This window comes from Dreissena polymorpha, chromosome 2 (genome assembly GCF_020536995.1).
Source record: "Dreissena polymorpha isolate Duluth1 chromosome 2, UMN_Dpol_1.0, whole genome shotgun sequence".
Taxonomy (NCBI): domain Eukaryota; kingdom Metazoa; phylum Mollusca; class Bivalvia; order Myida; family Dreissenidae; genus Dreissena; species Dreissena polymorpha.
The window spans coordinates 28678757-28794393 of record NC_068356.1 but is presented as its reverse complement, the minus strand read 5'-3'; the positions used below and the strand labels follow the sequence as shown (position 1 = coordinate 28794393).

General features: G+C 35.8%; 2 protein-coding genes and 1 long non-coding RNA gene across 5 annotated transcripts; 1 reads left to right on the top strand and 2 right to left on the bottom strand.

Annotated features, from left to right (window-relative positions):
* Window positions 1-7371: 7371 nt before the first annotated feature.
* Window positions 7372-45693, bottom strand: LOC127866390 (lysosomal alpha-glucosidase-like). 2 transcript variants are annotated; one of them, XM_052406882.1, is made up of 21 exons: window positions 45363-45693; window positions 43780-43979; window positions 42691-42880; window positions 42095-42243; window positions 41304-41472; window positions 37249-37345; window positions 36685-36923; window positions 34583-34717; window positions 32455-32568; window positions 29910-30023; window positions 29347-29434; window positions 28800-28917; window positions 27932-28065; window positions 27360-27511; window positions 25857-26005; window positions 20290-20380; window positions 19485-19666; window positions 18876-18964; window positions 12620-12669; window positions 11566-11715; window positions 7372-10132 (listed from the first exon to the last, which is right to left on the bottom strand). In XM_052406882.1, exons 1-21 carry the CDS (start codon window positions 45549-45551, stop codon window positions 10067-10069), a joined length of 2865 nt encoding a protein of 954 aa, XP_052262842.1. In that variant the 5' UTR covers window positions 45552-45693; the 3' UTR covers window positions 7372-10066. The 2 variants fall into 2 exon arrangements, with proteins under 2 accessions (XP_052262842.1, XP_052262841.1); XM_052406881.1 differs by lacking the exon at window positions 27360-27511 and adding an exon at window positions 27571-27722 and having other exon boundaries at window positions 45363-45692.
* Window positions 45694-48761: 3068 nt separating this feature from the next.
* LOC127866383 (nucleosome-remodeling factor subunit BPTF-like) lies at window positions 48762-95743 on the top strand. 2 transcript variants are annotated; one of them, XM_052406865.1, is made up of 26 exons: window positions 48762-50304; window positions 50674-50794; window positions 52662-52783; window positions 53779-53987; window positions 54838-55001; window positions 56442-56904; window positions 59796-60035; window positions 61575-61958; window positions 68707-68843; window positions 70234-70384; window positions 71040-72791; window positions 73183-73321; window positions 74585-74760; window positions 76008-76157; window positions 77844-78074; window positions 79612-79719; window positions 81284-81948; window positions 82264-82579; window positions 84634-84874; window positions 85550-85760; window positions 87218-87358; window positions 87865-87986; window positions 88537-88710; window positions 89898-90093; window positions 90824-90908; window positions 92483-95743. In XM_052406865.1, exons 1-26 carry the CDS (start codon window positions 49304-49306, stop codon window positions 92686-92688), a joined length of 7905 nt encoding a protein of 2634 aa, XP_052262825.1. In that variant the 5' UTR covers window positions 48762-49303; the 3' UTR covers window positions 92689-95743. The 2 variants fall into 2 exon arrangements, with proteins under 2 accessions (XP_052262825.1, XP_052262824.1); XM_052406864.1 differs by having other exon boundaries at window positions 85550-85787.
* A 2518-nt stretch (window positions 95744-98261) lies between these two features.
* Window positions 98262-102587, bottom strand: LOC127866447 (uncharacterized). Its single transcript, XR_008043003.1, has 3 exons — window positions 102477-102587; window positions 99785-100009; window positions 98262-98359 (listed from the first exon to the last, which is right to left on the bottom strand). It is a non-coding gene; the product is annotated as an uncharacterized LOC127866447 (long non-coding RNA).
* Window positions 102588-115637: the final 13050 nt, after the last annotated feature.

Genomic DNA, 115637 nt, shown 5'->3' with positions numbered 1-115637 from the left:
TTTGGAAAGTTCTGTTGTTATTGTTATATTTTGTGACATTACGATGATTGCTAATATAAAGTGTAAAATGCTATTGCTAATATGTCAGCATGGATGGCCGAGTGGTTTAATGGCTGGACTTTTACTCCAAAGGTCAGTGGTGCGAGCCTGGATGGATGGCAGAGTGGTTTAATTGCTAGACTGTTACTCCAAGGGTCAGTGGTTTGAGCCTGGGTCTGGATTACTTCCTTTTTTTTATTTTTTTTTATTTTAGCTTTATACTGGAACTCTTCAGTTCCGATGTTTAAATTTATTTAAGAATTTAATGACCAACTTCCAAAACATACCAAAATCTGTGAAAAGGCCCCTTTAAATGTGACATTGACAATGTAACTAGAGTCCTGGATCTTGTATGAACACATAATCTCACAATGCTTGTCATTTTTTTTAAAGTAAACAGCTATTTCAAAACTAATGCTTTACTAAATGTATAAGGCAAGGCCAAAGATAAGACATGCCAAATGCCAGGTGTATGTTTTATTGAATTCTTAAATTGCAGTTTATTCTTCAATTGGTGAAACACTTCAATTGCTGAAAAATGTGTCACAAACATGATTGCTCCTAAGAAATATTTTTCGAGAAGACAAATCAAAACACTGTATTATGCAAATTGAGAGTAAGCCATCAACCTTTGAATGGACATTATTTTGGTAATATTCTCAATCAAAAGTATACTTAATGTTATTTTTAGCGAGGCTGTTTTCGGAGAAAACCCGAGCTATTTTCATAGCCAGCTCGTCGTCCGCCGTCCGCCGTAGGCATCGTGCTAAAACCTTAACATTGGCCATAACTTTTTAAATATTGAAGATAGCACCTTGATATTTGGCATGCATGTGTATCTCATGGAGCTGCACATTTTGAGTGGTAAAATTTCAAGGTGAACATCATCCTTCAAGGTCTAGGGTCGAAAAAACAAAGTCAATTGTTTTGTTTTTTATCGAGTGCACCGGGATTGTCTCCCATATGGCCATCGCCCCCAGAAAGACGTGTTAGTTGGTTACGGGGGATAGTGCAAGAAACAGGAGACACCCCGTTCCAGAGGTGACCCTGGGTCTTTTAGTGCTCGGTGTATAGCACCTAGTACACTGCACCTCGGTTTAACGTCTCATGCCAAAGACGAGTTAGTAAGTTAGGTGCAGCGGGGGATCAAACCAGCGATCTCTGGATTGTGAAGCCAGTGTGTTACCACTAGACCACGGATCCGCTACAAACAAAGTCAAGGGAAGTAATAAGCTTTAAATGGACATAGTTATCTGACCTTCCCACGTATATATTTTTGTTAAATAAATCAAAGCGGCGCAGTAGGCGGCATTGTGTTTCTGACAAACACATAGTGGTAAAAGGTCCAGGTCAAGGTCATCCTTTATGGTATACGGTAAAAAATACAAATTTAAGGGAAGTAATAAGCTTTAAAAAGGGAGAGAATATTGAACATAGCCACTTTATATATTTGGCATGCATGTGTATCTCATGGAGCTGCACATTTCGAGTGGTCAATCACAGTCACGGTAGTGGCTTTTAATTATTTGCTACTCAAAATAGAGATTTGTTAGAGACAATTATTTTCAAGGGAAGTAATTTATATAATTATAAATCTCATATTATATATTTTCTTACCAAGAATTGAAGTTCTTTTCACAGTTACTGTACAGATTTATTATTTTGATTATTTATAAATCAACTGAATGATTTGTCAATTTTTTTTAAATATTTTTTTTTAAATGATATTATTATAATTTCTTTGATGTTCATTACATACCTGTGGACTTATGTCCATAGATACATTTATGATAAAGAGAAAAGAAAAAAAAAATTCAAAAAAAAATAAAATAATAACCCCCCCCCCGTGGTTGGATTGGACAAATTCCAAGGGAAGTAATAAAGCTTTAAAGGGAAAAAAGCATTAAAGAGAAATGATGTCTATACCTGCCAATTGATAAATAGAAATTTTATTTCAAAGTGGCGCAGTAGGGGGCATTGTGTTTCTGACAAACACATCTCTTCTTGGGTCACTAGGTCAAAGGTCAAGGTCAGTGTGACCTCTGAAAAAAAAAATCTGACAAACTTTCGCAGCCGAGCGTTGCACCCGTTATGCGGTGCTCTTGTGTAATATTCTGTCTATACTGTAAGTATACAAAACTCTTTTTCTTACTTTTTCATTCACAGTGTATATATTTTATATCATGTTAAGTGGTGTTTTATTAGAATTAAATAATTCAATTAAATATCCAGTTTTGAAGACAGATAAATTTAACCCTTTCCCTCTTAAAAGCAAAGTGAAATTGGCTATGTGCAAACAGCAACAAACCAGAACAGCCTGCAAGCAACTCGCAGTCTGTTCAGGTATTATGCTGTTTGCTTCTCATCAGTATCTAAGGGTAGGAAATGAAGCCTTTAAAACTTAAATTTAGTAATAAAGGTCTTTAATTAAGTTTAACTTTCTATGGGACTACAAATGCGTCAAAATACGTATCTACGGGGTCAATTATGCAATTAACACAATGTTGGGACTATACATTTTCTAAAGTGACAAAACAGGCAAAGGGCAATAATTCTGTCAAAACATGTTGCTGCCAAAATTAATTTCTTTTAGATCATATTGAGGTTATGCAGCTGTGAAAGTTTTAGTGAGATCCACCGAGTAGATAAAGAAGAATTGAAAACACAAGCATGCGGACACACCCATCGACAGACAAGTGCAATGCTAAATCCCTACCACTCTGTGAGGGCATTAAAAAAACACGTTTAAAAATTATGAGTCTTTGATTTCATGATAAACAGGCAAAACAAGACTTGATATAATGAAACTGTTTTGTTATGAACAGCAGGAAATGCCTTCAGTAGAGAGACTTATGACTCTGCTGTAATGGAGTTCTGTCATAGAATAAATCTTTCACTCCGTAATGACAAAATCACATGCTGCAAATGAATAATTTAAAATAAAGATTTATCATACAAAAACAATGTATGCTTGACTTGAACGCACTTTTTCTGTGGTTTTCTTGTATGATATCTGTTCTTCATTCTTAATTCTCATCAAATACTCGCTAATGTAAAAATAAAAATATGCTTATTTTCCCTTTTCGACCCTTGGAAAATAGGGTTGGATTGGTAGGTAGAAAAAATATTGTGTACCTGAAGATTACCAACAAATGAACTACATGGGTGTAAGATTCAATGCTCAAACACTATCTTCATGTGCTACTGACTAAATTCAAAATTGACAAGATTATAAAATATATCACTACACAAATCAGACATTATAGGATGAATATAAAACTATACTTTTCATGAATGAACTAGAAATATCATATAATATTTTGTAATGGTCTTCCTTATTTAGTGACGTTGACATAGCAAATAAGCCTTAACAATATCTAACATATCAACTACTCACATGAAAGATTTTGTTTTTGGACTGAGTGGATTCATATGATGAATAACTTTTTGTTAACTCATTGACCAGATGTATTAGATTCCTCAAGATACTTTAATTCATTGCAATTTTTTTAACGAAATCTTTGCAAGGTTAATCATAGATAAATCTAGCTTAGAGAAAGTTAAAGTGTGTTCCACTATTAGTTTATATACATATTGATGAACTGAACCAGACCATTTCTGTTGATGTAAAATTTTGAAGCATTGATTCCATCTCTGACGTGGTGTCTCATCATGCAGGATCCAAACTGTTTGCTATTTTGATAGTATTCTGTGAAAAAAATCGAAGAAAATGCTAATTTTAGAAATTCAGCAGACGACATTGTAGCAGACGACAAATTTCCCAACATGCAAAGGGTTAACTGATTATATTTCTACAGGTAGTGTTCAATTACTAATTGCTAATATATTATTAATGAGGTATTTTTTGTTTTCTTCATGTTGACTTTATGAGACAGCTGCAGACCAGACAGATTTTCTGTTGTAAAATCTGGTCTTTTAATAAACCTAAAATAGAAACTGTGAAATGAAAAATCAGTTCATGTCTTTATGCTAAATTGCAATGGGCTTTTTTATTGTTCTAAGGCATCAATATTTAAATAAACTGCTATTTTTATCTTGGATTTACAAGGCACTCAGTGAACTGATAATAATGAAATTAATTATGGTTTATTGCTTTCTTTCATGTCCTTAATAACATCATTGTTGTTAACACATATCTGACAACATTCATAGCTTGGAAAGTGATTAATTATTATGAATTTTGTAAGGACACTATTTTTAAAACGTATTTTATGCAGACAAAAAAAATTCTTCAAACACGTTCATCCCTGGTTATTATTATTGTATTCAATTCATTCTTTGTATATCTAATAAAACTATGGTATTTTTACCTGGTGCATTTTATTACCTTTACCTGATATTGTTGTTTTACTCTTTTGTAGTTAAATTGTCCCTTTTACATGACCATAATCGTTAAAATTATGAACAAGACCTGTGTTTGTGAAACGTAATGCTCCCTACTGCGCTTGAAGCCATACAGCAGCTATTTTAGAGAAAATTGTTTAGTCCATAACTTCACCATAAATCAATTGACCCGAACGAAACTCAGATTTCATCTGTAAGTCATGTAGGTAGAGACGCATTCCATAATCAGCTAAATATCTTGAAGTGTTTTGTAAAAAAGCTCAGGAAAACAGCATATTTCGAGATCCAAGGCACATAACTTCATCAAAAATCAATGGACACATTTCTCACTTCATCTGTAGGTCAAGTAGGTAGATACACATGCCAAAAATCAGCTAAATATATAAAAGGTTTGGATAAAAAAAACTCTGGAAAACAGAATGCTGGATGGACAGAGGGATGGACGGGCAGTCCGACTGCTATAGGCCACCCCTACCTGACAGCATAAAAACAAGGAAAAATTGCTTGAAAATCATCACAAAATTCACTTATTACAGACATTTTCATCAATGTAAATCAAATTCGCCTTCTTTTGCTATCTATGATAGCTCTAAACTTAAATATGATCAAGATTTAAACTAACCACAATGTGTAATAAACATGTATTGCCAATTATTGATGAAAGGAAATTCAATGCTTTCTAAAAGATTGGAAGGAGTTACATGTGACTGATTGTATTTAGAGGCAAAAAATACAAAGGGAATTAAAGTATTGCATTTTAAATAAAATTTAAACCAATCTATGACTTCAATTTTGTAAAACATAAATGTCAATAATTATATTAATGTAATTTCATTTACAATTCATTCATTAACAAAACTTGAAACTAAGCATTACAAAACTTTAATTTGCTACAAGAACAGTTGCATGTCAAAGACAAATTTGTCGTGTGCAACCATACAGAATGTATGTCTGAATGCGGTAGATGTGTGGGAGGGAATCTATAGCGCTAAATAGCACACTTGTGCGTTGAAAACATAAATCAATGCCGCATGGACTATAAATAATGCATGATGACACCATGCACCGTGACATGAAGTCATTAAATAAAACAGCCATGTGAAAAGTGCTGATTCTTAATTAAGATATTTTAACATGACTGACTTCCGTGCCCATGACAACCATTAGTATTACTACTCCACAATCATGTTCACAAATTCTTGGACCAGTCTTATTCAACATCGCAGGACACAGTTTCATAATATTAAACATTGTAGGACATATTGACATTATATTAAATATTGTAGTACACATTATAAAATATTAAACATATTTACATAATATGACATTTTATGAAACGTTGCAGGACATATTAACATTATATGAAACATTCAGGAAATATTGAAATTATTTGAAACATTGCAGGAAATATTTACATTGTATGAAACATTGCATGACATAATCTTCATTATACATAGAATTAAAGAACTTATTTACTTAACATTAAAATATTTCAGGACATATTTAGATTAAAATAAACATTGCTGGACATATTTACATTACCGGTATATTGAAACTGGCAGGACATATCAACATTATATGAAACATTTCAGGACATATTGACATTATATTAAACATTGCTGGGCATATTGACATTATATTAAACATTGCTGGGCATATTGACATAATATGATACATGGCAGGACATATTGACATTATATGAAACATTGCAGGACATATATTGACATTATATGAAACATTGCAGAACATGTTGACATTATATTGATCATCACATTACATATTTACATATTTTCCAACTATTGAAGAAGCATAAATGCCCAGTACCAGATAGTATCCACCATGCCATACTTACCCCGGTATTTTCTTTTATAAAATGTATCTATTTTTATGTATTTACTTTTCTATTTTTTTCAATAACATAGAGCTTCTGGTAATTAATATAGACTTTTAACTGCAACACATTCAGTCATAACAAAAGCTTATCCTACTAGGATCTTTTATAAGACAGAAACAATATAATTTATATATGAGCCTCACTCTGTGAAAAGGGGGTTTAATGCATGTGAGTTAAGTGTTGTCCCAGATTAGCCTGTGCAGACTGCACAGGCTTGAGGGACAACACTTTCCGCCTAAACTGGATTTTTGCAAAGAAGATACTTTCTTTCAATGAAAAATATTATTAAAGCGGAAAGTATCATCCCTGATAGCCTGTGTGGACTGCACTTGCTAATCTGGGAAGACACTTAACGCACATGCATTAAGCCCCTTTTCAAAGAGCACAGCCCATATGTTTTCTATAAACTTGTTTGAGGATTTTAAAACAAATAATAAGTGTTCAAGATAATCACCTTTACACCTTTACTCATGGAATCATCAGGCCATTGGTTGTCATATCAAATATCCTAGGATAAGCTTATGTCATTTATGCCTAATGATATCATGATTACAGTTACCGAAGTGTAAAGGTGATCATCTTGTTCACATATTATTTGTTGTTATTTCGTCCAGAGGTCATGAGTATGAATCCCAGAGAAAGCTATATTTTTCTTCATTTATTTGAACTTTTTTAATAAGTTAAGACTATTCAAATTATTACGGATTTGTAAGCAAACATATTTAATGCTATTGTTTTTAAAATAAGAACATCTTTTGAACAATTCCCTTTAATATACTATATGCTATGCCAGTGTGTATTAGGCCTTCTTGATATAGCATCTCTATTTGCCTCCCACATTGAATCCTTTATCTAATAAATGTTGTGGAATTATAGTCTCTATGGTCAAGCAGGAATGTTACAGAAACATAAAAGAATGAAAAGTGACAGAATTTGACTACCCACTCACTCTGTTCACTTGCGAATACTTGTATCGCGTGTCCTTTAGTATCAGCTGACACATTATTAGTGGAACTACCAAGGGAAATTTGAGTCACCTGTTTCACGGAACATTTTAAAAAAACAACATGTCATTTGAATAAAAAACTTTTTATTTCCAACCATAAACAGAATAATACAATATTGATACTATTAGTTTTAATTCTTATAATATGGTAAGCACCAATTAATTATGTTTGGGTAACATAAACAAATATCACACACGCTTAGAATGACAAACAACACAGAGAAACAAAATTCCATTTAAAACCACACATTAAAGCAATGCTTATTATTACTAATAATAATTATTGTGCCAAATTGATTTTGAGGTGATCATTTTCAATTAATCATATGAGAAACTAAAATAATAAGAATTTTAATTGTAAAAGACATTGCATTTTCTTAAATATTAATGAATATTGTTAGTAATCAGAGGGTCTTCATAAAAGTCATATGAACCATAACATGAACATAACATAAGTATGGCTACAACCTTCACACAAGTCACGGTTATACTGTAAACAAAATATGATCACAATGGTGGATAAACATAATGACCAGAGAGACAGTTAATCTATGCCTGTCAAGCAAACATTTCACAAGCTTCTGACTAGAGCCTACCTGATGTCACAGACATCTAATGCCAAAATAGAATCGCCCTCAATAATAAATATGGGCTTCAATATCGGAAAATGAGGTCTAACACATGTGCATACAGTGTTGTCCCAGATTTAGCCTGTGCAGTACACGCAGGCTAAGCAGGGGCAACACTTTCTTCCTGAACTGGAATTTGGTTAAGAAGACACTTCCTTCAAACAAAAAAATGAAATGCCTACATTGATAATGCTCTTGATTATGAACATACTGTGTTAATCACAGACCAAATTTACCATAAATAAACACAATTTTTGTTTCACAAAAGTATTTCTCTTACTATAAATCAAGGTGAATACTGACAAATAATTTAGTATTAAATTGATAATTAAGATATCCTTATCAAGAAAACGAATTTTAGTCCTATATAAAAATTATTCATTCATAAGAAGCATATAATACCATAAATGCACCATTGGTTATTAAAAGCAAACGCGTTTAAAAGCATATGATACAATGGGTTATTAAAAGCAAATGCGTTTAAAAGCATATGATACAAATAAAAGGACCTGCTTACGGATTGACAACTTTCAATCTTATTGTCAACTATTCCTTTTTTATCCGTTCCCGTGCTCAAACCAGTAATAACAATATTAGCCTGTCTGCACAGGCTACTATGGCACATTTCTTTACACAAATGTATTTAACCCAGTATTCACAGAAATTGGCTCAATTATAAACAAGAAGGCATGGAAGGCCCAAAGTCGCTCACCTGATATACAAAGGAACTGATCTGTTCTGTGCAGCCCAAGATATCATTCAAACAAATGTTCTGACCAAGTTTCATGAAGATTAGAAAATAAATGTGTCTAGAGTGTTAACAAGGTTTTACTAATGCTATATATGGAAAAACGCCCCGCCCCCTGGCGGCCATGTTTTTTAGCAGACTGGAATCATTTTTTAACTTGTCTAAGATATAATTGAAAAAATCTTCTGACTTAGTTTCATGAAGATCTGAAAATTAATGTCTCTAGAGTATTAACAAGGCAAATGTTGACTATGCAAGAAGAACAAAAGGTGATCACAAAAACTAAGAATTATTTGGAATTTATGCATATGCAATCTGCCATTAGTGTTGCAAACGATACACAAACAAGTATTACACAAAACATCAACAATATCATACATGTATTTGATGCTAAGCTCTCATAAATGAAAGATTCACGATAAAAAGCAAACAATTAAATGGAATTAAAACAAGAGATAGCCAAGCAATATGGTCCCCTACCGGTGAAACTCCACCATTGTCAGAATTTTATATATATATATATATTTGTTGCCATAGCAACCATAATTATTGACATGGGAACAAAATGAAATGACGTGCATAATCTCCATATTGCCATCTATCCATGTTTTAAGTTTCATGAAAAAATATCAAGAACTTTTAAAGTTATCGCAGGATCCAGAAAAGTGTGACGAACAGACTGACAGACAGACTGACAGACAGAGACTGACAGAGCGCAAACCATAAGTCCCCTCCGGTTTCACCGGTAGGGTACAAAAATAATAATTGTTATATACTCACAAATATTTCAAATAAAAATGTATAAAATAAGTGTTAATCCACTATATTATTAAACAAGAGCACCGCATAACGGGTGCCACGTTTGGCTGCGAAAGCTTGTCAGAATTTTTTTTTTTCGAGGTCACAGTGACCTTGACCTTTGACCTAGTGACCCAAAATGGGTGTGGCATGTAGAACTCATCAAGGTGCATCAACATATGAAGTTTCAAAGTTGTAGGTGGAAGCACTTTGATTTAAGAGCCAATGTAAAGGTTTTAGCACGACGCCGGACGGCGGACGGCAGACGACGAGCAGGCTATGACAATACCTCGGGTTTTCTACGAAAACAGCCTTGCTAATAAAAAACATATCACCTGTTTATAACAGTATATTTGATCAAGGGAGATAATCATGCATCTAGACTAAATAAGACATATATTGCAACTCTTTGTTATGCTTTAAAGAGATCATACATTTACTTTTTAACCATCATATTCAGCACATCAAAAGTACATAATAGGGAAAAAGAATCCGAACAGAGATTGATGGTATAAGGTAAGTCATCATAGAGGTGGCTGGATTAAGGTGGATCAAACACACACACAGAGGAGGGTGGGGTAAGTTGACTAGACCGTCCAGTTGATGTTGATGGGCTTAAGAAGGTCCAATGACAAATTGTAGATTTGAAGAGCCTGAAATTACAGCATAGTTAATTATTCATATAAACAATTGTATGATACATCCAAATGGTTGTTAACTATTAAAAATCAAAATTGCAAAAGGAATTTCTGAACAAGGAACGTGATATCATTTTGTGCCAGACGATGAATTGCTTTTTTTTTAAACAAAAAGAGTCCTTAAAGATTGAAAACATTTAATGATTACATATAAAATATTATAATACCCTCATTATGTTTACTAGGCAATACTATATTGTGTACTAAAAACAAAACATGTGTCCACATGGCTCAGATGACCTCGAAATTCAAAGTTTGCGACATAAGCTCCACATAAGTCAAGCCACATCAGACCTTTAAGTGTGACATTGACCTTCGACAATGAAATTGGTGAAACATGCGACACTCAGTCTCCCCATGTAATCATTTGTAATAAGATATTTTAAACTGCATCATGTAATACAAAGTAACAAAACTCTCAAGTGTGACCTTGAACTCTAAGGAAAGTGACTAGTGTTACATGTGACATGCCATCAAATGATGGATTGCATTTGTTTCAACTCTTTTTTAAAGCCATCAATCTATGGAAAAGGTATTTCTGATACAGGGCGCTTCAAGCTGTTGTTTTTTCCTCTACAATTTGACCTTAGTGTGACCTTTACATTTGAGGCAGGGAGTTGTGTATTATATTTAACATTTGGTCTTATGATGGTTTACATTTGTACATAATAATTTCAAAATCAATCAAAAAATGGCAAAGTTATGGCTGAGACAAAAAAATTCAAGTTGTTTTATGACCAAATTTTACATTTGTTTCTCTAAGTGAGACATTAACCTTTGAGGAAGGGCGTTAGAATTTACATCAGACATGTTGTCTTTTGATGGTGTACAGTTGTGTCCAATATAGATCTATTAACACAAAATGTTCTATGCAAATTCCATGTTCAATGCTTACGTATGCATAGTAATTGGGAGTGAAGGGCAGGACCAGATGAGATGAAATAATTCATATAAAACCCTAAAAGTTTTAATTGCTGTAGGAACTAGTAATTGTTGGAAAGACCCTTTGTCTTAATGCATTTTACTCTTTTTTAATACTTAATTTATAGAATGAAGTCTCCACACATTTTAAGCTATATTTTATCATCATTTTTCTTTATCTAATTTAATATTTGAGGGGCAAACAATTGAATGAAAGTTAAGAAATTGTGATGCCCTATTCCGCAACACACACAAATGATCTATGTTTACAAATCACACATAACCATTTTCAATTCTATCTGTTTATAGAAAAACAATCTGTGTAATAATGACCACTTTATTGCTCTGGATTGAATGTATGTACATGTATTTCCTTCTGTATTTTGATTATTAAATCCAAAAAAAACACTCTATACAAATCTAAGAAATATTTACTTATGCTAAATATATGACCACTAGTTGCTTACCTTGTTGCTGTAGTTGTAGTCGGTAGTTTTCACCTGTCCATTGATGGTGACTGATGTGGGGGCTATCTCCACACCCAGGACAGTGACCTGACCCAGGGTCATGGCTTCACCATGGTAACCAGGCAGAGCAACCGTTGAAGTCAGCACGTGCTGCAATCAACAACATGCTTATGTGACTGATGGATGTTGATAAAAAATATGCAACATGGTTAATTGATTTGTTTATAAACTTTTAATGACTTAAACCACACACAAAATTTTAAGTGTTGGAAATAACTCTCAAAATATGCAAAGAAGAGTTAAGGCTCTTGTTCACTGCACATCCTTCAATGAGATATACCTAAATAAAAAAATTCTAGTTGATACTTATAATTTCAATACATACTCTGGACACAACTTCAATATAAAAACTACCAAAGAGCAACAACTATCAAAATATGAAAGCAAAAGTTATGGCTCTTACATACTTTGATTACCTGGTGTGAAATCCATCTACATATAAGGTTTCAACCTCTGATACCTCTTTTAGTTTTCAAAGCATGCTGCAGAAAAAAAGTTATTTAAAAAAACAAACCCAAGGACAATATTCTTTAAAATATGTTAGCAAAAGTTATGGTTCTTGTGCACAACAATTCTGATCAATAAGGTTTATCTATTGTTGAAGTTGTGACCTCTTTACCTCTTTCAGTTTCCAAAAAATATGCTACCATCAAAATTAAAAAACGAAAATGTAAACCATTCTATTTTTTTAAAGCATTAATGGGCACTCTATATATGAGAGCACGAGTTTTGTCTCTTGTGCTTTTCAAGTACCCTTAATGATATATTTCTTCCTGTAAAGTTTGAAGTTGATACCTTAAAGTATCAACTTTAAAAGAAATCTGATGATGAGAGCCAGACAGACAGCCTCAATCCAGTAAACAAAACCCTTACAACGTTTTTGTGGGTTGTTATGTAAATCATTGTTTATCAATGTATAAAAGAGCGTCATGGACAGGTGGACAGATAATGCAATCAATATGTGCCTATTTACATTAAGACCATTAAGACATACCTTTACTATCCTAAAATAGATAAGGTTGTAAGCTGAACTTGTGATGCTGTCTGTAAAAAAAACAATAAATACAATATGTAAAAGTTAATAACATGGAACATCATTAATTGAAATGGCGTTGAAATTTAAACCATCATCATACCTGCATTAAATATATATATATATATATATATCACCCCATCTGGAAAAATTTTGGTTTATTCAACAATGTGCTGTCTATACAGGAAACATGTGCAACATAGTGACGTCATTTTTTAAATTTTAACATAAGTATGGATATGTTATCAACTACATTAAAAGAGTCATTTATTAATCTGGTAAAGAAAAATTACATGGTCCTCAGTTACGAATAATTTAACAGGTAGTTGAAAAATGTATTTGTTTGATGTGCCTGAGTGCCCATAAACCACTCTCTATTTTCTGCATCATTTGTTCTCTAAACAGATATCACAAGCTATTTTTAGAACATGGATTTTCCAATAACCGCACTTGTAACCTGCAAACTGTAATCACATTCTATATTTAGAAGAGGGCCTTTCCTAAAATTGACATACATTGATGTTTACAACTATGCATCATTATTGACCTAGAATTCAGTATAAATAGTAATAGTTATGTACAGAGACATATAGGTCTATGTTATGTATTAGATGTATTTTTACCCCTTTTTTTATAATTAGTGTAATTAAACAGCACAAAACATTTGAATATAAATATTGTGCTCCAGAACTGTTGTGCTGTTACAATGACAAACAGCAATTTAATGCTGACTGTAAATGTTATTATTCCTTACAATTTAATATGCACCATACATATTTAAAAACTGAGTTCTATTTTTGCAAAAAACAGTGTTGTACTTTGCTCATGTGTTTCTCGTTTTATACAAATACCATTCAGACCACAAGTGTAATGAACAAATTATTTTTGTCTATACATGTGCATAACAATTATGAAAATATTACATGTCATTATTTCATGATTATTTATTATTGGGTTCATTTTTGTATACTGGTAATAAATCTAAGGGATAAAATGAGTTTATTTACTGATGACTGATATAAAAATACTCTCTTACAACTGTCGTGGATTAAATGATTGTAAAAAACGAAATGATGTATTTAATTTTGTAAAAACAAAATTCAAAGCACATATCTATTGTCTACAAGATTGCCACTTCACTCCATCTTTAGAAAAGCAAATTTATTCTCAGTGGGATGGTGAATGTTATTTTAACCATGGTAATTCAAACTCAAGAGGTGTCTGCATATTATTTCAAAAGAATATACCAGTAACTATTCATGCCATTAAAAAAGACCAGTCTGGGAACTTGTTAATTTTAGATATAACATTTGATACAAAAAGGTTCACGCTATGTACCTTGTATGGACCTAACACTGATCAACCAAATTTCTACAGTGAATTACTTTCTGACATAGACAACTTAGGAAATGATACCTATATTATCTGTGGAGATTTTAATCTTGTATTGGATTCTAAATTAGATTATGTCCATTACAAAAATCTTAACAATAATAAAAAGTCAAGAGAATTATTATCTTCTGCAATGCATGATAGAAACTTGATAGATAGTTTTAGACTAATGAATGGCACTATTAATCAATACACTTGGCGAAAACCAAACACTCTTCAACAAGGTAGGCTGGATTTCTTCCTTGTCACTGGTAATCTTGTTCAAAATATTAGAAAATCTGATATACAATCAAGCTACAAATCTGACCATTCAGCTATAATATTAGAATTAAAAATCTGCGAAACAACCCATGGTAAAGGACTCTGGAAATTCAATAACTCTCTGTTACATGATCAAGAATATCTCGATTGTATGAAAATAAAAATTGGAGAAATAAAAAAACAATATTGCCTGCCTGTATATAACATTGACTCTTTGAACACGATTGATGATTGTGAGATTCAGTTTACCATAAATGACCAGCTTTTTTTAGAAACCTTGTTAATGGAAATCAGGGGCAAAACTATCTCATTTTCATCATACAGATCTAAACAGAGGAAAGACAGGGAAGATTTTATTATAAAAAAAATTGAAATTCTAGAAAAAAATATTACTGAAAATAATATTGAAGAACTTCATTTGTTACAGCAGGAACTATCTGATATCCGTGATATTAAAATGAAAGGATCATTCATAAGATCCAAAGCAAAATGGATTGATGAAGGCGAAAAACCCACGAAATACTTTTGCAATTTGGAAAAACAACACTCATCTAGCAAAACAATACCTTATATTATAAACAATAATGGCCACAATATATATGATCAAAATGAAATTTTAGCAGAAGCTGCCTCATATTACAAGACTTTATACTCCAAAGGTGAAACAAAAGAATATGATAACGCTATATTTGATGAACTTAATTTGATACACGGTGCAAAATTGAATAACGATGAAGCTCAAGCATTAGAAGGCATATTGACAATGGAAGAAATCTCAACTACCTTGAAAAATATGAAACATTTTAAAAGTCCAGGTTCAGATGGCTTCACAACAGAATTTTTTAAAGTTTTCTGGAAAGATCTTAAGTATTTCATTTTAAGGAGTCTTAATTATGCTTTTATTTCTGGAACTATGTCAATCACTCAAAAACAAGGTATTATCACCTGTATACCAAAAGAAAATAAGCCAAGAACAACCTTTAACAATCTTAGACCATTAACTCTCTTAAATGTTGTTTACAAAATAGCTTCAGGCACAATTGCAAACAGACTTAAAACAGTTCTTGACAAATTAATTTCCAAAGATCAGACTGGATTTATAAAAGGAAGATATATAGGTGAAAATACTAGACTATTGTATGATATCCTAAAATATACAGAAGATAACAAAATCCCAGGACTCTTATTAACGTTAGACTTTGAAAAGGCGTTCGACTCATTGGCATTCAATTTCATTGAAAAAACTCTAATTTATTTTAACTTTGGTCCAATGTTCAGAAAATGGATCTCTCTTTTTTTATACAACACTATGTCAGCCATTCAAATCAATGGATTCCTGTCTGAATCATTCAAAATTGAAAAAGGCTGCCGTCAAGGCGATCCGATCAGTTCTTACATTTTTATACTATGTGCAGAAACATTGGCAATCAAAATAAGAAACTCAAAACAAATTAAAGGAATAACTATTGAAAACATTGAATACAAAATTTCCCAATTTGCAGACGACACATCACTTTTATTAGACGGTTCTGAAAGTTCTCTTAACACAGCACTTGACCTATTGCATACCTTTGCCCTGGAATCTGGACTAAAAATTAACTATGACAAAACAAAACTCATATGGATAGGCTCCAAGAAATATAGTACACACTCAATAAAAACTAAATACAAACTTATATGGGGTTCAACCAATTTCAAAGTACTAGGTATCATATTTGATGTCAACCTAGAGAAAATGATTGATTATAATTATTCTAGCAAATTGACAATGTTACAAAATATCATAAATTTTTGGAAAAGGAGAAATATCTCACCTTTAGGAAAGATTACTGTAGTTAAATCCATGTTACTCCCCCTTTTCACTCATTTATTTATTGCTCTTCCCAGTCCAGGAGTACATATATTAAATCAAATACATAATTGTTTTTACAACTTCATATGGGATGGTCCTTTAAAAATCAAACACAATATTCTTATCAAACCTTATGAAGAGGGAGGGCTGAATATGATAGATATATACTCATTTGAAAAAAGTATGAAGCTAACATGGATAAAGAAACTTGCACTATGTACAGGTAAATGCTTTGTATTAGTCTATTCACTGTTTGATGTTAAAAAAATGTTAAATATGGGTAATGCATATGTGCAAAAAATTGTTAAAAGATTAACTAACACATTTTGGAAAGATGTTCTTAATTTCTATAGCATATATGTTAACACATTTAAGATTTGTACATTTGATGATGTATTAAATATGCCATTATTTTACAATGACAACTTTAAAATTGGTATGAATTGCATTTATGATAAGAACATGTATGAAAGAGGAATTAGACTTGTTAGAGACATATTATGTACCTCTGGAGGGTTTAAGACCAAGAATGATATTGAGAATTACACTGGAAAAGTGCTAAATTTTTTATTCTATGAAGGAGTTAAAAGAACTGTATCAGATTTTATTAAAAAATCAAGTTTTGCTACTGTTAACAAGTCAAACACCACTGGAGTATTTTTCTCTTCCTATCTGAATGTTATTGTTTTTAAAGCAAAACCAAATAAATCAATATATAGCACATATACATTTAATAAAGAAAAACCTACATGTCAAAATAAGTGGAATGAAATATTTAATAACATTGACTGGAAGTTTGTACATAACTTTGTTTTTGAAAACTCCAGAGATACATATATACAATGGCTTCAAACTAGAATTGTACACAGAATCTTGGGTACAAAATCTCTGTTATATAAAATGAAAATTGTTAACGACAATCTATGTTCTTTTTGTAAAAAACATGAGGAAACCTTAACTCATCTTTTCTGGGAATGTGAACACATTCAACCCATTATCAACTATATAAAATATTCAATGAATCTAAACAACATCAATTTTCCCAACATCTCTTGCCAAGATGTTCTACTTGGGATTTGTTCTGAAAAAATGACCCCCATTAATATTTTATTTCTTGAAATGAAAAGGTATGTTTTTATCTGTAAAAAACATAGTAAAATCCCAACAGTACCAGGGCTAAAAAATAGTTTTCAACTAGCATGGGAAATTCAAAAGCACACCATTTGCCAAGGATCGGAATTTCCAAATTGGTCAGTTGTAAGATTATTAATCAATGAACCCATAACTTAAAATGTACTTGCTTTACATTGATGTGCACTGAAATGAATGATTTCAACTATACACTGTGGTTTTGTTTTCACATATTTTGTTTGTTCAAATCTACACTTTCTTTACCTTTTACAAAAGAAAACAATGATATGTGTAGTACAAATCTCCATATTAAGTATGAAGATCCCTGTGTTATATAGAAAGTATATTTGCTACTTGTATTTTCTGTGCTTTCACAAAGTTTGTCATCTACTATGTATCTATGTATACATGCATACATTGTACATTGCTAAATATAAACTTGCATCCGCTGCTTATAAACGTGCAAATCATTTAGTTGTATACTAACACAGGCTGTATTTAATTGCTACTAACACATAATTTTTGTAAGGTATGGAGTAGGATGGCCTCGACCTACACATACCTATTGACGAGGTAAATAAAGTTTTCTTATTAAAAAAAAAAAAAAAAAAAAAAAAAAAAAAAAATTTTCATTTTATGTTTTATTGTTGTTTTCAGTCATTTTCTTTTATTTACTTTCAAAATAAAAAGATAACATGCAAAAATGATGGGATAACTAGAATACCATGTAAGAGTTGTACACAGATAAGTTTATATGATCTGCATATAAACCAGAACATCTTGCCAAGGCAGCCGAGTTAGGTTTTCCAAGCCTCCTTAAATAAACTTGTCTGTATTCAACATTAACGTGGAATTCTCTCTGTCTAACTCAATGACACAAATGTCTACACATAAGAACACTTACCCTCCTGTAGTATGTTCTATTTTTTATAAAAGGAGTAAGTTTCCACAGTATTAAAACAATTTATCCCTGTTAATCACAATGGACTATAAGTGAGACATGGTTTGGTAAAACAGGTTTTAAAGCATCATAGATAAGCAGATAAGCTTGTGCTGTTTCCTCAAGCTAATCAAGGACAACACTTTCTAGAATGACAGACACTTTTTAGGGAGCCCTAACTAGACAAAAACCTGTCTAGGCAGAAATTAGCGTACTGCGCAGGCTAATATAGGCTGACACTTTAATAGTACTGTGCAGGCTAATAAAGGCTGACACTTTAATAGTACTGCGCAGGCTAATATAGGCTGACACTTTTATAGTACTGCGCAGGCTAATATAGGATGACACTTTAATAGTACTGTGCAGGCTAATAAAGGCTGACACTATAATAGTACTGCGCAGGCTAATATAGGCTGACACTTTTATAGTACTGCGCAGGCTAATATAGGCTGACACTTTAATAGTACTGTGCAGGCTAATAAAGGCTGACACTTTAATAGTACTGCCCAGCCTAATATAGGATGACACTTTAATAGTACTGCGCAGGCTAATATAGGATGACACTTTAATAAAGCCCAGTTTTCCTAGAGTGAGGCTCAATCCAATATTGGTGAGCACAAAGGCTGTCTATGGGGCCATACCAAGGGATTCTCCATCGTCCCAGTAGAGCATGCCCTGGGAAGCACCACCAGGAGTCAGTGTGGCCAGCAGGGAGAATGGGTTCTTACGCCTGAAACATCAGTTAGACACTTGAATGATCAGAATAACACACGCCATAGATTATGTTGACATGAGCTCTAAAACTTTTGGAGAATAAAGAACGAATTCTGTTATTTAGAGGTTATTTTTTATAAAAACATCACACATTTTTGTAAAGCACATGTTTTTTCTAACTCATTCATCGTTGTTTTTTTTCAGATCACAAAAGTTCTAAACTGATAAAGTTGTTGAAACAATTAAATAGAATTATTGTATACTAAAATACCACAACATTGCTGGTTATGAACACTTCAATGATTTTCAAGATGAAACTAAATAAAAACATACAAGACACAACATACAAAAATGGGTCTTATGTCGTAAGAGCATTAAGCGCAGTTTGGTCAGGAGCTATCCTGCCTGCTCATTACATCACAAAGCCTTGAGTGACTTAAGTTGATAGGATAGCTCCCTATGGGATAACTACACTGGCCACATATGGCAATCGACCAATTTTCGTAGGATGAGGCTCACACATAAGCAGTACATACGAGAGAGTGGTTGTTACTTCAGGTGCCTGTAGGGGTATGATGGAGCCTCCGCGCACCTGGAGGTTGATGTGTTCCATGGGCAGGTCAAAGTCTCCTAGGTAACCTGTTGAGTCAATGTAGGAGTGATTGAACCAGTCGTACCAGCGGTCCTTGGGAAGGTAACCCTGCCCCTTCAGTGTGTTCTGCAGGGAAACAAAGGCAGAAATGTGTAATATACCGAATAAGTATATATACTGCATTTTTACTGTTTGATATGAGCCTTGCTCTGGTAAAACAGGGCTTAATGCATGTGCTCAAAGTGTCATCCCAGATGAGCTTATGCATGTGCTCAAAGTGTCATCTGAGATGAGCTAGTGCAGTCTGCACAGGATAAACCGGGTCGACATTTTCCGCGTTTATGGAATTTTTTCATTTTAGAGGAAGTCTCTTCTAAGCTTAAATTAAGTTTTGGTGCAAAGTGTATTCCCTGATTAGCCTGTGCGAACTGCAGATGTGCAGATGGCTAGCACCATTTTTCCACAGCAAGACTCATAAATACATGTATGTACCTGTCTCAGTACTAGAGAACATAATAATCAGGCCTACCTGTGAGGTGGTTGGTGTGATCAGAACATAATAATCAGGCCTACCTGTGAGGTGGTTGGTGTGATCAGCCAATGATAATTGGGCCTACCTGTGAGGTGGTTGGTGTGATCAGAACATGATAATCGGGCCTACCTGTGAGGTGGTTGGTGTGATCAGAACATAATAATCAGGCCTACCTGTGAGTTGGTTGGTGTGCTCAGAACATAATAATCAGGCCTACCTGTGAGGTGGTTGGTGTGATCAGCAGAGAATCTCCCCACATGAACTGTGTGTCCACTGAGTACGTCACGTTGTTCTCACTCTCTGGATAACTGTACAAGAACAACGTCTCTCTCAATGATACAAGTGTTTTATATCTTTTTAATCTAAATAGTTTCATTTCATACACAACTTTTGTTTATGAAACACAGCATTTTTACAGCAGAAGCGAAGACATGTCTTTGCTAAAATCCCTCTACCAGGGAGTACAATGTATAAGAGAGTAAGATTGAAAGGAACAAACACAATTTGGTTGTATATTGATGATAAGCAAAAAGAAAAATTAACAAAAAAATATAACGAAAGGATTCGTGGTCAAAATTGATGCTTTGCGTTTCTTCACTGCTACAGTATAATTACCTCCCTTAGTTTTAAATTTGCCAGGTAAACAAAATGAAATTGTAACTTGTTCTTCATAAAGTAAGTTAATTGTATGGCAAAAAATAATGTATTAAGCATTTAAAGTGTATTTGATATTTAAGGAATGTTTCTAGCAAAATCCTGCGTATATATTCGGCTTGTTTCTGTGTTAGTGAAGGAGAAATGCTGATCGGTAACCTCCGTAGAGTGCTGAGGGAATTCGGAAACGTCGGTAGTTTCCGGATCGTGCCTTTTCGTTGGCTAGGTGGCGATCTGTTTGCAAGTATATAAAGACGCGCAGATCGGCAAGTTAGAGAGTTCTCCTGTGGATGCGAGCGGCTAAACATCTGAAGAAAAGGGACGTTACTATTGAGAACAGTACTCTGAAGCATTTGGGTATTTACGTTGACATCGAACGCTGCTGCCCGGGCTTCAGAGTTCCTGTTGTATGGTAAGAGGGTCTTCAGAGTGTTGGAGTCTACGGACTTCGTATAAGGCAGTGACGGAGGCTTCACCTAAGGCCCTTGGTGTGACGAAGAGCCAGTGGCTTCGGGGAAGCCAGTAGCTTCACAGAGGCTGTAGCCAGTAAAGCTTCACGGAGACGGAAACCGGTAAGCCTCACGGAGGCAGAAGCCGGTAGCTTCACGGAGGCGTACGTCAGTAGCTTCACGGAAGCCGGTAGCTTCACCAAGGGATTGGTAAAGGGTTGCGGCTTTATTGAAGCTGGGAGTAATAGAAAGACGGAGGGTGCGTTGAAGGCATCGGTCCCCTCTTTGGTTGCATTGCCGATATCTGTAGCGACTTAATTATTTTAAGTTTATAATCAGAAGGCAGGTAGCCTTAGGAAAATCATTTTAATTATATTGTTACTTTGACATTTGGCCTTCCGAGGACTTTGGAAGGCACATCAAGTGTTTGAGGTCGCGCACACAGCGCTCGGTGGCGGCCTCAGGAAGTCCGCGGCTCGCGCTACATTATTGGTGGCAGCGTTGGGATAGGTTACAGAAACCTATCGACAATTCTAACCTGTCAGCCCAGGCCTCAAAATGGCTGATGGTAGGGAAGCAATTCTTTTCCAAGAATTGGAAGCTTTGAGGCGGAAAAATGAAGCCCTCACCGAAAATTGTGACACATTGGCTTTGGAAAAGCATTTGGAGTTATTAAAGCGTGATAACATGCGGACTGGCTTGTGTACTCCTGTTCCTGAAAGAGAGACGCCTGTGCCTCAATCAAATCCAAAAGACTTTGAAGGAAACGTCACATTGAAGAAGACTTCATTGAAACCTTTGAGTATTGTGAAAACAGCTACGTATGATGGTCAAACATCGTGGCAAGATTATAGAGCGCACTTTGAGACGTGCGCAGAGATTAATCAATGGGACTACAACGACAAGAGATTGCATTTGGCTGTGTCGTTGCTTGGCCAAGCACAAGGGGTAGTGGAAAACCTTGCACACAATTCAAGAGATTATGATTCACTGTTGCAAGCCCTAGAAGAACAGTTTGAGCCTCCTAACCAGACGGAATTGTACAGAGTGCAGTAACATGATCGCAGACAAAAAGCATCTGAGACGTTGGGAGAGCTGGGGCAAGGCATTCGAAGATTAACCAACATGGCATACCCCTCTGCACCGGCAGACTTGAAAGAAACATTTGCCAAAGAGCAGTTTCTTGATGCTCTTCATAGTGCGGATATGAAACTACGCATCAAACAGGCCCGATCAGTAAGCCTCAATGATGCCATCAGGCACAATTGTGGAGCTCGAAGCTTTTTATCGTGCAGAAAGGACTAAGTCTGACGGCCATGTGTCTGCGGTAGCTACAGATGGTAACAAGCCAATGAAGCAAATGGATGAGCTTCAAAAGATGGTTGACATGCTCAACAAACGGCTATGTCAGTTCATGGGCACCGCGGAAACCTCACAACCCAGAAATGGTTCAAGGCCAAGCGTCATGGAACGACTGTGCTATACCTGCGGCTCAAAGTTTCACTTGAAGAGGAATTGTCCTGATAATGGACTTGAGTCTTGCGATGAACAAAATACAACTAAAGGAAAGCCGAGTGTTTTCCACGCAAACGTCACTTTGCAAGAAAGGCCTTCATTGAAGCCTTCAAAGGTTACTGGTGCCACAGTGTTTAATTGTCATGATTCTCCATCCGCCCATGCAGAATGTTGCTGTTCCTTGTCACAACAGATTAAGAAGCTGGGGATGGTGGTCGAAAGACTTGAGAGAGGATTGGGTGATCTTATGAGGAAGCTTGGAAGCTCAAGCCCTGCGTATAGGCACAAACCAAATGACAGGGAAAAAGATCGACGATGTTATATGTGAAGGAAACAAGGTCAAAAGGTGACAACTTCAACGAAGCCGGGAAAGGTTCAAAGAGACATTGTCCATACTATTGGGGGCATTCGTGGTCTTAGTGGAAGCCAGATGGTGCCAAATCTGGGTGCATCAGCACAGGAGAAACGGATCCTAGGGGAAAGTCGGATTGAAAGAACATTGCAAGAAGGCGGTTCAAAAGATAATAAGATGAGGGAAATGAAGAAACCTCTGAGGTCTCAGCCGGCATATGAAACTGCCGGTGCTGGTAGTGCTTCAGTGAAGTATGAAGCAGGTATTAAGAAAAAGACAGCGGTTTTGCTGGGTGATTTGAAGGGGAATCAAAGCACTGTGATTCCGAAAACTAAGACCTCAGTACGATCTCCAGCAGACATACAATGTAGACACTCCAGTGGCACGTCTGAGGAAGTAAGCTTGAAGCCAGATGATCAAAGAGGCTTCATGAACGTTACGACATGCAATAAAACGTCGGTAATGACCTTCAGAAAAGGAAGATTGTGATAACTAACGAAGGTTATTCAGTCTATGCAATAGAGAACTCTAGTAACTCGGTTACAGGTGAATGGTCAGCATGTCTTGGAGAGATATTCGGAGGCACGACAAGCCTCGGTGACATTATCATTGGGTATGATAATGGGGGTTTTGTGTTTTCGGTTCTGTATGAACCATGTTAAGAAGGGAGTAGTTGTTTTTTTTGCACTGATGTTGATACATTTATTATCTCAGGAAGAGATTCGCTATTGCATTGTGTTAGTTAGCTTTTGTTGAAGTTTGCTTGTGTACAGTTTTTGGATTAGTTGTAATGTTTGATTGTATTAGTTTTGTATATTGGAATCATGAGGGGACTCATGTCACATCGGAGGCGTGGGTAATATAGCGAAAGAATTCGTGGTCAAAATTGATGCTTTGTGTTTCTTCACTGCTACAGTATAATTACCTCCCTTAGTTTTAAATTTGCCAGGCAAACAAAATGAAATTGTAACTTGTTCTTCATAAAGTAAGTTAATTGTATGGCTTAAAATAATGTATTAAGCATTTAAAGTGTATTTGATATTTAAGGAATGTTTCTAGTAAAATCCTGTGTATATATTCGGCTTGTTTCTGTGTTAGTGAAGAGTGAAGGAGAAATGCTGATCGGTAATCTCCGTAGAGTGCTGAGGGAATTCGGAAACGTCGGTAGTTATCGGATCGTGCCTTTCGGTTGGCTAGGTGGCGCTCTGTTCGCCAGTATATAAAGACGCGCAGATCGGCAAATTAGGGAGTTCTCCTGTGTATGCGAGCAGCTTGACATCTGAAGAAAAGGGACGTTACTTTTTAGGAACAGTACTCTGAAGCATTTGGGTATTTACGCTGACATCGAACGCTGCTGCCCGGGCTTCAGAGTTCCTGTTATGGTTAGAGGGTCTTCAGAGTGTTGGAGTCTACGGACGTCGTACAAGGCAGTGACGGAAGCTTCACCTAACGCCTTGGGGTGACGAAGAGCCAGTGGCTTCGCAAAAGCCAGTAGCCTCATGGAGGCGGTAGCCAGTGTAGCTTCACGGAAACTGGTAGCCTCATGTAGGCAAAAGCCGGTAGCTTCACGGAGGCGTAGGCCAGTAGCTTCACTGAAGCCAATAGATTCACCGAGGGATTGGTGAAGGGTTGCTGCTTTATTGAAGCTGGGAGTAATAGAAAGCCGGAGGGTTTGTTGAAAGCATCGGTCCCCTGTTTGGTCGCATTGTAAATATTCGTAGCGACTCGATTATTTTAAGTTCATAATCAGAAGGCAGGTAGACTAAGGAAAATTAGTAATTATACTGTTTATTGTATTCCACGAAATAGTTAGCCTTGCGAGGACTTTGGAAGGCACAACGTGTGTTTGAGGTCGCGCACACAGCGCTCGGTGGCGGCCTCAGGAAGTCGGCCGGCTCGCGCTACAAAAATAACAGCTTCTGAAGTTCTTTATCTGCTTATATATATACATATATAATATATATATATATATATATATATATATATATATATATATATATACAACATTATCATATTGATAAATAGAGAATAACAGGTTACTGCCTGTTTTGTAATATATCGGGAAAGGCTTAGAATAAAATTAATGGCGAGGCTTGCTGAGCCATTATTTTATTCATGCTGAGCCGGATATATTACAAAAAGATCAGGCAGTAAACTATTTTTCTGTTTATCATACCTCTACATCCCACATTACATAAGCAATTGTAAAGAATAATCACTAGGACGCTGCATTTTCGCGGGAATATGATTTTTGACGTTTGATGTGTTAATAATGACGTCATGAGTACTTGCGCTTCATATTAGTAAAATATGTTTTTTGCTGTTAATGTTGCTTTTTGTGTATAACATATATCACATCTTGGTCTCAATGGTTTGTTTTGTTGAATCTGATTCTGTTTATCATACCTCTACATCCCACATTACATAAGCAATTGTAAAGAATAATCACTAGGACGCTGCATTTTCGCGGGAATGAATATGATTTTTGACGTTTAAGTGTTAATAATGACGTCATGAGTACTTGCGCTTCATATTAGTAAAATATGTTTTTTGCTGTTAATGTTGCTTTTTGTGTATAACATATATCACATCTTGGTCTCAAATGGTTTGTTTTGTTGAATCTGATTCTATTTAACTAAAACTGATGACTTTATAGTTAATTCCGAGTAATATGACCTACCTTCATACATGACTGATATAACAAATTCCTGTTGACCATGATTTAAAAAAATATATCAGGCAATGTTAAATCAGGCAGATATCAATAGGGTGGTATGATAAAAGCAACAGTCATATCAAAACGTCAAAACTTACGAGAAGAATATTGGTCTAACAACTGGTGTGCCATACACATGACTTATGTAGAACAGAGTGTACAGGTAGGGCAGGAGCGTGTAACGCAGGTTGAGGGCGTCCCTCATGATATTCTGTGTGGTTGTATCAAATGAGGCAGGGTCCTGGTCCTGTGAAACAGCACATAATGGAGACTAAAATTTAACTTTTCAAGAACATACATCATCATAAAATGTCATGAGTAGGATATATTGCCTTATAGGAGATGTGGGGGTAGTTTATGTGAAATATGGGTGATTATGTCTCAAAGCAAACTTTGATATTATGAAAATATTCCATCATTTTTGCATTTTTATTATTTTATTTTGAAAGTAAAGGCAATTAAATGCTTGAAAACAACACTCAAACCTAAAAGGACAATAAAACGTGCAGAGTAGCAGTTCTTAAGCACTTCATTTTTCTTCAATGAGATCTTTCAACCAATGAAGTATCAGGTTGATAGATATCAAAGTCTCAGAGTCATGCCCTGGAAAAACATAAAGGAAAAAAACAAACAAAGGGCATTAACTGTAAAAGTATTAAGTACAGGTTACAGTTCTTATGCACCTTGTACACAAATGAGTCACGTGCAGAGTAAAGTTTCTTGAGCACTGCATTTCCCAGGTATGATTAAGAGCTTCCCTGTCACCCAATGAGACCACAAAAACTTGCATGCCTTTATAAAGGACAGGGTTAAGCTCCTAACCAGACTGCATAGATGCATAAGACCAATGTTCACATGACAAGGCTCCAATGTCACCTTACTATTCACAGAAATGACTAGTAAAGCTTTTCAAAGCAATAGTTCTGATTTGGATCTCAACTCACTCCAGACTGAGCAACCATTCCGTTTTTTTAAATCAAGTTCCCCTAGTGTGACAATGTAAAGGGTTTAGAAGCTTTTAAGCCTACAGCCATTATATATTTTGTATCAGTAGTTTATGAAGAAAAATACACAGAAATGTTGTCTAACAAAAATAGCAAACTAATACAACACTGATGGCAAATTACCTTAATTTGCACAGAACTTAAATCTTAAAACTCCCAATAATAAATGTGCTTGTTTGAAGAATACAAATAATTCTATGGTAATGTGTGATGCCTGTCTCAGCCATGTATATCTTTTTCAAACACAATCTTTTTTTTTGTTTTAGTTACTTGCTATAGTTTTAATCATCCTTGTAAATTAGGAAATTTACTGTATTGGGGACGGTGAAATTAAAACAGTACCTAAAATAAATTTAGCATAACTGAGAAAAATTGTAAATTTTATAATTGTATAATAGAAAAGGAAAGTAAATTAAACAACAAAATAACACAAATTATCACTAACAAGGCATTTTTTACAGTTTACTTGTATTTATCATTTTTGCATCACTGAGGAAAATGGTTCAGGTTACCAAGGCCTCACTATATAAACTTATCTGTTTTCAACACTAACCAAGTATGCTCTAGAAGTCTTATTTAAGCAGTAACCAATTATACCCTGGTCAGCAGCATGTTGTGATTCCTCATAAAAGGGTAAAATGCGCCCAGCTGCATCCAACGAGTGCACAGTTCTGGAGTGGTCTCCCCCATAAACCCGCAAATATCCGCACCAACAAATGGAATTCCAAAGAGGTTGAAGTTCAAAATACCTAGCAAAACGGGCAAAACAGAGTTAAATGTGTGCCAGAAGGGACTGAAAACCATGTACCTTGGCTCCTATTGTGTTGTGGTTTCTCATAAAGGGGTAGAAAGCACCAAGCTGCATCCAGCGTGCACACAGCTCAGGGTTGGTGTCTCCATTAAAGCCACAAATATCGGCCCCCACCAGCGGTATGCCAAACAGGTTGAAATTCATTATCCCTAAATGTCAAACATTTTATTTGTAACACTGACTCAAAGAGACTTCTTCCAAAATGATCTTAAAGAAATAATTAATGGGAAAAAAGAGAAGTGTGAGTGATTTTATCTCTTTGTACTCTTAATTTATTAAAACGAAATCAACTTTACGACTACCCTTTATAAAACAACAAAGAATATCAGAAAATATATCCGCCTAAGCTCCACTTTACCTGGTATAGAGTAGTACATATCCGGCCACTGCGCATTATTGTCCCCGAGCCAGTGTCCAGTGTGTACACCCGAGGTAGGATATGTTGATCTCGATATTACTATGCTTCTCTTCTGCTTGATCGAGTCCAATGCCCTGAAAATGACATATATCTCACCTTGGCTTAGAGCGGACACGTGCCCATGGTGTATTTTCTATTCACCAGGAGTAATTTCAATACACCCAGAGAAATCGAGTAGTCGATTTAGATATAATTGTTACACAGTAAGTTCACTCTTGTATGGTATGAAAGTACTGAGGGTGTATATCCCATACACCATCCGTTAATAACAGTGTAACTAATAATCCAAACTTTAAATTATTAGGCATTTTTTGCGAACACAATCATTAAAATATAACAAACATTTCATGAAACTCAATACAATACACACTTCTTCCTGTCACATATTGCGCTATTAGTAGACACAGTTGACTATACATGTAGAAATATCTCAACTAAAGATAAATGTGCTTTATGGTAAGAAGCTTGATCAAGTCCACACAACTCTCATCATAGTTAGTATTAAAATTTGTCAATTATAGCTGCGTTCTTGGATAACTGGGCTAAATGCATGTGCTTAAAGAGTCATCATAGATTAGCCTGTGAAGTCTGCACAGGCTAATACAAGATGGCCCTTTCGGCTTGTAATAATTTTTTTATAAAGGAAGTCTCGTTCTTAATAAAATCCTGTTTAGGCGAAAAGTGTGGTCCCTTATTAGGCTGTGTGGACTGCACAGGCTAATCTGGGATGACACTTTAGGCACATGCATTAAAACCAGTTTTCCCAGAACGAGGCTCTTTTCATCACATCCATGTGGAAGAGACTCACATTTTGGTTGCTATGGCCTCACTGTGTCCATAGAGACTGTGCAGATTGTAGTGGGTGGAGATAGCTTGCTTTGCAGACGCACACAGTGTCTTGTCTGATAGGGACTGGCCAAGGATCACTAGGGAGGGAAAACATTTGAGTAAATAGCCTTAGATTAGTTTGAACCTATTTTAGATCCATTTTAAGTCAATAAGCATGTGAGTCATTTTTTATCCCATTTTATGGGAAGAACCTGATGCCAAATTTATTATAAGTACACAACTGTGACCTTTTACGAGTTAATGCATTATAATTCTGTTATATTGTTCAAAGAAGTTTTTGAAACTAAACAGGTGATTATGTCTGTCTGATGTACTATTTTGACTAGGTAAAATCACATTTATAAACATACCAAGGACATTTATTTTCCCTCATAATTATTGATTATGGGGAAATAATTAAGAAATATAAGTTTAAGATGAAATATTTCGTCTCATTACCAGTAAAATTTATCTAAAGCAACAATTTTTTTTTTATAGAAATTTAAGAATACTGAATGTAAACGAACCTGGAGGTACAAATGGAGGGTTTTCAAGGTCATTCTTGGGGCAACCTGATGTAGAACCTTGCACAAAATTTGAGGGTTCATTCATGTCCTATATTGTAAGAAAATTTTTATTAGGATTTCAGTATTATAGCTATGTTTTGGAAAAACGAGGCATAATGCATGTGCGTAATGTGTCATCCCACTCTAAATCACAGGCTAATCACGGACAACATTTTCCCCTTTTATGGTATTTTTCACTATAAGGTATTTTTCACTAAGCAAAAATCCAGTTTAGGCAAGTGACGTTCGTGATAAGTCTGTGCTGACTGCTAATCTTGAATACAAAAATTACGCACAGTGCCGTTTTCCCAGAACAAACAAATTTCTATAAGATTCGCAGACCCCTGCTTAACACGGTGGAGTATGTGATATAAAAGTGAGTTCTATTTTACTTCTTTTTAAAACTGTTTTTGCTATAAACTTATCTTATATCTGGAAAGTGCAGTAGTGTTACCAATTGTAGTAATACAAAACTATTAGGCAAAGAATGGGTAAGGTAACTTGTTAGGTATAAATGCACTTACTATCCAAATGCCATCAAATGGCACAATGTTGTGGTAAGAATTGGCATGGTACGTCCAGTAGGCAGTTGCGTTGGGGTGAAAGAAGTCTGGGAATGCAGTTGTACCAGGCCATACCTACATAACACCATAAAACTAAGTCACATTAAGAGACTTTTTGAATTACTTAAAGAAAAAACACAAAGATATGCCTCTTACATAGTTATTATACACACAACATAATTGACAGAGAATACCATACAACAAGTCAATATTCTATAAAATAGTGAAGGGGAAAAGCAAGAATCTTTAACCTGTTAAACTTAATAGCTGAAATTGACAATAATTTTGAACTTTTTAAAAATTCAAATACTTTTACAAGCATTTATTTTAAATTCATTCACAAAATATTGTTTAACCAGTATCTTTGTCAATTTGGACACTGAATACAAGTACCATTAAAACTTAATTTTACATTTAAAACGCATCCATGACTTTGCGGAGAAAAAATCTCATCAAAATTTTAAAATACCAGTAAGCATCAACAAAGACTTACAAAATATGTTAATGAGTACGTTCCTTAAAAAGGTTCGTGTGAAAAAAAATAACAAGGAATGAAAGGCACTGCAGTTGTTGCTTTTAAAAACATTGGACAGAACTCATTTTTCGAAATTAAAATATTGTTGCTTATAAAATTGCAAGTTTAAAATGAGATTATCTTATGTATTCCTAGCTACTTGTGAAAGAAATAAAATCACTTCAAAACAATAACTTCAAAAATAATATTATAAAAGAATATCTAAATCATGATTTGTCATAGTGGCAGTCCTCAATATATGCATTAATAGACCCTTTTCACAATACTGTAAGCCAAAAGTGTTAAGAGCGCGAAGTCATAAGATCCGCAAAATTCGGGAACAAAGCTGAATGTGATACTATTTCTAATAGTGCCACGCAATGCCGCATCTGATTTAAACGCTTTACGCATTTGAATATTCAATAACGTAACGATATTGTAAACACAAGATGAAATCATAATTTGTGAAAGAAATGTACCCTTTTCACTTGACGCGTCCCATAAATCATCGTATAATTTATTTTTTATTTTCAAATAAATACAAGGCCCAGTTGATTTATTTCATTCCATCCATATACTTGAGTTTTTGTTCAGACAATAAATTAAATTTACAATAGCACTCAACAGTTAAAGTAGCTGTTAGGCAGTTACAAATAAGTTTGAGATCAACCCTGGTTTATTCATGTGTTTTTCAGAACTGACTTCTGTAAAACTGTGTCTTTCGGTGTTTTTTATTTACATTTAAACCCTTTCAGTGCGGGAACCGGATTTTGAAGGCCTTTGCAAACAGTTTGGATCCAGATGAGACGCCACTGAACGTGGCGTCTCATCAGGATCCAAACTGTTTGCTATTCTGATAGTGTTCTTTGAAAAAAATCGAAGAAAATGCTAATTTTAGAAATTCAGCAGAAGACATTTTAGCAGACGACAAATTTCCCAGCATGCAAAGGGTTAACTGAAAATGTACACATCTAAATGATTTCTGATTCTCTTATAAACATTCATCAATCAATAGCACGATCACTTACATGGGACTTTTTATATTTTTTTCTTGAAGAAATTATAAGTGGTTTGATCTTAAAAAGGATGCCAAATTTTGCTATCATTTAATTTTTTTATTTCCAGCCTTTCATGCACTAAGAGTTTCCACAGTTGTCTGTTTACTTCTGACATGCTGTGCAAAAAACATAAAATGTCATTTTTCATGACATGTCTGCTTCTTTTTAGAAATCCCACAGCATCGACCTGACACCGTATTTGCTTATTTACTGACCGATTTTGAATTCTGATTTGTTTGTTTTCTTGTTGTTGTTTCTTTGTTCTTTGTTTATAATTTTAACCATTCTTAAGTTTAATTATTTTGACCAAATGAATAATTCAGAAGGTGATAACAGTTATATAAATCAACAGTTACAGTATCATTTCATAATTTCTTCCAGACTCAATATGTGACTTATTTTTGTAATGTTATACAAACTTAATCAAATTAAAACATGCAATCTACTTAACACCTAATTACATGTATGCATCAAACAACACTGGATAGTTATGTGGTGACACATGAAATGGGAAATCCCAGGTAGATATTTTGAGAAGAATGATCCAGATTTGTTTATGTTATATTTCGATGACAAAAATAGTTCTGTGATCAATGTGCATATTAATTGTTACATGCAAGTTAGTTTATTATCGTCTTAAAAGGCTTACTTCGTTCATATTTAGTTTTCAAAACACTTTATTTCAATAAATTAGAATTTTAATTTCATAAATAACTCAACTAAAAATGGTACTTTTTTTCAAATGTAGATAAATCAATGGCCATTCTGTGCATTGCAGTCATCAAGCACATGGCTCTGAAAACGCGCCCTAAATTTTAGTTGCTGGCAAGCAGTAGCTGAAATCAAGTAATAATTGGCGTTTGACCTTATGCTTCTTCAAAGTTATAAAGTAATGTAAATATGCTCTACATTGATTTACAAAAGGGTCCCTGACCTTGCCAATAATTGGACCTGAATCATCTGTGTTCATGATGAAAATGCCTTTCTTCAGCCCGTCATCATACGGGGGATAGGAGCCTGCGGGCTGGCTGTTACTTATGCCAGGGTCCTGTAAATACAAGGCCCACAATCATATGGATTATCTGATTGGCAAAAATTGATTATAAAAAAAATCACTGACAATTTAGATGATGTGTGGTTATACACAATATAGCTCCAGAGCTCCAGATAAATTATTAACCCTATACTGAGTACTGAATCTCCTGACCTCTTTACGTTTTGCCCCCTTAACACCAGCTTTAAAGGGTATCAGATAATTGCTCAGGGTATTGGAGATATGAAAAGTGTATTGGAGAATTGAAGAGTGTATTGGAGAATTGTAAAGGGTATTAGAGAATTGTAAAGGGTATTAGAGAATTGTAAAGGGTATTCACATTGGAAAATTGTGAATGGCATTGAAGGATTGACAGGGTATTGTACAACTGCAAAGGGTATTGGATAATTGTAAAGGGTATTGGGTAATTGTAAAAGGTATTGGAGAATTGTAAAGGGTATTGGATAATTGTAAAAGTTATTGGAGAATTGTAAAGAGTTACGGAGAATTATAAATGGTATTGGAGAAATGTAAAGGGTATTAGAGACTTGCAAAGGGTATTGGAGAATTGTAAACAGTATTTGATATTTGTAAAGGGTAATCAATAATTGTTAAGGGTATTCACATTGGAAAATTGTGAAGGGCATTGGAGGATTGACAGGGTATTGTACAGTTGCAAATGGTATTGGACAATTGTAAAAAGTATTCGAGAATTGTAAAGGGTTTTGGAGAATTGTAAAAGGTATTGGAGAATTGTAAAGGGCTTTGGAGAATTGTAAAAGGTATTGGAGAATTGTAAAGGGTATGGGAGAATTGTAAAAGGTATTGGAGAATTGTAAAGAGATTTGGAGAATTGTAAGGGGTTTTGGAGAATTGTTCACGGTATTGTAGAATTGTAAAGGGTATTGGAGACTTGCGAAGGGTATTGGAGAACTGTTAACAATATTTGATATTTGTAAAGGGTAATCAAGAATTTTTAAGGATATTAGAGAACTGTTGGGAGCATTTAATAGGTTGGGAAGCAATATTCATTGGCAGAAGCCTACTGGCCTATATAATGGTGTTAAAATTCCCAAAAGCAAGTGATTTTCCAAAATTGGCAGCCCATCATAAAGACCTTGATTTGGTTTTTGTTTTGTTTTTTGCCATTATTTATTCTTTTACCGTAATTACTCTAAGTTAACTTAGATACGAAAAATATTCAAAAAATGCAGGTGTCCTTAAATTTAGAGACAAACAAGGTGTCCGAAAATTATAAATATATTGAAATCAATGCAATAAATGTACAATAATTTTCTTGTGATTAATTCTTCTTTTTCTGCTTGAAAAATAAAGTAATAGAACTTCACAGATTTGTAAACTCTTGCCTGAAATGATATAGAACAAAAAGTAAAAACAGACAACATAATGCTTCCTTAATAGGACAGCACTGTTTCAAATGCTGTTGGGTGAATCCATTAGTTTCTACCAGTAACATTGGTTGTTTACCCAATAACGCGAAAGTAATGGTCCATAGCCCTCAGACATGCATCTGCCAGGTTTATGACCGTAATCCGGTTGTAAAAATCCATGATTGAAGTGTCACAAGATAAGCGAAAACAGGACCAAAGTCTGTAGAATAGCGCAGTTTAATATACTGTCCGAAAATTAAGAGACATTAATTATGGACGAAAACCTATATATAAAAAAATTAAGATTCACGAAAAATAATTATTTTGGCTAAAAAAGAAGGTGTCTGCAAACTTAGAAAGTCCGAAAACTTAGAGTAATTACAGTGTTTACTTACTTCTATTGGCAGTTAATATGTCTATCAGTTATATGTAAAATTAATTTATATAGTAATTTTATAAAGGTATTTCATAAAAAAATCAAACTGGGATGTTTTAACTTCCTGTTTTTGAAAGTTTTGACTACAATATTTTTTTGGGGAATTTTTTTAGAGTTTTAATTGACATGCCCAGTGCATAACAATTTTCACAATATCACTAAGAAAAAATTCATAATATAAAACAAAATAACTCTAGCTTACAATAATCATGATGTAGTGTTGCCCATTGTTATGGAGATCAGCAACAACATCAGGCAGGCCTTTATATTTGCCATCAGCATCGTAGGTCCAGTCCAGGTGGTCTCGCATGTAGTCAATGTCATTCCACTGAGTGTCCTAAAAAGAACAGTGCAGGGGTTGGATTAAAAAAACAACAAATCAGCCACGCTCTGGGAAAACAGGGCTTAATGCATCTGCAAAAAGTGTTATTCCAGATAAGCCTGTGCGGTTTGCACAGGCTTATCAGGGATGACACTTTCCGTTTTTATGGAATTTATTGTTTAAAGGAAGTCTTTTCTTAAACAAAATCCAGGCGGAAAGCGTCGTCCCTTATTACTCTTTGTGGACTGCACAAGCTGATATGGGACAACAATTCATGCACATTAATTAAGCCCTGTTTCACAAGAGTGCCACATAAATTGATGTATCAGCTTTTATTCCTTCATTTATAGATGTTCAGAAGATAGACAATTTTCACACTCAGTCCACAAAAAAGGTCTTAAACAAGAGATGTGTTTGTCAGAAACACAATGCCCGTTGTTGTTGTTCTGAGTTTATTTTCAGGTCCCACGCCCCTTCACAGAGTCATTTTAGCTGGACCTGCCAAACACAATGCCCCCTATTGCGCCGCTTTGAAATAATAATTCAATATATCATTTGGCAGGTTTAGAAATTATCTCCCTTTTAAAGCTTATTACTTCCCTTGGATTTATTTTTACTTTTGACCTTTAAGAATGACCTTGACCTTGAACTTTCACCACTCAAAATGTGCAGCTTCATGAGATACACATGCATGCCAAATATCAAGTTGCTATCTTCAATGTTGCAAAAGTTATCACAAAACTTTAACCAAGGTTGAAGTTTTGGGACAGAATGACAGACAGACAGGCCAAAAACAATATGCCCCCGATCATTCGATCTGTGGGCATAAAAAGGCTGGAGAGCTAAAGATGTACCGAAAAGAAAGATTGTGTTTTAAAAAACCACTTGTACCACATATTTATGGAGGTTTATAACATGGAATTAAAATGGAAAACAAATCAGGTTTAATATGACACACTAAAACTAGATGTAATTTTTTTTAACAATTAACATTTAAGTGTACCACTGCCACAAACTTTACATACTATTCATAAAACAAGAAACCGTCGGAGACGGGTGATGCTCTCCAAAGGTGTTTTTTTTCCACAATATTGCACTATATATTCAGATAAAAGGAAACGTCTTGAGGGGCATAACTTTGGACAAAATAATACGATGGATGGTTTAGCAACTTAAACATTTCAAAGGGCCATAACTCTCTAAATAAATTATCTAACCAGAACCCACAAATAACATGTGCATCTCCTCAAGGTAGTTAAGCTTCCCATAAAGCTTCATTGAAATCCAGTCAGTAGTTGGGGAGAAATAGCCCGGACAAGAATTGCACTATATGTACAGTTTATAGAAAATTTCAAAGGGCCATAACTCTGTGAAAAATCATCTGACTAGAACCTGCTGATAATATGCACATGTCCTCTTGGTAGTGAAGCTTCCCATTAAGTTTAATTGAATTCCGGTCATTAATTGCTGAGAAATAGCCCGTACACAAATTGTGCACGGACGGACGGACACACGCACGGACAGACGAAGCGGCGAATATATGCTCCCCCCAAAAATTTTGGGGGAGCATAAAAACTAAAACTTTGTTAAAAACATGACTTATTACACAGCATCACTATGTGCCCTATATTTAAGGGTAAATAACTCAAGTATTTTTAAATTACAGTAGCAGGAAAACTGACCAGCACATCTTAACTTCATGACAATATTATGTTTTCATGTTTAAATTGACTTGAGAAATTCGGAAGTAGTTTCTTCACAAACTTTTAACCTTCCATGGGGAAAAACCAACCGACAAACAAACTGAACAACCTATTGAGTGATTATAGTATGAGACTCATTCTGTGAAAACTGGGTTTAATGCATGTGCGTAACATGTAATCCCAAATTAGCACAGATTAAACAGGGGCGACACTTTCTGCTTTTATGCTATTTTTCGCATGTAAGTTCTCCATGCAGGTGTAATCAATAAGCAGAATTACATAGGGCATCTTGGCATCACGCATCCTCTTGATGACGGCTTTCAGGGGGTCTACTCCACCATATCCCCAGCGACACAGGTGGAAGCCCAGGGCCCAGTAAGGGGGCATGAAGGGCCTCCCTATCAGCCCCGTATACTGCTGGATCACACTGTCAGGGCTGGGGCCAGTGAAGATGTAGAAGTCTAGGATGCCCCCTGTGGTACGGTACGCTAAGGCCGGCTGTGGGGATACCTCAATCTCTGTCCAGTTTAACATGCAAGTTATAATTACACAATCTGAGCTACAGCTTGCTGTTTCATATCAAAAGACAAAATCCACAGAAATGATTTCTATAACACATCGCAATTTTTGTTACAAGACATTGACATTGATAAGGTTTTCTCTTAACATAGGTTATTACCCGATATGAACAGTGATGAAAATGTATATCATATTTTCTGAAAGTAAGGAATCTTATCTGAAACAGAATATTATTAACATTTAAATTAAGGCAATAACTTGATTACAAAAAAAAGAAAGAAACCATTATGTCACGAAATCCAATGCACATTTTGCAGTAGTTACCCATTGCATTGCTGTTGACCAGGAAGACACCATGTGTGTTCTTGTGGTCTTCAACATTCAGGTAGAAAGGGTGAACACCATACAGGTTTGCATCCAGCTAACAAGGCACAAAAGAGTCATACAAACTAATTAAAACAAATCAGCAAGTATTTTTTTATGTAGGGACAATTATATAGACAGAAAGATAGCATGGGATTAATTTTTAAGTATGTTTCCTCCGTGGAACTGGACACAATATCCATTTCATGATTGGGATCTGAAAGCATTCTTCATTACAAAACCCCACGAAAGGCTTCACACACTTACATGAAAATAATTATCATGTACCATGTTTGTACTGCTGCCAGACAAAACAGTTAAATCATGTTTAACAAGAAATAAACCAGTCCAATTATTCCACATCCATATTAGGTCAAGGTGAATATCAAGGTGAGGTCAGATGGAATGGGTGGATAAGAAGTTGTAATATGCCAAAAACTTTGTATTTACATAAGGCTTTTGGTAATTATCAAGCGGTATTGAGGCAAGACATAACTGTTAAATTTACGTCAACTGTCTCATATGAACAATTTCAATTTCTACATCAAAATAAGGTCAAGGTCAAAAGGTCAAAGTAAAAGAAAGGCTCATCAAAGCATACAAGTGTTTACCAAGAGGTGGAGGTGCTTAACAAAATGGTAACATCTAAATAATTAACATAAAAATTAGGTCAAGGTTTGACTGAAACTTGAGGATATGGATGGACTGCAAATGGAGATGGTTAAAATCCCAAGCGTGTAAGTATCAATGAGGTATTGCAAAGGATTTTGTTGCTAGACGAAATGATAACATCGACTAAACATATCATAGACAGTTTGAAATATTTAAGTCAGAGGTCGAATTGAGGTTGTGTTTTAAGGAAATATCATAAGCAGCAACTGTCTGAGTATCCAATATTTTTAGCAAGAGGTGTTGGTGCTTGCGCAAACAGTTAAGTTTACAAACCAATAAATAGCTCATTTGAAATCGTTTAATTCTGATTTAGGCAAAGATCAAAGAGATCGCAAGAGAATGATATATAGATGACAAGGGAATCGTCATAAGAAACAAGACCTGCATTTGTGAAACGCAATGCCCCCTACTGCGCTTTGAAGCCACACAGCAGCTATTTTAGAGAAAATTTCTAAGTAAAAGGCCCATAACTTTGTCAAAAATCAATGGACCGGAACAAAACTCACACTTTATCTGTAAGTAATGTAGAGTGACTCACATATCCAAAATCAGATAAATATATATGGAAACGTTTTGTAAAAAACTCCAGAAAACAGTTATTATAGAGAAAATTTATAAGTCCAAGACCAATAACTTCGCCGAACATCAATAGACCAAATAAAAAGCCTACGGAAAATGGTATATTTCTCAATCCAAGGCCCATAACTTTGCCAAAAATCAATGGACCGGAATGAAACCCACTTCATCTGTAAGTTATGTAGGTAAACTCACATACGAAAAATCAAATACACATCTGAAAGTGTTTCATTAAAAAACTTCAAAAAAATGACAAATTCACAGTCCAACTAAAACTTCGCCAAAAAATCAATGGACCGCAACCAACCAAACTCACACTTAATCTGTCAGTCATGTAGGTAGACTCACATACACAAAAACAGCTACATACTAGTATCTGAAAGCATGGGGTACACAAACTCCGGAAAACGATTTGTTAGGAGAAAATGTCAAAGTCCAGGGCCCATAACTTCGTAAAATCTCAATGGACCAGAAAAAACTCGTACTTAATCAGTTAGTCATGTAGGTAACCACATACCAAAAATCAGCTCAACATCAATATCGTGTTGTGTAAAAAACTCAGCAAAGCGGACAATTTCAAAATCCAAGACCTATAACTTCACCATAAATCAATTGACTGGAATCAAACTTACACTTCCTATGTAAGTCATGTAGGTTGACTCACATATAACAAATCATCTCAATATTCAATAGGGTTGCGTTAAAAACCTCTGGTAGACGGTTATTATTAAGTCCAACGCCCATAACTTTGCAAAAATTCAATAGACTGGAAAGCAACTCACACTTCATCTGTAGGTCGTGTAGGTAGACTCACATACCAAAAATTAGGCTGTATATCTGAAAGTGTTGCATAAAAAATTCCGGAAACCGTTAAGCCGGACGAGGACTGATGGAAGGACTGCTGTATGCCACCCTACTGGGTGCATATAAATGTTTAAAGTATCAAGAGCTGTAGCTAAGGATATTTGTACTACACAAAAAAGGCAGACATAAAAATCACTACATGTATGTTAATTGCATAATGCAATAAAAGCTGCGCCATGAGCGCATGATACGCCCGTCGTTCGCCAATGAAGTAGTAAGGTAATAAATAACCCTTTGAATCATTTTTTTACTTCAGTTTATTTGTATTTGAATACATGGTTTATTTTATAAGTACATGAGCATGGAAATCACGAAATTTTGACGAACAAAGTCCCATAACTCTGGAACGACAATTCAGAATTCCGTCAAAAACGAAAGGGGATCAGGGTTTATCAATATTAAGATTGTGTTGAAATTTGAAAAAAATCCATCGAAGGATATTTGAGCTACAGTAGGACATTCAATGAAATCACGAAATTTTGACGAACAAAGTCCCATAACTCTGGAACGACAATTCAGAATTCCGTCAAAAACGAAAGGGGATCAGGGTTTATCAATATTAAGATTGTGTTAAAATTTGAAGAAAATCTGTCAAAGGATATTTGACGTAGCGTACGACATTAACAGACGGACGGACGGACGGACGGACGGACAGACGGACGCGGGGTATACCATAATACGTCCCGTCATAGACGGGCAAATAAAAAATCCATCGGGGGATATTTGAGCTACGGTAGGATACATGAACAACAATAACATTTAAGGTCACAGTGACCTTGACCTTAGAATGAATGACCTTGAAATGACCAGTGGTCATCTAAGTGTGCTTGCAAACCTTCATGTCAAGTTTGAAGACTCTATGTCCAAGCATACCAAAGTTATAACAATTTTAACATTTTAACATTTAAGGTCACAGTGACCTTGACCTTCAAATGAATGACATTGAAATGACCAGTGGTCATCTTCTAGTACTGGCCAATCTTTATTTCAAGTTTGAAGACTCTAGGTACAAGCATACCAAAGTTATAACATGAAATAAGAACTTTAACATTTTTACATTCAAGGTCACAGTGACCTTGACCTTCAAATGAATGACCTTGAAATGTCCAGGGGTTACTTACTAGTTCTGGCCAACCTTCATGTCAAGTTTCAAGACTCTAGGTCCAAGCATACCAAAGTTATAACAACTTTAACATTTTTACATTCAAGGTCACAGTGACCTTGACCTTCAAATGAATGACCTTGAAATGTCCAGTGGTTACTTACTAGTTCTGGCCAACCTTCATGTCAAGTTTCAAGACTCTAGGTCCAAGCATACCAAAGTTATAACAACTTTAACATTTTTATATAGCTACAGTAGGACATTCAATGAAATCACGAAATTTTGACGAACAAAGTCCCATAACTCTGGAACGACAATTCAGAATTCCGTCAAAAACGAAAGGGGATCAGGGTTTATCAATATTAAGATTGTGTTAAAATTTGAAGAAAATCTGTCAAAGGATATTTGACGTAGCGTACGACATTAACAGACGGACGGACGGACGGACGGACGGACAGACGGACGGACAGACGGACGGACAGACGGACGGACAGACGGACGCGGGGTATACCATAATACGTCCCGTCATAGACGGGCGTATAAAAATGAGTCTTATTTCAAATGTGACCAGCATGCAAAACAGTCTTTGCATCTACGCAACCTGGTCAGGAGCTACGCTGCCCACTATAAAGTCAAGCAATGTTTCCTAGTCTCATTAGAGGACAGGGTAGGTCTTGACAAGACTGGGCGGATGGCCAATCTGGCTGCATTTGGTTTAAGACCTATCTTCGCATGATGCAGCTCATATGCATCATGCATCAGGGGCATGAAAAAGAAATTGACATATAAATTGACAACATACTGTGGGAGGCTGGTCCCTGGACCAGAAGCCCCGTTTTGACCAGTTTGTACTGATGAGGAATGGTGCCCGGTGTTCTCCCAACCCGTACAGGTAAGCACTGCTTAGCTGGGTACCAAACTGTAGGAACTGGTCAGCAAACACTAATGGGGCCGAATTGGCATTGCTAAAACTAAAACCTTTTTTTTTCAAACATAGCGTGTCAGACACAAAAAGGTAAAAAGTTGAAATACTTGTCTGCACTCCGAATTTTAATTGAGCAAAAATGTTAACTGAATTTTATAAATGTGAGAGTTCATTAACATGTTAAATATGATTAGAATAAAATGTAACAGTACATTATGTTACTATTAAAATAACAGGGTAGATCTAATAGATCTATGATAACAATATTTGTTTAATGCATTTAATATATTATTCCAAATACGCCTTTTGTTCGTTTAAGATCTAACTATTAGACCAGCACATTTATACAGACAGGCTTGTCAACACTTCACTCTCTTTATGTTCCAGTCTCTAATGGACATGAATGTTCAGAAATGTCTGCATGAATGTACATCCAAATGTTTATTTGTTCTTTATTTTTCAGAATAAGTACAGCTGTGTGTGATGAAGGCATATAAGCAAATTATGGGCCTCTGACCTGTCTGAATACAAATTTGATATTTAATGTGCCTTATAATTATCCTTAATATTCTCAACGTTGATTAACATTTCTTAAAATCTTCCTTGTTATTACATGTACCTTGATATTGAAGAAAACTTTACCGGGCAGAATGCTTGATGCTACTTACATGACTGTGCCTGTGGACTTTCTTGTTATTGTTATTGTAAAGTCAGTCCCTTGAGGAGATATGGCCACATCATAATCTGTCATCCCTGGTGTCTTTGTTGCATTCGTCTTGATAGGTACTTCATACCTTTGTGTTGCAGGATCATAGATCTGAAAATGACCAAGTTATCAACATCCTCTTTCATACTCATCAACATCACCACCACACTTGCCATCTTCCCCCTCATTATCATCATCATAACCAGCAGCAACAGAATCATAACATGTACCATTATTACAATCTGTATACATCAGCACTTGTCATTATATTAACTTGTGAGATCAGAATAACTATCAGATCAGAATCACCAGAATTTCCCAGTCAGATTTTCTAAGGAGCAAATCTAGCAACAACATTGTGCTTTATTTTGTATTCTATTACAATAGCTCTAAAACATGTAAATATTTAAAACATTAACCTTATGGAGATTTCTCATTTCTTTGCAAACACCTCCTTATTTAATGTCTCACTGCTATAGACGCAATGAGTTCTTATTTACCAAAATAACTTTACGCCCCTGTACACTCATTTGTCACAGCACTGTATTTCACTCCTACCTTCACGCGAACAGTAGTTGGTGACTGAAACGTCACATCCACGTTCACATTCTGCACGTCGTTGGGCCAGGTGGAGGGTCCAGACAAATGTAGTGTTGCCTGGTAACCAGACGCGGTCTTGGTGACACTGTCCACCTTGTATCCCTGGTAGTTGCTCGGATAGAAGCAATAAGGAACATCGCCCAGTCTCCTGAAAAAAAACAGTTAAAGGTACTAGTTACTTTTCAGCATTTTCGATTACATAAATTTATATACTGGGTAGATATAAAAACTTTTTAAAATTAAACAAAGTTGTAAAGTGAGAATCAATCTATAGTGTAATAGAAATAGTTATAACTGCGTCTGATATCGCTTCACGTGAGAGATTGTAAACCTTAAAATCTCTTCAATACCTAGTTACAAACTGATAATCTTGCAATTTAAGGCTTACATCAAAATATGTGACTGCTGAAGGGTTAAACAAGGCCTAATTGCATTTCTCTGGAACACTTGTGTATTATGCTAGCTATAGCTAGAACAACAACTTTTCTCAGCCAAGTGAAAATATGCTATAGCAATTGTTATGTTAATATTTGAAGTACACATCTTAGTCATTGTCTTATTTCTAAGGATTTATGAAGCAGTGTATAAATTGTAAATAAACCAGTTGTGTTTTAATATATATATAGATTTAAAAGCATATTCTCCAATCCATATACATCATATCATGTGATGAGATATTAGTCAGATATGTAATGTGTATGAATATAAACAAATGCAATACATTTGTCATTTTTGAAGATACTGCTTGTAACAATAGAATTATCTCTAAACAGTTTACTGACATGAAACATCAGCTATTTGGCCCAGTCTTGAGGTTTGTATCTCAGATGACCAGCGTGACAAACTTCATTAAGTTGATCATCTATTGAAAGCCGAAAGACCAACTTCAATAAAACATTATATAAATATCAACTAAAGGGAAAGCTTAAAGACATGTTATTTAGGTAATGATAATCTGGTTGTTCGCAAAATTAAATTCTAGATTGCTATATATTGTGGGTTCCGATACGAGTGGAAAAGTTGGTTTGTCTGACTCTGCTAGCAAACCTTGTACTTGTGCCTGCCGGGAGCCAGCAGCAGCCCTTTTCCTCGCATGTCTGTTGGTTGGCTCCCACATACTGTGGCCAGCAGTCCACGCGGGAACTGGCTGGTGTCTGGGAACACTGCGGCGCTTGCTTGATAGTCTGTCCTGTCTGCTGTACATGTGGTTGAGCAGTCACGGTGCTTGGCAAATCAGTATGTGTTTTCTTAAATAAGAAGGCAGAATTTAAAGGAAATAATGTTTGTGTGATTTGTTTAATGTGTACACAAGTTAAAATTGCCAAGAAAGCTTTCACTTTCACTAACTGTTAGTCATGCATTCAGAGTTCACATATTGAAGAATGAATGGAAAACAGTTGTTTCGAAATGCATAAATATCTTAAAGGTTGAACAATTTGATGCCCAATCCTTTATTTCAAAAGCTTAAAATAAATATGTTTGTATCATAGTTTGTGATAATATAACCAAAGTTAAGAACCCAAGTTGCGTAGAAATTACCGGTAAATCACAAGTGTGAAGAAAATACATTTATAGCCCCAAAAAGAGAAAGTAGCACTAAATTTATGATTTGAACTTCTAATTGATTACACTGTTATGCATATACTAAAAAACTGTTTGAATACTGTGAAACCAATAGTTTTCATCAGACACTTTTTACTGAGGATTATCCTGCTATACTGCTCTACCATGAAATTAAATGTATAACAATGTTTTTGTCCAAAGTATTACATCAGACCCTTTTATTTTCTGAAATAAAGATAATTCATTTTGTGCATTTTGCTTGGTATTTCTTGCTTTTGACACTATTTCAGTCCTATCATGATGGTCAGTTAAATAAATCACTCTTTTCCTGATTAAGCTGGTTTAAACGCTCATGCAAGTAACTGACGCTCGATTGGTCATTGTCTGCTCGGGTACTACTTACATGTACCCCTGGTACTCTAAAGTATACTTACAGGTACCCCAGGTACGGTAAATATACTTAATCGTACGCAGTCGATTTCAGACTGTACCAGAGTTATATTCCCGCCCAAAATCCGATGCTGTAAAACCTATCTATTATGTTAAACAAACAAGTTTCTCTTTAAAAAAAACTGCGTCAATTGAGTTTCAATTATATAGTGGCATTTTACAGAAAATTGACATAAATGTGAATATAATAAATTTTATAAAAATAGCCGACAACGACAGATAAGCGTTAAATTTCCCGGGTACATTTACCGTGTGGGTACATGTAAGTATACTTAAGAGTACCTGGGGTACATGTAAGTAGTACCTGAGCCTACAATTACCAATTGAGCGTACTTGAATGAGGGGTATGTAGAGAATGACCATGGGACTTTATAACCAATCCCAAAACAAATTACGTACGTGGCCAGGCCTGAGATTAAACCTAGAATCCTCGGAGTTTGAAGTCCAGTGCTCTACCAACTGAGTTATCAGATCCAAATATTAATTAAAAGAGCATAATGCCATAATTGATATTCAGTTCAAGAACATACTTACATATAAATGTTCTACAGAACAGAATAAATTAATCTATTATAACAAAAAGAACGTCAGAAATAATAGCTGAATGTTTATTTTACCTGATCTTGAATGTCCCAATATCCTAGAGCAAACCACGTTCCTAATGCACCCAAACAACTAGCGATGCAAATCGTCAGCAGTGTTTTTATGAAGTTGTTCCTTCCATTTTTCTTCCATGCACTTCTACTTTCAGTGTGAAAACCGTCAATCGAATTGTCAATTAAATGCTTTTTGTCATTGGCAAACATGTTCACCGTATTTATTAATTAAACATGTAAACGGATATTTATCATATAAAGCACAGATTTTTCAAGTCCTTTAACAAAAAAACTGCGATCACAAAGCTTATCTTGTCGATTGTTTACCTTTCAATCATCTGACATATTTACATCATGTGACAATAATATAGCACGTGCTCGTGAGGTTCTGGTGAAGGTTACCAGTATGACTGAATAGCGGAAAGGTTACAGCCATCGTGATCGGCACTTTGAAGACGATATTTATTGCATATCAAGAGGTTGCGTAGATAGTGATTGTATCACGATTGCGAAATCAGTGGTTACAACTGTTGATACATATACAAACTAGTATATACATTTACATAAATTATTTTGGGACCCTTATGGACAAGTTTCCACGGTCGTAAAATCAACTGTTGGAATACTTGAAGTCGATAGTAAAAACCAATAGAAAATATTGATATTCATATCTGCACAACTATTTTATTACGAGATTTTTACTACAAAAGTATTTTTCCCACATTGACAAAAATCCGGCATGGTCGTTAATTGGTTTTTGTTGGTTAAACACGATTGTCAATACAATTAAAGGGGCCTTTTCACAGATTTTGGCATGTTTTGAAGCTTGTCATTAAATGCTTTATATTTATAAATTTAAACACTGGACCTATAAATCTCCAGTAAAAAACAAACAAACAACAATACAATTAAACAAGAGATGTGTTTGTCAGAAACACAATGCCCCCTATTGCGCCGCTTTAGTCATATATTTAACCTTTGACCTTGAAGGATGACCTTGAACTTTCATAACTCAAAAATGTGCAGCTCCATGAGATACGCATGCATTTTAAATATCTAGTTGCTATCTTCAATATTGCAAAATTTGACCTTTGACCTTGATGGATAACCTTGACCTTTCACCACTCAAAATGTGCGGCTCCATGAGATACAAATGCATGCCAAATATCAATTTGCTATCTTCAATATTTAAAAAGTTATGGCCAATGTTAAAGTTTTCGGACGGACGGAATATTTGACATTTGACCTTGAAGAATGACCTTGATTTTCACCTTTCACCACTCAAAATGTTCAGCTCTAGGAGATACACATGCATGCCAAATATGAAGTTGCTATCTTCAATATTTAAAAAGTTATGGCAAATATTAAAGTTTTCGGACGGACGGAATATTTGACATTTGACCTTGAAGTATGACTTTGACCTACACTTTTCACCACTCAAAATGTTCAGCTCCAGGAGATACACATGCATGCCAAATATCAAGTTGCTATCTTCAATAGTGAAAAAGTTATGGCCAATGTTAAAGTTTTCGGACGGACGGACAGACGCCATATATTAGACATTTGACCTTGAATGATGACCTTGACCTTCACCTTTCACCACTCAAAATGTGCAGCTCCATGAGATGCACATGCATGCCAAATATCAAGTTGCTGTGTAAAATATTGAAAAAGTTATGACCATTAAGTTTTCGGACGGACGGACAGACTGACATACTGACGGACAGTTCAACTGCTATATGCCACTCTACCGGGGGCATAAAAAGGATACAAAAGTAACCATAAACTGGGCTCGAACCACTGACCCATGGAGTCCTGGAGTAAAAAGTCTCCCGCTTAGACCACTCGACCATCCGTGCTCATGCTATTATCGGATGTATTTTTGACTTAAATTAGCAAAATATAACGACAACAGAACTTTCCAAATTATTTAATCGTCGCCATTGAAACTTTCGCGTTGCAACGCTTTATAATTTTCAGGTTTTCAAATCCTCAAAACATGCATATAATGAGTATTTTAGAGGATTGTAAATGTTCAGTATTACTATTTCCTCATAAATATCATAACTAAAACGAAAATTTGCGAATCTGAAACAACTTTTTTTTTACATTTTGTCAATTAACCAAAACGTTAAAAGGCTCCTTTAATAAGATCAGAGATTTATGACTAATATCGTGGTGAGTCTTTTTAGCCACCAATTCTTAGCCTCATCATATCTTCATACATTTGCAGTTTTTAAATTGTAAAACGAAATTTTGATTTCAAGTTTTTTCTGTGCATATTTCCTATTGCTGTATGGTATTCGGCATCCATGCAAAGTCAAAACCATTTTATAATAAACAATTCGCTCGTACAGAGACGTAGATAATACTGTTATCTACGTCTCTGGCTCGTATGAACTTTTGGTAAATATTGATAAAGCACGAGTTACTCGCAATTTCACAAAATTGCTTTATGTTGACTCATCGATGAATATGTTAACGTTATTTGGGAATGAATGACCCTCGGATAAAGAAATGATTTATTGATTTAGGCAAACAAGTCGGTTTGAACTGATTTTGGAAGAAAATAAATACTGAACTGATAGTTTTCTCACGTAATTTATAAAGAAATACTGTGCTTATAGAAAGAATATACAAATAATATGTTTTCCTACTGTCTATTTTCAATCACGATTACGACATTTTTTTATCCTACTGATTTTTTTGAGAGAATTATAACGAATAAGAATGGTCTGAAGTTCGGTGTAGAAGGATATGCAATTTAATGCAAATGATGTGATTCCATTAAATAGTTCGATTACGTTTTTCGAACAATTTACGTTTACTAATATGGAAGGTATATGGTGCTTATGCCAAAAATTCGGTCAAAATTGGCATAGCTTGAACTATCCTTACTGTCTCTTTCATGGATAAAGAAGAGTTTGTAATTTACTCATTTTTAAATAAAAATTGTCAGGGAAGATAGTCTTAACTCGAAACAGGATATGACTATCCGAAGACATTCGATATAAATAAACGAATATGGCTATATACACCGGTCATATATAATCATTGAGAAACACATCAAACGGGCCTCAATTGGCTTTACATAAACTGTAGTTTGCAGCCTATTAACAATTTTAGCTACTGTCGTAGTCAACAGATTTCATTCTAAGAACCTACATAATATTTGTCATTTATTTATATCTATAACAATCTACATTTGAGTTCAAGCTCTCGAACAATTATTAAACATACTAAACATGTAAAACATAGGTCATAAAAATACATAGTGACGTCACGATACATAACACAATGCAAAAAAACTTTGGACAGATCTCGCTAAATATCGTCAAAGCTCATGTGATCTCGCTTGTCAATGAGCTCGTGTACACTTTTGTAACGACGTTTCCCATTGGTTAAATTGTAATGGTCGACTTTTAACTCTTTCATGAAATGTACACAAATTGTCCAACCTCAAATGTCGGAATTCTCAAAAATCGTGCTACATGAACCATTCAGTCCGACCCAAAAGCTGAAGAAACTTATTATTTTATCAAAGCGAAAAGAAAGGCGAAATTCCTATGAAGTTATCATCCAATACCGTTCACGGTTGCATAGCGCAATACAGCGACCGCGTCGGGCAGCGAAACGAAGAGAAATTAGAAATACCAAGCTATGACTTGAAAATCCTGTAAACTATCGTTTAAAATTATTTTATTTAAGCTTCTTTTTAACACTATTGACATAAATACTACTGAGATTGATAAGTAAAATTGAAAAATTACTTTTTTCACGTTTGAAATGGGCGCTTTTGTGTTGTACACAAAAAGTCACGTGATCTGATTATGGAATATGGCGGCCTCCAAATTTACAAACATGGATTCTTATTCGTGTAATCTGAGGCAATGAACACGTGTGTTTGTTTACATTCTAGAAACACATGTGACAAGTGCTAGAAAGCCTCAAATCAGTGAACCATGCCCGGTAGGGGTGGGCGTGGTCGGGGTAGGCCACCAAGAGCTAAAACACCAAGATCTGCAAATTTTCTAAGAAAGCCTACAGCTTTTGGTGGTGGATTCGTTGGGGATAACAACAATTCCAGATCTAGTACTCCAGTAAGCAATTCCTCAGCAAGCACACCTACAAGGGGTCAGTATCAAAGAGGAAGAAGAGGTGCTGCAGACAGAGGCAGACATTTTATACAAAATTTATTTGATGAAGATGACGAATTGTCAAGAGACAGTCTTGGGGCAGGATCGAATGGCCCTGGAAGTGAAATTCTCGATGACATGTCAAATATTGATGGTGACTCGGATGTCTCGTACAATGAAGAGGATGCTTCAGACTCTGATTTCAGTGTGGAAAGTGGAAGCACAACCAGTAATAGAAAAGTAGTGTTCTTCCGTAGACCAAAAAGTCCTGAAATACCAGAGGATATAGAAATAACCACATTAACACTGCCACCAAGTTCAACTGATTTACTCATTCCTTCCGAATTTGTTATGCCTTGTATGGGAATGTACGAAGTGTTGCGCCATTTTAGAACAATTGTACGGCTCTCGCCATTTACATATGAAGATTTTTGTGCCTGTTTGCTTGGAGAAGAGCAATGCAATTTGTATTCTGAAATTCATGTGATGCTTTTGAAAGCAATTCTTCGTGAAGAAGACAACAATAGTACAACATTTGGACCCTCTGACACCAAGGACAGTATTAATATATCATATTTCTTTAATGATGCAATGACATGGCCAGAAATTGCTAGGATTTACTTAGAAAGTGACAGAACGTCTATATCAGATTCCTCATATGCAATAGCAGTGCTTGAAATGCCAGAGTTTCCATTTGTTAGCGTCAGTGATAAAGTGAAAGTTCTTCAGACACTCATAGATCTCTTTCTTACAACAAACAAAGTCAGGGAAGAGATTCTGAATGAGGGAAACATACACTACGATGACCATTGCAGAGCTTGTCACAAGTATGTATTTGAGGTCACATTAGCAGTAAGTTATAGGGGGAGCTTTTCAGCTTATTTTGTCTTGTCTTAACGTTTCATAAAATCCTTGTGACAAAGCCACATTCAAAGTTTTCTATTGGCAAATTTGAAAATATCACTGGTACCAGTGGCAGTTAAAGTTGAAATCAGCTAAGCTACCCAGGGCCATCATGTCTTTTAGGGCTCTGGTTTGTAAAAAAGCAGTATAAAATTATAACAATGTTTAAAAAGTAAATTTTTCTCAGGCTTACAATTAATGATTTTTTTTTTACTAAGAACAATATGCAGGTTTACTGTAAACAGTTTTACTCGCTGTGAGTTACTTGAAACTCTTGTTCAACCAATGTTTAGGCTTGGTGACTTGCTATGCTGTGAGACCTGCTCAGCTGTGTACCATCTCGCCTGTGTAGAACCACCCATGGAAGAAGTGCCAGATGATGATTGGCACTGCAGTGTCTGCCAGGCACATCAGGTGTGTTGAATAACTTGTACAGAACTGTTTCAACCATGCAGTTTAGAGTACAGGGAACCTTTTTATGCCCAAGGATCGAAAGATCGGGGGTATATTGTTTTTGGCCTGTTTGTCTGTCATTCATTCATTGCATGTGTCCCAAAACTTTAACCTTGGTTAAAGTTTGATAACTCTTGCATTATTATGCCCCCCTTCGAAGAAGAGGGGGTATATTGCTTTGCTCATGTCGGTCGGTCGGTCCGTCCACCAGGTGGTTTCCGGATGATAACTCAAGAACGCATACACCTAGGATCATGAAACTTCATAGGTAGATTGATAATGACTCGCAGATGACCCCTATTGATTTTGAGGTCACTAGGTCAAAGGTCAAGGTCACGGTGACCCGAAATAGTAAAATGGTTTCCGGATGATAACTCAAGAACGCATATGCCTAGGATCATGAAACTTCATGGGTAGATTGATCATGACTTGCAGATGACCCCTATTGATTTTGAGGTCACTAGGTCAAAGGTCAAGGTCACGGTGACCCGAAATAGTAAAATGGTTTCCAGGTGATAACTCAAGAATGCATACGCCTAGGATCATGAAACTTCATGGGTAGATTGATCATGACTGGCAGATGACCCCTATTGATTTTAAGGTCACTAGGTCAAATGTCAAGGTCATGGTGACCCGAAATAGTAAAATGGTTTCCGGATGATAACTCAAGAATGCATACGCCTAGGATCATGAAACTTCATGGGTAGATTGATCAAGACTCGCAGATGACCCCTATTGATTTTGAGGTCACTAGGTCAAAGGTCAAGGTCACAGTGACCCGAAATAGTAAAATGGTTTTCGGATGATAACTCAAGAACGCATATGCCTAGGATCATGAAACTTCATAGGTAGATTGATCATGACTCGCAGATGACCCCTATTGATTTTGAGGTCACAAGGTCAAAGGTCAAGGTCACGGTGACCCGAAATAGTAAAATGATTTTCGGATGATAACTCAAGAACGCTTTTGCCTAGGATCATGACACTTCATAGGTACATTGATCGTGACTCGCAGATGACCCCTATTGATTTTCAGGTCACTAGGTCAAAGGTCAAGGTCACAGTGACAAAAAACGTATTCACACAATGGCTGCCACTACAACGGACAGCCCATATGGGGGGCATGCATGTTTTACAAACAGCCCTTGTTAAAGATAGCAACTTACTATTTGGCATGCATGCGTATCTTACGGAGCTGAACATTTTGAGTGGTGAAAAATCAAGGTCAAGGTCATCCTTCAAGGTCAAAGGTCAAATAATATTGTATTTTTCTTTCCTAAAACTTAAACCTTCGTTTAAGTTTGGTCATAATTTTTTTAATATTGAAGATAGCAACTTGATATTTGGCATGCATGTGTATCTCATGGAGCTGCACGTTTTGAGCGGTGAAAGGTCAAGGTCATCCTTCAAGGTCAAAGGTAAAATTTATGGCTTCAATCGGCGCAATAGGGGGCATTGTGTTTCTGACAAACACATCTCTTGTTAAATGATTTTGTTTATAGTAGTCTTATGTTTCATTTTTAATTATATAATATTAATAACTTTTTTATAGCAAAAAGAAATGTTTAAGCTAAGGAAAAGCTTTGTTCAATTACGTTTGCAAATTACTGCACTGGGAACAGAAACATAACAAATCTCTACATTTCATTATACTAAATTATAGATTCATATACTTGGAAAAGCAATTACACTGGTAGTTGAATACTTATACATTGTGTCAGGCTGTTTTTTACTTCATAGTAACTGACATTTTTGTGGTTAAAAATCATAGCATTGTATTTATTTGCACATTTAAAAGTAAAAATGAATTAATATAACAACACCACAGGTTAAAGGCGTGACAGACTGTATATCTGAAGCTGAGAAGAGTGGACTGCTTTGTCGTCAAGATCCAATAGGCTACGATAGACATGGTCGCAAATATTGGTTCCTCGCAAGAAGAATTATTGTGTAAGGCTACCGCTTAGTGTCTGTTACTTTACAATTTTGGATTGCAGATGAAGACCTTGAACATATCAGGCAGTGTTTTTTTTCCCACTATTTTGAGAATGGGGCCAGGTCCCCTTGGATTGGGAAAAATCACATGGTTTTTACCAAAATTGGGAAATTAGTGTTGTTTTTTTGCTAACAAATGCTTCAAAAATGATCATTTAAGTGTTTTAAATATTAAATTAAATTAAGTGTAACTTGTAGAGCTGGATGAGAGATAAACTAAATGTTGATATTTTTTTTTAAACCTTCAATTGGGAATTTTTAGGTACCATTTGGGAAAAATATAAATTGTTATCATTGTGAATGGGGCTGGATACCGGCCCCGATTAAAAAAACTGTCAGGTGACACATATATGAATAGAAAACATAAAATAGTATATGGTTTGTTTTAATAAATACAAATATTTAGATAACAATATTACTGTTTGTTTAGCATGGGTTGATCTGCATAATTTGTTTTTAAACACACATAGAATATCCAGTTCTTTCAATTTTATAATGTACAAACTGTTCATCAATAAATGGTCAAAGTCTGCTCAGTGAAAGGAAAGTTTTCTTAATTTGTCAATTTATGACATCAACAATCAATCAGTTGCTTCTCAGCTAGGTTAATTTGCTACCTGTATATCTAAATTTTAATTTAAATACTATTGCAAACAGATGATGATCTTTGCTTTGGATAATTGTATTTTATGCATGTGCGTAAAGTGTCGTCCCAGATAAGTCTGCAGTCTGCACTCTGCACAGACTTAGCTGGGACAACACTAGCTGCCTTAACTGGATTTTTGCTAGAAAGAGACTTATTTAAACAAAGAATACAAGAAAAGAGCAAATTGCCATCCCTGCTTAGCCTGTTTGGACTACACAGGCTTATTTGGGACAAAAAATCACACGCATCAAGCCCAAATTTTCTTAGAGAGACATTGGTTGTTAATTGGCAGCCTTGTTTTCAGTGAGAGTGAGGGTCAGGTGTGGTACTACAGTACCAAGCTGCAGGTGGATGAACTCCTTGAGGTGTTTGACAAGACCGGCTGGGAGAGAGAGCTCAGTTTTGTCATCAGCGACCTCTACGACGAAATCATCCGCCAGATGGAAGTTACTGAACAACTCACTGCAGAGAAATGCACAGCTAATAAGAAATCTGCCATTGAAGTTGAAAATTGTATGAATTAATTTAAATTGTTTGATCAATATATCATTGTCTTATTACCAATCTTTTAGCAATATTTTGAAAATTATATATTTTATTTGTTACACCGTATTACAAAGATGTTTTGCAAATGTGTAGAGATAAAGAGATGGTAGGCATCCGAGTGTGCTTGCATTCGTGCTTCTGTCTGTCACACTCTACTGTGTGCACACGCTCTCACATATTGCATGCAATTGTTTGCAACAATTTTTGTCAAAATGCTACAGTTCATATTTTGCAATTGAATTAGTTTAAAGGAGTTATTGCCCTTTGTTGAAAATTATATGTAAAAGCTTCTGTGCTTGATTCCACCTACATTTGGGTACGATTTTCTTCCAACTTTTGAAGAATAATTTGCAGTGCTAAGAGCATATTGTCAAAGTTTTGCGATTCATTTCAAATTTTTGAGGATTAATTTTTTTAAAGAATTATACATAATAATATAATTTAGAGCACAACTCCTTCTTATGAAGAAAATTAACCTTTCAATGCATTGATTTCTCTGCAAATTTCCACAGATCTGTTTTTTTAATTGTAACTTATGTGATGCATTTAAATTTTTAAAAAGAAAAAAAATCTGCCACATTTTTACTCATGTAACATTTTTTTAACAAGCAATTTTATCAACTTTTATTTTCCAATCTTCCAATAAAAATTGGTCTTTGAAAATTTATTGGTTTAAATAGTTCTTTGGTAAATCTAGTTATATGATTCCACTAGGTGTTTATTTGTATTTCTGTTTTAAGAGGTGTGTCTCCCTGTTATGAACATCTTGTTCTCCAAATTCAGTCAGCAGAATTCTCTTAACGGTACTAAATTGCAGCGAACCTTGAGCGTGTGCAGGCTGAGCGCGCAAAACGCAAGGCTGAGGAGGAGGAGGCACGCAAGAAAAAGGAGGAAGAACTGCGTCTGCAACGGGAGGAAGAGGATCGTAAAAGGAGGGAAGAAATTGAGCAAAGACTCAATGGAGATGATGAGGCAGAAGTGGTAATTAAATTTTCTCAAGATTTAAGAGTTAATATCTTGGAGGCTGTTTATATATGTTTTTCAAGGGATGAAAGATAGAAAACTTTAGAGGCCATGGATAGAGGGCCCCTAGGTTTCTCAAGATTTTTTTTTTTCTTTGAGATTTGCACATAAACTTTTCTTTTTTTTTTTTTTTTCTTTTTTTTTTGCAAAATTGTATTATTCCTTAAAATATTACATACATATGTAGACAATACAGTACATACATACAAAGTTTTTCAGATAGTTTTGTACAGCGACTTGGGTACATACATATTACTGGCGTACATTCAACATTCGTATACAAATCTAGTTATGTTATACTAGAAGTATTTTACAACAGCAAAAAAAAACACTCAACAACACAAACAAGCTTGTAACATACAACATTACTTAATGTTGATTATATGTATGTATATTATTAATAATAAAAAGTATTGCACATTAGAAAATTAATTTGTAAGTGCTGAATTGTATTATATAAGAATATTGATTATGCAGAGTTTAGAACAAAACTTGCAGGATAAATATTTTTATATTATCAGTTATTATAACTATTTCTAATGTCGTCATATGAGATGTCAGTAACTATTTTAACAAGGGACCAGATTCTTAATTCTTCTTCTGATTTAATTGTATTTTTGTAAATTTCAAAAGCGTGCTTCAAACTATTTACGAGTCCGTACTTTGAAGGGATTCTGTTTTTTCTCTGACAATGAAAAATATATCGTTTAAACTCTAGGCATACTATGTTTAAATCGTTCATTTTTGGATTAATAATTCCAAGGACTAGATTCTGACATGTAATATGAATAGGTATGCTTGGTCTACTTTGACGAATAATCTCAGCAACAAATTTAATAATTTCTTGGGTAAATGGACAGTACCAGAACTAGTTCGTTATATTTTCAACTTCTGTGTTACAAAATGTACATAGATTATTTGCTACAATTTTCATTTTGAACATAAGGGATTTTGTCCATAATATTCAGTGGACTATTCTGCATTGGAGCCATCTGACATATACTTCCTTAGTTAGATTGAATAAGAGTGGATGTACTTTTTTCCATTCAATATTAAAAAATTCTGTGTTCCATTTTGTATGACAAGTTGGAATCTCATTGTTTTTCAAGAAATGTTATTGTCTTCTTTACAAGAAGTACAACCCTGGCCAAAGTTAGAATATTGACTTGTTTGGTGCCAAAGTGGCTTAATCCTCTGCAGCACAATGACAACACAAGTTGTGTCTTGGCTTATAAAGAACACAAATGTGTACATTACTTTGATTCTTAAATAATTTTACTTGTCATTTAGCAATTGAAATAGCAACTATATTTTATTGTGCTTCTCTCGTGTTTACTTCCTATTGAAAAATAACACATGTTGGAAAATAACATGGTTCTGACTGTATTTCTGTTTCAGCTAAGCAGCATGTCGTTGCAACATATGTCGTCTGAGAGTTCCAATGTTACCACAGAGATCATCTCCACGTCTGACCTGGGAACTGTGTCGGCTATTGAAACCGTGGAAACCACCACCACAACAACCACAAAAACGACAACCTCTCTACGCATAACACCATCACCTGACAAGGAAGTGGTCAAAACTATAGAACCTGGGTTAGTGAAATCAAACGAAGAAAGGTCTGATTCATCTGGAACACAAATGGCTAAATCATCTGAAAATAAAGTGATCGTCATAGGTTCGGATGGGAAGCAAACACCCGGAATTATGAACATTCAGTCTGTGTGTCCATCCAACAAGTCAGGCACTACCTTTGTGCTGCTCAACAAAGAAGGCTCCCAGATGAAAATAAGTCTCTCACAAAAGTCCATGGAAGACAAAAATGATGAAAGTAGAAATGATGGGGATAGTAGTTCACAAAGTATGTTGTTTTTTTTCTTCCAACCTTTTGGAAATAATAAAAAACATTTTTATGTCCCCCACTATAGTAGTGGGGGACATATTGTTTTTGCCCTGTCTGTTGGTCTGTTGGTCTGTTTGCGCCAACTTTAACATTTTGCAATAACTTTTGTTATATTGAAGATAGCAACTTCATATTTGGCATGCATGTGTATCTCATGAAGCTGCACATTTTGAGTGGTGAAAGTTTAAGGTCAAGGTCATCCTTCAAGGTCAGAGGTCAAATATATGTGGCCCAAATCGCTTATTTTATAAATACTTTTGCAATATTGAAGATAGCAACTTGATATTTGGCATGCATGTGCATCTCATGGAGCTGCACATTTTGAGTGGTGAAAGGTCAAGGTCAAGTTCATCCTTCAAGGTCAGAGGTCAAATATATGTGGCCCAAATCACTTATTTTATGAATACTTTTGCAATATTGTAGATAGCAACTTGATATTTGGCATGCATGTGTATCTCATGGAGCTGCACATTTTGAGTGGTGAAAGGTCAAGGTCATCCTTCAAGGTCAGAGGTCAAATATATGTGGCCCAAATCGCTTATTTTATAAATACTTTTGCAATATTGAAGATAGCAACTTGATATTTGGCAGGCATGTGCATCTCATGGAGCTGCACATTTTGAGTGGTGAAAGGTCAAGGTCAAGGTCATCCTTCAAGGTCAGAGGTCAAATATATGTGGCCCAAATCACTTATTTTATGAATACTTCTGCAATATTGAAGATAGCAACTTGATATTTAGCATGCATGTGTATCTCATGGAGCTGCACATTTTGAGTGGTGAAAGGTCAAGGTCATCCTTCACAAGGTCAAGGTCATCCTTCAAGGTCAAACATCATATAGGGGGACATTGTGTTTCACAAACACATCTTGTTCCAAAATAACATTAAAATGTTCTGGTTTGGATATTATTAGATCTACTGGCCGAAGGCCTGAAGAGCTTATGTCATGGCGTGGTTTCCGTCGTCTGTCCGTGCGTGCGTTAGACTTTTTCTTGTTTACGCGATAAAGTCCACAGTTTTCATCCAATTCTTTCCAAACTTGTTTAGTGTCTTTATATTAATGAGGACTTGAACCCTATTGAAAATGGGTTATCTGAACGATGAGTCAAACCCTATTGAACATGAGCAATATTGGAGTTATAAGTCCAGAATTATCTCCCCTTGAATTTGAGAAAATTGTGAAATAAGGCTTGTTTACGCAATAAAGTCCACAGTTTTCATCCAATCATTTCCCAACTTGCACAGTGTCTTTATCTGAATGATGAGTCAAACCCTATTGAAAATGAGCAATATCAGAGTTATAAGTCCAGAATTATCTCCCCTTGAATTTGAGAAAAAAAGAAAATTCAAATTTTTTATGTGATAAAGTCCATAATTTTCATCCAATTCTTGGCAAACTTGCACAGTGACTTTGTATCAATGGGGACTCACACCCTTTTTTCATGGGCCTCTTGTTAAACTTAACTAGAAATGGCGCGGCAGAGGCCAACGTGTATCCCCAGGCGCATGTTTGACCCAGGGGCGCCCCAGGGTTGGTAAATGGGCCATGCATAGTTGAGATTGACCATATTGTCATACGAGAAGTTCAGTATCAATTAGAAGTGAATCGTTGTAGAAATGAAGAAATTATAGTAAAAGGCAATTTTGGGTGGGTCTGGCCTATGTGGGCAGGGTGCCCCAGGGTTGGTAATGGGGCCATACATAGTTGAGATTGACCGTATTGTCATAAGAGAGGTTCAGTATCAATTTGAAGTAAATGGGTGTAGAAATGAAGAAATTATAGTAAAAGGCAATTTTGGATGGGCGTGGCATATGTGGGCGGGCGCCCCAGGGTTGGTAATGGGGCAATGCATAGTTGAGATTGACTGTATTGTCATAGGAGAGGTTCAGTATAGATTTGAAGTGAATCCGTGTAGAAATGAAGAAATTATAATAAAAGGCAATTTTGGGTGGGCGTGGCCTATGTGGGCGGGGCGCCCCAGGGTTGGTAATGGGGCCATGCATAGTTGAGATTAACCGTATTGTCATAAGAGAGGTTCAGTATCAATTTGAAGTGAATCGGTATAGAAATGAAGAAATTATAGTAAAAGGCAATTTTAAGTGGGCGTGGCCTTTGTGGGCGGGGCGCCCCAGGGTTGGTAATGGGGCCATGCTTAGCTGAGATTGACCATATTGTCAAAAGAGAAGTTCAGTATCAATTTGAAGTGAATCTGTGTAGAAATGAAGAAATTATAGTAAAATGCAATTTTGGGTGGGCGTTGCCTATGTGGGCGGGGGGCCCCAGGGTTGGTAATGGGGCCATGCATAGTTTAGATTGACCGTATTGTCATAAGAGAGGTTCAGTATCAATTTGAAGACAATTGGTGTAGAAATGAAGAAATTATAGTTAAATAACCTAAAAAAATGAGTAAAAATCTCTGAACCGGCCCCACCCCAACCCCCATAACTTTTGACCCAGGGGTCAGATCAAAATTCCAAATAGTGCAGGGTCGCTCATATGCTCATAGCTACCATGTGTGTAAGTTTCAAGGTTCTAGTGCTAATAGTGTAGGAGGAGATAGTGGCCAGGACGGACGGACAGACAGACTGCGGAGATAACCACAATAAGCATGGGGATAATTATAACAATCTTATTTATGCAATCAGTTTAAAATAAAATGTTATTGCACTAAACTCTGACCTAATAAAGTAAATGTTATCCCACTAATAATTTCAAGGTATTTTGTAAATAATGATTGATACTTATAAGTTAATTTATTCTTATTCATAAAGAATACACATTTTTCAAAACATTATTCATACATGAATTTTGTAATATTTATATCAATGTATTATTTATATCAATGCAGCAAATGGAGGCCGAATGATGATCACCAGGTCCAAGACTGGTTCTCTCACACCAAAACTGTTCTCTGACTCAATCATGGGCACAAGTTTGAAAACCACAACCAGCAATGTGAAATCCTTGAGCACCAATTCATCTGAAGAAGTTCTCATCATCAACAAAGATGGGGAGATCACAAGAGTTGCCAGGAGCAAGCTTCAGACCACCGCATCTATCTTTACGCAGCAACAGTACTTTAAATTGGGTAAGGAATAGAGCGTAATAAATCACTTGATGTAACTTATTAATCAAAGATTAATTTGCTAAACAAAATTTATCACATGCCATACCCTGTTTCCCATGTTATATAACCATTACATATATTTTTATCTTACACATGTGTAATATACTTTTTAAGCATTTTCATTGGCTTAGTTTTCGTTTCTTGACCAATTGCATTTTGTTATTCTGCTGAAATGACGTTGCAACGTCAAATGACGTCACGAAATGTAAACAACATTCGGGATTCATCATTATGTTTGCGTTAATATTTATATAATTTTCTCATTTAAAAGCATGTGATAAAAAAGATCTGACACTCGTCATATCATACCATATTTTATTAAACTCGTCCAGGAAATTTGTTAGTAAGCTCGACAGAGGCTTGCTTACTAACAAAATTCCTGAACTCGTTTAATAAAATATGGTATGATATGACAACTCGTGCCAGATCCTATATTTACGAATATATTATTTTAGTCACAATTAGGGAATACCCAGCTTAATGCATATGTGTTTAGTGTAAACCAGTGCTTTCCACAGGCCATATAATGGTCCCTTGCCAGGGCGTTTGAATTTCAAAATCAGTAGAAATTTAGGAGTCTGCAGGGTGCCTGAAATTTTCAGATCAGAGCATGTTTGCAGTTACTGCAACTAGCCATTTTAAAGATCAAAGCAATATTGACTTAGCCAACAATTTTGAAAGCCGCTTTGCGATCCTCTGTCTATTACACAAGTCGCTTTAACCAACTAAAGGCGGGGTTTCATTTTATTGAACTATCAATATTGACCAATGAGAGCCCACACTTTATGAGCGACAGCATTCCTAGGCATGCCATAGCTGCAGTTAAATCATGCAGAGTACTCATAACGTACATCTTATTTCGTGTTGATCCTTTGTCTTAATAAAAATGGCGGGAATATTATTCAAGCATGTACAATGTTGTGTGATCTGAATGGAAAGCGTGGGAGTATTGATTGTCCTCATATTCAAAATATATAAACTAAAGAAGTAAGGAGGGGAAAGTCCTCCCTTAACCATCACATCCGCCCCGGGGCTTCTGAAAAAATTCCTGTAGAAAGCACTTGTGTTAACCCAGGTTAGCCTGTGCAGTCTTCACAACCTAATCACAAACTTAACAGGCTTGTAATGGAAACACTTTAACAATTATCTGAAATTTTTATTTTATTTTTTTATTCAAACGAATGTCTTTAAACAAAATTTCAGTCTGGGAGCAAAGTGTCATACCCGTATTAGCCTTTGCTGGCTGCACAGGCTATTATAGGACAACACATTACACGTGCATAAACCCTTGTATTCCCCGAGTGTGGCTTATTTTGATTTTTTGAAGTTTTAGGTATGAGCATTCTGTGGATGAATGAACACAGATTTGAAATTGTTGGATTTAAATGAAAGTAAATAAACAAACTAGTTTAATACAAATAGCTCATTCAGTAGCAAATTCAGTTTCAAAAGGGTTGTTACCTATTGGCTGTACCTATATCTTATTTCTGACCTACCAAGGTATGGATGGCAGCTACAAGCAATACGTCAACCAGTACAGCACAGCAACACTTGCCTTGAACAAGCACCAGCACAACGAGGAACGAGACAAGCGTCGCTACCTCTCGCACAAGTTCTCGCTGACCAACCTGAGTGAGTTCCGCTGGAATGGGGCAGTCAATGGCAACAAGATCATGACGATATCCACCCTACGCCTGAGCCTGGCCCAGCTGGAAGGGGCACTGCCCTCTCCATTCCTCCACCCCAACTGGTCCCTACATCGGCAGGCCTGGATGAAGGCACTTCACTTGTGCAGCAAGCCTGAGGACTTTGCAAATGCTCTGTGTATCTTGGAGTCCGCCATCAAACCTGTTCTCCTCTTACCAGTGTGGCACGACAATCTAGGTATGTTTTGTCTGACATCACGTCTTAGAACGGAAGGTTCTGTCATATGTACTTACAAGTATTTTCGAACCCTTCAGCTTTTTGAAACTAAGAATCTCAAAAATCTGTTCTTAAAATTCCCTGATTATTGCATCAGCAAATAAACTACATTTATAATAAATAGCTCTAGGGTTTTTCCTTATTATTTAATATTATTTTATTTGTAGTAATTGTTTTAAGAAAAGTCTTCAGGTTTTTAGTTCAGATTGTCCTAAATTAGATGCAATAGTAATCACTGATATTACCATCAATCATTTCAAAATCTCAATCTGGTTTCATAAAAGGACGTTACATTGGTGAAAACGTTCGTCTTATCCAAGAATGCATAAACTATTTCAACAATTCAAATAATCCTGGTCTAATATTCTTTGCAGACTTTGAAAAGGCATTCGATTCGCTTGATCATTCATTTATGTTCTCTTGCTTAGAAAATATGAACTTTGGTGAAAGTCTCATTCAATGGGTCAAACTATTCTATACCGATATTAACAGTATAATCATTAACAATGGCTTCTTTTCAAACAGTTTTAACATCGAACGAGGGGTTCGACAAGGATGTCCACTCTCATCATCCCTATTTATTATTTGCATCGAGTATCTATCACATCACATCCAATCAAATAAACACATAAAAGGCATATCACTAGAACCTGACGAAGAAATCAAACAATCCCTATTTGCTGACGATGCAACTTATTTTTTAAATGACAATTACGATTCTTTCCATAACCTTATAGAGTCGCTAACCCTTTACGGAATGACATCGGGTCTTAAACTAAACAAAAGTAAATGTACTGTGCTACGAGTAGGTAAATTAAAACAAAGTAATGTTCAATATAATAAAGAAATGAAATTTAATTGGACATCCGATGAAGCCACAACGTTAGGAATTACTTTCACAAATAATGAAAAGGATACAGTTCTAAAAAACATACTACCTAAATTACAGAATTTTAAAAACTGCTTAAAATCATGGCATCATCGTAAACTTACACTTATTGGAAAAAACACAGTATTGAAAACGTTTGCACTTCCTAAGTTAATATATGTATTTACAGTTCTCCCAAATCCACCAATTGATGTTATTAACGATATAAAATCAGCAATATTTAATTTCATATGGGACGGTAAGCCTGATAAAATAAAAAGAACTCAGCTAATTCAATCTGTAGAAAATGGAGGTATCCAATTAACGAACATTGACTCATTCTTGAATGCAATCAAATGCAGCTGGGTTAAAAGATACCTAGATAGTACCAATACGAGTAAATGGAAATTATTCTACCAGAAAATCCTAAAAAAATATGGTGACTCCTTACTCTTTGAATGTAACATCAGCAATACTATCTTACATGAAATTGCAAACGAAAACATATTTCTGTCTGATGTTCTATCAGCGTGGAGTGATGTCACTCATAATTCAGAAAGCCAAACCAGCAGTAAAACAATAATATGGAATAATAAAGACATAACGTCAAACAATAAGACGTTTTTCTATAAAGACTGGTTTGAACGAAGCATTAAATATGTCGACCAATTATATGACTACAGAATTAAGGATTTCTACTCTTTTGATAATATATGCTACATATACGGAATACCTTCAAATAATTTTCTGAAGTACTACACACTAATCAAAAGCATACCCATACATATTAAATCTGAAATCAATACAAATAATACACCATGTACTCAAACAACATTTGTAGAACACATACTTGGAAGAAAAAACAAAACAAATAAAATATTTTACACACTACAAATTAAAAACCCTACAGAAAACTCCAAAATCAAAAATAAATGGCAAGTCCTTTTTGGAGAAAATGAACTAAATTGGAAACACATATTTACCATGCCATATAAAGCAACAACTGAAAGCACACTGAGAAATTTTCAATATAAATACATCCATAGAATTATAGCTACAAATAAATATCTCTATAAATGCAAATTATCTTACTCAAATCTGTGTGACTTCTGCAGTGAAAACATTGAAACTATAGAACATCTTTTTTGGGAGTGCAAACACATCCAGCCTATTTGGAATCAATTAATATCTTTTCTTGAACAACATCAACTAAACATTAACTATCTTTCTTAGATGTAAGTTTCGGAATTAACTCATTGAAATCAATAGACTGTAATAATATTGTGAATTTTATGGTTATATTGATGAAATATTTTATCTTAAACATGAAGTACAAAAAACAAGTACCAAATTTTAATTGTTTTGTCCATAGTCTTAAACTAAAAATCCAGATTGAGAAAGAAATAGCCCTCAGTAATGACACATTACAAATCTTTGAACAAAAATGGAATCGGATTAAATTCTCATAATGTTTTGTCCACTAATATACATTTCACTCTAATGTTAGTTTATCCCTCTAAAATAGTTTTGTTTATTTTTTTTCTCAATCGGACAAGATCATTGTGAATATACAACAAAACACACAAGTCCAGTATGCTTTCTTCAGACTTTATACAACTCATCATTGTTCATAACTATTTCTCTGTTGTTCTTTTCTTTTCTCTCTAAAAAATATATATATATATTAGCATATCTTGTATAACATGTCTGAACTTTATTGCTTTGTACAATCACTGTGTTGTATGCTCATATACATGTTTACATTGTATGTATGATATTGAATAAAAAAAAAAAAAAGTTATCACTGAAAATGTATGAAATGTGTAGATGTAACAATTAGCATTATACATTTTTACAGTCAATTTATTATGTATAAAAATATATAAGTTAAAGTTGAAACAAATACTTTATTAATTGTATGTATTTTATTATAACAAAAAACTGTGTTTAGTTTTTAGCTCACCTGATTGCTAAGGTGAGCTTTTGTGACTGGTCTTTGTCAGTCGTCCGTCCATCCATCCGTTAACATTTGTTCATAAACACTCTAGAGGCCACATTTATTGTCCGATCTTCATGAAACTTGGTTAGAAGCTTCGTCCCAATGAAATCTCGGTCGAGTTTAGAAACTGGGTAGTGTCGGGTCAAAAACTAGGTCACTAGGTCAAAAAAAAAGAAAAAACTTGTAAACACTAGAAGTCACATTTCATGCCCAATCTTCATGTAACTTTTTCAAAATGTTTGTCTTAATGATATGTTGGTTGAGTTCAAAAGTGGTTCCGGTCCGTTAAAAAAACCTTATTTGGCTATAGAGAAACCTTGTAAACACTCTGGCAGTCACAATTTTGGCCCAATCATCATGAAAGTTGGTCAAAACATTGGTTTTATTGATTTCTCGGACGAGTTCGAAAATGGTCCAGATCGATGAAAGAAACATGGCCGCCAGTGGGCGGGGCATTTTTCTCTATGTATATAGTGAAAACATGTGAACACTCTTGAAGTCACATTTTTGGCCCAATTTTCATGAAATTTTGTCAGAACTTTTGTTTCCTAGATACATGAGTTAAGTTTGAAAATGGTTCAGGTCTGTTGAGAAACATGGTTGCCAGGGGGACGGGGCAGTTTTCCTTATATTTATATAGTAAAAAGGCTTGCAAACAATCATGAATTAAGGTCATGTAACATGCGAGACAACTCTTCTAAAATATTGCATTTAAGTTTACAGTAGTTACTCCCCTTTGATTATTTATGTTTTCATAATAATACAGTGTTGTTGTGTTTCATTTATGTGTTAATTGTTATTCGAGGTTGGATGTTTTTATGCCCCCTTTCGAAGAAAAGGGGGGCATATAGTGATCGGACTGTCCGTCTGTCTGTCTGTCTGTCTGTCTGTCTTTCCGTCACACTTTGCATTTAGGTTTCCAAAAATGCTCATAACTTCTATGTCCCTTGAGATATAACCTTCATATTTGGTATGCATGTGTATATGGACAAGGCTTTTCCATGCGCACACAATTGTTTACCCCTGTGACCTTGACCTTAAACTTAGGGTCTGCGTTTAGGTTTCGAAATCTGCGTTTAGGTTTCGAAAAATGCTCATTACTTCTATGTCCCTTGAGATATAACCTTCATATTTGGTATGCATGTGTATATGGACAAGGCCTTTCCATACGCACACATTTTTTTACCCCTGTGACCATGACCTTGAACTTAGGGTCCGCGTTTAGGTTTCAAAATCTGCGTTTAGGTTTCGAAAAATGCTCATAACTTCTATGTCCCTTGAGGTGTAACCTTCATATTTTGTGTGCATGTGTATATGGACAAGGCCTTTCCATACGCAAAAAATTTTTTCCCCTGTAACCTTGACCTTGAACTTATGGTCTGCGTCTAGGTTTCGAAATCTGCGTTTAGGTTTTGAAAAATGCTCATAACTTCTATGTCCATTGAGATATAACCTTCATATTTGGTATGCATGTGTATATGGACAAGGCCCTTCCATACGCACACAAATTTTAACCCCTGTGACCTTGACCTTGAACTTAGGGTCCGCGTTTAGGTTTTGAAATCTGCGTTTAGGTTTTGAAAAATGCTATAACTTCTAGCAAAGCGTTTAAAGAGGGCATATGTCATCCTATGGTGACAGCTCTTGTTTTTAGCTCACCTGATTGCTCAGGTGAGCTTTTGTGACTTGTCTTTGTCCGTCGTCCGTCGGTCCGTCCACATTTGTTCATAAACACTCTAGAGGCCACATTTATTGTTCGATCTTCATGAAACTTGATCAGAAGATTTGTCCCAATGATATCCCGATAAAGTTTGAAACTGGGTCATGCTGGGTCAAACACTAGGTCACTAGGTAAAAAAAAAAAAAAAGCTTGTAAACACTGTAGAAGTCACATTTAATGCCCAATCTTCATGTAACTTTGTCTATATGTCTGTCTTAATGATATGTTGGTTGAGTTCAAAAGTGGTTCTGGTCCATTGAAAAACATTGCCGCCAGTGGGCGGGCAGTTTTTCTTATATGGCTATAGAGAAACCTTGTAAACACTCTGGAAGTCACAATTTTGGCCCAATCATCATGAAAGTTAATCAAAACATTGGTTTTATTGATATGTCGGACGAGTTTGAAAATGGTCCAGATCGGTGAAAAAACATTGCCGCCAGTGGGCGGGGCATTTTTCTCTATATGTATATAGTGAAAACATGACATTGTGAACACTCTAGAAGTCACATTTTGGGCCCAATTTTCATGAATTTGGTCAGAACATTTTTTTCCTTGATACAAGAGTTGAGTTGGAAAATGGTTCAGGTCAGTTGAATAACATTGCTGCCGGGGTGGGGGGCAGGTCTCTTATATTTATATAGTAAAAAAGAGCTTGTGAACACTCTAGAAGTCACATTGTTTGCCCAATCATCATGAAACTTGGTGAATAGATTTGTTTTATATATATCTCAGATGAGTTTGCAAATGGTCCCGATGGGTCAATAGACATGGCTGCCAGGGGGGTGGGGCAGTTTTCCTTATGTGACTATATAGATAGAAACCTTGTGATCGAACACTAGAAGTCACATTTTTTGCCTAATCATCGTGAAACTTAGTCAATACATTGGTTTTATTGATTTCTTGGACAAGTTGGAAAATGGCTCAAATCGGTGAAACACACTTTAGCTCACCTGATTGCTCAGGTGAGGTTTTAGGGTTGGTCTTTGTCCGCTGTCCGTCCGTCCACATTTGGTTTGTAAACACTCAAGCATTCACATTTCTCAAGCATTTTTTATCAAAGTTGCTGAAAGATCTCAGTCAAGTTTGATGATGAGCAAAATCACATAATTAATGGCATAATTATTGCCCTTAGATTGTCCAAATTTTCATTATATTATACAAAATCCATGTAAGCAAAGTTTGATGTTTGGTAAGGGGGGTCAACTCAAAATATAGGTCACCATTTCAAATCTTACGAAAACAAACACACTCACTATACCAGAGTTTTGGTTCAATAATGATGAAACTTGACCAGGATGTTTGTCTGGTCAATATCTAGGATAAGTTTGACATGAAGTAAAGATTGAATGAACCGCCTCCTCTCAGGTGAGCAAACTAGGGCCATCTTGGCCCTCTTGTTTTTAAACCAGACCCGGCATCAGCAAGAAAGCAATATTAACAAAGAATTTTATTCAGTAGATTTACTTTAACTTTTTTTTCAAATTTGAAATAAGCTTATAACTTTTCTAGGGGCCACATGTTGCATCAAGTCTTCATGAAATTGGTTCAGAATATTTATCTTGACATCATGTAGGCAGAGTTTGAATCTGGGTCATGTTGGTGCAAATCTGTGTCACCCGTTCAAATGATAGAAAAACCTTGTCAGCACTCTTGAAAACCATATATTTGATACAATCATGATAAAGCTTCTTCTAAATGATTAAGATGATAATATCTAGGCAAAGTTTGAATCTGGGTCCTATTTGGTCACTTTGTCAAATCTTTAAAAAAAAAACTTGCTCTCACTCTAAACGCCATATTTATGAATCTTGATGAAGCTTGGTCAAAATGTATATCTTTACAATATCTAGGCCAAGTTTGAATTTTGATCAGTGTTCATGAAAAAGGTCATCAGGACAAATCCTAGAGATGCCACACTTATGACTTAATCTTGATGAAACTTGGTCAAAATGATAATGTTTACTAAGTTTGAATCTGGATAACATTGGGTAAAACACTTGGTCACCATGTCAAGTCTGGAACAAATATGTACCTTGAATTCAGGTTGTTGATTTTGGGCAATTGTTGTCTCCTTGTTTTATGTACTGGTACCTGTCTATGAAATAGACAATTGTTTTTTAAGGTCATGTAAATCTTCGACGAATAACATCACTGGATCGTGAAGAAATTAAGAAAAAGGAAAAAGAACAAAAGAAACTGGCTGAAGAAGATGTAGGGCCAGTTGTTTGGATCAAGTACACTCTTGGCTTGAAACATCAGGTAACTGGTGGCAATGTGTATACATCAAAAGGATTAACATTGTGACACCTTCGTTTCATGTTTTATACAATGATCATTTCTTAAACTCAGTATTTTGTGCTTATCAGGACATGTAGGTATGATGATTTTTAATAGAATTCAAGATTTTTTTTTGTAGGTAATACTATAAATATAATATTTACAAAACCTGTGTTAAGTATAATAAATGTTTTTCTTTCAAACTTACAGAATATAGCTTCATATTTTTGCCAAAGACTATGACTTAATGACATGGAAATATATTGTTTGTTGTTCATCTGATATTGTACTTATTTAGAAGAAAGACAATTTCAGTGTTCAGGATTTACTTGCCACTCTCCAAATATGCCCATCAGTTGCTACATAAAACATCTTTGAGTAAAGAAAATATATTGGTATGCAACCTTTTCTCCATTGAGTCCCATTAAAATACCCATCATGCAGAGTTTACTTTGAATGGAAGATTTGACCAAAGACTATTGTGAGCAATGGGAAACTCAGATAAAAACAAGAATACAATTAAAGAAAGATAAAAAGGTAACCCTCAACTGGGCTCGAACCACTGACCCTTGGAATAAAAGTCTATCACTTAGACCACTTGGTCATCCGTGCTCATACAATGCATGATGTATTTTATACTTTATATAAGCAATTCTCGTAGTGTCACAAAATATAACAACAACAACAGAACTCTCCAAATTATTCAAACGTTTTGCGTTGCAACGCTTTATAATTTTCAGGTCTTTAAATCTACAAAAGATGCATATAATGGATATTTTAGAGCATGGTAAATGTTCAGTATTACTGTTTCCTCACAAATAGCATAACTAAAACAAAAATTTGCGTATGTGAAACATTTTTATGTCCCCCACCACTATAGTGGTTGACATATTGTTTTTGCCCTGTCTGGTGGTTTGTTTGTTTGTTTGTTTGCGCCAACTTTAACATTTGCAATAAATTTTGCAATATTGAAGATAGCAACTTGATATTTGGCATGCATGTGTATCTCAAGGAGCTGCACATTTTGAGTGGTAAAAGGTCAAGGTCATCCTTCAAGGTCAAAGGTCAAATATATAGTTTCAAAACGGCGCTAAAGGGGACATAGTGTTTCTGACAAACACATATATTGTTTTATTTTGTTAATTCACCAAAATGTGAAAAGGTCCCTTTAAACCAGAACAGCCTGCAAGTAACTCACAGGCTGTTAAAATTGTTTGCTGTTTGTTGCTCGTATATATCTTCTGGTTGGAACAAAAGCCTTCAAAAGTTGATTATAGAAGGTCTTAAATTTGAATTTTTGAGGTACTACCAATTTATCAAAGTGTGCGTTTGAGTGGGAAAGGGTTAAACCTGCTGTATCCTGTGTTGCTAGGTGTACAAGCAGAGGGGTGAGGAGTACCGAGTGACAGGGGGCCAGGGCTGGGTGTGGCTGCGGTCGTCATGGAGATCTGCCCCCACCTCCCAGGACTCTGTGGGGCTACGTGCTGCAGCAAGGAAACTCAAGAACAAAAAACCCAAAAAAGGTAGATCTGACTTGCGCATTGCTTTGCTTGTCCAAAGGGCGTAGGGATATAGAAAAGGTAGACGTCAATCCTTCTATGCTTAGGTATATGGGGACAAAATCTGCTCTTATGGGAAAAGTGAAAAAACTCGAGGTCTTCTTATTCCTTAATAAATTACAAGTAAATTGGTTAAAAAATTCACTAATTTGGCTGGAATTTACTTTCAAACTTTACAGTTGACATTTACTTACATGCAGTACTATACCGTACTTAGGGCTCCAGCCATTCGCAATTGTCGCCAGATGCAAAGTGGCTATACAATCTTTTAATTTGCAAAAACAAGTGGCGATTGTGGAGAATGGCTGGTCAATAGAGTCTATGTCATTAGTTACCCCAATTACAGTTCATGCAAAGTTGAACATTGAAATCAATCAGGAGCCATTAGACTTCTTGAAATTGTTCATAGATGATCCCTGATTAGTTGCCTTGTCACATGACATGATATGACACGACAATTTGTTTAGCCAATCCATTCAAAAGATAGGACTTCATATAACTGTAAAACGTTTCTAGGCTGTGAAGTGTTCCTCGGATTTTGACCTCTCTAATTGGGATATAATGAATTGTAAAATGTGTTCTTGGTTATGATTTAAGTGGGTTATTTTACTTTGTACAGAAGAAAATGACGAAAAACCATTGAATGAAGATGTGAAACCAGATTTGAAAGATGAGGTTTTCATGATGGATACCGATGTTGCTGAAGTAGAAGTAAAAACTGAGGAAGAAATGAAAGCAGAAGCTCCAGATATGCAAATTGATGAACATAAAACTGTGGTCGAAACAGAAGTGAAGAGTGAACCAATGGATGTTGATAGTGATATTGTGCCTAAGTCTGAAATGGAAATAAAATCGGCTGTGGGTGAGGTAGACATTGAACAGATGGACTCTTTAAAAAAAGGGCCAATGATGATCCGGAATACTCAGGGAGACTTTTTGAATGGTGAGGTGAAAACTTACTCACTTTTGACTAAGAAATGTGATGTTGATCTCATAGATGTAAGCAAAGGCATTGAAGAACACACATATTATCCAAAAGTCACAAAACCATATTCAAAATTGGACAGCCTTCTGGAAAGAAGGCTTAGACTGGAAGAAATTGAAAAACGTCAGCGAGACAGTATTCTGCAACAGTTGCAATGGAAACTTAAACTCGAAGAGGCAAAGCAAGAACACAAAGAAGTAACATCTTCCCCGGAAAAGAGTATCATAGCACTTTCACGGCCTGCTGTAGTAGAGAAGAAAGAAGCTGTGAAAGAGAAAGTTATAAAATACGGTTGCTATTCACCACTGTGTCAGATAGGAGATGTATTGGGTGGACAGTGCTACAGCGTGAGGTGTAGGTTTGAGACAGAGCAGGAAGAGGAGGATGAAGAACTAGATGAGGATGAAGCTGGAGAGGTCCATATGGAGGTAGATGAGGATGAGGAGGACAAACAAACAGAGGAGGCTAAAAAGGAAGCAGCTAACAAGACCAAGGCTGAAGAGGAGGAGGTGGATATTCTTGGGGACAAGGATGATGACAATGCAAATAAGACAGCGGCAGAAAATCTCAACACAAACAATGCTAATTCTGCGGGCAGTGTGCCTAAGCCCATTCAACCAAAAGTTGTGCATGTGCCTTTGAATAATAATGACAGTGCAAAATCAGGGTCCGCATCATCAGGTATTGTGGTTAAGCCTGGATTAACGTCTCCGAAAGGCAAAACTATGATATCTATTCCAGGAAATCTGGCCCAACTTATTGCACAAAAGACTGGACAGAATCTAACATATTCACAGGCCCAGGCATTCATACGACAGGCATTAGAGAAAATGTCAGTGGATGATATCAAAGCTAAAATTCCAAAACAAAGGTCAACTAAAGACAAAGTGCAGTTATTAAAGCTAGCTAAAGCTGCCACAAAGAAAAAGACCCAAAAGAAAACTTCGCTCCCTATACTTCAAAAGTTTCTCACACCTTCAGGCACAACAAATCTGTTTGTTCTTGAGCATTGGGAATCAAAGAAACTTTCCCGCAAAGCAGGTAGAATAGAAGTGCATGGATTCAAGTATGATTGCAAAATGAACAATGTAGACTGGATATACCCATGCCCACGACCGTTATTTAAAACAGCTTTTAAATATAGACTAAATACCATAAAGTCACTGTCCTCAGCTGCCTTGCATCTGCGTATATTCTGGGCCTGTATACGGTGGGATGACATGGCCACCAAGCCGCCAGCAGGTGGCACCAATACCATCTCCACGGAGACAGAGATTACAACCACAGAGCTTTTGAAGAGGAAAGATCTCCCTCCTTTCGGTCTGAGGTCAGAATTCCTTGTGAGGACCATCATTGTACCATTGGGGGTGCCAGAACAGCCGAAAGGTGGGTTTGAAGAGTTAAAATTTACACTGTACAATATTTAAAGTCATTACCCTGTACTTTAACATCCGTTATAGTGTTATAACAAAATATGCTTAGAATTTAAGTGTTTTTAAAAATGACATAAACACAAGGTTTTTCCATTTTGAACTTTCAATTGATATTGTGTTTTACTGTAAAATTATAACAAGCCTCAACTTCAGGTACAAAGCTTTTGGCATGAATGGGAAGAGGTCTGTGTGTGGATGTATTTAGTCAGAGATAGCACAGTTTGATTCTGAATTGGGGATAGTACCTAGCATCATCGCACTGGTGATGATTGCTTGTTTCTATTAAACATAATATTACTGTGTGCGAATTAGTCTATTATAAGACGTTTGTTCCTGCTATTTAGAAAAGTACACACCCCAGAGAAGTGGCCTGAGGGAGAGGAAGAGGCCTGAATCTCCCAAACTTACTGAGCCAAGTGTCACAGAGAAATGGGTCCCAGAAGAAAAAATAGAGCTCTGGGAGATCAAATTGTTTGGGGAAAAGTAGGTTTTTGTTTCCTCCTTTATAAATGTGTATTGTGATTTTAAGGCTAATGTTTATGTACACAGGGGTGTGATAGTGATTTTTTTTTCGCAGATCAGTTTGTCCAAGGTTAATTTCCGAGATTCAAGTACATTCATAACAAAAAAATGGGGGAGGGGTACGACTGATTCGGCGGGCGTATTTCATAAGCGGCCGAAAACTCCGGGGTAGTGAAACCTCTCCTCATATTACACTGGTAGATTCTGCCTAAGCACTTTTTGAAGCGAGCAATGTCATTGGCTAAATTAAAATTGATCTCAAAAAATGTGTTTCATATTTTGTTGCTGATTGGTGTGAAATGGTGCCTTTGTGAAGCTAAAATAAAGATAATTGAACACACGAATAAATCTCACAAAATCTTGGAGATTGACAAATTATTGAAAACAAATTTAAATGAGAATGGTAAGACACAACAGTGGATATAAATCAGAAATCAATACCACTTGTTGAATGGGTATGGAAGATCGACTGTGCTGGTATGGCTTAAGTGTATTCCATGTGAAAAAATCTTCAATGACAGATCCCATGGTAAATTGTCGTTAGTTTAACATTGTTTACCTTATTTCAAATTTTAAGGCATAGAGTTCAAACAAAAGATTGCTGTCATTGTTCTCAGGGACCGGAGCACACATTGGTTTTTTATCACAATAAATACTGGTTACTTTGCATTTTATGTTAAATGTAAAGTTAAAAGGTTTTTATAAATAAATCTTTTTCATAATTTTAAGTTGGTGTTTATTTAAAACTCTGTTTTAAGGTTTGTCATTGCGTTATGCACGCTATTCACGTAGTCAAAATAAGTACACAGAATTTTCCTCCCTTCAGACTTTCACCTCAATCACACCCCTGGTACAGTTTCAGTTTTTGTGTAAATTTCTTTGCTTCTTTTCATAAAAAAAAAAATACGATATAAAAGATGTTTTTAACAATTGTTTAATGCATATTTTGTAATGAAACAAGCATGGTACACATCTGTCATTCACATGACATGTGCTGTGGCTGCTAACCCAGCTGGTAGAGCACAGATCTGTCAATCCATTGTTCTTGAGCTTACTCCATGGCCAGATCACATGACTTGTGTTGGAATGGTCAAAATACAGTTTTTCAGCCATTAAACAGCTGTCCACAGTTGTACATGTGTAACTAGAATGCTGATAAATAAGGCCAAACATTTGGAAAAAACGACCCTATCTCACATTAAGAGCCTGTACTCTGTCTGCCAGGGTGGAGAAGCAGCGTGCGGCCATGCAGGAGAAGTCGAGCACCCAGCAGGTTGCGCACAATGCGGTGCAGATCAAGCAGCAGCTAGAGGAGCAGCTCAAGGCACAGCGCGCCGCCATGCAGCAGAAACGGCTCCTAGAGGCGCAGGCTGGCACAAACACCAGCATTCTTACCAGCGGTAAGACAGCATCTTGGGTCAAAAACTTACGGTAAAGTGATTTCGGACTGTGTAATGAAATAATGAGTAACTGAACTCATCAGAGAAATTATGTTGCTTCTCTGATAGTGGAATGGTCCAAATATTGCAACAAGCATTTGGCCTAAACAGCCAAGTTAGGCAGTATACCATTTGAACACACCTCAAAACAGTATATACTTTTAACGAAAAAGGCTTTACAAATGCATTCTAAAATTCAATCTTCTTTAAGATTATGCTATTTAAACTTAATAGTAATTTACAGCAGTTGTTCACAATACAAATTTAATTTGTTCTCACCTAATGCTTCATCATTGGTAAGCTATTTATGGCAATGCCTGTACTACATTAAGAATTGATCACATTCCAGGTAGGATGTAGCGCTAAAATAAGTTTCGCTCTCGATTAACGAAGCTTTATGCATGTGTATAAAGCGTTGTCTAAGATAAGGCTGTGCAGTCTGCACAGGCTTATCAGGGACGCCACTTTCCGCCTCAACTTGATTTCTTTGATAAGAGACAGCCTTTAAAGAAAAAAATTCAATGAAAATGGAAAGTGTTTTTTCACTTATAAGCTTGCAAGGACTTCACAGTCTTATCTGAGACGACATCTTACGCACACGCTTTAAGCCCAATCAGTGCCCCAGATAATTATTTGGGAATTAGGGTTTTCACCCATTGCTTTTGATAAATAGGGTGATTTCATTCTTGAAATAGGGTGAAATGAGATATAAAAATGCATACCTTAAAACCAGTGCCGCTTTACTTCTGTTGAAGCTGCACACTTGTATTGATTCAATAAAACTGTAAACTTTCATCATTTACTTTAATAAACTGATGTTTCATAACATCTTTAATCCTTGAAACTGTGCATAATACAAACTTTTAACTTAAAAAAATGATAACACGAATGAATCGGCACTTATGGGCTTTTGCTTTCTTGGTTCGAAAACTTTTGCGATCAACTGATATTTTGGCGCAACAATCGCGGACATCTTTCGACTACTCTTAGACTTTTTATTTCGCATCGTAATAGAATCTGAAAGTACAGACGCTTTACAAAGACATGCACAATGAACGACGGATGATATTGAGTTTCTTTGCGTTTTTAAGCAATTTAATAGGGTGAAAAACGCAGATGCGCAGCTTATCTGGGGCACTGCCCAATTTTGCAAGAGCAACACTCAAATTTACTGTGAATCAACTTGGAATATTAACATGTTATTTCAGTGACGGGCTCCCCGACAGTGTTAAAGACACTGACAAGCCTGGCTCCTGGCTCCACAGTACTGAAGACTGCCAGTGGCATGACAACCATCCTGTCACCTAGCAACATCGTGAGAAAGATACAGCAAGTGCAGCCAAAGATAGTCACTTCTGGTAAATTATTATATCCCCGCAAACGAAGTTTAGGGGGTTATATAGGAGTTAGCTTGTCTGTCTGTCGGTCGGTTGGTCCGTATTCAGTGTCCGCTCTCTAATTCAAGTTGTTATCCCCCACCATAGGCGGAGGGATATTGTTTTGGCGTCCCTCCGTCTTTCTGTCCTTCCGTCCGTCTTTCCGTCTGTCCGGAGCCATATCTTGGAAGTGCTTTGGCGGATTTCCTTGAAACTTGGTATGACTATATATATGGATGAGAGGATGATGCATGCCAAATGGCATTGTACAACATCTGTTAATAACAAAGTTATGGCCCTTTGTAGCTTGAAAAAATGCTTTTTTGAGTGTCAAATAAAACACTTTTGTGTCCAGAAGCATATTGGCGGGGGATATCAATTCAACGAATTTGCTTGTTTTCATCCGATCTTCACCAAACTTGGTCAGATGTTGTATCTAGATGATGTCTAGGTCAAGTTCGAATATGGGTCATGTCAGGTCAAAAACTAGGTCACGGGGTCACTTGGTATTTTTTAAACATTGAGCATGGGGTCTGCTCTCTTAATTCAAGTAGTTTTCATCTGAGCTTCACCAAACTTGCTAGAAGTTGTATCTAGATGATGTCTAGGCCAAGTTCCAACATGGGCCATGCCGGGTCAAAAACTAGGTTACAGGGTCACTTAGTGCGTTTTAAACATTGAGCATGGTGTCCGCTGTTTTTTGTGAAGACAACATGCAAAATATTCTGTGTCAATGCGGCATGTGGGGGTATTCGTCACCTCTGTGACAAAGCTCTAGTTTCATGTAATGATTATGTTTGACAAGCTTTTGATAGTTATCTTTCATGCATCAATAAACATTTCCAGTTCATTGCTTTTTAGCTCACCTGTCACAAAGTGACATGGTGAGCTTATGTGACCGTGTGATGTCCGGCGTCCGTATATGTATGTGTGTGCGTGCATGTGTGCGTCCGTCAACACTTTGCTTGTGTAGACAGTAGAGGTCACAGTTTTCATCCAATCTTTATGAAATTTGGTCAGAATGTTTATCTTGATGAAATCTCGGTTGGGATTGTATTTTGGTCATCTGGGGTCAAAAACTAGGTCACTAGGTCAAATAATAGAAAAACCTTGTGTAGACGATAGAAGTCACAGTTTTCATCCAATCTTCATGAAATTTGGTCAGAATGTTTGTCTTGAAGAAATCTGGGTTGGGATTGTATTTGGGTCATCTGGGGTCAAAACCTAGGTCATTAGGTCAAATAATAGAAAAACCTTGTGTAGGCAATAGAGGTCACAGTTTTTATCCAATCTTTATCAAATTTGATTGGAATGTTTATCTTGGTGAAATCTGGGTTAGGATTGTATTTGGGTCACCTGGGGTCAAAAACTAGGTCAATAAATCAAATATTAGAAAAACCTTGTGTAGACAATAGAGGTCACAGTTTTCATCCAATCTTTATGAAATTTGGTCAGAATGTTTATCTGGGTTGGGATTGTATTTGGTTATTGTTAGTCAGGTGAGCGATTCAGGGCCATCATGGCCCTCTTGTTTTTGTGATACTTTCAAAACCTGATTTCAGTGTTAGCAAATTGTTCACACATTTAATGCAGTGAGAAAATACATCTAGTCAGTAGTCCATAGTCCTGTACATAGCTTGGTAGCTGATTTATATTTTGTTCAACTAGGTGGTGTTATCACAGTACCAGTCACATCTGGGGTCGCAGGTTTGAGGCCTATCATGAAGGTGCAAGTACCAGGCAGCTCAGGGGCCATAACTCTACGCCCTACCACCCAGACGATCCAGCTGGCTCCAAAGCCTGTTGCCACGGTAACAAGCAATACAACACCAACCTTTACTGCCGTCAAGTTGGGTAGTGCTGCCCAGGTGATTGGTGGACAGACTGCTGTCATTAGAGGTGAGCGCATATTTTTGATGACACTTTTCAGATAATTACAAATATATCAAAATCAATCTTAATTATTTTATTGTTTTTATCTTACAATGCTTTATAATTTTGTATATATCAACTTATAATTACTCATAAAGGAAATAGTATTTACAGTACACTTCAACACCGTTATTTCGAACACCGATAATCCGAAGTCACCGTTATTTCGAAGTATTTTTCGGGTCCCGATTTTGGTTCTTCTTTGTTTAATACAAAATTTTATTGTTAATCCGAACTTCGTTAAACCGAAGAAATCGTTATTTCGAAGTGATTCAGTCGGTCCAAACACTATAATTCGCACCTTATTATCAATCGTTAATGTGAAGTCAAAACTGCAAAATACTGAGCGTATTTTTACACCTTGTCGTGGCACGTCAAAAGCCGATAATTACACCTTTGTCGTCTGTGCGAAAGCTGGTGTTCAGAGAGACATCGCGTATTAGTTAAAAAAAGTTAATTCATTTCCGAAAATGTATTCATATGTTTGTATGTCTGATAATTTGTGCTATTCGTTATATTGTATATGTTTTGTAATAAGACAAAAATAAAAACAAGAAAAAGAATCTTTTTATTCCTCCGTTTGTTTAAAGTGGAAATATATTGCTATGACTTGTTTACGCTTTAAAGTACGCGTGTTACCGAACCATGCGACTTCCACAGCGTTTTATTTTTACAGAATCAAAGAAGTTTTCTGTCAAATGTTTATTTCGAATTTTCGTTAATCCGAAGTTTTTGTAACGGTCCCGACGACTTCGAAATAACGGTGTTGAAGTGTATATTTCTATGTTATCATTTGCTATGTCCCATTTATGTTATTTGCATCCATGTATATGCTATTCTTTTATTTTGGGACTCTGTCACCTTAAAAGATAGCAATTTGACAACAAAATAGGTCACTGAAGAACAGAGCAGTACAATATTTTGTTATTGAATGCCAGTCATGTTAGGTATGTTTTACATGAGTCGTGCTTTGAGAAAACTGGGTTTAAAGCATGTTCGTAAAGTATGGCCCTAGGCCCGTATTCACCAAACAATTCTTAGACTTAAGTCTAAGAATAAAGAAAATTCTTTAAATTAGAATATTCAAGACTTTCTTTAATTTTGAGTCAAACTCTGCAGTAAACATCTCTATCTATATTATTCTTCATATAGAACATTTTGTAAATGACATAATCACCAGTGGAGGCCTGTATATATTCAGACACTGAACACAATTTTATTGGTTCTAAGTCTATTCTTTATTCTTAAGTCTAAGAATCGGTTGGTGAATACGGGCCCTAGATTAGCCTGTGCAGTTTGTACAGGCTAATCAGAGACCACACTTCCCACTTTTATCATATTTTTGGTTCATAGAAAGTCTTTTCTTAGCAAAAATCCAGTTGAGGCGGAAGGTGTCGTCACTGATAAGCATATGTGAACTGCATGAGCTAATCTGAGACGAGACTTTGCATACAAGCATTAAACCCCCTTTTCACAGAGCTAGGCTGATATGCTTTGTTCCCAGCTGCCAGCCCTGCTCCAGTGAGGACTGCTACCCCAACCACCAGCGCCCAGAATGTTCAGATCATACAAGGACCCAATGGTCAGCTGCAGGTCAAGGGGCTTATGCCAGGTAGGTAGGGCCATGCAGACTGTTTTAACCCTTTCCCGCACAGAAGCAAAGTGAAAATTGCCATATGCAGACATCATTAAACCAGAACAGCCTGTTCAGGTTTTATGCAGTTTGCTGATCATCAGTATCTTTAGATTGGAAATGGAGGCTTTAAAACTTGAATATAGTATGAAAGGTATTGAATTTTATATGATTTTCTAAAGGACTACAAACATGTTTAAAGTGCGTATCTGATTGATAAAGGGTTGAAGGGCTGGATTTTTATGCCCCCGGATCGAATTATCGGGGGTATATTGTTTTTGGCCTGTCTGTCTGTCATTCTGTCCCAAAACTTCAACCTTGGTTAAAGTTTTGCGTTAACTTGTGCAATATTGAAGATAGCAACTTGATATTTGGCATGCATGTGTATCTCATGGAGCTGCGCATTTTGAGTGGTGAAAGGTCAAGGTCATTCTTCAAGGTCAAAGGTCAAATATATGGCTTCAAAGCGGCGCAATAGGGGGCATTGTGTTTCTGACAAACACATCTCTTGTTTCTCCATATGTTACGTACAATGTTACTGTATGAATTAACTGTTCTTTTGTTTTTAATAGAAAATAATAGAAAAACCTTGTGTAGACAATAGAGGTCGCAGTTTTCCTCCAATCTTTATGAAATTTGGTCAGAATGTTTATCTTGATGAAACCTGGGTTGGGATTGTATTTGGGTCATCTGAGGTCAAAAACTAGGTCACTAGGTCAAATGATAGAAAAACCGTCAACAATTTGTTTGTGTAGACAGTAGAGGTCACAGTTTTCATCCGATCGTTATGAAATTTGGCCAGAATGTTTATCTTGATGAAATCTGGGTTGGGATTGTATTTGGGTCATATGGGGTCAAAACCAGGACACTAGGTCAAAAACTAGGTCACTAGGTGAAATAATAGAAAAACCTTGTATAGACAATAGAGGTCCCAGTTTTCATCCAATCTTTATGAAATTTGGTCAGAATGTTTATCTTGATGAAATCTGGGTTGGGATTGTATTTGGGTCATCTTGGGTCAAAAACTAGGTAAAATAATAGAAAAACCTTGTGTAGACAATAGAGGTCACAGTTTTCATTCAATCTTCATGAAATTTGGTCAGAATGTTTGTCTTGATGAAATCTGGGTTGGGATTGTATTTTGGTCATCTGGGGTCAAAAACTAGGTCACTAGGTCAAATAATAGAAAAACCTTGTGTAGACAATAGAGGTCACAGTTTACATCCAATCTTTATAAAATTTGATCAGAACGTTTATCTTGATGAAATCTGTGTTGGGATTGTATTTGGGTCACCTCGGGTCAAAAACTAGGGTCAATAGGTCAAATATTAGAAAAACCTTGTGTACACAATATAGGTCACAGTTTTCATCCAATCTTTATGAAATTTGGTCAGAATGTTTATCTTGATGAAAACTGGGTTGGGATTGTATTTGGTTAGTCAGGTGAGCGATTCAGGGCCATCATGGCCCTCTTGTTAAATGTATATAAAAAGCAGAAAAATATTTGTTTTTCACAGAATAGCACCTGTATTTGTTGTTTTAGGCCAACAAGTGATCAAGCTGCCGGACGGTCGACTTCAGCTGATCAGCACTATTCCACAGAAAGTGGTCAGCACACAGCAGGCTGCCACCCAGCCCCTCACCCCACAGAAACCAATTGCGATTGCAGCAAGCCAGGCCACCATCAGGCCCCATACTGTTATGGTGAATAGTGCAGGGGTGCCTGTTAGTCTTCCAGCCAGTCTTGGCGGTGGCACTCCAACGAAGATTGTCATTAATTCCCAGCCAGGGGCAATGCAGCAGGCAATCTTAGTGAGTTCCCCTCAGTCTTCTACCACCCCAGCCACCGTCTCTATCATGACTTCAGCAGGGCCAGGAATTGCAAGAATTATCTCTCCCATTAAAAATGCAGCTGGCCAGGTGATACAGAAAGTGGCAACTCCAGGCTCAGTGATGACGGTCACCAACACACCCCAGGGTCCACGCATCATCCGCCACATCACCAGTACACCTCAGATTGTTACTGTTCAGGGTGGCCAATCTCAGAGTGTCCAGTTGAAGCAGCAGCAGTTACAGCAGCAGCAAGCTATCATTGCCCATCAGCAGGCCACCCTGCAAGCCTCTCAGCAGCTGCAGCCAGTAGGTCAGCAGGGTCAACAGCCTACGCAGATCCAGCAGATCAAGCTCCCTGGAGGCCAGATACTTCAGGTCAGTGATTGTTTTTTGCCAAAAATAACACCCTCTTACAGGCTGTTTCTGAGTGGCAAAAAGTAACATGTTTTTCAAAAAATGTGAACAAAATTCCCCAATTAAGATGCCAAACTTTTCCAATTAACACAATAATTGGTTTATCGAGTTCATTATAGTGATATAAATCTGTAGCATGTTATAATAAGCAATCTGAATACTATTAATTTAATCATATTTATAATGTTTCATTTTTCCCAATTCCATGGTTTTTGCGCTATACTTCCCAATAAAAAATAGCAGTAAGCAAAATATAAAGGAAAACATTCACTGCAGGTGGCAGGCACCGTGGGCCAGTCAATCACTGTCACGCCGCAGCAGCTGGCAGCCTTACAGCAGCAGCAATTGAAGCAGGTACGGCCAGGGGAGGTCACCAGCCAGGTGGCAGGTTTTAGTGAGCAGGCAGTCACAGGGGCAAATGTGCAGGACCAGATCAAGCAAGGGATTGTGTCAGAGGCTGCCAAGGGATCTGTGGTTCAGAGCCCATTGAAGTCCACTAACGGTGAAAACCATACTGCTCTGCAGGCCCAAAAATCCCCCGATGCTGGCTCACAGCAGAAATATGCTGTGACTCCTCAAGTTGTACAAGAAGGTAACTCAAACCTGCACCACTGTTGTATCAGTGTTGTTTTTTTATGCCCCCGAAGGAGGGCATATAGTGATCGGACTGTCAGTCCGTCTGTCTGTCACACTTTGCGTTAAGGTTTTGAGAAATGCTCATAACTTCAGATAGCAATTTTATAATTGGCATGAATGTGTATATGGACAAGGCCTTTCCATACGCACATAGATTTTGACCCCTGTGATCTTGACCTTGAACTTAGGGTCCGCGTTTAGGTTTCGAAATCTGCGTTTAGGTTTCGAATAAAGCTCATAACTTATATCAAGCATTTACAGGGGGCATAAGTGATCCTATGGTGACAGCTCTTGTTTTGGTCATATTTGGTGCTCAAATTGAGCCTCATTCCCATTTTCAAAAAAACCTTGTCACCCAAAAGGACCCAGCACAATTTGAAAATTGGGGAAAAACACACCGTGTATGGTATTTGCCCAGTTCTGTTTGTGGGTAGATATAATTCATGATAATATAATTTTTAAAAATCAGAATACAAAGAAAATCCTCATAATTGGCTGTTGGCATTTAAAAAAAGGCATATGTCAAGTTACATGTTCTTGTTTAAAATGCGTATTTTCAGTGCATTAAATATTTGTGTAAATACTATTGTGTATGGATGTAGAGGTAGTTTGAATCTGTGCATCATTGAAGCGGTCCTCTAAAACTGTGTGTCGTTTGATTTAGTGTTCCTTAAAAACTCTGTGTATATGGTTGTAGTTGTCCTCTCAAACTCTGTGTGTATGGTTGTAGTGGTCCTTAAAAAGTATTTGTCTATTGTTGTAGTGCCTCTTCTGGGTTGTATTGGTCCTTTAAAAATCGGAGTGTATAGTTGTAGTGTTTCTTTAAAATCATGTCTTTTTGTAGTGGTCCTTTAAAACTACTTTGTTCTGTTGTAGTGTACCTTTAAAACTCTGTTTGTATTGTTGTAGTGATGTTTTAAAACTCTTTGTGTGTTGAAGTGATCCTTAAAAACTGTGTGTATAGTTGTGGGGATTCTTTAAACCTATATGTTTTGTGTTGTAGTAGTCCTTAAAAACCCTGTGTGTGTATTGTTGTAGTGATCCTTAAAAACTCTTTTGTGTTGATTGTAGTGATCCTTTAAAACTATTCATGCATGGCTGTAGTGGTTGTTTCAAACTATGTGTGTATTTAGAGCAACAGATAAGGATCATTCAATCGTTTTTACGATTTTTTTGTTGACAGAAAACAAATTGAAAATAAAAAATCTAACTTACAGAAAACTATAATTATTAATGGAAAATGGAATTGCATCGATTCCTGTTTGTTTTAGTTGAACCTTTTCCCTCCGCACTGTGCTTGATTTGAATTAGTACATGGTAACTGTAATGCAGTTGTAAAATGTGTAGTAAGTGTATAGAGACACTGGTGTATTTATACAAATTTACATCTTTCATAAAAGTTGTGAAAATGTCAGCTGCTTAAGGCGTGTGCTCCCAATATTTTAAAAAAATTTATGCAACCCGAACTGTTGTGAAAGGAGGTTGTAAAGAGTATACTTTTAGATTTAATATCAAAGGTGGGGGCAGACTCTGAAATATTCTTTGCAAATAACAGCGGTGATTCTTTGTCTTTACAACAAATAATATATTTAAAAAAATGGTTTCCACTGTTTCTTTATTGATGGAAATCATTTGGAAATGAGCCTTAGATGAATTTTTTGTAGGAAATATATTTTTCAACATTATGGGCTACAGCTGGATCATGTGGTATTCGAAAGCATGCTTTAGTCCTGGGCCATTACCATATGTCAAAAGACAATAAGATAATAATGACAAACAACCACTGACAATGTGAATTTATAATGACTACTAATTGGAATAAGAATTGCTGAACATTGTCAATGTCCAAAATAAAGAGACCATTTAATCCAGAAATTCAGTTAAATTTCGCTTACATTGTCAAAAACGAATTGACAAATAGTTCTGATAGAAAAAACAAATGGTTACAAAAAGCTTGTAATGAAAACAAATTGACATGAAATCTTATCTGGTGCCCGGGTATTGTTGTAGTTGTGCGCCAGGCACTGATGCAGAATCAGACTCCAGAGATTCAGGCCAAGCTCCTTGCAATGCAGAAGCACATGGTGCAGACCAAGTCCTCCGACACCACCATCGTTCCCAAGGCCACAGCGGTGTCCGCCATCAGCGTGCAGGAACAGATTGTGAGGCAGGCCTCAGTTGAGTCACTTGAGAGTAAACTCACAAAACAGAAAGCAGCATTGTCACAGGAACAGAAGGATGAAAATACCAGGTGATTTTACTCTTTACTTCCCTTTTGATAATTGGTACAGTGAACACTGTCTGTACCATACACCAACACCAAGCGGAGGGGACAACATTTCCAGTGTTTTGGAGGTTTCAGTTTACTGAGGGTTTTAGGAAAATGCATAAAAGTATTTGTTTATAACCCAGACTAATTTCTAACTGCTATATTATTGCAGTATTACTGGAATTGTTTACATTTACCAAAAAGAGTCCCATAAAATGTTTTACTTTTGATTATCATGATTGGTCAATGACAATGCAAACCACAATCATTAAAACTTAAATAGTTGTCTTTGAGAGTCAAGTGGATGTCACATATTGGAAAGTGGTGACATATTTGTGTATAAAAATATGCGAAAAGTGTATGTTTTATTTACATTTTATCAAACATGGCATATCATAATAATTTATTAACATAACACATTATACCTTGTATATTTCTTGAATTCAAAACTGTTAAAAAACCAAGTTTTAGGAAATGCAAAAATACTGTCATAAAATTTAAAAGTCAACAGTCTTATTCTCAGGAGGACTGGATTTTAAATGACCTGAGCAGAACCCATCTTTATGACATTGTTTATTTATTCATTTCATGCATAACACTTTAAGCAATATCATTACGTTGGTTAAAAGAATCAAGAAACTAGACTTCTATCTGCAGTGTGGTGCTCAAGTCAATTGTGGACAAGACAGATAGGGAGGAGAAGAAGGAGACGAAGCAGCAGCGCCGGACTGAGTCAGCGGAGGAGAAACAACGGCGCCTGGCCGCCACCAGGACTCAGCAGCTGCTCTACAAACATAAGGAGGCACTCAAGAAGGAGATACAGAGGAAGAGGAGACTCAATGAGAGCAACATGCAGCTAGAGATACAGGTAAGCAACATGCAGCTAGAGATACAGGTAAGCAACATCCAGCTAGAGATACAGGTGAGCAACATGCAGTTGGAGATACAGGTGAGCAATATGCAGCTAGAGATACAGGTGAGCAACATGCAGCTAGAGATACAGGTAAGCAACATGCAGCTAGAGATACAGGTGAGCAACATGCAGCTAGAGATACAGGTAAGCAACATGCAGCTAGAGATACAGGTGAGCAACATAAAGCTGGAGATACAGGTGAGCAATATGCAGCTAGATATACAGGTGAGCGACATGCAGTTAGCTATACAGATGTGCATCATGTAGCTTTAGATATAGGTGAGCAACATGCAGCTAGATGTACAGGTGAGCAACGTGAAGCTAGAACCACAGGTGAGCATCATGCAGCTAGAGATACAGGTGAGCAACATAAAGCTGAAGATATAGGTGAGCAGCATGCAGCTAGATATACATGTGAGCAACATGCAGCTAGAGATACAGGTGAGCAACATGCAGCTGTAGATATAGGTGAGCAACATGCAGCTAGATATACAGGTGAGCAGTGTGAAGCTAGAACCACAGGTGAGCAACATGCAGCTAGAGATACAGGTGAACAACATGCAGCTGTAGATATAGGTGAGCAACATGCAGCTAGAGATACAGGTGAGCAACATGCAGCTAGATATACAGGTGAGCGACATGCAGCTAGAGATACAGGTGAGCAACATGCAGCTAGAGATACAGGCAAGCAACATGCAGCTAGAGATACATGTGAGCCACATGCAGCTAGATATACAGTTGAGCAACATACAGCTAGATATAAAGGGTAGCAACATGCAGCTAGATATACAGGTGAGCAACATGCAGCTAGAGATACAGGTGAGCAACATGCAGCTAGAGACACAGGTGAGCAACATGCAGCTAGAGACACAGGTGAGCAACATGCAGCTAGAGACACAGGTGAGCAACATATAGCTAGAGATACAAGTGAGCAACATACAACTAGAGATTCAGTTCAGCAACATACAGCTGGAGATACAGGTGAGCAACATACAGCTAGAGATACAAGTGAGCAACATGCAGCTAGAGATACAGGTGAGCGACATGCAGCTAGAGATACAGGTGAGCAACAAAGAACTAGAGATACAGGTGAGCAACATGAAGCTGGAGATACAGGCGAGCAACATGCAGCTAGATTTACAGGAAGGTGGATGGTTTTGATATGGAATCCACATTGAAAATTATTTCTGAAAGATGTAAATACCCATATAAAAATTCCTTCTTTCCTTCATATGATATTGATTTTCCAATACTACTGGGGACTGTCCCTCTTATCTGAGTGGAAAAATAGCTGTGAAGAAAATGCTGAAAAATGTATAAAGAAAATGGTTTCACATCAAATTAAGCATCATTTAGCAACATTCTGGTTGAAGCCTTTTAGTTCATGTTTTTTTTTAATGTCTCACTGGCAGAATGAGATCCAGGAGATGCAGAAGTCCCAGCAGCCTGTCCGTAAAAAGATGGCCCTTATGAAGCAGCCAGTAGCACCAGTCACATTAGCAATACCTAAACAGCAGGACGAGCTGCCGCCCATGCCCCCATCTAGCGCACAGGTGAGACTCAATGTAGAAATCTCCTATCTTCAATGATGCCTCTCTTGGGCTTTCCCACACACTTGCTAGCCTTTATATTGTTGTTTATATGCCTGTGTAAGATGTATTATTTGACCAACCTCAGAAAATGAATACATTGGCAGCTTCCCACACTCAAAGTCATATACTTTTAATAGAATCTTCACCTTACTCGAAATGTTTGATGACAAAAGAAAGGCGAAGCTTGATTACCAGCCAATTTGCATTAAGTTTTATAGAGTTTTGTCCTTTATTTCCGCTAAAATGTGATAATTGTCTTCTCAGCGCTCGTTTTTTGCTGAACATTTGCGCAGTCTGGTCAGGAGCTACCTGTCAGCTAATGAGACCATGAAACCTGCGGAGAAGGTAGCTCCGGAAGTCCTCAAACAAATACCGTAATATTAGACAGAAAGTCTTGGAGATATAAATGTGTCTACAGGTTTATTGAGAACAGGACTGATATAACAAAAGCAGTGTTTGAATTGCAGGTTGCAGAACAAAAGGCAAGGAAGAAGAAGCAGAAACTGATCTCCACAGGTGGTACAACCAAGAGCCTCAACCCCAGGCAGAGGTTGTACTGCATTTGTAAAACGCCTTATGACGAGTCCAGGTTGGTATATGTAATGTAATTTTTTTCTTTCAAGGAAAATGTTTTTATTGTCCCCTACCGGTTTCACAGGAGGGGACTTATGGGTTGCGCTCTGTGCGTCTGTCTGTGAGTCTGTCACACTTTTCGGGATCCTTCGATAACTTTAAAACTTATTCATATTTGTTCATGAAACTTTAAATATGGGTAGATGGCAATATGGACATTATGCACGCCATTTCTTTTTGTTCCTACGTCAAAACTTCTGGTTGCTATGGCAACAAATATAATATGTAAAAAATCTGACAATGGTGGAGCGAGTAGGGGAGACAATAGTCTTGTTACGTTTAAAATTCAGTTGTTCACTTGGTGATTGTAAAACAAATACTTCCATAAAAAGAGATCTTCAAGGGCAAGACTTTTATTCAAACTGATCTGACATATTACCAGGAAAAGAAGAAAGCAATGGCCCACTTGAAAATGGCTGTAACATACAGAAAGAACAAGGGTGAGTAGGAGGTGGGAATAATGCTTAAATGTCAATTTCTCAACCAATCCATGCGTACATTCACAGGTTTTACATCGGCTGTGACCTGTGCTCCAACTGGTTCCATGGCGAGTGTGTCAGCATCACCGAGTCGCAATCCAAGTTCATTGACTCGTTTGTGTGTGAGGATTGCAAGAAGCAGCAGGAAGTGGCAACCGAGGAGCTCTACTGCCTCTGTCGCACGCCATATGATGAGGCCAGGTAGAAAATTGCTTATGAAACCAGCATAAAACCAGTAGAGCCTGCGAGAAACTCGCATTGTGTTCAGGTTTTATGCTGTTTGCTACTTTTCATTATCTTCTTAATGTTGGAAATGAAGCCTTTAGAACTTGAATATTTAATTTAGTTTGATTTTCTAAGGGACCACAAATGCATCAAAAGTGTGTATCTGAGTAGAATAGGTTTAACAGATAGGTGTTGGATCTACAGTCATGCTTTATTTTGTTTATCTCCAATCATGTATCCATATTCAAATGTTTTTTCAAGACATCGCCCTTATGCAACTATGTTCTAGCTTCTTACATTGCTGCATAAATTATTGTAAAGTCTTATTTTCTCAATTTTGTAAACTGTTAGTTCTGTCCCTTTACATTCTAGACTTTCATTAGGAGACTAAAATGTAAATAATTGATTTTAATGTTGCTGTTTTTGTTAAAGCGTATGCTTGCTTTTTATTTTGATGAAGAATTGCTTTCCTTTTTATGCCCCCGGATCGAAAGATCGGGGTATATTGTTTTTTGCCTGTCTGTCTGTCACTGTGTCAGTTGGTCAGTCAGTCATTCATTGTGTATATCCCAAAACTTTAACCTTGGTCATAACTTTTGCAATATTGATGATAGCAACTTGATATTTGGCATGCATGTGTATCTCATGGAGCTGCACATTCTGAGTGGTGAAAGGTCAAGGTCATCCTTCAAGGTCAAAGGTAAAAAAAAAATCAAAGCGGCGCATAAGGGGGCATTGTGTTTCTGACAAACACATCTCTTGTTTCCATTTATTTCTTCTACAGTGTTAGAAAATTCTCCATCAGCCATTTGTGGTATTCTGTTCTAGCCTTAAATTGTTAAAGGTACATTTTATAGTGCAGTTCAGTCAATAGTAGAATAGTTGTTAACTGTTTTCAGTCCGTCAATCACCACATGTCGTTCTGTCTTTTCTCTATTTCTGTTCATTCCTATCTCCAAGCTCCCTATCCTGTGCTCACATAAGTTTTACGTGCTCTTGTTTTCTAGTTTTATTCAATCCTACTCAATGCACCCTATTGTGTGTTCCCACAAGTTCTACATGGGCTGTAACTCAGCCATTAGTCCTCACATGAAATTGTTCTCATTTCCTTTTGTATTATTTTCGATCCCACTCAAAGCTCCCTATTCTGTCTCCCTATACAGATTCTACGTTGGCTGTGACCGGTGCCAGGACTGGTTCCACTGTGAGTGTGTGGGCATCACACAGAAGCAGGCTGACGAGCTGGACCAGTACCTGTGCCCCAACTGCCTGCGCAAGGACCAGGAGGATCCCATCAACCAAAAGGAGCTCACAGATAATGACTATGATCTCCTCTTCAAGCTACTGCACAGTCTCCAGGTAGAAGGCTCATGATTGAACCTTGCGGCTTTAGGAAAACTGGGCCTTATGCATGTGCATTAGTTGTGTTCAAGATTAGCCTGTGCAGTCTGCATAGGCTAATCAGGGAAGAAACTTAACACGTAAATGGTATTTTGTTGTTGTAAGGAAGTGTCTTTTTAGCAAAATTCCAATTTAGGGGGAATTGTAGTCCTTGATTAGCCTGTGCAGACTGTACAGGCTATTCTTGGACAACACTTAACACACATGCATTAAGGCCTGTTTGTACTAGAGCAAGGCTTGATTCTGGTTTGCCATGGGCAGTTTAATCACAGCCCCTTATTTTTGACAAAAGTTTGATTGCCTTTTATTGTTAATCATACATGTAGCTCATACAAATTCCTACATGCTTATTTGAAAAACACAAATCTTAATCAACTCGTCTTTTATATGAAACAGTTGTACCTCTAAAGATGTGATAGTCAATGTTTGAGAAGTATTGCAAGCATATTTTAATAGGACAACACATTTTGTAGAATAGTTTTTGATAGTGGGTAATATACCGCTCTTATTTGCACACTCACATTTATATGCTAGACCATCAAAGATCTAATGGCCATTTTATCCTAATAAATCTATTTGCCAAATAATAAAACAGGAAAAAGTCATTCACATACATGTTACAAGATGTTTTGTATTTACAATTATGACCATGTAACTTTGTTCACCCCTTCTTTGGTTTTTGTTGCAGACTCACAAGATGGGTTGGCCATTTTTGGAGCCAGTAGACCCCAATGAAGTGCCAGACTATTACAATATAGTGAAGGACCCCATGGGTATGTTTTTATGCCCTCGGTAGGGTGGCATATAGCAGTTGAATTGTCCGTCAGTCAGTATGTCAGTGTGTCAGTATGTGTGTATGTCATTCTGTCCGTCCGTCCGAAAAAAACTTTAACATTGGCCATAACTTTTTCACTATTGAAGATAGCAACTTGATATTTAGCATGCATGTGTATCTCATGGAGCTGAACATTTTGAGTGGTGAAAGGTCAAGGTCAAGGTCATCCTTCAAGGTCAAATGTCAAATATATGGCGTCTGTCCGTGAGAAAACTTTAACATTGGCCATAACTTTTTCAATATTGAAGATAGCAACTTGATACGTAGCATGCATGTGTATCTCATGAAGCTGCACATTTTGAGTGGGGGAAGTTCAAGGTCATCCTTCAAGGTCAAAAAAATAAAATAATAATTTGTTTCAAAGCGGCGTTCTCATGAAGCTGCACATTTTTAGTGGTGGACATTCAAGGTCAAGGTCATCCTTCAAGGTCAAGGTCATCGTTCAAGGTATAAAAAAAAAAAAAAAAAAATTCAAAGCAGCGTTCTCATGAAGCTGCACATTTTGAGTGGTGGAAGTTCAAGGTCAAGGTCATCCTTCAAGGTCAAGGTCATCCTTCAAGGTCAAAGGTCAAAAAAATAAAAATAAAATTTCAAAGCGGCGTTCTCATGAAGCTGCACATTTTGAGTGGTGGAAGTTCAAGGTCAAGGTCATCCTTCAAGGTCAAACGTAAAAAAAAAAAAATCAAAGCGGTGCAATAGGGGGCATTGTGTTTCTGACGAACACATCTCTTGTTATGTACAAATATATACAAGACAAGACACAAGTCTTGTATGTTAATCATACCAATTTGTAATTTAACTACTATAAATTATAGAATTGTTTTCTGAAGTAGATTTTTTATGACCCCCTTTGAAGAAGGCGGAATATAGCAGTCTGTCTGTCTGTGCAAAGTTTCCTTTCTCAGTTTGGCATATCTTCGGTTTCACTTGGTCAAAAAAAGTTGTTGCAACTAAATTTTGTTGCTTGAAATAAGTTGGAGACAATTTTTGTCAAAAATAAGAATATAAACAATAATTAAAATGGGCACATTTCAAGAGTCTCATCATTTTCACCATGAAGTAGTTTAAGCACCGTTCTCATGATAAGAATGTAATATAACAATTGTTAATTTTATGAGGTATTTTTGTATTGTATTGAGGTATTTCCACTCATTAACAAATGTCGACATTGTTGACAGTTTGATTGGGTCGCGAAAATATATGACAATATCCAAATAAAATTTTACTAGCAAAATGCTAAATCCTCCGTTTCAAACAACATTTTCATTTGTTGAAATAACAACTGTCTGCCCCTATTTACCCCATTTCTGCTTAAAAAATGATGCTTGATTATTAAATTTAGTATTTTGAATTAAAAAAATATATAGCAACAAATTCATAGCCAAAGAAGTTGAAGATTTAAAAAAAATCAATAGTGCTGATTCTGATGTGAACCCAGTGTGTTTGTGCCTAATTTAAGCTTGAAACAGGTGCTATCCTTTACAGTGGTGTCACTGTGATTCCTTGTTGCAGATCTGTCACAAGTGGAGGCCAACTTGGATGGCCATGAATATCGGCGGCTGACAGACTTTATCAAGGACGTCACCAAGATCTTCAACAATTGTCGCCTGTACAATCCACCGGACACGCCGTTCTTTCAGTGTGCAGAGGTCCTTGAGACATATTTTGTACAGAGGCTCAAGGCACTCAAGGACAAATTCCTACATTCTCAGCAGTAATTGAGCCGGGTTCTGGGACAATTGTGTTGAATGCGTAAAATGTCGTCCTAGATTAGCCAGTGTGGTGTTGCAGACAACAATTTCCATCTACATTTGATTTTTGTTGAGCAGATACTTCTTTTAAATGAAAAATACCATAAAAGGGGGAAGTGTGCAGACTGCACAGGTTTATCTGGAATGACACTTAACGCTTAATGCATTAAGCCAAGTTTTCCCAGTTCAGAACTCACATATATAGGGAAACAACATGGTGAACAATCTGGTTACAAACAGATCATTCTTTGTTGGGGCTTTTAAATCAAAGGATTTGTTTGCATTATTCTCTGTGAGAATACCTGCTCTTAATTTGATCAAATTAAATTTATTTAAGTCTGTTGTATATGACTTATTTTATTTAATATTTCTATTTTGTGTCCAGTTTATCAATAATACAGCTTATTTGTATGGGAAAAAAAATCTGGTATTAGTTGTCGATTGGTTATATAGGCTGTAAAATATCAAACTATATGAATAATTGTAGCTAAATATTCCCTATCTGTGAACAGTAAATTAGTTTTATGGCATGAATAAAACTAATGGTATATTTAAACTCAGTCATGTATGGTTATTTCCAGAAGAATCAATTGTATCATTATTTATTTATCAGAAGCGTGGCAGAGTAAAAGTCAATGTTACTGGAAACATAAAAAACATTATTTAGGAAAGGAGGCACCTACGAGCCTTGTGTGTTAAGGGAAAATAAGTCATTTTGTCCAGTGTGCAGAGATCCTGAAGTGCGAAATTTTTATATCTAACCCCCTTTTGGCACTGATTTTAATCCTTTTTTTCTCAGTTAGTGCCACTTTATTTTAAGAGATATATTTTCCATTTTTACTCGACACTCAATTTTGTTTGGGGGGGCTCCGCACCTGTTAATGACCTAATAAAAGTCAACCTGAGTGTCTAACAAGACGTGTTATAAAATGTTTGTACTAGGAAACATCTGTTTCTTCAGTCATTGTATATTCGTAGGCCTAGTTCTTATTGTACATATATGTATATATGTGTAGTATGGAATTCATTATTGAGGTGAAGCCAATTGTATTTTTTCTTTACTACTTTGCAATAATTCCTGTGCACGCTGTAATTATTTATACTAAAGTTTTAATGTCAGATGCCAATAGTTAGCTTCATTTGTGTACATCGTTGTGCTTAGTTTAGTTTCACTATTTAAATTAAATTGCCTCTGCTGTTAGGTTGCTTGAGCTACCTTATCATCTTATCATGAGCTATCTTAAATTACAAGTGCATCATATCATATTGTTTGTCTAAATTAGATCCCTGAATTCTCTTTCAATATCATGATTTGAATGGTAACGTTACTACATTTTTAATAACTTCTTTAAAAGTTTCAATGAATTAAATGTTATCATTACACTTTTTAAGAAGATGATATAAATTTAGATGACATTATTTTATCTTCTAGTATTCATTTCAGATAATTTTGTATACTCACCATTCTGAGTTATCTCTCTTTTGTATGAAGATTTACATAAATAAAATTAAATAGGGTGGTAAATGAGATTTGTGCATATTTGTTTAACAAAGTTTGCGAATAAGTTAAAATCCTGGTTGTCATATTAGGGTATGGCCATGGCTGGTGTCAAACAAGTGTTTTCCAGTCTATAATGTAATTCTGCATTGACCAATCTTGAGGAAATTTTAGATGAAGCAAACTTGCACGGAGTCCTACTTCCAAAAAAAATTACAAAAATGGTTTCCTCTCAAAAAATAGAGTTTTGATGGAAATACTGCACAGAAAGCACTGAATGTTTATGTTAGTAGCATACTTGCAGATAAATCTTGGAATGGCATTTAATTCCAATCAGGTGAAAGTCAAGGTCTCTTACTACAAACAGATAAATAGTTTCTGGTGAAAAACTTTTCGAGATGGAGATTTTGCACTACAATTTTGTAGATTGATTTAAAGCAGACCTAGCATGGGAGTTCATTTGGAGATATTATGCCAACATTGTGTGTGTAGGTAGGTTACGTGATACTTAGCTCTTGGGAATCCATATGGGACTAGTTGGGTAGAGGGAATTGTTTCCAAACACATGTGAACAGTTTTGGCTTAATAGCTCAATATTATATGCAGATATTGCTCAGAAATTGTGAATGTTGGCTGCTCAGTATTGCATTTTAACCAGATGGATCAAGGTTACTGTCAAATATACTTAAAATATATATAAATTGTGAAATGAGCTGTAAAAAACCCAAATTGATTAACAGTTTGTGTACTATAATGGTTTGATTTCATTTTTACATTGCCTTATTGTGAATCATAAAGCCCTCAATCCCAGGAGTGCACCAAGCAAATACTTATAGTGAGTGACAAATATTGTCACTTTTGTACTTGTCTTGCGTTTTGCAGCATCAAGATTAAGAATTGTATAAAGTCTGTGCTGTGTTTTTAAAAGCGAGGCTGTTTTTTTTTGCAGAAAACCCGAGGTATTGTCATAGCCTGCTCGTCGTCCGCCGGCGTTGTGCTAAAACCTTTAGATTGGCTCTAAAATCTAAGTGCTTCCACCTACAACTTTGAAACTTTATATGTAAATGCACCTTGATGAGTTCAGCACGCCACACCCATTTTGGGTCACTAGGTCAAAGGTCAAGGTTACTGTGACCTCTAGAAGAAGAAAAAATTGACAAGCTTTCGCAGCCGAGCGTGGCACCTGTTATGCGGTGCTCTTGTTCCATATATCTCTGCGTTGTTGTTTGTTATTGACCTCATATTGATTGTGTCGCAATTTTATTTATTTGTTTTTGATTGTCATTTGTAAATATTCTCATTCAGCTAAGGCTGTCATCTTTTTCGCAAAATCGTTGTTATGCTGTTGAGTCTATTATGAGGTCAGTGAGGTATTTGCACATGTGCACAAGTTAAGTGATGTAAGTCTTGTATTTTGGAGCATTGACCTGTTTATAAATAAATTTTGGCTGTACATTAAACTTTCTATCCTTTCATTTCACGTGATGTATAATAATTTAATAAAGTGTATTTAGGACAGATTGATGCGATGGTTTGTTTTTATGTAACGTTCCATTATATCTGTGTTATTGTGTTTTTATTTATGATAATTGGTGATTCTACTCATGAGTCCCGTACCGGTGTTGACTAAAGGTTCACTACCGGTCCTTACGTGTGTCCGTCTGAACGTGGGACAGAAGATTACTTAAAAAAACATTGTTAAATAGATATGTGTATGTTGATTGATGACCATATGGGGAATATGCATATAATTTCAGTTTTGTAAATCTGTCCATCCGTCTGTCATGTTAATAGCTCGAGGTGTGAATGCCTATATTTAGCAAAAATTGTTTCCTGGTACTTCTTATTCAGATATTTTTCCGGAGTAATTTGAGATTTGAAATGTATTTATATCACATAATGATGATTAAGTTTAAGTTGTATATGCCAATCTTGTTTGTTTTTTTCAATCGCTTAAATGCTACTTACACCCGTTTAAAAATACATTAACAACACCAATGTTCCTCAAATTACACACAAACCTCATCGATAGTGGATATTGAAATGTATGTACTTTCGCAATATTGTAATCTAGAGTCCGTGGTATACTTAAATGGGGTTATGGAGGTTTCGGTAAATGACAAGTTCGGTAAATTGATTTATATAGTAAAAGCCGTGGAGGTTTCGGTAAATTGATTTTATAGAGGAGGTATACCTACAACGAGGTGTTAATGACACCTATTATCGGCTTACAATAACATTAGTTCCGGGTTCGGAAACTACTGAAAAGTAATCGCGGGAATTCGAACGCTAAATCGGTCGTTGTCGGCTATTTTTTTTCAAATTAATGTTCATATTTCTATCAATATTTTGTAAAATATCCTCTATATTATCGAAACTCCTTAAAAAACATTTTGATGCAGGTTTTGTTCAAAGAGAATCGTGATTCGTATCCCGTAGCGCGTTAAACGACATCGGATCTTGGGCGGGAATAAAACTCGGGTACAGGCTAAATTGGCCGGGTACGTGTAAGCATATGTTCCGTACCCGGGGTACATTTAAGTATAATTAATAGTACCCGGGGTACATTTAAGTAGTACCCGAGCAGACAATGCCCAATCGAGCCTTATTGAGATATAAGTTAAAAAGGCCAGTACTGGTTACGTCCCTTTAAGGCATTCCCCAATTGCATTTTAAAGATCCAGTAGCTAAAGTATACACATTCCAGTTTCCTATGGAAGGGAATGTGCATTAGTCCATTAATGTTACAAAATGACAATGAATATTTAAGTGAAGATTGTATATTGCGTTGATGCTATATTACAATTGCATGTTGGTATACGACAAATGAATCATGCATTGCTATTCGTTCCCAACATAACACAACTGATGCAACTTCCGTGCGCCTTTGTGCTTCTATACGTCATCCGGTAGCACATGCTTGAAGCTTAATTGCATTTGTCGTGACTTGTTAATAGTAACTGGTGTATTCTGGTGCGTATAAATTAAAACACGTTCTTTTAATATCGTGTTAATTCAAGTTCTTATCGTTTTATAGTGTGAACATAACAACGTAATACTAGAAATAACACTAGCAATTGTGCGCACTAGTTACTTTTCATCTTTGTAACGCCATAACACAAGGAGACGTCATATGTTACAAAATGCACATATCGCGAAGCTTCAACGGTGCTTTGCGAAAATTGTTTAATCTATTAAAATCAAAGCGTATCATAGCAACCGTTATTTATATGTTACTTTTAAGTGACTAATCAATTACTTTACTACATTGATCACCTTCAGTTGCACAAATTCATAACGCTGTTGCGATTTGGCGACAAGGAGCTAATTAAAGGCGTCATTTATGAATATATATTTACCATATTGCCTAACAATTACCGAAATGATTATGAACTGTTAGGTATAGCAATACTTAAACGCGTTATTTATTGGGAAGTGTGTACGTGTATAATCGATGCACACATCGATGCATTATGAGTTTTTAACACGATGAGTTGGAATATGCCTAAGTGAATTTAATTTGTTTTTGTTGAGTTTTGTGTATATGAAAGAAGTTTGTCACAGATATAAGAGGCTCTGCACACTTTCCGATGTTCACTCAAGTCAATAATCAAAACACTAGAAAAGAGATTGTACTTGGGCCTTTTGACAATATTCGGAATTCACATGTCTGGATACTGATTTATTGCTTTGAAACGTGCGATTAATATGACGATGATGGTGGTGATGATGATGATGATGATGATGATGATGATGATGATGATAATTTATAAGATGATAGTTTAGATTTATGACGATAAAATATCCATGACGAAGATGATGTATTCATTTTGAAAAAGCTGGCGCGTGCTCGTCGCGACCGGGGCCAGAGTCTCCAACAGAAGAACTTCTGAGAGAATTCCAAAACCTATTATTATTATTATTATTATTATTATTATTATTATTATTATTATTATTATTATATAAATCGATGTAGTAGAATTAATAGTAGTTTCAGTAGTTATTGTCGTAGTTTGTTACTAAACATAAAAACAATGCAACACAGCTGAATGACCATTTATTTGTTATCCTTCCGACAAAGACATGGACAGACGAACATATGTCCTCCGATCTGCACTTGTGGGTTGAACTTTTGGCTGCCTGAAACGAAGCGAAAGAAAAATAAGTCGTTTATTAAATGGCGATGTGTGTAAGCTAATAAGCAATAATTTATGAAGTAATTTGTCTGTTTTGACGTGCAAAGCTCGTTTTTGAATGAAACGTACATCGCCTCTAGACCAAACTAAAACATAGTTAGTTAACCACACTAAAAACAATAGTGGGGTCATATGGTGAAATGATTGTTCACTTTTTGATAAAAGCAGGATCATATGCGGGATGCAACAAAAAATCAGCACCTCAATATTTTCTCCTTTTTTTTGATAGGTTGGTGGCCATTTTGAAAAATATGAATTGGGTCCATAGCCTATTTTGTCTTAAATACTTTAAACTACCAATGATCAAAGTGTGTTGCTTTTATCAAAAAGTGAACAATTCCACTGAATATAAGCACCATATGTGGTGGAGGATGTGACCGCGGTTAGATTTTAAGGCAGCTTTAAGGTCTGGAAGTGTGAACTCGTTGAATGCAGTTATTTCTTGATTTAAGGACTGAAATAATATGTTGAGAATATTATACAAATGAAGGTATCTGATAATACATAAAAAGAAAAAACACTTGCTTATATAACATACGTTCAATAAATATTGAAATTATAGATTGGAGTAGGAAAATCCTATTTTTGGTACTTTAGGCGGCCATTTTGGAAGCCATTTTGACTTATATGCAATATTTAATTCATTTTTTTTTTCATGTATCAACATATTTCAATTAATTTATAACATTAAACAGCTAATTTCAATGCCAAAAACAGAATATTTTAATTAAATATGGCAGTAACATGTAATTTCCTAAATTTTGGCGGCCATCTTGAAAATGGCGGCCAGCTTGAAAATTGGAGATGGGTCAATAGCTAAAATTGAATAAAATACTTATATCTACAAATGTGCCAAGTTTGTTGCTTTTATCAAACTGAATTCAAGCACCATATGATCCCGCTACAAGTGTCCGGTCAGGTTTTTTAATTGCTGCAAATATTATATGAAGCGGGTTATGCGAAAATATGTTTTATGACATTCCGGACTGCATGACTTAAGACAAGATGTGCATCCGCGCAGTCTGATCAGGGGCTACATACCATGTCCGATTATGAGACAAAGAAACCTTGCGTTACTGTATAGCGGACATTGTAGCTCCTAACCAGACGGTGCGATTGTTCATGCTGGGCATGAGCTTCACCGGCCGCATGTGGCATGAAGCCCATTCACGCATGTATCGGTATAGACATTTTAATACGAGTCAAAATTATTGAAAATACATTAATATTCATACAAGTATTAATTTTAATGTATATACAGAGACATATTAACTTATATGTATACCGACAGCCATAACTTTGTTTTACAACCAAATTGGCTTAATGAATTTCATGTACATGTTGGTTAATTTGCTGTATCAATACACACCTTATTTCCTTAAACATGTGTATTCGCAACATTCGGTCTTGGATCTTTCCACTTCCATCCCGGCCGGACACTGAGGCCTGGCGCAAGAGTCGGATAAGCAGGCGAGATGTCCTCCTTCTTTGCATACGCACTTACGACAAGGGTCCGTTGGTGAGACCCATTTTTCTCCGACACCTATATAATAAGTTCCGCCGTCGATTGCACACGCTACTGACAATGCTTCGACTGAAGAAAGAAAATAACAAATATTAATTTGGAAAATTGTGTTTTTATTTGAAATTAAACTAGGGTTTATTTGTACCATATGTTTATAGTTAATAAGTTCAAATACACACACATTTTATTTCAGTAGACGTTTATTGTTTAAGAGATGTATGTGTTTTCAAGTTTTACGCCAAGTTGAAAAAACTTGTAGGTACATATACATATTACACGAATTTACGCACCCGAACACACAGCAACTAAAGTCTTGAGTATCATTTTGATTTAATGTCTTCAGAAATTGCGTTATGATGCGTTGTAGCGCTTCATCATTTAATATACACTGTAAAGTTCACCTATTGCAACATCTGCATAATACGAGTCAACCAAACAATTTATAAGTGCCATAGTGCCGTGGGTTGAAAATGATACATCGGATCAACCATTCATGGCATTATGGCTGATTACATACGTTACTTCAAGCATATGTCGCGACCATATGTAACAGTGGATATTTCTAGATTTGTCGCAGTTAACCCATTTTTGCATAGCGTCTAGAAAAAAGGCCTTCGCAAACAGCGTAGACCCATATGAGATGCCGTATGATGCGGCGTCTCATCAGGGTCTGCGCTGTTTGCTTAAAGGAATTTCTGTAAACAATATTCTAAATATAGAAATAAATATACTAGACATCCCTAATTTTGGAAATAAATTGATCCAATTTAGAAGGATGGGAGAGTCCACTAGGCATAAATGGGTGTAAATAAAGTCAAAGTCGGCGACACATTATTTGCGTATGCATGCATTTCCCTAAGTAATGCCACGCCTGATACAGCAGCTGAATATGTTACAGAAAATAATTTTCGTGTTGATTGTGACGAAAAATATTTTTCAAAGTACCCGAACGACATGTATTGTTTGTGCCGACGATCAACATTGGTTACCCAGGTTATGTTTCGATTGTTTGTTAAATTACTTCATATTCACTAAATTACTAAATCAAAAGTTATTTAATTAAAATAAACCTTAGAAATGTTGCTGTTGTTGTTTTTAATCAAGTGGGAAATAATACGTGTTAAATAGAACAAGTTAAGCAACAACCCTACCGTAATTGTTTGGACGATGTAAGTGGAAACAAGTGGCTTTTCATATTTAACCTTATTTCAATGACGCATCTGGATCTCGAATTTATTTTTACTTAAAAAGTTCAGTCTCTAGGCACTTCAACTGATGCATGTTACTGTTCTTTTTGATCTGTCAGATGTCACATATACCAGTAATAAAATAAGAAGTGTCAGCAAATCGATACAGTTTTGATTCCCACTCAGGCAGCGTTCTTAGATCTTCATTCAAGCAACACATACTGGTTCTACCATGGAAACGACTCGAGTGTCTCAATTATCCTCAGTCGTTTGATGCAATCGAGCTACACTAAATGTGTTTAACCCATTTATGCCTAGCGTCTAGAAAAAAGGTCTTGGCAAACAGCGTAGACCCAGATGAGACGCCGCATGATGCGGCGTCTCATCAGGGTCTTCGCTGTTTGCTTAAAGGAATTTCTGTAAGAAATGTTCTAAATATAGAAATAAATATACTAGACATCCCTAATTTTGGAAATGAATTGATCCAATTTAGAAGGATGGGAGAGTCCACAAGGCATAAATGGGTTAAATAAACTGATACTAGTACGAAGTATGCAATCCCAAAATAAGTTCACACTTAAAATCCTCCTTTGCAGCAAATGGATGTTCCTTTCACCAAAAACAATATCATTAATCACGGGCGCCACCTCTTTTTTTAGATGCATTAATACATGAGCCAATGATACTTCCGATACGGCGCTAAGGACCGGAAGATAAAATATGTGGAAATATATAGGAAAAAAGCGCAGCAAACCTAGTCGTCCTGTAGAAAAGTGTGTCCGGAAATAATAATCAAAGCGCTGAAGGCACTCCAGTTGTTTGCTCTTTGAATGTATTTAATATTACTTACAGTCACAAGACATGAAGTTTATCTATTTAATGAAGGCCAATCGAACGGCCACGAAAAATACAAACACCAAATTAATTTACTTTTAATTGTCTACAGTTGTGAGATTTTGAAAAAAAAAAATAAAGGAGGAAAATGACATAGATTTCCAATCTCTATTTTAAACAGGATTAACGTATGATAACAAAGATGAAAAAGTAAATATTCACCGTAGTTGGCGCTAAGAAAAAGTACTACTAAAACTACTAATACTTCTTCTACTACGATAACCAATACTACTACTAAAACTACTACTACTGCTACTACTGGTTATCCATGAACACTGCGATATTGCTTTTATTTTTTAAGGAACGAGTATTATTTTATTTTGTTATATATCACTTTTTAATTGGTCCTTTAAACTTTCTGCGGACGTGGCGTTTTATTAGTTATGTTTATAATGCTTTATACAAAAACTTATATCAGCAATTCTTAAATGTGTAATAACAAATTTATATTTTACCTAAATTGGAACTAAACAGTCCTAACACCACGCAAAGCACACAGCACTTCGAGACGCTCATCATGTTGGCGTGTTATGTGATGGAAGTTTTCGATTAATAATTCGGTTTCTGAAGTGCATCGCTTATATAGCCGATGTACGTAATTAACAAATACTAACATATCAATTAGACATCATTATTATAATTACTCAACCCAAAATATAAGTTATTTTTATCGATAATTTTGTTGTACCATTTCATAAATATCAGCGCAATTTGGATTGACTAATCTTCAGAATGTCGGAGTGTTTAGCAAACGAAGTGTTTCAATTATATAGCAATTATCCATTATTTAACGTCATTGGTTTACTGATTGCGTCAATAATGGCGCCAAACAAATGCAATAAGTAGTGAATAAACAGAGCAAAGAGTGAACAATTACACTTACGGTTGTTGGCATTATGGAATTCCTATCGGTCTCAAATAATTGTAAGTAGGCCTTGCATGGTTCTGATTGGCATAATAATGCCTTTTTCTGGAGAATTGCTAATACATAATAAGCATCGCGTCATTCGAATTTGGGTCTTATGGCATATGCAGCCAGCGTAGCTCCAGACCAGCGTGCGCAGTCGCACAGTCTTGCTGAGAGCTAACCTGTCCGATAAGGTTTTGCGTCATTATAAGCGCACAACTTTGCTCCTGACCAGTATGTGCACATGCGCACATTCGCCTGGAGCTAAGTCTGTCGAATATGGCATCATACCCTATTTTGGGCATTTACACTGTTACTTTACTAGACGTATTTGTATTTATTAATGATTCATTTAGCGAAAGTATCGTTCTTTGCAGCTGCATATATTAAAATTTTTCATATATTCGAATTAATCATACAAAATATATTCTAAACATATGCCATTAATGACCTTGGTATGAAACAGAAACTATGCTAAAACATATTTTAATAAATTTGCAAACAACGTTAAATGAAGTGAAACCATTAAATATATAATTAATTATGTCCTATCATAACATACAACACATGCCAACCAAAGGTTTATTAAACGAAATTACATAACATATATTTGGGCCGTGCTCTGTGAAAAAGGAGTTTAACGAATGTGCGTAAAGTGTCGTCCTAGATTAGCCTGTGCAGTCCGCACATGCTTATCAGGGACGTAACTTTCCGCCTAAACTAGATTTTTGTTAAGAAGAGCTTTTTCGAAACGAAAAATATCATTTAAGCGGAAAGTGTCGTCCCTGATTAGCCTGTGCATTTAATCAGTTTTCACAGAGCACGGCACATATTGCAAACTTACGAACCAATATGATGTGAATACTACTTCACTGGGCATACTGAAAATGTTATCGAAATTTAACTTTTTGTGTTTATAAGTATATCGTTTTGTTGACAGATAAAGATCGTTGCCCCCACAAACATTGACCAAGGACACAATATTTCAACATGTGGAAAACTCAAGGTCCCGGAATTCGATCCACGCTTTGTCGGAAACCTTCAACGAACAACTAATTGTCTCGTTGGCCTGAAATAGCATAAGGGTTAGTCCATTTATATAATAACTGCATTTTCGGGATTACCATTCAATCCTTTTATTGATCGATTAAACACCTTAAAAAAGTTGTGTGCATTTTAAATACGTTTCGGATCTGTTTTGCTATAAATTTGTTCAAATGAAGCATTATTCACATCTTTGAAAACATGATCCTCCTATTGACATGTGTTCACTCTTTTTCATTCATTACACAATTCGATAAGAGGTATCATACCAGTTTAAACAAACATGATGCAGAGTGATAGGTAACACGAACACAATTATTTTCAAGCAATAGGACACAGAAACAATTGCACTAATTTTAATTTCAACAAACAAGGTACACTAATTCCATTACAACAGCATATCATAATCATGTTAATGACGGTGTTATTCATGTTGTTGATGATGATGAAGCTGATTATGATAATCATGATGAAAAAGTAGAAGATGATGCCGAGTGTGATGGTAAGGAGGAGGAGAAAGAGGGTGATGATGATAGTGATGATGATGATGGTGATGATGATGTTGATGATTATGGTTATGATAATGATGACATGACTATGGTGATGTCGATAATAATGATAATGATGGTTTGGATGATAATAATGGCAAGATGATGTTGATGTTGGTGATCATGGTGATAATGGTTATGCTTATAATGATGGCAGAATGATGGTGATGATGGCAGGAAGTGGATGAGGAGGAGGATCATACGCTTACATTCCCTGTGTCTACAGACAGCTGGATGGTCAGAGAGTAACGTACTCAAGCCGTGGTGGCTGATGTACCAAAACCAAATACATCAAAAACATCAATATACACACGTATTTGGGATCATTCACGCTTACTGTCTTACGTAACCAAATACACGTTTGATGTTCACTCACAATGATTCAGATCAGATTTAAATGTATAGCCAGGATCAAACGATGGGTGTCAAGACAACAACATATTTAGATTTTTAAATGATCTGAAAACTATTTTAAAGATGACAATTATGTGTGGATTCGTGTATGTTAACGTAATATAACTTCCTAAGCTGTTAACAATACAATTTTCATGGACAAATACATGCATATCGACACAAAGATATTGCGTATCACTTTATCTTGTTTATTAAGTTTTAAGCATAACTGGAGGAGTTCCAATTGTAATATTAATATTGAACAAATTTGGGACGTGATTTCACTGAACATACCTGATTATGAGACCTTGATACAGCCAGCAGGCTCCGATTCAGCTCACTACTTGGCCACGCTGCAATTTCCTGAATTCCTTTTTGTTTATGAATTTCCCTTAGGGACTATCTTTTAATTTATTTGGTGCCATTAGTAATGGTGTTTATCATGATAGCTCTTTAATTATGAATTGTATTTTTTTTTTAACCCAAAAAACCCGAAGAAAATATCTTGGTGTTGCTGAAATTGGGCAAGAATTATAATGGAGAACTATGGGAAACGTTTTTGTCTTTTGACCAAATTAGCTGAAAATTAGGCATGAACAATATCAATGTTGAGTTAGACATTTGTGCAAGTTTGTGTAAGATCGGTTACACGTTATTCATTATATATAATTTATGATTTTTGGAGGCGACGGACAGTAATTACCTCTTGGACGAGACATGTTGCGCTCCCATCGTATTGTCTATGAATATAAAGTAGATTGACTACATAGAATTAACTCTAGTAATGGCGTATCAGGTAGAGGTGGAGATAAGCTTAGAAACTACTGTACATTTAAGCAGAATTTTGGTGTTGATAAATATTGTAAATTAATAATCCCCAAGAGTCATCGATTGGCCCTGTGTAAATTTAGGTGTGGCGTTGCTCCGATTCGCCTTGAGACAGGAAGGTATGAAGGTCTGCCTGCTGACAGACGATTTTGTCCATTTTGTAGAGATAATACAATTGAAAATGAATGTCATGTATTATTAAAATGTAGCATGTATAATAATATCAGATATAATCTTGTTGAAAAAGCTGTTGATTTATGAACATGTCGAACAGCGATAAACTGAAATTCCTTTTTATCAATGAAGGATTAACACGAATTTTAGCCAAAACCTGCTTTTTAATTTTACAAAGAAGACAGTTTTACATATGTAAATAAATAGTGGTGTTGCATGTTTTATGTAAATAGCAGCGAAAGTATATTTATTATCTTTGATATTTAATGTACTTGTGTATATTAAGAAATTCTAGTCAATAAGTTGATATTGTATTGAGCGTCTTTGTGTATAGAATCTATTACATAGGATTAAAGGTGATACATTTTGTGTAACGCTCAACTATAGTTCTTTAGGCTTTAATGAAATTAGTTGCTTATTATACAAATGTCTCTTAGTATTTTATCATCTGAAATAATTGTTTTATTAAAATACAGACGGCCACTGTTAACCAGTCCACTAATGACCTGATCCTATCTGATAGTCACTCTTACTTCATTTTTCACTTTGCGCATTAGTGCCCTGTTTTACAATCACCAGTGTTTTATCAACTTCAATATTTTATTACAGGTGTTTAACAAAAGGTTAACAGGGGCAATCTGGTTTTAATGATGTATGTCAATGAAACATGTATCTGTAAAAAAGGCAATAGTTTAAATCGTAATATCACACATTTACAAACTTTCTATTACAAATCTATAAGATTGACCATGCATGTTTGTAAATTGTGTTATTTTATTGTACATGTCATGGATTAGACAATAAACTTTGAAACTCCCTATTGTTTATAGGAAACTTATTATAATAGATATGATACAATCATTCCTTCCATATCAAGTTATCTGCTCATAGTTCAGCAGCAAGCTTTTGTGTACCAATCCCAAGCACATTGAAATAACCTATAACTCCAAGACTCTACAAAGGCTGCCAAACAAATCCAAAGCGTCATGTAGGGTACAGGGGATCTTAAAGTAGTGCATCCGCATCACTTCCAGGGCAAGTTCGGAAAACTCATCCGAGGCACCCATCACTGGAATCTTAACAGTAAATAAGTCTTCACAAGTTGCTAATGTGTTAAGATCAACACCCACGCTCATGCCAGAAGAACCAGGCTGAAAAGGACAATCATACAGGAAAGAAGGTCGCCCAGCAACGCAATTATTAGTCTGCGTACTTATTCTGTGGTCGTTCCGTGTTTCTGTCACAAGATTTAAATCATATTGAATTACTGGTATAAAACAAAACCGGAGACATTAATTATGCGTGAAAAGCATTACTAACATCTAGAACTTCACTGTCTCTCATGTCTTTGAATAGATCTATGTACGATATAGTGTAGGTCAAGACTAAGTAACTCCAATATCGCTCGATTCGTTCGTTATGAACAGACTTCCCTGTAACTGACTTACTTGCAAAATCATTCAATTGGTCTTGTCTCAGTAATTGATGGATGTCATCAATAACAACGTTTTCAGTTCTGGCATCTAATCTTAAAGAGCGCGATATAAAACCAAGTTCTCGAATACTCTTTAAGTAGTAGGAACAAATGACATTTGGGTCATTGTTTGTACGACCTGCAACCAGCCAAATTGGTTTTCTAGACCAACCGCCAATCGCCCCATACATACATATTCCAAACCGCTCAAAGGGATCTTTTCACGGTTTGGTAAATTGACAAAATTGAAAAAAGTTGTTTCAGATTCGCAAATTTTCGGTTTAGTTATGATATTTGTGAGGAAACAGTATTACTGAACATTTGCCATGGTCTAATATAGCCTTTATATGCATCTTTTGACGATTTGAAAACTTAAAAATCATAAAGCGTTGCAACGCGAAACGATTGAATAATTTGGAGAGTTCTGTTGTTGTCGTTTAAAGTTGTGAAATACGAAGATTGCTTTTATAACGTATAAAATACGCGTTGTATGAATGTTTGGCAGGATAGCTCAGTTGGCTAATTCGTTGGATAGCTCAGTTGGCTAATTCGTTTTTGCTTCAGGATTCCGTCGGTCACTGGCTCGAGTCCTGCTGCGGGCTACTTTTTTCCCATTTTTAAATTTTATTTTTGATTTTTTACTGGAGCTTTTAAAATTCAATGTTTACATTTATCAATATAAAGCATTTAATGACAAACTTCAAAACATGCCAAAATCTGTGAAAAGGACCCTTTAAGTTTATCATGACCATCGCTGTGCCATATGTGATTTGGACCCCGAACCGAATAGAGCCTTCTTGTTAATCTTCCAGTCTGCCTTTCTTGCAGTGATGCTGGTGTTACAATCTTCAAGACATTATTCACGGTTTGTCTGAAAATAAATATGTTTATTTATCAAACTCTGTAAAGGTTTGATCCTCCGAAAACAAGAAAAACAGCCCTAACCAGAACATTTTAGATTCGGTTTTAATGAGTCTGTGCATGAGTAGCAGTGGAAAATGCAACACTTCTCACGTCCCCTAGCACCGTGTCATGTAATACTAGCAGTGGAAAATGCAACACTGCTCACGTCCCCTGGCACCGTGTCATGTAATACTAGCAGTGGAAAATGCAACACTTCTCACGTCCCCTAGCACCGTGTCATGTAATACTAGCAGTGGAAAATGCAACACTTCTCACGTCCCCTGGCACCGTGTCATGTAATACTAGCAGTGGAAAATGCAACACTTCTCACGTCCCCTAGCACCGTGTCATGTAATACTAGCAGTGGAAAATGCAACACTTCTCACGTCCCCTGGCACCGTGTCATGTAATACTAGCAGTGGAAAATGCAACACTTCTCACGTCCCCTAGCACCGTGTCATGTAATACTAGCAGTGGAAAATGCAACACTTCTCACGTCCCCTGGCACCGTGTCATGTAATACTAGTAAGCGTATGTATTTTGTTGGTGCAAACGCAACACAATACAGTCCACAGCCTATATTAGAGTCTATAAAATCGAGAAATACATATGCGTGATGCTAATAATTGAATGAAGAGAAGCAACACGTATGTGATAAATGGATACATGATAGGAACGTATTTCATCACGCTTTTCCCCTCCAAACATTAGAGCCGTTGGTGTTTGTTCGAAATATATATATATATATATATATAATAAACAACGTTGGCGACATAACTTCTACATCGTTCTACAATGTTCTAAATACCGTATTTGTTTTACAATTATTAGTTTATATTGATTAAAATATCACGACTGGTATATTACATTACTTGAAAAAAGTTGTTATATTTTCATTTTTTCATATATTCGGTAATACAATTTTATTAGGAATGAGTATCAAGTAACTACCAGTTAACTCTAAATAACGCAAGTAATGTAATATACCAGTTGTGATATTTTAATCAGTATAAACTGATAATTGTAAAAAAAATACGGTATTTTAGAACTTTTCTTTTTTCGTCAATCTAGTTTACGGTCCCTTTAAAGTCAGCGGCCACTAATTGTCATCTGCTGTAATGTTTCTTTATAATAAGGAAGCCGATTTTGTTATTTTCTATAATTAATGCGTTTTGTTGCTAATGTTGATGTTGATTTCAATGAAAAAATCTGGAAAGGATTTTCAGTACAACCTGGTATTCAAGAAATGGGTCATTGTTAAGAAAAGAAGAGTTTATTAACACTGACTCATTTCTGGATTCCTGATGAGAGATTATGAAATCATGAGAACATGTACATGACTTCGTATGTTACTGAAGCTGAAGTCTGGTTTGTTAAGTCACAACTGCATCCTTGGTTCTACTCTTTTGTGTAAAGTCATGATAATATTTTCTAGGAAAATGCCATTGACGTTATGCTTGTATGCATGTAACTGTAGCTGATGTCTGGTTTGTTAAGTCACACCCACAACATTGATTGTATTCTTTATTGTAAAGCCATGATAATATTTTATAAGAACATGAAACTGACATTATGCTTGTTTTTAAGCATATATTATAACTTAAATCCAATACATATACGTTTAATAAAACATAGATAACATGCAATTCATTGTTTATTATTTCATTTTTGCCATCAGTACCGTTTTGAGAAAAAGTCCGCGTCTGTTTTGGCTATTATTTTTTTTTTAAAGGCAAAAATGATGGCTATTATTTTTTTGAAGGCCAGTATGAGCCTTGCAATACCATGACCAGCTCCACTAGCAAGTTCCTGCTTTATTGCAGAGACACTGTCATCAATTAGCGACTCGTTACCCTTTCTTTTCAGTCTCATTTTCTTTAGAAGTCACTGAATGTGTCGAGCACTGTACCAAAAATAAGATATATTGAGATGCAACCCCCAAAGACACACAGTTATTAATCCAGTCCCCACAGCTCCATAGTATTTAAAGAAAAATACACGTGTAGGTGTGTACTTATCACCCCATTGAATCCTAATTTTGTGGTATTTATCTAGTCTACACGATTGCAGTATCTAATCCAAAGTTGTAGTAGAATACAACGTACTCTACCATCAAAGCTTTCAATTGAACGTCAAATGCAACTATATCTAGATTCTATTATCCAATAAACATATGCTTGTACTGTACCTGTACGATATGCCATGCTTTCTAGCCAGAACCGTCTTTATCTCCTTAACGGTGTATTTTTTTTACCAGCCAGTATTCTTGTAATATGCCCTCCATTGTTATTTATCAATTGTATTTTTCGAAATTTCCAATAAGCAATAAACAGTAGGCAGTAGGATGTAGACAGTTGGCAGTAAGCGGTTAGCGGTAGACATTTGACAGTTGGCAGAAGACAGTAGACTATTTAACTATAGTAGTATAATTGACAGTATAACAGTTGGCAGTAGGCAGTAATCAGTTGGCAGTAGACAGTTGGCAGTAAGCGGTTGGTGGTAGAAAGTAGGCTTTCGTTTATGGAATTCCGTAAGTTATTCATGCAGACTAAATGTATATTTTATTTTTCTTGCTATTAACACAGGTAAGACAGCTATGTCGAAAATATCAACACAAATTATAGCAAGTGTGTGCAGTTTAGTTACATGGCCAATTGCGAGTATCAAAATATCGTATTGTTATTGCAAATATGTATGCAATCCTACAATGCCATGTTAACAATCATAGTTCTATTCATAATGAAAATATCAAACAATGTGTGAGAAATGTGATTGATGATGTTGATGAGTATAATTATTAATGTTGCTATTCTTATCAAAATTTCTAGCTGGGCTGTCTAGCAAGTTGATAATGAAAAACATGATGATCAAAGATTCAGTACAATAACTATGTAACTTCTTTGAAAGACAAAGTTTCGAAAGTTGATATCGTAATGCACTTACCAACTACACAATTGTGTGTTCATATAGTTAAAACTGAAAATTTGGATCATTTGCTGCAAGGTATTACAATTTAAATACTTTGTGCATATATGTTTTGACGTATTAGAAGATCGTAGAAATTGTCTTGAGATTCATTACTAGTGCAGACGGATTTGTGTAATCTTTGTCGAAAATTATTTTTAACTATAACAAAACCAGTCAAATATAGTTTGCAATACACGTATTTATTTATTTATTCAGGGGCAGTCCCCTGTTGTTTCAGTTGTTAACTCCCATGATATAGGGGTAAGTGCCTTATCCCATACACTTCAGGGGTTACATATTGGGCAAAATGAAAAAGTGGAAAAACTAAAAGATGTGCTGAAAATAAACAGGCATGATATAGCTTAAACCATTCATTGTTATCGTCATAGATATTTATTATTCGTATATTTTTTCCCTAAATTGTTATAACAAAGAACATGGTAATTCTGAGAAAAAAAATAAAGAAAAATGTATTATGTTACAGGATGGACAACAGTTTACGCTCTAGACGAAGCATTCATGCCAGGGAAAAGATAACTGTGTAATCAGCATAGTCCTTACTTGATTTCAACACTTAGGTGCGGATAATAAGTAAAATGTACATTAATGGTCAATTAATAAACCGAAACACTTCATGTGAATGTTTTTATTTAAAACATTGACTATGGTCTTCTCACTGTCTATATTTGAAAATTCACAGTAAATTATGAACGAAACATAACATCTTTATTTCATCTTGATCATATAATTTATATATTTGTTTTTTTTTTGTTATTTTCACAAAGATTAAGCTAAATAAGCAAAATAGCAATGTTGGCAAAGATTACATGTTAGATATATTTCAATTTTTATGAGTTTTGGGCAAGTCTGTGGTCATCACTGTAGTTAGATATTATTTATGTGTTTTATAAGGTTGCTATTAAACAATTGGTATTTTTTTAACATTGCAGATCTTCAAGAAATGATTTTTCACGATCTTTGTGCAACCTGAGCTCTTCAAGGATACATCTTACTGTCAGTTAGCATTGTGTGAAGATAATAATACGAGCAATGTATTGTTTTCATATTCTACTGTGACTGACATTTGTTTAATAAAATTAATAGCTTATGTATTTTATTGCAGATTTAACAGGTCATTTTTCATAAAAGAATTAAAAAACTATGACATATATCTTGTTTCAGTTTATATCAATTTGTCATCCAAGCGTAAACGTATTTAGCATGTAAAAGTATGTAAAGGGAATCAATTATATACATCTTTTTGTTTCTGCGTGACAATTTGAATATATGGTAATCCATGTGCACTCAGTACTGTTTAAAGACTTACAGACAGACAGACAGACAGACAGACAGACAGACAGACAGACAGACAGACAGACAGACAGACAGACAGACAGACAGACAGACAGACAGACAGACAGACAGACAGACAGACAGACAGACAGACAGACAGACAGACAGACAGACAGACAGACAGAAAAACAGATAAACTACACTCGCGCGCACACAGACAGACACACACACTGACACTGACAGGCAGATAAACACGCACGCGCGCGCACACACACAGACACTTACAGACAGATAAACACGCACGCGCACGCACACAGACACTAACAGACAGATAAACACGTACGCGTGCACAAACAGACACACACACAGACAGACAGACAAACACACAGATACACAGACAGCCAGACACCATTGAATATCGTCTTCATACTTACATATACACATTATTTTATGTCACATTAAAATGTATAACAGCATCAAGTAAAACAATATATTTTAATGGATGTGTAGAGACTCTTAATTTTACAAAAAAAATAAGCGAAAACCTTCAGAAAGCACATTCTTTATATTCAAAAGAGGTTTTATAGTTTTTAAACATATACGATATCTAATACATATCTTTACACTTTGCGTATTGCTTCATTTAGCTAATCTAAATGTGAACAATATCTAAAGCTCAGTATAAAAAGTATATATATATATATATATATATATATATATATATATATATTAAATTATAACAATTGATTATAATAGTTTTACCTTTTTTCATCATATGTGCAATGAACGTGTAATTTTATTAACAAAAATATCATTTCTGTTTATCACTCATTAGATCTCAATAACATGCGATCTCCAACAATGTTGGTCAAAATGATTCATTCATGATTCATGAAAGTGTGTAAAGCAATACCATCAAATACGTAAGTATTTCTCTGTGTAAACTTAAATGCAATAAGTTAAACGTAGTATTCTACACTCTCCGATAAACATTATTGACATTTGTTGTATTAATCTGCATTCAGATGAATTTACAATACGGAAAGGCACAATTTATTTTGTCACCATAACAACCATTTTATCTCAATATACTGTTCCATGTTTTGCTCACTTATCTCTGGATAATGTGAAAAGACAGAAACCAAATATAAATCACTTGAAACAAGATACATACTGTTTATGAAATACGATTAGTTTTTGTTTCCATGACAACCATACAATCGGATGCTTTGTCTGATTAATATGTTGCTACGTAATGTGTGTTAACGGATTTTACAATTTACAAAAATACTTGCGGTAAACATAACAGTCATCAAACAAGTCATAACATGCAATTGTCAAATCATATTGCTTTTATTAAACATTGCCTGTAATCGGCACTGGAAATGTTTCAAACATTAACATTGTCATAACTGTGTCAATATAAGGAAGTCAGAGCTTAAATTGCCGATTTTGATTTGTCATATGTTGCAATTTAATGAGCTAAGCAGAAAACGCCATTTTTTAAACAGATGAGCCAAAGTCTCGTTCTCAGCCACTATACTGAGGATGAATGTAATGAATCAGTGTGTCTGTTTGTTAATATAGTGATCATATTCTAATATTCCATAATATATTAATACATCCAGACCATTTTTAATAAGTGAGCTGGGGCAATAGTTTTCTGAGGGCTAACAGTCTTTTTTTTTTAAATATTATTAACTATTTAATACATGATGTTGGTACTTGAAAGTGATAATTAACTTGAATAACACAGTTTTTACAATAGACGTTATTATTTATCTTCTTTTCGGAATTTAATTGATATAGTTACAAAATAACCGATTGATTATTACAAAAAGACCGGTCATTGGTTACGAAATTATCAAAAAATGAAGTTATGCAATGGATATGCTACGAAATGACCGTAAACAGTCAAAAAAATTTGCATTTTTACTTTTGTATCAAAGTACACCTGTTGGTCCGTTTACATATAGATTATGATTTATAAATACGTGTCAGCATTGCCAGTATTGCGTGATATACACTTATCATAAGCTAGTAGAAATATGCTTGTAAACAATTACGTAATACACATTTTTTAACGGAAATACTGGAATCATACAGAGTGTATTAGAGCTGACAAGCAAATATGATCAGACGATCCAGTTGTGTACATTTTATTACGTATACATGTATTATGCTACGTTGAAACTTCAGTGAACACTAGCTTTTTCAGTCGTGAATCTCTTAAAAAAATTCTTAACAGTCATTGACTGAAAGACAAACTGTGTGCCTTTTTAAACCTGAAAGACACGTACTGTACTAAACGGTCAACTATGGGTGGTTCGGTTGTCGAGTGGTTACACTCTGGTCTACCATTCCAGAGGTCCCCGGTTCAAATCCCGGCCGGGGCACTGGAAATTTCAGAAATGCTTCAAGTGTTTCCCACCCAACTAGAGATGTACTGGTATGAAACCCAGGTAATTCTCGCGTGTATCGGTGCTATACACTGAGCACGTAAAAGAACCAAGGTATCTATTCGCAAAGAGCTATGGTATCGCACCCGAATTAATTGTATCCCAATACTGTCTCTTCTGCTTGCTGTCTCTTCAGCAAAACCAAAGGACCCCATTGGAAATAAGTGCTTGCACTTTCATGGGTTATCCTTGACCGCAAGGCAAAATAAATACATACATACAACTTTGAAAGAATGGTTTTTTGTTTTGCTTTATTTGAGATCGTTCAACAATATCGGTCAATTGATGTCTTACGTCATGTCTTTGCATGTCTATACCAGTGAATAGTACGACTGTGATGGTAACTGGTTAAATAAAGCGATGCCTTTTCTGCCCAAATTGTCACGTCTAGACAACTGCAAACCTGTCAATAGTCATAATCGAAACAATTGCCATACGCTATAGTAATTTTGTTAAACAAATTCCCCATTTCAAAAGCAATTGCAATATACATTAATATATTAAATAATGAATATTTTTAAACCAATATATTGTTGTATGACAGGCTAATTTAAATATATGTTGTATGAAAGGCTAATTTGGTCAGTGTATTAAAATGTTCTGATTTCAAATGTGCAATGAAGTTT

Excerpts from the sequence above, each read along its gene's own strand:
- LOC127866390 (XM_052406882.1), bottom strand. The coding sequence starts at position 45,551 with ATGTTTGCCAATGACAAAAAGCATTTAATTGACAATTCGATTGACGGT. Across the intron at positions 42,244-42,690 it reads CAACTACTGTTCGCGTGAAG|ATCTATGATCCTGCAACACA; the intron begins GTAGGAGTGAAA and ends GGTCATTTTCAG. Across the intron at positions 41,473-42,094 it reads AAGTCCACAGGCACAGTCAT|TTTTAGCAATGCCAATTCGG; the intron begins GTAAGTAGCATC and ends AAAAGGTTTTAG.
- LOC127866383 (XM_052406864.1), top strand. The coding sequence starts at position 49,304 with ATGCCCGGTAGGGGTGGGCGTGGTCGGGGTAGGCCACCAAGAGCTAAA. Across the intron at positions 72,792-73,182 it reads GGTGCCAGAACAGCCGAAAG|AAAAGTACACACCCCAGAGA; the intron begins GTGGGTTTGAAG and ends CCTGCTATTTAG. Across the intron at positions 88,711-89,897 it reads ACGCCATATGATGAGGCCAG|ATTCTACGTTGGCTGTGACC; the intron begins GTAGAAAATTGC and ends CTCCCTATACAG.